At 40.5% G+C, this 123,127-nt stretch overlaps 1 protein-coding gene across 5 annotated transcripts; it reads right to left on the bottom strand.

The window, feature by feature from the left end:
• Positions 1-27,947: 27,947 nt before the first annotated feature.
• Amot (angiomotin) lies at positions 27,948-104,590 on the bottom strand. 5 transcript variants are annotated; one of them, XM_005404628.2, is made up of 14 exons: positions 104,303-104,392; positions 96,346-96,411; positions 89,842-89,990; positions 87,056-87,989; positions 79,627-80,131; positions 75,558-75,702; positions 74,517-74,609; positions 57,940-58,085; positions 45,268-45,417; positions 44,108-44,298; positions 34,952-35,074; positions 34,044-34,276; positions 32,270-32,989; positions 27,948-31,642 (listed from the first exon to the last, which is right to left on the bottom strand). In XM_005404628.2, the coding sequence occupies exons 4-14, from the start codon at positions 87,925-87,927 to the stop codon at positions 31,545-31,547; spliced, it is 3,276 nt and encodes a 1,091-aa protein (XP_005404685.1). In that variant the 5' UTR covers positions 87,928-87,989; positions 89,842-89,990; positions 96,346-96,411; positions 104,303-104,392; the 3' UTR covers positions 27,948-31,544. The 5 variants fall into 5 exon arrangements, with proteins under 5 accessions (XP_005404685.1, XP_013359993.1, XP_013359994.1 ...); XM_013504539.1 differs by having other exon boundaries at positions 87,056-87,945; XM_013504540.1 differs by lacking the exon at positions 96,346-96,411 and having other exon boundaries at positions 104,303-104,391.
• Between the last annotated feature and the right edge of the window lie 18,537 nt (positions 104,591-123,127).

The following is a 123,127-nucleotide window of genomic DNA, read 5'->3' as shown; positions in this document are numbered from 1 at the left end:
AAAGAAAGGAGGAAAGGTTTATTTAGCTCAAAGTTCATAGAGGCTTCAGTTCATGATTGGTTGGCTGTAAGGCAGGGTGGCCTGGCAGATTAGCAACACAGAGGAAAAACAATTCATGGCAGGCAGAGGCCGCAAAACAAAGAACAGCTCCTTCTATCCCTTATATCTTATCCCAATTACTTAGGGTTGGTAGCACTCGCACCTTTAGTCCTGGTGCCCTTGATCCTAGCATTGCACCATGAATCAATCCCAGCATCACATGCTCTAGATCCAGCCACCTCTGAGAAATCCCCACCTATGACTGCATGAGGCTTTGCGGGGTCATCTAGACAGAAGCCATAACACATGATAACAGTAAAAAACAATATAGCTCAATAAAACACCTCTTTGTGAATGTCAGAAGTGCTTGAGGATGAGGATCAGAAATGAAAATGAAAAGTTCAGCACTTCCTTCTGCTGCTTTGTCTTGTGTGACTTCTTTTGTGACATGTGAGAGTTGTCTTGGTTACTTTTCTCTCCTGGCTGAGACAAAATACCTGATGTCCAGAATTAAGGAAGGAAACGTTTATTTAGCTCACAGTCTGTGAAGATTTCAGTCCATACTTGACTGTCTCCAAGGCAGAGTGGCACATGGCAGAGAGCAGACACTGTAGTGAAGGCAGCAATAGACAGATTTATAATCAAATTAGTGTAGCTTTATTCCAGTTCATGGCAGAGGAAGGCAGCAAAAGCAAAAAGAGCAAAAAGGGAGGAGCGGTGGCAAGCAGCCTTTTTCCCTCCCTTACACTGTATGCAAACTATCTGCTCCAGGGTGGGTGTAGCACTCATACCCATAGTCCCAGCATTGGACCATGGATCAATCATAAATTCCAGAAGCCCGCCCCATGACTGCGTGAGGCTTTGGGGGGACATCCAGACACAAACCGTAACGACAGTGGTGACCAGTCTCATTGTGAAACTCTCTCCACTCTCAATTTTTTTCTCCCCTTTCTCTAGCTGTCCCATTAGCCTGTTTTACTAGTTTATTCTCTGCGCTGTCTTCTGCTCCCTTGCACTTTCTCTTTTCCATTGAGCTTGGATTTCTTTCTCTGCTATTGACAATCCTTCAGGTACTAGTGGATGAAGTGGTCACAGAATTTGCCCTTAGTTATCTTGTTCTTGCAGTTTCCTCCAGCTTCTACCCAGACAGGGACACATTTTAGAAAGAGCTAGAAGGTGTACTTAGGCCTCTGGCTTAAACGGTGTGTTCTAACTTTCCTAGAAAGTCAGGCATGGTATTTTTAGCTTTTCTGTTAAATTGACACTTTGTTCTCCATTTGGCTGCTTTTCCTTTCAAACTTTTCCATAGGGAGCCTCATGAGGGAAAAGACTGATTAGCAGGGCAGGATTTCAGCATTCCTACATCCGATAGACAAATACTACCCAAACACCAGAACCATCACCTTATTTCCTAACTTTGTCTCTTCATTCTCTTCTTTCCTCTCAGCTGTTGTAAGCGAAACTCCAGGACAAACCCCCTTTCTTATGTTTATCCCTTAGATGCTGCTATGTCCTGAGGGTCTTTCCTTGTCCCTTTTCTGGTTGCACTCTGCACTCTCTTCTTGTGCAATCTCAACCAGTCCTGTGGCCTGCAAGACAACAGACAGACTTATAAATCCAAAATACTTCTCTCCATTTTGGATCTTTCTCTCTTGTGCTTCAAACCCATGTATTTGCCTACTTAACATCTCAGCTTCAATGTCTCAAGTGAATGTGAAACACAACATGTCCCAAACTAAATTTATTATTCTTCCACTTTAGGTTTTTCTTCCTGTGTACTGTTAGATTATCGCCACCCCCAAGTCACCTGAGCCGGGAAGCTGGAGTCTGTTCCAACCTTCCCCATAACAGTCAGCCTCTCACCATGTTCTGTAAATGTTACTTCCTAATTATCTCCGAAATCCATTCCCTTGTCTCCATTCCCTTTGCTAATACTCCTCCTAGTTCAAGCACTCATTATTACTCACGGAAAAGAAAACAGCTATTATATAACACAACCCGCTTGAAATCTGATTTGTTTCAATCCATCCTCCAGGCTGTTACCACAGTAATTTTTCTAAAATATAAATATTACCGTGTCCTTCCCCTGCATAAAACATAATAACTTTCCAGGTCATGTTCAAATTTCTGTGTGTGGCAAGTAAGACCCTCTGACATGGCCTCTGTGTACCTACCCTGCTTCAGCTTCAGATACTCTTTTTCCAGTATCTTCTGTCCCAGCCATCTTGGGCATTTTTCATCCTCCAACTCCAAATGCACTATTTCCTTGAGGCCTTTACCTCTTCTACTCCTGTAACTGGCCCACTCTTAATGCAAATTTGATTTAGTAACACCTGTGCTAGGCTGCTACTGCTTCTTTTCAATCATTAGCATTCTTAAAGGCAGAGACTTTGCTACTTCAGTGTAACTCCTCATCTAGACTCCGGAATATGGCTGGCTGGATGGATGCAGGCATGCATGGATGCATGGCTGAACGAGTTAATGAGTTTGAACTGAAATACGAATAAGTAAAAAGTACTAAAAATTAGGTCAAAGTTCTGTGGCTAGCATAATATGTGCTGATCAATCCAATTTTTCTGATTATATAGTAATATGTAAAACTACTTCCTATCAATTTTGGGAACTTATTAGATATTAAATAAATGACACTTAAATATCAAAAGACAGATGGTATATTCTATCTTATCTAACTCATTGTGCTCCCTCGTAGTTCTTCATTTGCAAATGATCACAGCAGATCATTTGTTTTGCCTAACACATCATGATTAGCCTGAATCAGTAGCCTTTTCGCAAAACTTAGCACTTGATAGGTTTAAAAATGTAGTTAAGGAAGGCTAAGGTGACCTGTTGTACAGTTGAGGCTACCTCTTAATTATGGAGGCTCTTGAAAACAAACAAGGGTTTTTAATGTTGACTGCATATCAGAATAATATGGAGAGTTTATTAAATATGAAGGTCAGCAGATTCCGCACCAGATTAATTCAGTCGTATTCTGAGAACAGAGGCCTAGAAATATATATATTTGATACTGCACAAATAACGCCAGTGGAGTGCCTTAAGGTGCACAGTGTTGGCCAGCAGATGTCACTGAAGCCTTCCTAGCCTATACTGCCCACTTTGCTCATTGTCCTAACCTTTACAAGCTTACTTGAAAAAAATGGCTATGCAACGTGGCTCTGACCATAGCCTAGGGCAATGGCGGGAAATTTACAGCACATATGCCACAACGGGCATGCAGAGCCACCTCTGTAGTACATGAACCAAGTTGCTCCAGCAGCCAAGCATTGGATAACAGTTGATTTTTCTAACTAAATCCTCAATATTCAAGTTTAATCGCAGTGTTGGTATTTGGCAATAAATAAGTGGGTTTGGGTTACAGTTTGGGCACTTGGTCTCTCAAAGGTTCCCTGTCAATGTCCTAGAGGCATTCATACCTTAGATAACAAGGATGAGAAGTAGCAAGGGTCCTATCATACATAGCATCTGGAAACCAAATGTTTTCCTAGGCAGCTTGGTGAGGCAAAGGTATCAGGCAGTTCAGCTTGTGTGGGAAGAACCCCCCAAACCTGTAGAGTGTTTTGTTTTTTTCTGTCCTCATGCATTGGCTTGTAAGGCATTAGAGTCTGACGGAGCTCCTCTTCCTCTGGGTACCTGGAAATAAATCTGTTTAGTGAAGCACACAACCAGAAGGCACAACAACAATACTTTTTTGATTTTGTTTTGTTTTGTTGAGAGAGAGTCACACTATAGATAGTTCCGATGGGCTTTGAACTCACTACGTAGCCCAGGCTGGTCTTGAACTTGTGGTGATCCTCTTGCCTCAGCCTCCCAAGTGCTGGAATTATGGGCATGTGCCACCATGCCCGGCAGAAATACTTTTAAAACAAAGGAAAATAAATATACTTTTTGAGACAGGTTCTCACTATGTAGTCCAGGCTGGCTTTGAACTCATTATGTAGCCCAGGCTGACCTTAAACTTGCAGCAATCCTCCTGCCTCAGCCTCCTGAGTGCTGGGGCTACAAACATGCACCACAGTGCCCAGCCAAGATATTTAATTTTTAAATCACCTTCAAATTTTAGCATTATTTATAGTTTCAGGCAAACAAAGAGAAAGAAATATACCAAAAGAAGCTGCAGAAATAATCCCATCTGCTACAGAAGGCCTCCATAGAACCTGACCACTAAAAAAAGAAATAGACTCTTCTTTGCTTCAGCGGCATAGCTTCTCCTGGTTTCCCTATCCAGCTTCACCATGGAAAGATTCAACAATTTGCTCAAAAATGTGGTTTTAGTTTAAAACATAAATGACCTCCTGCTAGAATATAATTGCCAATTCCACCAACCCAAAGCTGAATTTCTGCAATCCTTGTCTGTGGGTATAGGCACCACTCGCTCACACACACCACACACATTCCTCCCCATGTTTATAGGCCTCAAATCAGGTTATGTTCCTCTTGATTGTGGCCATTTTTCCTATGGCTTCTGTATGTAAGTCTGTATTTACCTAAAGTGTGATGTAAAGTCTTAGCTTGGGCTGCCATAACAAATACCATAGACTTGAACTGTAGAGACTAACTTTCTCACAGTTCTAGAGCCTGGAAAGTCCAAAATGAAAATTTAGCAGGCAAATGCCTGTAATCCCAGCACTTGGGAGGCTGAGGAAGGAGGATCGTTGTGAGTTCGAGACCATCCTGGGCTGCAAAGTGAGCTCAAGGCCAGCCTGAACTGCATAGCGAGACCCTGTGTAAAAAAAAATTTAGCAGGCAAGGTCGGGTTTCTCACTATGTCCTCACATGGTCTTCCTTCAGCGTGTGCTTGGCGAGAGGAATAGAGAGCGAGTACTCTCTGAATTAACATCTGAATGTCCTATCTCCAAATGCAGTCACACTGAGAGTCAGGGCTTCAGTATATGAATTTGGAGGGACACGATTCAATTCATAACAGAAAATGTAAAGGGGTTCATTGTATATTGGTTACCAACTTGTCGGAGTCTGTTGCAAAAGAATACCCACATATTTAACAAGTTACATGAAGCAGATTCATTATTTACAGAGAAATAGCAGGAGATAATAGAAGTGAAGAATTCCTTGAGTCCGTCCTCTGAGGCTCAGAAACTTGCCTGGAGCAAATGCAGGCTTGACCCCTCCCACTTGCTCCTCCCGTGAGGGACTCCAGAAAGCAGCTTACCCTGTGTTTTATACCCCAGGGTTACAGAAATCACTGGGCCAAAGTGTTGAAGGATATCTTGTTTCCAAGGGAGGCTGAAAGAGGGCCTGGAATTTTCTAGCCAGCACCCACTCCACCCCTTATCTGAGGCTTTTGCTTTCCTAGCACGTTTTATGGGTATTCACTAGAAGTATAAGAAAGTCCATCCAGGGCTGGGGATTTAGCTCAGCGGCAAAGCGCCTGCCTGGCAAGCGCAAGGTCGTGAGTTCGGTTCCCGGTACCGGAGAAAAAAACCAAAAAAAAAAAAACAAAACAAAACAAAAAGAAAGTCCATCCATAACATGGTCCTGGAGGAAGGCATTGTAGGAACACTGAAAACAGAAACATAAACTAATAAGCAACTCCTAGAAAGGTCCAACCAAGGAGGAGAAGCACCCATCAGACCATGAGGTAACAGAAGAGTCAACTGCCAACATAGCAGTCAGTCCACGCTCTGTAGACCTTACCCCCACACCTATACCCACCCACTTGCTACCTCCAATGGCTAGATGTGCACCCCCTACCAAAGGGTGTCTGCTTCAGTCCACATTTCAACAGGCACCACAAACAGTGGACTTATACTTTCTAGGGCTCAATTATCTTCCTCCAGGGAGAAGGAAAAGTTGGATTAATTGAATACTAGTTATGTATCGTAAAAACAAAGACATGAAAGACTTGTACAATGGTGATCATAATTACATATACAGAGCATTGTTTACTTTGCCTAAGTATATTCTCATAATTACCTCATTTGATCATGAAAGTAAACCAGGAGATATTATTCCCATTTGACAGATGAGGAAGAGATACAAATGTGCTGACAGGGCCCAAGCTCATAAACTGTGTTATAGTTGAAGTAAATACTAAAGTCCTAAGCAATGTTCATAGTCAATAAAGTAACACAGCCACATTGAACCCCTGGGCACAAGAAGTGCCCTTTGTACATGACAGCATACAACGTAGCACTGAATTTCCCTACAATTACTTCATATACACTTATTTGATCTCCCTAAGTTGAAATTTTATCAAAATCAGGGACTTAGATTTATAAGATGAACTCCTTAAAAATAGCTAATGTTGGGAGTATCACTCTGCAGTTTGCTCCTTCTATTTTTGCATAGTTCTGATGCAAAGTTCTTTCTCAGTTTGCAGAAGCCACTCCCTGCCCCCACCTTTGCTTCCATTGTTTACTTATAGGCCCAGCCTTTGGGCTACATAATGTAAACTGTTTTCATCTGGCAACACTTTAAGTATTAGGAACCAGATGACCTCATCAGCCACCCCTTCCTCAGCTTGCCTGTCTAAGCCTCTACAGCAGGACCCACTAATCTACCTCCATGGCTTGTCTCTGCCTCAGTTTCCTGAGCAATCAAGGCTTGAAGCAAAACTTCCATTCCAAATTCCAACTGCTGAGGATTTGCGCTAGGACACTGTCTTTTTTCTTTCAGTTTCAGAATCATAGCCCCTTTCCCACATGTGCCTTAGATTGTTTAGTCTTGTTTTGATTTGTTTTGTTTTGCTTTTTTGTTTTTTTGAGAGAGGGTCTCACCATGTAGCCCAGGCTTGTGTGGAACTCACAGCAATCTCTGTGCCTCAGCCTCCTTAGTGCTGGGATTACAGGCATGTGCTACCACACCTCACACATGTGCCTTAGTTTGTAAAACAAGATTTATCTTTGGATTTCTAATCTGAGTTGCTGGCCCAGGCTTCTGGTAAGAAACGAGGCTGTGAATAGGGGAGGAAGCTAAAGCAGGAGCAAACTGATTATTTTGAGGGGAGGAGCCGCAAAGCAGAGGAGAGGTATCAGATAAAGAAAATATGCAGCATGTTAGTAGCTCAGGGTCCCTGAGGCAATGGGGCGGTGAGGTCCAGAGTAAAGGTGGGAATGGGGGAGGTTGATCTTGGTCTCGAAGAAGGATGGCTTATCCTCAGACACTGGAGGAAAAAGGTGAATTGAGTGGATCTATAGCTAAATATGCCATTGGACAGAGCTGGAAGTTGAGGCTGTTCCAAGGCTGATTCTGAGGTGGTTAACTCCAGCAGAACAATAGCAATATTTTCAACTGATATGCTTTTTGGTTGTGATCTGTCTTCTGTTACATATTTAAAATGTAAACATCAGTTTCCCATTGACAGTTGCTTTCATGTTGAAATGGGAGTTGAATGCTACTGGTGAGGGAAGAAGATAGATATTTGCAGGTTGTATGAAAAGAACTCCATGAGAACAATACAGTCATGTATCACACAAGTGCAGGCCCATGTTCTGATGAATGCATCATTATGTAATTTCATTACTACACAAACATTCAAATGCTTTTACATAAACTAGACAGCAATGTAGTCACCGGACAACATAATCATACGGGACCATGTATGCATCAAGTATAGTCCGCACTTGACCTATCTTTATATGACACATGTCTGTGCTTCCTAGGGGGTAACAGGAAACTAGCCAAGGGAAAGCACAGGAAATTCTAGCTGAAATTGAAGCCTATGAATGTGTGGTGGCACCAATCTACATATCTTTCTCCAGCACCTACAGCAGCTCAAGTACAGAAATATGAAATGCAGTTTGCTGGATTACTCACTCACTCGTTTATCCAAAGTATTTACTAAGAATTTATTTTATCTCAAGCATTATTCTAGGTTTAGAGAGGAAAAAATGGGGAAAATAGACAGGGTCATTTATGATATCAAAATGGCTGCATAAATATTTTCCCTTTCATTTCCTGGAAGTCACATAAGAACAAGGGGAATGGAAAAAAATCCACAAGCTCCATATAACAGGTAAGACAAATTCAAGTAATAGACTCGGATATTTGTAGCTGACAAGTGTGTCTGAAATCGAGGAGGAAGGGACAGGAGGAAATGAAGAAAAGCACTCGGGGTATATAGAAAAGACCCCACAGATCTCAGAAAGCCTCAACAAAAATATACTTCCTGGAGGCAAGTAGTACATTGGAGGCATCAAAGTATACCCTAGTTTGCAATAACGGGTCAAGAAACTGGGAAGAGCAGAGGCAGGGCAGCTGTTCCCTGGACTCTCCAGGAAGGGCTGAAGGAGTTGGGCTGGACAGACACTATCACAGAGGAGTCGCGTTTTCAATAAGGAGTCTCTCCTATCTGCAGGGCACAGTGATTACTGGCTGTGTTAAGTAAAATTTATGGGAATAGTTTTTTGTTTATATTAAATAAAATTTATAAAAGGGCATTGATTTGGACTGAGCTCATCCATGCAGATCCAACATATCAAGCCAAAATAATGTCACTGATGTTAAAATTCTACGCTGACAAACCAAATCTGAGATGTTAATCTGACCTGACAAATAAGGAGAATATGTTACCAGATTTTGGAGCACCGAAATCTCCTTCTGGGGGAAGTTCTAGCTTGTTTCTGTCTTGAGTAAAAATGGGGAAACGAAACTGCAAAGTGTAACAAAGTTTTATATATTTATATCTTTAATGTATTAAAATTAATTTTATTATTATATTTGAGATAAGTAATGATTACATAATGACATAATGTAATGTGATATAAGGATCACATTCATCATAGGGAATTTGTACCTGTACATAATATATCTTCATTCTTCTTTTTTCCCCAATCGCTTCCCCTCCCTTCAACTTCCAATCCCCTTCTTATTTAAAAAAGCTTTTTCTATTTTTCATTCTATTCTCTTTTTCTTTTCCTTTCCTTCCTTTTCTTCTCCCTTCTCCCTTCTTCTCCTTCCCATTTGCCAATTTTCTATTTCCCAATACCTATTATAGATTTTGCTCCTCATTTACGCTTTCAGTTTCACACACCAGAAAAACAATGTGATATTTAAACATGTGTGTCTGATTTATTTCATGTAAAATATGGTCTCTTCTGGGGTATAGCTCAGTGGCATGGCACCTGCCTGGCGAGTGCGAGGTCCTGAGTTCGATTCCCAGTACTAAAAAAAAACATTATGGCTTCAAGGTACATCCATTTACCTAAAAATAATTCCAGTTTATCCTTCTATATGGCAGAGTAGTGCTCCATTGTATTAAAAAATATACATTTTTATTCATTTACCCATTCACGGGCATTTGGGCTATTTCCAAGATTTAGCTATTATAAATTGTGCTGCAATAAACATGGGTGTGCATATATTGCTATGACATAGTGCTTTTAATTCGTTCAGGGAGATAACAAGGAGGAGAATAACTGGGTCAAATGGGACCTCTAGTTTTAGTTTTTTGAGGAATCTCTACACTGATTTTCACAGTGGTTTCACCAATCTACACTCCCACCAACAGTGGAGAAGGGTTCCTTTTTCTCCATAACCCCACTAGTATTTGTTGTTGGTTGACTTCTTGACAGTAGTCATTCTCTCTGGAGAGAGATGGAATCACAGTGTTGTTTTCATTTGCATCTCTCCAATGACCAATGGTGTTGAACATTTTCTTCATATATTTCTTTGCTGTTCTATTTCTTTACCTGAAAACTGTCTATTCATTTCAGGTGCCCATTTTACGATTGGGTCTTTAAATTTGGGGGGTTGATTTTTTAGTTTTTATGTATTCTAGATTATAGTCTTTTGTCTGAGGAAAAACTAGCAATAAATTTCCCCACTCTGTGAGTGGTCTCGTCAGTCTGTTGGTGGTTTCTTTTGCTGTGCAAAAGTTTTTAATAAAATGAGATCCCAGTTTTTGGTTTCTTGTGATATTTCCTGTGCAATCAGTGTTTTGTTCATAAATTCTTTGCTATACCTATGTCTTCAAGAATTCTACCTATTCTTTCCTCTAGCAGATTTAATATTTTTGTTTTAATATTTAGATCTTTGATTCATTTTGATTTTAGTTGAGTGCATGGTGCAAGATATGGGTATAGGTTTAATCTGCAGCACATGGAAAATCAGTTATTCTAGAACCATTTGTTTAAAAGGCTATATCTCTTCCAGGGAAAGTGTTTGACCCCTTTGTCAAACATGAGGAGGCTGAGTGTTTTGAGTTGTTTGTGCATCTTCCAGTGTGTTACATTTGTTCTTGGGTTTGTTTTTTGCCAATACCACGCTGGTTTACAACAGTAACTTTGTACTATAATTTCCAGTTGAGGATCGTGATGCCCCTTGCCTTGCCCTTGTTGCCCCGAACAGCTTTTGCAATTGTAGATCTCTTCTGGTTCCAAATGAATTTTAGAATTATTTTCTCATTCTGTGAGGTATTCTGTTGGTATTTTTATCAGGACTGCATTAAATCTGTATAACAATTACAAAAATATGACAATTTTCACTATATTAGTTCTTCTTATCCAAGAATAAGGGACATCTTTCCATTTTTTATACTATCTTTGGTCTCCTTTTTCAATGTACTGAAGTTTTTAATGTAAAGGTTGTTTACCTCCTTCATTCAATTGATTCTTAGGTTTTTCAGTTTTCTTGATGCTATTGTGAAAAGTACTGTTTCCCTAATTTCCAGATCAGTGATTTTATTATTTGTGTGAGGAACACTATTGATTTTTGAGTGTTAACTTTGTATCCAGCTTCACTACTGAATTTAGTTATTAAGTCTAGCATTCTTTTGGGGGAATTTTTGAGGTCTACCTACAGTATCATGTCATTTGCAAATAACGATAGTTTAAATTCTTCCTTTCCTATTCTTACTCCCTTTATTTCTTTTTCTTGTATAATTGCAACGGTAAATGTTTCCAGAACTATACTGAATAGGATGGTAGGGGCACCCTTGTCTTGTTCCTGATTTTAGAGTGAAACGTCAATTTTTGACTATTATGATGTTGGCTATTGATTTTTCATAGATGGCTTTTATCAGATTGAGATGAAGACAATCTATTCTTATATTCTATAGGGTTCTGGAGTATGTCAAATGCTGTTTTTTGCATCTATTGAGATGATAATGTGGTTTATATCCATGGTTCTATTAATATGGTCTATTACATTTTTTGACTTGCATGTGTTGAACCATTCTTGCATCCCTGGGATGACTCCTACTTGGTCATGCTGTATATAACCTTCTTGGTGATTTGCTTCATTTGTTTGCCAGTTATCTTATTGAGAATATTTGTATCTGTGTTCATTAGGGAGATTGGCCTATAATTTTCTTTTTTGGTTGGATCATTCCCTAGTTTTGGAATCAGGGTAATGCTTGCTTCCAGGAATAGGTTTAAGAGCATTGCTTCCCTTTCAGTTTCATTAAATAGTTTGAGAAGTAGTGACATTAAATGTTTCCTAAATTTCTTGGAGAGTTCAGCACTGAATCCATCAGAACCTGGGCTTTTCTTTGTTCATAATATTTAAAATTCCATTGTAAATTTCATTTATTGATATTGAGTTATTTAGAATTTTCATATTTTCTTGATTGGTAATCCATGTGTATGTAGGAATCTGTCCATTTTTCTGTGTTTTCTATCTTATTAGTATAAACTTTCTTGATGTATTGATGAGCTTCTGAATTTCTGCAGGATCCATCCTGATTTCACACCTTTCTTTCATAATTGCATGGGTTTGAATCTTATCTTTCTTTTTCTTGCTAAGGTTGGCTAAGACTTTGTGTATTTTATTTAGTTTTTCAAAGAACAAATTCTTCAATTCATTCATTCTTTGTATTGTTTTCTTAGTCTCAGTTGCATTAATTTCTGCTCTGATCTTTATAATTTCCCCCCTCATACAAGCTTTGGGATGATTTGTGCTTCTTCTAGAATTTTGAGGTTCAATATTCAGTTGTTTGTTTGAGTTTTCTGTTTCTCTGACTTAGGAATTCAATGCTATAAATTTCCCTTGTAGGAATGCTTTCAATGCATCCCTAAGTTCTGGTATGTTATCATTTAATTGGAGAAACTATCTAGTTTCTTCTTTAATTTCATCTGTGATCCACTGGTTGTTCAGAAGGGTATTATTTAATTTCCATGTGTTTATGTAGTTTTTGTGGTTTCTTTTGCATTGATTTCCAGTTTCATTGCACTACGATCTGATAATATGATGGAATAATTTCAGTTCTTTTGTATCTACTTAAGCATATTCTATGAGCTACTCTGTGCTCTATCAATTTTGCAGAAAAATCTGTGGTGTTGCTGAGAATACTGTGTATTCCAATGTTGTGAGGTAGAACACTCTGTAGATATCTACTAAGTCCATTTGTTCAAAGGTTTGGTTCAGTTCTGATATTTCTTTATTTTTTCTCTTTTTTTGTTGAGTACTGGGAATCAAACTCAGGACCTTGTGTTTGCTAGGCAGGCACTGTACCTCTGAGATATACCCCCAGCCCTGTTGATTTTTTTGTCTAGTTGATCTGTCTATTCATGAAAGTGAGTTGAGGTACCCCATTGCAATTATATTGATGCTTATCTTACTTTTTATGTCTGTTAATATATGTTTTATATAGTTAGGTGTGCTAGAATTTGGGGCATCTATATTTATGATTGTTTTCTCTTCCTCTTGGAATGTTTTTTAACAAGTATGTAGCGACTTTCTTTGTCTCTCTTGATCAGCCTTGGCTTGAAATCCACTTTTTCTACAAATAGCATAGCTACTCTGCTTTTTTCTAGTTTCCTGTCCCATGGAGTATTGTTTTCCATCCTTTGACTTTAGGTCTATGAATTTCTTTTTTGTGTTAACTGTGTTTCTTGTATGCAACACATTGCTATATCATGTTTCCTGGTCCATTCTGCCAGTCTTTTTCTTTCGATTGATGAATTGAGGCCATTTGCATTGATGGTTATGACTAATAAGTATTGACTTTTCCTTTTTCTTTTCTGGTACCAAGAATCAAACTCAGGAACTTACACTTGCCAGGCAGGTGCTTGTACCACTGAGCTATATCCCCGGCCCTTGACTTATCCTTGTCATGTTATTTTTGTGTTGTTGGTTCCCTTTCCTTCCCATGTGTTTAATTGTTTGACTTGCCTAGTGGATTCATTCTATTGGGGTTCATGGAGTCATAGTCTTCATTGTCTCTTTATAGAATATACTTGAGAACTTTTTGGAGTTCTGGTGGTGGTTGTGAATTTCTTCCCATGTTCTTTATCGTGCAAGGAATTTATTTATCCATGAATTTTGAAGACTTCTTCTAGGTGTAGCTGGATATTTGCTTTTGAGTTTTTCACAAGGTCTTTCTTCCTCAGTTTATTAAGAATGAGAGTTTACTGCCTCTTTGGGCTAGCTCCTGATTCTTTAGTACTGAACTACAGTATTGTTTATGACCCACAGACAATCTTGGTTTTGCCATATGTTATGATTTGTGTCTGGATGTCTCCCCCAAAGTCTCATGTGGTCATATGTGGGGATTTTTCAGGGTTTGCTAAATCTAGAGTGTGTGATGCTGGAATTGATTCATGGTGCAATGCTAGAATCATGAGCACTAGGGTTAAGGGTGTGAGTGCCACATGCCCTAACTAGCCTGGATAAGGTATAAAGGATACAGAGAACTGTGGTCCCTTGGTTGCTTACTTTTGCTGTTTTCCGCTTGCCTTGGGTGAGATCTCCTCTGTGATTCCTCCTCTGCCAAACTACTCTGCCCTGGTGCCAGCCAATTATGGACTGAAAGTTCTATAAACTTTGAGCTAAATCAACATCAGCCATTCAGTTTTGGGTATTGTCCTTCAGGTATTTTGTCTCAGCAATGAGAAAAGTAACTAGAAAGCATACAAGGAGGAACAATGATTAGAACAAATATTTCACGCTTGCTAAAGTAGTACAATCAGTAATAACAATAGTAACTAGTACTGCCTAGAAAACATCAAACTGTATATAACTATTAACTTGCCAACTTTAAACATATGAAAAGATTCATATATACAACAAAATATAAAACAAACCAGAAATTTATATACATTAAATATCCCCTCAAACAAGTGATTTTAACCTCTAGTGAGAAAATTTTACAAGCATAAGAGGAAAAGAAGAGAGAAATCAAAGAAGAGAGAGATTGAAGGTTGAAGCAAGGTTAAAGGACAAAGGGAGGTTACCTAAGATTTGGAGACTGGTAGAGAACACAAGAGAGAAACAAAGAAAAGAGAAACAGACACAAGAACTAAACAAAACCAACACAAATAACTTATGCAAAACCAAGAAAATGCAATCACAACCAAAAAGCAAAAACAAATAAAAGAAAAAAACAGGGACAAAAAGGAGCGATTTCTCTGTAATTTCAAACCTGTGGTTATCTTCTGGAATCTACAGATTTGTGGTAGTGTTCACTTCAGATTTTGTCCCTGGTGTCACTGGTAGACAAAGGAGGCAGACAAAACCCAGATCCATATTGTATGATCCTAGCAAGGCTGCAGTAGGATTGGGACGGGGTGCTATATAATCCCAACAAACAAGCAATAGGAAGAGGGTGGGGTCCTGATTCAACTCCAGAGAAGTTCAGGCTGACCTTGGTTTCTGGTTTGGGGTTTGTGACCCAAGTTGTCTAGCCCATGCTAAGGGTGTTTCTTGGTGGCTTGATTTCAGCTCCTCGATCTCAGGTGTGTCTCACACTCTGGTATCCTCGAGATGGAGCCAACTTAAAGCTGCTCCAAGTCCCAAGTTCAGCTGGCCCCAGCCCTAAATGCCATCCAGTCAATCACTGTCGCCTCGGGATGTTTGGAGTGGAGTTACTCACCAGCCACCACAGTCCATAGTATCCACTGCTCCACTCCACTGTTGTGTTTCTCTGTGGAGGCCTCCCGGTTCCCCCTGATCACTGAACCTCTGCAGGCTTGAGCCTCCTCTCACACCGTGAGCCAAGAGTCAGGGAGGAATTGCAGTTTGCTACTTCCCTCTTCTGTCTTGAGGTCCATCACCTCAGTCTCCCCATAGACTCCAATTCACCCTTCAGAACTTTCCTGGATTTCAGAAATCCACCTCCCTCTTTCTTCTCTTCCCCAAGTTGCTATACTCCAGCTTCTGGACTCCTAATCTCACAAAGGCTGACATGCCACTGCTCACCATTCCACCATCTTCACAGAAGTCTTGGTAGCAAAGTTTTGTTAGTGGTAGGAAAAGAGACAAGCTCTGCAGAGTGAATTTGGGCCAAGTAAAAGTAGGAAAAGTAGTAGACACTGCAGCATGAATATAAACCACTGTGCAAGAGAGATCACAGTGGGGTAAGCCTCAGTGTGGACTGCACTTTTTGTATCATCCACTCCACAAACTGATGTCAGGTCTGGATCATCCTATCAGAAACCTGCTTGAGCTCTCATGAAAAGTTCACATGAAGGGCTTTGGAAACTGTTGTGCATATGTGTTCTGGGATCTTGACGTGCCTCCTTCCCTCCTTTCTCAGCAATTTTAGCTAGTGAACCATTTCCCTCTGAAAGACACACAGCCCTATAATTCTTTATGGGATGCTAAGGGAATGGAGGTTTCTATCTTGTGCAGCCTATTCTGGCTGGAAGGGACTGTAGACCCTACCTACTGGGGATTATGTGCTCTGTAACTGCCTTGGTGTGTTGTGGCTTGCTGGCTGGCTTGAAGAAAGCACTTGTCAGAAAATGAGAAGACTTAGTGACTTCTGATCTGTCTGTTTGATTGAAGAAACCTAAAGTAACTTTACTATTATGTTGGGGATGTAGAAACCAAATATGAGGAGCAGGTCAGATTCCTACACTTCTTGTAGAAGACAAACAACATATGGCAAAGAGAGAGATTAGAAAAATTATCAAGAGCCTGAGAGCCATAGTCTGAGCAAGATCAGCCACATAATTGATCTAATTTAAAGTAGAAGCCTTAATACAGATACCCATTTAAGCTATGGTGAATTAGGGTCACTAGTGACTCTACTTATCTAAAGCTAGAGCAATACTGGAGTCTTGCTTGAAGAGGAGCCTCAGGCCTTCTGAGGTTCTCAGGAATAGCTTTCTTTTTAGTCCTGTGAAAATTCCAGTGACAATTTCCCATGTAGGATTTTTGTAGCTTGCTGCTTCTTCTCTTGAGAAAGTACCAAAATGGTTACTCAGGCACCCTGAGTAAGGCTAGGAATTTGGGGGGCTATAGAGCTGCTCTTCTTGCCTCCCTATCATATTTTTGAGCTCCGACAGAGACTTTGGGCATGTCTCCTTGGGATCCTCTTCAATGAAGGACAGCAACCTGCTTGAAAAGATAGGCTACCTTTAAGAGTTTTAGAATTACTTGCTTGTCTCTTATAGATGATTTTTAATTAGTCAGCAAGTGCCTTTCTCTCCAGATTGCTACATAGGAATGTAAGGCCAGAAAGGCATGTTTGGAGTCTGTATAGATATTTAACTTTTTTCCCTTTTCCTGCTATCAGTGCCTGAATAAGAACTATGAGCACTGTTCTTTGAGCAGAGCTCCCTGGGGAAGGTGCCTTGCTTCTATGACCTATTGTAAACTGACAACTGTATAACCTGCCTTTTGTCCTTTTGTTCTTCTTGGACAAAGTTACATTCATCTGTGAACCACATCTCTTCAGGTTCTTGGACAGATAGGTCACTTCTGGGTCTGTAGGGATCAGAGAGTCAAGGTTAAAAGCAGTGTAAATTTGTTTAATAACTTTAAAGGTGTCGAAGAGCATGCCCTAATACTTGGCAAGACATTTTTCTATTAATGAAAAATAACCTTTGGTCTCAAGAATTGCTCTGACCCAGAAAGGGGTCAGAACTTCTAGGTCTGTCCTAAAATTAGTTTTGCAGCTTCCTCCATTACCACAACTGTAGCTGTTACTAATGGGAGGTGGCCATTCAGCAGCCACTCTAACTTTTTTGAAAAGTATATCACTGGGGAGAGTTCTTGTCCTAACCTTTGGGTCAAAACACCCTAAGCTATTCCTGTCTTTTCTGATATACAGAGGTAGAAGGGTTTTCTTAAGTAAGGCATTTTACTGTACCATGCAACAGGACCCACCTGTTGGCGAATTAGGTCAGGTAAATCTGGTATAGTCCTAACAGGTACAATTCACCATGACCTTTTTTTGGAATTTGAAAAATGCCTCCAATTTTGCTAGTAAATCTCTTCCTAGCAAGGAGTAGGACACTATGGGATCGTTAGAAACTCATGGATAAATATTTGGCCTTCAAAGTGACACATTGGAGCAGAAGTAAAGAATTTCTGACTAGGGGACCCTTTAACCCCAACTGTGGCTATAGATCTAGAGGAGGCTTTTCCAGATAAGGGTGTCAAACAGAATTAGCTCACCCATAATGTCTAGTGTTACACAAGGCTCCTCATAGGAAATGGTAATATCCATTCACAGGGGCATTGTAGGTTCTCCTGGGCGTCTTCAGAGCAGGAAACAAGGGTTTTGGCTAGCCTAGATCCTCTCTGGGTGCAGGGAAAGTCAACCCTCCAGTGCCATGAGTCAGGCACATTGGCTGCCTTACACTTGGAGCAGGGCCCAGGCAGTGGCTTGGTGTAGTTGCATGCCCTGTGTCCAGACTTCTGGCACATAAAACAGGAACCTTGGTTGTTCTTCAGTTTTCCCTTAGACAATTTGTGTCAGTTTAAAGCATTGCCAGTTGCAACAGCTATAATTTTATCTTTTTTTTCTGACCCTCCTCCGGATCCTGATTGTTGAACACAGAAAAGCTCATGTCCAGGAATTGGGTCATAGGTATCTGGGGTCCTATCTGAAGATTCTTCATTAAACAAATGGGAGAGACTGATATCCCCTTGAGAGACAAGTGGAGATCTGAGGACAGGTTCATCAAAGGTATCTCTTTCTTGGGGGTCATTCTAAATACTATCATTTCTGGGTTTTTCCTAAGATAAAGAGTCACAAAATCCTGAACATAAGGGATTTCACTCCATCTTTATTTTAAGCAAAAACAGTTTAACTGAAAAATAGTTTCATAATTTAAACTACCATTCTATACCTATCTTTCATCATTTCCTTGTTGATACTATACCCAAACCATGTTGCAATAGTAAATAAGCTATTTCTTTTTTAGTTTGGTAGGGTCCAACCTTTCCCATTGATCAAGGATACGGCCTAGTGGCAAAGTTCTCACAATCTGTGAGGCATGGTTTTGAGGTTTCCCATGGCTCTTCATGGGGCCTATAGAAAGAGACATCCAGGTCCTGGGGCCTTAAGATGGAGTCCCATACAGAAGGAAAAGACCCAGGGGGCCCGCAAAGCATCCCATATGAGACTCAAGTATTCACTGGACAGATGTCTCTGTTCAAAGCTTGGATGATGCTAGCATCTTTCATAGAAGCATAGAGAAAGCCCTACTGAGAGCTTTTTGTCTCTGTATGGGAGCCCACTAATTCCCAGGGAGAGGGGATTGAGCCACTTGATGGCTGTACTGAGCCCTTTGAAATGCCCATGAGATCAGCGTGGAGTCCCTCCCCATCAGGACTCCCTTAGCCACATTGAGCCACTTTATGGCTCTCTTAAAGCAGGGTGCAGCCACTTGAGAAACAACATCTCTTGCATTTGCCCTGATAGTAAAATCTTTGGTACTTTATTTAAGGGAGTAGAAATGGAATTTTTTTAAAGAGAAAAGCTTTAAAATTCCTAAGAACAAGGATGATTCTACCTTTGACTCAGAGTCACTTAAGTTAGGCTTTACTGGCTGTTCTTGTGTTCTGCTCAGGTCAGCTGGCATATGGTTTTAAATTACTTACATTTTGTTAGAAGCAACAAGGAAATGAAACAAACATGGTAGAACCTACATGGCGATCCCAAATGGGTAGCCAGTCACGTGACAAGACAAGATGGTGACTAGTCCTGATGAGACAAGATAGTGATCCTGAGAAAGAAGGCGAAAAGTGCAGAGGCTTTGAGCACAAAAAGAGTAAGCTGAGGTAGGCAGCTACTCAGGCTACCAAGTTAACAACAGCAATTCTTCTCCAGAATAGTGAGAAAACTGAGCAAATTGTTATGACAAACAGAAATATGAGGTCAAAAATGCACACTAAACTCTAGGTCAGGCACGTGGTACCTGAATGATCTGTTCAGTGCTGGATTAATAAGTGGCTCTCTGGCTGTTCTTTACTGACTTATATCTGCAGAGTGACCAAAAATGTGAAAGAAAGAAAAGGAGATAAACTCCGAGTGAGCCTGTAGGCCTCCTAAAGTTGGAAGAAAAACACAGAGCCTATGCATTTCCCCTCCCACACCCCACAGGGTTGGACATACCAGGAAGGTGCTCCTGGTGCCATGGAAAAAAGTCCCTGGGTCTCCCTAGGGGAGAAAGATAAGGAAAGAAGAAAAACATTTTATGGCATTTTAGAGAGGAACAAAACAAAATGAAAATGTACCCTAAAGACCTTACCTGTTTTCCTGGCTAAGCCAAATATGTTACTGGATTTTGGGGCTCTAGAATCTCCTGGAGGTGCTTTCTAGGTTCCTTATGTCCTGAGCAAAAATTGGTGAGACAAGTGCAAATGGTTGCAAAGTTTTATTAAAGGTAGGAAAAGAAACCAGCTCTGTAGAGCTAGTTTGATCCAAATAAAAGCAAAAGAAGAAGTATATCCTATAGCATGAGTATGGGCCACCACGCAAGAGAGATCACTGGCCAAAACTCAGTGGGGACTGTCTGTTTTGTATCACCCACTGCTCAGGCTGAGGTCAGCTCTGGGCCATCCTATCAAAAACATGCTCAACTTCTCACAAGAAGTCCTCATATGGGGCTTTTGTAACTGTTCTGCACATGTGTACTGAGATCCTGCCATGCTTCCTTTCCTCATTTCCCCCTTTCTCAGTGAGTTTTCGCCATGCCCTACCTTCCTTTCTCCCGAGATCAGACGAGATCTGGCATGTTCAGGGTGCTATGGCCATAGACCTACCTTCCTTTCTCAAAACCTAGATAATAGCTAAATCTTCCAAGAGGCAAGTTTTAGCCAGCTAAGGAAGTCCTCTCTAATCTTTACAAGAAAAGTACTTTTTGGAATAACCAACCCACTGTTTGTTTTTATGTCTGTAAACACCTACTTCCCATGTAGAGTTTCTGAACTTCTTCTATTCTGAGGGTTGCTCAATTTTGACTTATCTTTTCTTAGAGAAATTTTTAAATTTATTTTGTCTCAGATTTTTATCAGATTGTGAAGTTTAGACTGCCATCCTGGCCCATTTTCTACATCCTGCACATAGCCAGGCCAGGATCTTTCGAATCATTCAAAAATAGGTAATTAAAAAGAAACTGCCACAGTGTTGATAAAAGTAAAATTTTAAGAGGTGGAAGAGTACAACAAAAACACCACAAACATTTTGCCCCTGAGTAAATGAAAACTGCATCCAGTCTTCCAGCAAAAAAATATAAAAATGAAGTAATTAATTATTTATTAGTTCATGTTTACAGTACATAATATTTACGTTCATCTTAGAGAGTAGGTACATGTACTTAATATATTTTGATTTTTTTATTCCCCATCACCCACCCTCTTTCCTCCCTTCATCTCTAGATCCTCTTCCTCCTTTTCTTTTTATTTTTTAGTTCATATTTGTGACACACAATAATTACACTTTTTGTTAGTAGTTGGTACAGGTATATAACACATCTTAATTCTTTTTATATTCCTCCCTCCTCCATCTCTTGGTCCTCTTCCTATTTGCATAAGACATATCTCTGTGTTTTCTTTTATCTGTTTTTTTTTCTATTTTGCTCTTTATTTATACAAAAAGTGAAGTAATCAATACTTTAAATGAAAAGCACAAAGCAGAGATTAATAAACTGTGGAAGACATGATGATACAACAGAATAAGGTGAAACTTTAACTGGTAGAACTCATAAAAATGGTCAAATGCTGGGTATTCCCCCCATATTGTACTAAGGGTTGAAAACCCAGGGCTTTTCCACTGAGCTAGGTCCCCAACTGTTTTATTTTATTTCGACACATAGTCCTGATAAGTGGCTCAGTTGCACAGCCTGGCTCAAACTTACAATCCTGCCTCAGAATCCCAACGTGCTGGGATAACAGGCATGTAGAATATATTTTGGGTATATTTCAAGGTGGAATACATGACATTTGCTGATGGATTGGATGTGGAGTATAAATTGTATAGGCTCATTCTAATGTTCTGAAAGGGTCCATAGGAATGGGGTAACTTGGTTGTATGTTTATGTAAACTTTGCAAAAATGGGAAAGCTTAATTTACTAGTTAAAATTGAATAATAAGGCTGTGACCATCAACTCTGTGCCATTTTGACTAAACTATGGTACTCAGTTGTTTGGTTTAACACCCATTCAGATGTTATGAAAATATTTTTAAATGTGATTGATATTTAAATCGGTAAACTTTGTATTAACATCACAGTGCAGGTGGGTTTCATCTGATCAGTTAAAGGGCACAAAAGACTGGATTCCCAAAGTAAAAACAATTCTGCTTCATGAAGCAACATTCATTCTTACTTGAATTGGTAACCAGTGGATCTACTCTGCAAATATCAGACTTGCCAGGGACAAAATCACAATGAGAGTCAGCTCAACCTCTCTCTGTGTCTCTGCTTCTGTCTCTCTCTGTCTCTCTCTGTCTCACTCTGACTATCCAATTTGATTTCCCTCCATTATATTTTCTCTCTTGTTTCAGATCCAACAAGGGGAAGTCAAGTTGGACATATATTTAAGTTATCTTTAATGAGATATTTATGTGCTTTATGTAGTTTTCTGGCAGTCCTGGCCATACATTATTCATTGCTAAACCGTCTCAGTAAAAGCCTGGATTCCAGAAATACCCCCACTGCTTGCTCTGCTGACATATCCAACATGGCAATACTAAGGTGCAAAGTCAGAGGTCTTGTCACTTTATGAATCTATCTTATGGTACTTGACACTCCATGTGGTACTGGAGGAGAAACAAAATTTGAAATGTATGGATTAAGGAGCTACTCTGTATCCAGGTATAGTGGTGCACACCTATAATCCCAGAACTCTGGGAAGCTGAGGCAGGAGGATTACAAGTTTAGGCCCAGCCTTAGTGACTTAATGAGACTTTGTCTCAAAATAAGAAATAGAGAAGGGCTGGGGGATGTAGCTCAGTGAGATGGCCTTGAGTTTAATACCCAGCATTTAAAGAAAAGTGTGACGAGTGTGCAGGTGTCATTAATGCCAAGTCACAGAAGTTCTCTTTGGTTAGGAATATACTTAACAATACAATGCACACAGTACTTCTTTGTATTTTATTTATATTTGCCTTTATTATTTCCCTTGTACTCTCCTATTTGTGCCATTTGTTATGTACAACTAGATAAATGCAAATTATCACATATTCATGGTTTAGAAGACTGTCCTACTTTCCCCATTTTTATTTCTCAAATTTTTCCAGAAAATTTGTTGTTTTGCACCTGTTTTCTTTAAAAAATGATATTCATAGTTAAAGAAGGGAGTCAGTACAGCCAAGATATGGTCAAGTGTAGACAGAGGCAGTAGGAAGAAATTGAGGCTTCTTCAATAGACTTACAGGCCTGTAAATTATTTTCAATGTGTTCAGATTTTAAAATGTCTTGTATTTGTATCTCATAGCCAATTTTGTATACATGTGAAAAAATGTATGACCTCAGCTGCAGTATTTAGTCTCCTGGAATCATGAGGTGATACAAGGAGAGCCAGAAAGGGCATTAGAAATCATAATCCAGTGACCTTATATTACAGAAGAGTCATTGGAACTAAATGATCTGGCCAAAGTCACAAATGTGGTTGTGGTTGTCACAAGGATTATACTCTATGTAAAGCAATCACAAATGAACCAAGAACATAACCTGTTTGATCACAGCAGTAAATCCAACTACATAGAGTCATATCTCATGAGAATAGGCAGCCATTGCCATAATTACTAAGGATGAAGGCAGAAAATAAAATGGTAGTCCTGCGTGGTAGTACACACCTGTAATCCCGGCACTCAGGAGGCTGAGGCAGGATGATTGCAGATTATTGGAGGACAGCCTAGGCTAAATAGTGAGTTGAAGGCCAACCCGAATTACAGAGAGAGACCTTTACCTCAAGAAAAACTAAAAACAAGAAAGAAAAATAAAATAAAATGGTTTCCCAATAAAGCAGGGGCGTGTATGATACTTAATACTGATACTGAGACTAGATGTACTCATTTGACCATGTGCAGTTCAGAGTCTACTATGTTTCAGGGGAACTCAAAATGGGAAAGGAAGCCAGATAAATTCCACAAAATACCTGGCCAGGGTTTCTCCAAATATGTAGTCTCTGGAGGAGCTAAATAAAAACTTGAACACCTTGTTGAAATGCAAATTTCTGGGCCTTACTCTACACCTTTAGGACAAATATCTCTAGGGCCAAGGGCAGGGAGTATGCATTAAATATAGTATGCACCTAAGGTGATCTCAAGATAGATGGCTTAGAGAGGACTTCAACAAATGTTGCTCTTGATCTCACTCATACGTGGAATCTTAAAAGCCCACTGTCATAGAAGCTGAGAGTAGAACGATAGTTATCAGAGGTTGGGAAGAGGAGGACAGGGAAGGACCAGGAGAGGCTGATCAGTGGGTACGAAGATGCAGTCAGGAGCTAGAAGCTCTGGTGTGCCACTGCGCAGTAAGGTGAATATAGATAACAGTGATGTAGTTTGTATCACAAAAAGCTGGAAGAAAGAATATTGAATGTCTCACCATGAAAAATTATAGATAATAAAGGAGATGGAACATGTTTACCCTGATTTCAACATTACACAATGTACACATATAAACATCACATGGTATTCCATTAATATGCATAACTTTTATGTATGTTAAAATACATTTTTAAAGTTTTAAAAGACATTTCTCTAGATTAATATGAAAGTATATAACTATGATAATAACATGTACATTTAGTGTGCCCTGTTAGTTGTGTCCTTTGAGCAGAAGACAAAGAAAATACTTAGAAGAAACATGAGAATGATTCTAATGGAGACAAAAATGTTTGTGACATACATCCAAGCCCATCAATTATAAAGACTTTGGTTAGATGTTTGAATTCTTGTGGCCCTATCTTATTTACATTGCAAAGGGGAGCTTTGGGGAAAAAAAATGTAACCAAGGGAATGATGTTACATGAATTATATCTGTTGCTAAGTATAGACTGGAGTAAAAGAGTGAAACAAGACTAGGAAGATTGGTAAATAGGCCATGGAAGTAGTCCAAACTGGTGGCTTAGAAGCTGTTGGCAATAGAGTTGAAAAGAAAAAACTGGGTTGGTTTGCCATGTATTTTTGTATGATCATAATGGGTTGGATGTAGGCTATGGGGCCAGTATCAAGGATGATTCCTGAGTTTCTAACTTGTAAATGGTTAAGGTTGTAGGCACTATGCATGGATTTGAGAGTTTGAGCAATAGAACATGAAGCCCAGATGAGGCAGGTAAGAGCTGAAATCCTGGAAAGCGGTGGTATCAGGGGACCTGACAAATAGCTGCAATCAGAGTAGGAGAACTTCATGGACTGGTCAGCGAGTGCTGCACTGGAATCCATGATGTCCACAGTGCAGCAGTGCTGAGTGATAACCAGCTCTGGCTTGAACATGAGCACAGTGGGCTGAAGAGGGCAGATGTGAAGGTCAGGGGAAGTGGAGAGGCCAATAAGCTAACAGGCCAGGATACTAGTTGAATCACATCAGGGTGGAGTCATCACTGTGGTCCAGGGGCCAAAATCATTAGTGCACTGGGGATTCTGTCCAAATCAGTAGATGAGGATAAATAACGAACAGCTGGATGACAGAAACATTAAGTGAACCAGAGCTTGTTGTGAGGGGAGAAGAAATAATGGTTTGGAACTTGCATTGGGAAGCCTTGAAAGAAAATATCCTGCCTTTCAATACATGTATTGTGGGAGAATAAGCCCCTCTGTTTTCTGAGGCCACAGGTTTTTATTTAAGGCAAACACTGAGACTCAAATAAAGAAACATGTTAAGTGGCAAAGCACAAACATGTTATCACTTTTTGTTTATTGGGTTATATAGTCTGGTTTCAGATACAGCACTCTCTATTTTTAATATTAAAGATTTCATATTTATGCTTACTGAAATATGTATGGATAAAACACTATGATGTCTGGGACACGCTTCAAAATAATCAAAGGCAGGTGGGTGGAGGCCATTAAATGAAGTCAAATTGGCTATGCACTGACAATTTTGCAAGACCAGGAATGGGTCCTTACAGGTGCCTTAGCTATCCCGTTTATATCTGTTGGATCTTTCAAAATAAAAGGTTAAATAAACCACTTCTTTATGGACTCACCCTTTTTTTGTTTTGTTTGTTTTGTTTTTTACAGGGTCTTGCTATGCAGTTCAGGCTGGCCATGAGTTCACTTTGTAGCCTAGGCTGGTCTGGAGCTCACAACAATCCTCCTGCCTCAGCCTCCCAAGTGCTACTAGGATTACAGGCATGTGCCACCACACCTGGCCTCAGCCCACTGTTTTGACTGGCATCTTTTTATATTCTCATTTTGTGATGTTCTCTTATCCCCTCTTCATGAGGTCCACAGAGACAGGTCCCTGTTTAACTGGTAAACCTCTCCCATCCTGTTAAGGAATCTGTCCACAGGTGAACATCTGCTTAGTGGCAGATGTAAGACTAGAATTCCAGGCTCTCGTGCCTTCTACACTACTACCTTCAACACTTGACTGAGTTTGTAAGTTACCATTAGGGGGTTATTAAAGTTCAAAACAATAAGAAAATTGTTGTACTTTTATATAACGGAATATTACTCAGCTAGAAAGAAAGATAAACTAGAGGCCTTTATAGGTAAATGGTTACAACTAGAGACCATACTCATAAGTGAAATAAATCAGACCCGCACGTGCAAGCACCGCATTGTTTCACTAGTGTAAAACCTGAAAGAGTTAATTTAAACTAGGAGGTATGATAGACATTGTAAAATGATAGGAAAGTACTCAAGGGTAAAGGGCAACTGGGATGTGGGTAAGAGAAGGGAAAGAAGGAGAAATTTTGTATGTATGTATACACAGGACAGTTAACATAGTTGTTCTACTGTGTTCTATTTTTTTGCTGAAAGAAACTGTTAATGAGTCCTTGATTGATCAATATTGCATGTCTGTATCTGTTTTCATGAGAAACAACTTTGAAGATATCAATATGTAATACAACAAGCATTGTTAATTTCCTACTTTGTTTGTAACTCTGTATTGTCTGTACTGTTCTTTTGCTATTTTGTAAAAGGTTGTCTATCTGTTAATGTTTTCCTCCTTTTATTTAAAAAAAAAGTTCAAAACAATTCTCTAGGGCCTTCAATCTGACTACAGGTCTGACAAAGTGAGACTGCCTTTGCACATCTATTCTTCTTATGTGGAGTCCTCATCTGCAATACCTCGTACTCCAGGTAAACATCCACACCGCCTTCAAAGCTCGTGTTAGTTCCTCTCTCCTGCACTGTCCCAGCCCTCCTTGTGCTAGTGCTGTATCTTTTTCAAACTTTTGCCATTTCACATATCACAATGCATTGTAAATGTGTGCATTTTTCTTTAATAAACTAGAATAATGAACTGTATTTTTTAAAAAATGTTGTGTTCCGGTCCTTTCTCCACAATGGCAATATCCAACAAGTGGTTACTCAGCAACACACGTGCCTAAATCTATTGGGAAAGGTGACTGGCAAATGAAAAACCACGGGGAGGAAAACTGGCACTGTGATCTTGGTCTGTTCATACATCTGAGGAATGAGTATTTGTGATATAATATTAAAGCTTAGTTTTGTAGAACATACTTTTCTTCTTGGAAAATGTCTTGTCACCAATGGCTTTTCATTCAAATATCAACGTGCGAAGTGTTCTAAGACGAAGCTGTTTACATTCTTTTCCTTCAGTAAAAGCCTTCCTGTACAGGAAGATGGAGGTGGAGGAGGTGGGAAGTAGGAGTGTTTTTCCACAAATACATAATTCGCGTAAGCTTATGTGGATGATCATTGAACTCAGTAGGGAAAGCCCACAGGAATGGAAATAAAGAAAGAGGCAGATACCAGATCAAGTAATTAGAGCGCCATACTGGGTAATATCTAGGACTGCTTCTACAAGGCAGTGTCACACATTTTGAAAGGACATTTGCTCTTTCTTCCCATGAGTGAGTGCTCATTAAGAACAAGGTACAAGATATTTCTGAAAGGAATGTTTTGCAAAGGTTTGGAAGAACATATGGTTCACTTTATACCATCTTCTGTGTTCCCCCGAAAAAAGTGAGATTTTTCCGTAGTTTTCAAATAACTCATAATAAATATAGAGAGAATAAAGCCCAACATAAAAAAAATCAAATTTACAGTTGAATGAACTATACCCCCTGTCTCATCCCTTTTGCAACACCCATCAAGGCAATTACCCTGGGAATATGTGTTACACTATTTCAAAGTCCTTGGGAAGTTTTACTACTCCAGTTTGGAACTCATGACAAACAGGATGCACACAAAATGCAGCATAAAGATGACCTTAACATCTTCAGTGAAGAGTCAACTTGTTTGTAGTTTTGATTTGCTTTTAATGACAAGCTCCTTCAACCAAAACTGATGAGTTGGTATGAGAACAAGGACACAAAAGGGGCCTTCCAAAACGCTAACCAAAGGATGATTTCTCTGCTTTGAGGGACAATGGTTTTACTCCTTGGAAGCCGGATATAAAAAGATGCAGATTACACAATGTGGCCTTAACATTGTGTTAAGATTGTCTTAACATTATATAATCTATAATCACATTGCATACTTTAAGTAAATGGAAATGCTACAGCATGCTGCGTTTGAAGGGCAATTTCACTGAGCACTGAATTGAAAGTATTCTTTGATATGGCACAAATAAAGCCTCTATAAGGTAAACACAAAAGCACTTTCCACACACTACTGCATTTTAAAATAGTTAAGTTTATTGTCAGCGAAAAGATAGGCACAAAATAGATTTAAACCTGCTTAACTTTATTGGAACTAGCTCTGCTGATTACAGAATGGGATCATAATCATTATGGGACCACGTATATTTTAAACTACAGATAATTTTTCTCTAGCCATCTGCCCACCCCAGCTATCCATTTTACACACACATGCCATTAATCACAAGAAACACCAGAAGGAGGTTTGATAGCTCCATGTAACCCTTCGTTGCTACCAGAATAAACACTCCTGACACTTGCCCTACCGATGATAGATGACACTTGAAAGATACATTTCCAAGGATCTTGATGGGCTGATATTGGTGACAATTAGCCCATAACTGATACCTTCCTTTGAAAACACTCAGTAAAATGACATACACTGCAAGTAATACATTCCATATGTAAATGGGCATTTGAGATAACACAAGATGGTTTGGCTAACATACATGAAGTTAGTGCATATGTATACACTTTAAGCTGCTGCAGTATTTAGGCTCTTCATTAAAAGTAGTTTGTACAATCAGCTTATTCATTTTCTAACTTATACCCACCCAACAGCATAACAAAAAGAGAACATGACATGTCCTTTGCTATGTTTCTTATGGCAGATGATGTCAAATATTTCAGATTCCTGCTGTCCCATCACCCTAAAGCTCAAAAGCAGCATTAAAATTAAATCCTTCATTAAGACAAAAATCAAGATACATGATTTTAAAAGAAAGTTCAAGCTACTTTTACTTCCAAAACATTAATAGAGGGGTTTTATATCAAGTAAAGGTCAATCTAATTAAGTTCTCCTATACATGGGACATTGGGGTACAACTGAACTAAAAGGTCCCCATAGACCACCAGGCAGTACAGGTTAAGACAACAAGGTTACCCTCCCGCCCTGAGGTGCCAGGAAAATGCATAGATAGATGGGAGTTCTGGAAGATCCCCCAAATATTACATCCACAGTTGCATAAGGGTGACTGACTTGAGATTTCCCCCATAAGCCTAAATTTTTGAAATACTTACTAAAGATTTTCTAAAAAGGTGGAATCTATCTTCTGTACAATAGGATATACTGGCATGATCGTCTCAGTTGCAAAATGTTAATTTAGCAAAATACCTAGGACTGAAAACTGAGCAGAGACAAATTGCCACTGGTATGGAAGGGCAGAGAAAATTCTGGAGAGTTCAAAATACTACTTAGGCAAGTATTTCTTCCTTCCCATAAAATTCATAAAGCCTAAGGAGATGGAGGTCACATGGTGTGGAATGTGTATTTGTCCCATTGCAGAATATGATTACAATCATGGCACTCAGAGTCAGCAAAAATTCTGGCAATGAAGTCTGGCAATGAAAGGTTTATTTTTATTTATTTGCTCAGATAAAAAGTAACGTCCTGAAGATTACTGTTTTTTTTTTTTAATTTTTTCTCCTTATGACTAAAGGTCATATGAATGAATATTAATACAACTGCATGCTGAGTTTCTACTTGGAATTCATTTGACAACTGAAGATCACTTCATTATTGAAAGTGTGAAAACACTGGCTAAAAATTGCATTGTTTTCCATCTTGCCCCCTCCCCAACACCAAATAATTCCTTTGGAAGATAATTAGAAACTACGAAAAAGTATTGGTAAATACACTATTCTTATATTCACAGGGGAACCCTGTAAGAAGACCCGAGGCACCCAGTCTCAGAGAGAGAAAGTGAAGTTGATTTCTTAGGTGGATATTTCATATGACTCAGTGTTGAAATGGGATAAGGAAAGGGAAAACCTTGTACAAGGCACTGCAATAGAGACAAAAGAGGAATTCATAACCCTGGACAAACTATTCAAGCCAGGGATACTTTGTAAGTACATGCAACCTGGACCATGAAGATGCCTTTTCTTAAAACAGGCTCTTCTTTTACCTCTAAAAGAGTTCCCCCCAAAAGGATGATAATTGGCTGAATAAACACATATGCTGTGTGATCTTGAGAAAGCTACTGACCCTCTCCAAGTCTCAGATTCCTCATTACTAAAATTAGGAGATAGGACTATATTGCTAAAATTCCTTCCTGCCACTATGGCTCATGACATAATCTATCAGGCTACTCATCTATTAATCTGGTTTCTAACTAACACATCCCTAAACCTCTAACCCTCCCTTACCTAACAACCCGCTTCCCTTCACCCTCCCTAAACACTTGGAAATTGATGCTAATGACACTATATGTGTATTTATCATTAAATGAAGGGGAAAGAAGTGACACAGGGCAAGGACCTGTGGCAATTTGCATCCCTCTGGGACACCTTGGAGGCAGCCCTATGGCAAGTCTTATGGCCCCAGCTTCCTTTGGTCCCTACCCACATGCATATTATCACTGCTTCCCAAAGGGATCCCAAGGTGGAATCACTGGTGATGAAAAGAGGTAGTTGAGGAGCCCGCTGCAATCAACCACTCCCTTGACTGCAGCACAGTACTTTGGACTTCTGATGCTACTCTCTTGGGGGTGCAGTCACATATGCCTTTTAAGACACCCTAAGAATTGGAGAAAATTAAATCAGAGGCGTTATTTTAAAGTAGTCACCAGAAATTCAAAGCATTCAACCTGTCAGCAAAAATGCTTCCTTGCTTTGCAAATTACTGGCCATTGGAGACTGGTGATGCAGCCTGTGAATGTACATCATAGAAGGAATAAACACTAAGCTGACTGAGCTCAGGAAAGGTAAGTGAGCTGTGCTCATGGCTACACCCAACTACAGAAGTCTGCATGTGGCCGCTCATGCAACTTTCGAACAAGGCCTACGATGTCTAACTCTCCAAGACAGAGGAAGTTATGCATCACTCAGTTAATTTACTTTCTTAGCATCTGAAAGCAATATATTAATTATCCAACTGCATAAATTACTCCAGAGTACATATATGAATGTATGAACCTCCAAGAGGGAACCAAAAGAATCCACTTCCAAAGCACCACTGAAATGAAGACAAACGCAGTCTATTGGGATGTGGGTAGCTGGCCGCTGGGAGGGAAAATTAGCTCCAGCACCCTTCCATATCCCAATACTCTCTACCTTTTCTCCAGCTTACACAGCTCTTAAACTATTTGCTTGCATGAGCCCATGGTGAGAGCTTTCTGTGGCTGCTGCCTAGATAGTAACTAGACACAGAGAACACACACTTAATCTCTCTCCGGCTCCCCACTTCCAAACTACATGTTACACACTGTATTCCACACATACTGTGCTCTTCAATAAAAATGATCTCAATAGAAAAATTGAAATAAATTTAAGCCCATTGAAAATATCAACGCATATCTACTTGTTAATTGTCCCAATATTTGTATAAATCCCAACAATAAACTTCAGAGCACATTCTGATTAATCTATCTTTTAGAGGTATTCTCTATGTATACCAGAATAGACTGGAGTTCATATGGTATTACTTAAGTATTATATTGTCCCAATAAAAATCCCTTTAAAAAACATCCCCTCCCCCAACCCTTGTCATCACTCTCAAAATAAGAACAAACAAAAGGGGAACATCATTAAAAGCATTCTTGCTGATAAACTGCAGCTCTTGACTGGGCCATTTAGATGAGATATTCTACCATCTCTGCATCAGGCTCTTGTCCCAGGATGTGGATAGCAGTTTTTCTTTCCAGAGTACTGCAGTGCAAAACAGGGCCATCTGAAAGAAAATGAGGGGTTAAAAAATACTTAAGGACAAGGTAAAAACCCATCTTTCTTCAAACACAGTGTTAGAACTCTCATGAATCCAATGGCAAGTGAGACTTGCCTGCTACCCTCTTCCCCACCCTGCATTGCTTTACTGGAAGAACAGTCTCTCGTACCTGTTTCTATCTCAGTGAATAAAAAGAAGTCATTTATAGACTCCTCTCTTTGACAAATCCCTTTGGAACATGAAAAACTCAGTCCAAATGAATAATTTTATCTAAATGGTAGGCACTAACAAATCTGTTTTTTTCTTTTTCTTTCTTTCTTTCTTTTCTTTCTTTTCTTTCTTTCTCTCTTTCTCTCTTTCTCTCTTTCTTTCCTTCTTTCTTTCTTTCTTTTTTCTCCCCCTGGTACTGGGAATTGATTCTCAGGACACTCAACTACTGAGTTACAACCCCAGACATTTTTATTTTGAGGCAGGGTCTCACCAAGTTGGCCAGGCTGACATCAAATTTACAATCCTGTGGCCTTGACCTCTTGAGTAGCTAGGATTACAGGGCATGGGCTATGATAGTCCAGCAAACAAATCTGTATTTGTGGGCAGAACCCAAAGCTGCCTTCTACAGAAAATAATTATTACCTGTGCTGTCTGGATTGCAGGTCAAACTTGGTACAGACAAATGGTATGTTCCAGAACCACTTGTTGCTGGAGTTGCAAGAGCCTCAACCTGAGCCAAAGCTGGAGCTGCAGCTAGAGTTGGAGTAGGAGTTACAACTGGAGCTGGAGTAGGAGGTGCAGCTGGAGCTGGAGTTGGTGCCTGAGTTTGAGCCTGAACGGAAGCCTGAGCCACTGCCGGAACTGGAATCGGAGCTGGAGCTAGAACTGGAGTCGGAGCAGCTGGAGCAACCTGAATAGCAGCAGCAGCAGCAGCAGCAGGAGCAGGAGCAACAGCAGCAGATGCAGAAGCTGGAATCTGAGCAGCAGCAGCTGGAGAAACAGCAGCAGCAATAGCAGCAACAGTTGCTGGAGATGGAGCAGCAGCAACAGCAGCGGCAGCAGCTGGAGTAACAGCAACTGGAGCAGCAGCTACCACAGTGATGGTGTTGGTAGCTGCACTGGCAGTGTTGGTGGCAGCAGTGACAGTGATGGGGGCAGCAGTGGCGGCGGCAGCAACTGGAGCAGGAACAGAGAGGGGAGCAACAGCTGCTGTTTTGTTGGGTTCCGTTCCACGTTCAGTTTGAGTGCTGCAGTCTCGGCTGCCTGTCTTGGAGTGAGCTGAGAGCAGGGGAGTCGAGGGAGGCACAGGCGAAGGAGTGGATGACACAGACTCTACACGGTAGTCTCCACCCAGGAGAATACCTACAAATGAAGGAGGAAAAAAGGGCAGAAACCAATAAGTGATTCCAATCTAGACACCTGAGTGGCTATTATCCCTTGTAGAAGTTCAGGAGTAATTTGAATGGCTCTCAATTCTTTACTTTTGTCTCCACTGAACCAAGAATCATGTACTTCCCACCATGCTAAAAGTTGCTTTGAAACTTGAAAGATCCCTTCTGGTCCTCATTATTCAAATCCCAGAAGTACATATTAAAGCTTTAAGTGTCCTCAGTATCTGTTTTATTTTTTCAATGATGGGTGAGCTCCACTGGATTGTCAGAATTTTTCTATTTGCTTCCAGCTATAAACACCACCAAACATTACCAGAGAGTTACTGAGGATTACGAGTGGGTGAAGAAGTCTGTGGACACATGGGTATGCTAATAACTGTGGAATCAGGCCTTCCAATCATGTCCATTGTTCCCCTAAATGTTTTTTCTAACAAAAGGACACTAAAACTACCAAGAAAGGTATTAAAGATAACAAAAGAGCTAAAATAAAATTATATACACACACACATATATAGCATGCTTCCTCAGACTCTAAAAATGTGCCTCATAATATCTACAGTGTTCCTTGAGGTTTTGATTAAAGGGGACAAAATGGACAAGAATGTAATAAAAGAGTACACTCTGTTCTAATATCATAATAGTCTGGTAGCAAAACCTTGCCACTAGGCTCCACTTATCTTAATGCTGGAATTTTAAAATTTTGAATAGCATGAATGCTTACATGGGCTTTGGACAAAGGTCCCACATGGCAAAGGCCAAATCTGAGAAAATCGCTTTTAAAATTTATCTTCCTTTGTGCCCAAATAGAACTTGAGATTCTTGTTTTTTTGGAGCTTTGGCCTCAATGTTCTCACCATGAGACCTCACAGGCCGGAAGAGCTCCTGGATATGAAGCTAGCCCCTCAGAAGGACAAAAACCTAATCTGGCACATTTTTCTCTCTAGAATCTGGACCACTGTCCCATTTCTTTGCTGGGTGGGACACTTTAAATGAGTCACTATGATCTTCCCCTGGCTGCAAATTACCTAGGCTCCCCTTCCAGCTCTTGTCATCTCTCTTCTCTTCCATGATGGGCACTCCAGTCAGGGTGGATGAGTGAGACAGCAAGCCTGAGCTGGCATTAGAAATGGACATCAGAGACTTCGCTGGCCGCATGGACGACAACTGTTCTGTCTTACTCGGTTCCTTCCGGGAGCGTTGCTGGAGTACTTTGATCATAGCATCCTTCTCAATGATCTGAGCATGGAGGGTCTTGATCCTAGGAGCCAAAGGCAAAGAGCATATGGAAAGTTTAATGCTATCTCTGTGACAGTAGAACTCTTCAACTACATAGTGGTTTGACTTGAAGACAATGAATTTTGCCACAGGTTTTTAAAAATGTCCTTCTGTCCACCCAAATGGATACAACAGAGCATCCAGGAGATGCTGCTTTCACCTTACAAGGTCAAAATAAAGTCTTAGCACAAAGAAAGGATGTATATGAGGGAAGCAACCTCTGAATGCTCCACCACCTTCAAGTAGTAAGCCAACGATCCTGAGCTTCAGGTGCCCCACCTTCCAATGTGAATGGATGAGAAACTCACCGTATCAGACTTAAGAGTTAAGAGACAATTCTAGAAAGAGTTAAGAGATAGTTCTAGAAAGAATGCACCACTGTAAAAATGTCACCAGTGCAGCTCGTTCAGATGGTAAATGAGAAGCAGGTTGGAAGGCCAGTGAACAGCAACTCTATTTGGAATTTTACAATGGAAATGATCAAGGTAAGGGTTGACATATCTCAAACACCAACAGGCTGGCAGGAGTGAAGGTGGTGGGGGAAGCCTGCGTGATTTGGTTCCCCAGTTTAGCATAAAGATGCTGGTCCTTTCCTACTGGCCTATCTGGCCTCTATACCATCTTTTCAGATCCACCAGCATGCAGATCAACATTTTACCTGCCCTCCATGTCCAGACAACGCTTGTTGGCCATCAAGATTTCTTCCTCCTCTTTCTGGATGCGAGCTTCCAGAGCTGTGTCATAACTTGTGTTCAGAGAGTGGCTGATGACTGTTGTATCCCTGGGGAGGACAGCAGTGATAAGGATGGGCAGACAACAAAATCAATTAATCCTATCCTCCCTCCTAAATCAAAGGAGGCTTTTCTAGAAGACTATAGGCAGAAATCAATCTTGTTAGGAATGGCTGGTTTCTCGGTGATTTACTGGTAAAAGCTTCCAAAATAGGAAGGTTCAGCTTGCAGTGTAGAAGAGTTATTGGCATGAATATGACTATAAAAGGACTCTATGGAATGTGCAGAACTGGACAGACATCTTCCTCAAACTTTCTGGCAGATAGTCCTTTGAATTTTTAGATCATGACCAAGCAATAGGAATACGTACATATTTACTTTATTCTCACGACAGTCATGGAGGGAAAAGATAGATTTTGAAAGAATCAGAGGGCTACTAAGTAGTTTATTGTGACAAACTGATATCAGTAACTACACCTGAGCACATGAAACAAACAATAGACACGTGAACAGCTAAGATTAGGTTGGTCATGTGAGCTGAAAAATAGTGGCACTACCCAGTGCCGCTCCATTCCTTATCCAACCTACATCAGAAATATTCTAGCACCAATCAATGAATCTATGCTAACTACTCTAAGTGATTACTCTCTTGATAGAGTCTCAACTGTATAACAGGCCACCATGTCCCATCTGAAAGTGTCTCAGGTAGAAAAAAATAAAACAGTGTCCCAGGCTATTAGCTCAAAGATACAATTAATAAGGAAAAATGTGTGTGTGCATAATGGAAAGACAGAGATAGAAAGGGACAGGCAGAGATGAAAAGAGGGAGAGACAGGTATTGAGATTAAGGAGAGTATTGATGAAATTACATAGGTCTCCAGGAAATAACACAATACACTGTGAACAACGAACTGACCCTGCTTCACTGTACTTCCTACGAGAATGAGACGCTGTTGGAGAACTCCAGGCACATTTTGCTCTAGAATATAACCATGTTCTCTCAGCTTCAAGACTGTGACCAATGCCAATGGCAGTGAAGTGGGCAAGGAACAAACAGGTGGAAAGCTGACGTGAAGGATGGGGAAATTTTGCTGAGCCTCTGGAAAACCACTGCTCTCCCAAACACTAGTACTTTATATGCACGGCCGAAACCATTTACTGGGATGAAGAAATAACAAGAGCAAAGAGGGGGAAGGATACAATTGGCCTTGTCATTTGCTAGATTTTGTCAATATTTGTCAAAATATTTTTAACACATAAGAATTCTATACCTAGTCTAGTGTAGTTCACTTGTTTGTAGTCCTTTTGGATACTCCAGGAGGAAACACTTCATGGTGCTTGAAAGCAGGCTCTGACTATTGACAATACCAGGTCAAGTCCTGGTTTCCAAGGGTTCTTTCACTAACAGGCTTTTTAACCTCAAAAAGTCAGTACCTTGCTCTAAGCCTCCATCTCCTCTTATGCAGAATGTGAATCTTAATTCCATCTTCATTTCATGAGGAGAAAAAACCAAATGTGTGCATGTAGAAACAAGTAGCATCAGGCACAGGACAAGCACGCAACAAAGGCATTTATTATTAAGGAAGAGGCACATAGAGGGGACAATATTATTCATGAGAGGACGGCTTAGAAGAATGCCAGCCCTCGGTATAATCCTGGAAGTGGTTCCTGCACTGCAGAGTGCCAATGTGAACTAATGGCCGAGGCTTTAGAACCAGGCCTCTTGACAAGTGCATGGTGTCTATGGTTACTGGGTCTGGAACGTACGGTTTATCACTGGGGGAACTGGTGCTGGCCTACTGCCACTTTCTTTGCATAAAAGCCCATTTTGGGTACACAGAGCCCTGCCAGCTAATTGATATGGACACTGTGAACTCCTCAGGAATGGAGTCTGTGAATATGGGGCACTCAATGAATTCCTACAGTGCTGCCAGGATAGCCTTCAGCATCAATCTTCCTTTTAGAAGACTAGAGTTACTAAGCCAATGGCTTAGGAGCAAGCAAGCACAGTGTTTGATGGAGCAACTTCTAATAGCCTCAGACTATCCTTCAGAGCATCAAAAGAGAGATACTGGCTACAGTCTGAAAACAGCCTGCAAACTCTGAACTGCATATCCCGAATTTGCCATTTCTCCCATCTCAAATTCTTAAGGAAACAATTTCTTCAATGCCCCTCAGTCATCTTCTCTCTCCTTCCTTTCTCAGATTAAGTTATTCCAAGCATAGCACTCAAATTCCTCTCTAGGTCACCATGACCTGCTAGTTAAAATACCTATTGGCCATTTAAAATTTAATTTCATCTTTTCTATGGGCAGCATCCTTTTATTTACTTAGTACATGAACTCTACTACAAGGGAAGCACTATGCTTCAGATTACCAGGAGAGGCAGAGTGGTGAGACCAGTCCACAACTGAAGGAGGCTTACAAGGAAGACAAAATAATTAACCACCATAGGAAAGAGTTCGGACTTATATTCCAAAAGACATTGAAAATTGGGACTGGGGATTTAGCTCAGTGGCACAGCTCCTGCCTGACAAGCACAAGGTCATGAGTTCAATTCCCGGTACCAGAAAAAAAAATAAAAAACAAAAAAAAACCAAAAAAAAAAAAAATTAAAAAAGGGACTGGGGATTTAGCTCAGTGGCACAGCTCCTGCCTGACAAGCACAAGGTCATGAGTTCAATTCCCGGTACCAGAAAAAAAAACAAAACAAAAAAAAAAAACAAACAAAAAAAAAAGAAAATTATTAGAATGCTTCTTTCTTTCTTTCTTTCTTTTTTTTTTTTGAGACAGGGTCTTTCCATAGCTCAACCTGCCCTTGAACTCACTATGTAGTCCAGGTTGGCCTCACCATAAACCTCCTGCCTCAGCCTCCTGAGTGCTGAGATTATAGGCATGTGCCACCACGCCCAGTAGAACTTTTTAAGGGGAGTGACATGATCTGCACTGGGCTTTGGTACTTTAGGACTATCTCTTGCTGCAGTGGGATGGAGTGTTTAAACGAGAGAGACACTGGAATCAGGTAGACCAGTAGAGGAGCTGATTGTAACAATCCCAGCAAGAGATAACGAATACATGAACTAGTGAAGTGGGAACAGGCTGTAAGAGGTACAACTGATAAAACTTGGGAACTAATTCAGTGCAAGTGGTAGGGAAAGGAAGGAAAGAATGGGAACTTTATTATATCAAATTCAAATGGCTAAGGAAAATGGCATAGCATTTGCTGTCACAGGAAATGATGGAGATGAGGTTTGGAAAGTGCTGTGATGGTTTTTGGTTTTAGGTACACTGGAGTGAAAGTGTCTTCAAAATAGTCATTTGACAATATCTAACAAGTTGTTGGAGCTTCTAAATTTAATATTAGAGACATTAGAATCACTAATACCCAATCACTATCTTGTTTTTATTACAGAGACGCTATAACAGAGGATAAGATAACTAAGATTGGAGAATGAGAAGAAAGCAGAGGACGGAACCGAGAGATGCCAACAAGGAAGGAACACACAGCCACGTGTAACATATGCACTTCTAACACCTTGCTCCTTTTCTTTATTTTGTCCTATCCCAGATTTACTTCGGCCAAAATAGAAATGAAACACTTAAGTTCAGAGAAAGGTAACAAATTGAATTGACTCAGTAAATGCAAAATCATAAACTACATGGTTAACTGGGTGTGTTATCCTGTGATCCTTTTGCTGCTCTTCCAAGTTAAATTCACTGTTTGTAAGCTGAAACTCAAAATCTGCATTGCCAAATTGGGTCTCCTGTGATTGAACAGAGATTCTTACTTGGTAATGATATACATTAAGCATCTAGAGGAGACTCTCGAGGGACACAGCAACATGGAGCTGTAATGTAGACAATGTTATCTCATTATTTATAAGATTTCGAAGTGAGCCTCAAATAACATCTTACTGAACAGCTAATTATCCCTATTTTGTCATCCTTGAGGCCCACCATGTTTTACAGGCAGCAGAGTATACCAACTAAGTTGACAAAAATGGAGATTTAAATCCTGGTTCTTGTGCCTTTTAGTAGTCATGTATGATCTTGGGCAAATTACTGAACTCCTCCATGCTCAGTGTTCACCTTTGCAATACCTCAAATTATTGTGAAGATAAATAATAAGTGTAAAGTGCTAAGAGCACCTTGTATATTAAGCACTACATCTTTGAGAAACTTCCCATCATCCCTTTAAACAAAGGAAATAATTTAAGTACCAAATACACATCTGAAATAAGCGAAAATTCCCTGATTTACAGATTTACTGGTTACTTCTTCTGTCTTTTTCCCTCATTGCCCCGCCCCCGCTTAACTTTTCATCAAGTTCTAAGCATATAACTGACCAATATCATAGAGTTGGTGCATCTGATACCTAGGTGCACCTCCGGATGAAGGCAATGTCAGTACGCTGCATTTCAATGAAATGCCCATTCTTAAATCCTCTATGGTCAAACCTAACTCTTCACACCCCAATCCTGCCTGAAATCATTAGCCCAACAGCTTTCTGAAATCATTAGGTCAACAGCTTTCCCTTTGACAAGAGGTGCTCCAGGGAATCCAGGCACATAAAGGGGTATAAACAGGCCACCTTATATGCCTTCTCACTCAAGAAATTTGTCTTTCCTTATGCTAAAATCTGTGTTTTATTATTAACAATGACCCTAAACTGGAAACAACCCAAACATCCATCATCAGGTGAGTAGGTGCACTACTAAGTAATAAAAAGGAATAAACTATTAATACAACCATTCAGCTTGGGTGGAGCTCAAAGTCATTATGCTGAGTGCAAGAAGTCAAATAAAAAGGGTAAGCACAATATGAGCCCTTTCATATGACATTCTAGGAAAAACACAACTTTGTGGCATAAATCATATCAGTCACTTCCTAGAGAGGAAGGGATCAAGTTCAAGGAACATAAGGACACTTTAGAATGTGTTTTCTACCTTGACTGCACTGGTAGCTACAATGTTATATTCAATTATCAACATTAATCAAACTGTACACTTAAAAGAGGACTTTTTAAAAGTGTAACTAATACTGTGCTTGAATTGAAAAAACTTACTTTGTCCTTTACAAGTAATACTGATATCACTCGAGAAAGATGTCCTAATAGAGAAAACTGTCATTTACCTGTGAGCTATTAGTAGGTCTGGAATATATTAAGTTTCAGACACCAGCAGAATACAAAGAAATCAAGCAGGCCATTAAAATGTACCACCAAATCTAGGAATATAAGTTATATACTTCAAAATCATTTCCCTCTTTTACTGCTTTCTCTTTTTTTACTTACGTTCTTCCTTACATAAATTTTTAGTACTATCTGCAACCAATAGCATAGGCACTTACAATTATTTTGAAAGAAAAGAAAATTAAAGATTTTACCCCCAAAAAGGGACAAAAGGCAGAACCTGGGTTAATACTTACATTTACAGTCAGGAGGAGGAAGAAAGTAACCAAAGGAAAAGGGATGGAAATAGAAGTTGGAAAGAAAAGTAGAAGATCCTATAGATTCTAAAGTTACCTTTTCTGAATACTATCTCCCAAATCTGTGATCTTATAAAGAAAGAAAAGAGAAAAGTGAACCAAACACCATGGCAAAGCAAAAGAGGTACTTACTATCTTTGGAAATATAGTACAATCCTAGAATGGAAGGGGATGAAGAACCACCTAGTCCAATTCTCCCATTTTATAAGAATGAGAATCCTATCTCTCAGTCTCTTCTGTGGGGTGGATCAATAGCATACAAAAAAGGTGCACAGTCCATATCTGGAACATTTGCCTGTGGAATTACTAGGAAGTGCCCCTACTAAATTAGACCCGGCTATGGTTTTATCATATTAAATAATAAGCATGAATATTTTGCTGAAAACAGTGATTAAACAAAAAAAATTTACTTGGCTATTTAAGGGAATTCATTGTCAATTAAATTTACCTTATGGGAGCAAACAGATTCTGGATATCCATATGAAACAAGGTTCCCCTAAATCTCAAAGCTTTATATATGAAGGAAGGAAGGGAGGAATAATTGTTCTTAAAGTATCCAAGATGAAATAAGTCAGTTAAAATCGCTAAATACTGACGCATTCATGTAGCTGCGTTCATTGTGTGGGTTCTCCATGTCACTTTTTTCTCCTCATAAATACTGTCAAGTCAGTTCAACCAGTGTTGACATTACCAGAACAGGCACCGAGAGAGTATGGTTGCTCACAGAGAGGACACACAAAGGATCGCAGTCAACAGCAGAAGTGCAGTGAAGCTTGAGGTGCCAGGGCACCTGCAGCCTCCTGATTCTAGCTGGGGAATGCTGAGAATGGCAGGAAGACGGGGCTGAGATCATGACAATGGAATTAACCTTTTCCAGAGGGAGAGTTCCTATAGTTACCGGAGGTGAGCCACAGGTGGGGCTGGGTATGAGGATCTGCCAAGCCAGGGACCTGGTATACACAGAGTATTCTCAGTGTTTGTAATGGTTGATACACTGCGTCAACTTGAGAAGTCTAGAAGCCTAATTAAGTAAGTCAGCATCCCACATCCTGGGGTAGAGGACATGCCCTTATCACTCTAGGATGTTGTTCATTGTGTTAACTTGCGACTCAGCAGGGAGCCAGGGTCTTCACTTTGTAAACTTCCTGAGCCTGTGCAAGAGGAGAGCACCTAAATAGCATGAGTGCTACACCCATGGAAAGAAGGAAAGAATAGTTTCTTTATGTAAGACTCTACTGAGTGGCAAGCCCTTCCCTAGCTTTCTTGCATTTTGACCTGGAGTCTATCACAATGCTAAGTGAAATAAACCAGACACAGAAGGTTAAATGTCCCATGGCTTATATGTGAAACCCAAGTTCTATAATGAACAAAATAAAAGATGGATAGTAGGAAACAATAAGGTAGATTTCGTGAAGATGGGAAGGGAATAAGAAAGGGGGACGGGAGAGACTAAGAGAAGTAGAAAGGATCAAGCTGTGGTAGGTATAGCACCAATTCCTCACCAAGAATGTATTATGTATTACGGACATATATCAATAACAAAGAGGGGGAAACTCAAAAAAATAAGTTAGCACTGCCAACCCCTGCTTTCTAATATTTGCCCACACTGCACATTCATGGAGCTGTACTTTTCTTAGGCTTCTGCCTGGGTTGTATCTTTCTAAGCTTCTTACTTTGCTTTTCCCAATAATAACAGTGTATTCACCTTAGGGTTTCAGGAATAACCTCTGAACAAGTGCTGGGCACAAGTGTTTCCTTGGTAACAGCCAGCAGGTAAAATGACACTTCATTCTGATTGGAACCTGCCTATAAACCTTGTGACCATTTTCCGGTACAGCTGGGCTTTCTGTGCTCTCTAGTCCCACGCTGGCATGTACTGAACAGGCCTTTCTCGGGAAACAGAGCCATCAAGCTTCACCCTACAAAGATCTTAACATCAAGCCACAAGCAGTTGCAATCTAGTAAAGAGAGAGGAGCTATGTAGAGACAGGCTGATCACATGAAAACAATGTCCGGTGTCTTCCTAGAGAATCAAGAATGAGTTTCTAAAGCTCCAGTCCAGCTCATTTTTTTGCCAGTACAGGGAATTGGACCCAAGAACACTCTGCCACTTAGACTACATCTGCAGCCCTTTCGGTTTTCTTGAGACAGGGTCTCACTAAGTTACCAAGTTGCCCACGTTGGGCTCAAACTTGTGATCATCCTGTCTCAGCCTCCTGAGTAGCTGAGATTACAAGAGTGCACCACAATAGCTGGATACCGGCCCCGCTCTTAAGCACCAAACTTCAGATCTGATATGGCATTAGGGTTAAAATTAAATGTATCCACTGCCTCCTCCAAACACATACCCGAACCAAAGTCTAGTGAGCACTTCTAGGCTCCACTGGCTTACCCTGTTTGGCATAATGTTAAAAATAACATTGATTTTTAATAACTTTCTGGATAGAAACCTATCTGCGTGCAATATGCCACTAGCCTACCTTTGACAACCAACCAAGGCCAACATTTTGTCTGTTATCACCACAACCCAAGTCATTGCCTGCTTGTTTTTGGTTGTTTCTTTATTCCTTTCTGATGGTTATGAACAGTGAGACAAACAGGGGAAAAGCAACTGTTTCTTCCAAAGGCCAACCATTAACTTTTATAATATATAAAGAGGGACAAATAAGAAACAAAAAAATAAGAAAATCTTCCCACCACTTTCTCTCTTGTACCAGATGGAATGAGGCTGCTTACATGTGATGAGCTCAGGCACACAGAGAATATGGCCTTCAAATATAGATCTTCTCAAAGGGCAGGGATGGACTCATGTTCAACACACCTTTTGACATGAGCCAGAGCTATCACATGGCAGCAGACATGCCTGAGTGAAACTGAGTTTCTGAGTGGCATTTCTTTGGAGGGGCTTTCACTCTAGTCCTCAGGATAAACAATATGCACATGATGCCAAAAGAATTTGCAGCTCTGGAGAAGGAGGTGTGCAAATATTCAGCCCATTTGCAATTACTGTGGCTACCAAAGCAGGTTCAGCTGAGATTCCAGCAAGTCCATAAGCAAGTTGAATTTTCAAGCCCTTGACCATCTGTTCCCACAGCCATTCCATTCCCACATAAGTAGATGAATAATAAAAGATGGACAGGAGACAAGGGGATGCATGTCTTGCGAATGGGAAGGGTCCCAAGAAACCAAGGGCAAGGAGTAAGAGAAAGCGGAAAACGAAATAAGTGGCATAAAGTTATGCCATGTGCAGGAGCCTAATATCCTTGGTGAATGTAAACACCATGTGCCATAAACATGTGGTAGGATGAATAATATCAACAAGAAAAGAAATGGGGAAAGGGGAATTAAAGGAGGAGGGACTGGGGGAGGGAAAGGAAAGGGTATTAAAAAAACAAGTTGTATTAGGTACATGTACCTACTCCCCAAGATGATTGCAAACTGCACGTACCGTGAATATGTACTAATAAGTAAATAAGGAAACCATGTTTACTCGTAAACTTCAGAAAACACATTAAAGAAAATGAAATGTTGGAAAATGTATGAATCATTTCCATTGTCTGTACTCCCCACTCCCGCTTTCCCAGCCAGCTACTTACCTCTGAGCAGCCACAGTTGCAGCGGCATCCAGAGCAAAATGTCTCATCACATTCTCTTCCAAATACTTCTGCTCCCACTTTGTCATGTCAGCTTCCAGGGCCAGAATCCTCTCTTCCTTTTCTCTCAGGAGCTCCATCAGTGCAGCAGCATTGTACTCTGAAATGTTGGTGGGTTGAGCGCTCCCCTGGCGCTGTTGAGGGAGATACAAAGACCTCTGAGTTTAATGAGAGAATCACCATCATTGTCTGAGCCCAATTTAAAGGGCCCTGATTTTATAGGAAGGTAATAAGGGAGCATTGCCCAAGGTATATCAGGTTGGACTCCTTTTTTTTGGCAGTACTTGGATTCAAATCCGGGGCCCCAGGCATGGTAGGCAAGTGCTCTACCCTGGAGCTGCACCCTCACCTCCTAGTTTGGCTTCTGATTCAGAAAGAAACGAAGAAATGTAGGTCTCGTCCTAAAGCCACAGGACTAGAATTGAGTATGAGATTCCCTTTGTCAGATAAAGAGCTTGCCACACCAAATTGCCATGTTGCTCAGAAAATGGATCAATGGGATAAAAACGATTGCATCTGTGAAATGGGAAGTTTAAAAATCTAGAATTCAGTTCCTAACTTGTATGCTCTTTAGTGAGTCACACAACCTTTCCTGAGTCTTCATATTTCTCTCTTCCTGAGAAGAGGTAGAGTCACATGTTTTCTAAAGATGATTTCCAATTCTAAAATGTTGCTGAGGATACAGCCCAGTGGCAGAGTACTAGCCTAACATGCGGTAAGCCCTGGATTCAATCTCCAGCACTACAAACAGATACAATTTTAAAATGTCTAAGAGTCTATTTGTATAGCTGCTTTATTTCTTATATGACCTACAGTTTTGAATCCTATGAAAATAAAAAGTGAAGATCATAAGCATTAATGGTTTGGGTGGGATAGAAACCTAAAACAGTAGTCTTTGTATTTACAATGGGAAAAGCAGTCTGGCATAAAATGAGATAGGGCAAAAAGTGTAAGGATGAACATACATTTGTTTTCTGTCCATGCCAAATACAAAGTGAAAAATGAGTATCCAGGAATCATCCTCCCTCCCTCTCTCCTTCCCTCCTTCCCTTTCCCTTCCTCACTGCCCTTCTTTTCCCTGCCTCCCTTTAATTTCTCCATACCTGCTGGATTCTGAGAGACTCCAGCTCCCTCTCCAGTCTTGTCCGGAGACGATGCTCTAGCTGCTCCCGTTTCTCACATGCCGCCTGCAGCTGTACAAGGGCCTGCTGCATCTTCTCCACCTTATCTACGTACACCTGCTTCTTTTTCAACTAGAAACCCAGTTGGGAGATTTGCAGATGGAAAGAAAGAAAGCAACACAGTCACTTACACACACCCCGATCTAGCCTTGTGTTTAGAAACCATCCTGTCCTATGTTGCCTTGTATTTCTCATACACAGAATGTGAAGAGAGAAAGGAATTAAGAACCAACCCCTCTTTAATCTCTTTGTCCTGCCCAAACTCTGTGTCTTCCCTAAGTCTACCCTGTTCAGAATGGTGTTTTAGAGAGCAAGCTTTTCAGATTTCCCCTTATAGATGTCTTCACCTCTGTTCTTCACTCTAAACTTGAGTATTTTTTTGGCAGGGGAGTATATCTTATTTTAGTTGTTATAGTACAAAAATGCTATAGAGAGGGGAAAGGGGCTTTCCAGGGAGAAAGATTTAACTTTGTCTGAAAAGGGAGCCCATCCTTTCTTGTATAGCTGTCTGCTTTCCAGTTGGGAGAAAAAGAGTAGGCAACTGATGAAGGTACAAGGAGGCCAGAATTGTCTATTTGAAGTCTGATCCTGGTAATTACCCAATATAATCCATCATTGCCCACCTGGAAAGTTTCTTCTGCTTCTCAAAGCAGAAGTTGCCATGCAATGGTTCAGGTCACTGACCCACTTGTTTTTTTTGTTTGTTTGGTTTTTTTTGTTTGTTTTTTCTCCAGTACCAGGAACTGACCCACTTGTTTTTAACTAAAAGGTCACATGCTGTGTGTGGTTTGTATCTCACAAGCCCAAGTCCATGACTTTGGACTACTGTCTCCCAACTCTATTCTGGGACCTTCAAAGATCCCTATAGTCTCAAATGAAACAATTACATGTAAGATTCAGTGAGTTCAACATGATTTTTCCTCTTTGCAAGCCTATGAGCCTTATCCCAAAGCAAAAAGTGAAAGCAGGTTAGGAATAAGAATGTGAGTTATTTGTAACCATATAACTTACAAAGCCAAATCTTGGTTCCACAGGAATGAAGGAATGAAGAGGCTCTCAGAGCTCTTTAAAGAAGATACACATATCCTCAATACCCAAGAAGACAGGGGAAAAGGCAATCTTCCCACCTTATTAGCAAAAGAATAGATTCTGATTCTCAGAGTGAGGGCCCTCTCAGAGCTAAGAAATCAACCTGTAAACTCTTTCTAAAGCAGAAATTCTTCCAAGTGGGGCATACGTGTCATTATAATCCCCACAGAGAATGCAGACTGGTGAAACCACTGTGGAAATCAGTTTGGAGATTCCTCTGAAAACTAGGTTTGGAGGTCCCATTCAACCCAGCTATCCCCCTGCTGGGTATTTTCCCAGAAGATCTAAAAACATCATATCACAGTGATATATGTGCACCTATGTTCATAGCAGCACAATTTGTAATTGCTAAACTGTGGAAGCAACCCAAATGTCCATCCACCGAGGATTGGATAAGAAAATTGTGGTACTTTTATATAATGGAATATTACTCAGCTATAAAGAAAGATAAACTTGAGACCTTTATATTTAAATGGTCACAACTAGAGACCATACTCATAAGTGAAATAAATCAAACATACATGTGCAAGCACCGCATTGTTTCACTAGTGTAAATCTTGAAAGAGTTAATTCAAACTCGGAGGTATGATAGACACTGTGAAGTGATAGGAAACTGCTGAAGAGTAAAGGGCAACTGGGATGTGGGAAAAGAGAAGGGAAAGAAGGAGAAATTTTGTATGTATGTATATACATGACAGTTAACATGGTTGTTCTTCTGTCTTCTATTTCTATGCTGAAAGAAACTGTCAATGAGTCTTTGGTTGACCAGTATTGCATGTCTCTATCTGTTTTCATGAGAAGCCACTTTGAAGATATCAATATGTAATACAACCATTGTTAATTCCCTACCACTTTGTTTGTAACTCTGTATTGTCTGTACTGTGCTTGTGATATGTTGTAAAATGTTGTATGTCTGTTAATGTTTCCCTCCTTTTATCTTTAAAATAAAAAATATATATATGTAATCCCCACAGAAGCAAAGGCTAGGGATACTACCACTGTTAGATTAAAACTGAAACTATTACTGATGCACTGGTTTAGGAGAAATTCTGGAATTCAGCTCTGACTTTTCAATAAATCCCAAGACTTTGAGCTACCTAGACAGACAACTGCGCTGTAAGAAGTTACTGTAAGAAGTTACCTACGTTAGCACAGTCGGCCACACCCATTTAGCTGGGGCCAAGCCAACAGGATCAGCGTGACTCTGCCATTGCAGAAAACAGGTAACTCCATCATGACAGTGAGTCCAAATCACTGCTTTCTAGAACTTCCAGTGAGATGGCACTGGCATGTACAGGTAGGGAAATGTTTCTTGTCTTAGAATTGCCCCTATTCCCAAAAAATCTTGCTAAACTTTATCCAGGTAGAAGGAAACCTATCTTATATTTTCCCACCAGGCCTGTGGCATGTTTTGGCTAGGTAACTGGAAAATACAAACTTAAAAAAAAAAATTTCTACTTGCCATTTCATTTCATTTCATTTCACTCTTGACCTGGTTTCTAGCCTTATAAACCAGTTGAGGCAAACTCTAGGACTAGATGTTTTTATCCAATAGATTTTTTCCAAGGAAATGTAACAAACAAAAAATCATCACATGCTTTCTCTCAATGAGCTTAAATCTTTCTTCCCTGGGGTATGTGACTATTGGTTAACAATACTAACTAGGGCAACCAAAACTTAAGGGTCATGGATGTCTCTGCCTTTCCATTTTGCTAAGCTTTGAACAATTGGAGAGTAGGAAATATTCTCCATCCTTCACCTTTGGGGTTCTATAATCCTCATGAGCTATTTAAAGTTGAATGCATTTATTCATGAATCACTCTGGAAAGCCTGCAGGAGCAGTGCAATGTTAATGCAGAGAATGTTAACTATAATTACAAAGGCTTACAGCAGTTATACTTAAAGGCAATTAAACTTAGCATGCAGTTCTTGCCTGGACGGTAAAGTACTGAGATGTATGCTTAGAATACTTAAAAATATGCAGTCCAAGGCCAGGTGTATTTCTCCAACCCCCACTGCCTGTTTTGCAAAAGGACATGTAAATATTTTAGCAAAAATACTCCTTAGCAAGAGAAATCACTAGGCCAACTTCTCGGAAGGCAAAAAGGCCCAGGAAGTTCTCAGAATTGGCTGAAGACAGGCATGCAGGTTAGTTAAATTCCACAAAGCGGGCCAAGAAAATTCTATTACAGTTTCCCACTGGGATGATTTTCCCTATGGTGCCATGACCAGCGTAGCAATAATTATTCTACCTCCTTTAACCACAAAAAGAGTATAGCTCACCCACAAGCACCACAATTATCTAGTAAATGCTTCATCCCTAGATCTAAAGTTAGTACACGAAAGGACACTCTTGGATGCAACCAATACAAGATATTATAGGCGCAGTCAAGAAAGCCAGCCATCTTCTAGGTTGCAGATTTTTTTTCTAGGCTTCACATACACATAGAAAGGGAAAAATATCAATCTGGTTTAATACTACTGTTATCCTGCATTTTATTCTTCACCTTTTACCTTCATCATGATGAATCCTTTTTCTTCTCTCCCTCTCCTTTACCAATTTATCTCTGGTACTGAGATTTCAAGTATTAGATCAGTAACTGGCACAGCCCAAGTTCTCCTCCCAGTGCCATCAGAAATGTTAGTGTTTCCTTCTTTTATAAAGAGAAAGGCCGTACAGTAAGATGTTTAGTCATCAGTTCTAGCTTCTGATTGCCCAAGTCCAAACCCTGGCTTTCCAACTCACTAGCTACACAACCCAAGGCAAAGTTACTTTAATCTATCAGAGCTCCTTTTTCAGTTTCTCCCCCGAGCTTGCATTTACTCATGCATCAGGAACATGGAGATAATGATAACGTACTGTACCTCTATAAGGATCAAATGAGATAAAACATGAAGTGCTTAGTAGAGCTCCCGATACAAAAAGTACTCAGATTGTTTTTCTGTTTCTCTCTCTCTCTCTCTCTCCCTCTCTCTCTCTCTCTCCCTCACACACACACACACACACACACACACACACACACCCAAAATTTTCATTAGATAATGCAGTGAAAGGTAAAGAAACAAGATGGAAATCAGGAGACTGGGGTTCCAGGCCTAGCTTCACTGTTAGTGGTAACTTGCTTCTCTGTTCTCAGGCTTAGAGTCTTCATTTATTCAAAAAACAAAAAAAGAATGGGGGAAAGGGCTGTCAGGAGGCAACAAGCCAAAATGGTCAGCATGCTGATGGTGGCTGCATTAGCACAGTTGCGTAGCTGCACCTGCAACAGAAACTACATAGCTCATAAAATTCAAAACTATCTCATCGGGTCCTTTACAGGAAAAAAGTTTGCTAACCCGTGGAAAGGTTTTCAAATTGTGTTCCAGAGGCCTGGTATTTTGTGGAGTAGGTGTTTAAGTGGCCACTATGGTGAGTGGGTTGTGATCAATGAATCCTCTATTGTGTAGTATTTGATGCATTAGGGTTCTACATAAAACTTCATTTGAAAAAAAAAAGGTTGCCACGGCTTTGTATATGTGGTAAATATGTGTGAGTACACATGTGTGTGTGTTTACACTCACTCTTTTTGTGTGGTGTCTGTCTTCTCTAGAGAATGGGCCTCCTATCTTGGCTCTGTATAATCTTTTCATAAATCATGTGTTGATATGATTAAATTATTTAAGGTTCCAAAATGAACTTGGGTGTCTCACCCCTCCCTGCCTATGGACATAACACTCTCTTAGGAATGCTTGCTCCCTGAGGTTTTAATAGGTTAAAATGAAAACCACTGGGCTAGCCATAATCTAAGATGCCCTCCAAAGATCTGCAAACTCCTAAACCTTTTGTGATTCTAGGACATCCCTTCTTACTTTCAACACTGACCAATATCTATGGAAGCTAAGTAGGTTCCTGGAATTCCATACAGGTATATTCTTGGAAGTAAAAAAAAAAAAGCATTGCTTTAGTTTGCATGTATATATATATATATATATATATATATATATATATATATATATATATATATATATATATATATATATATAAAGAGAGAGATCATAAGATGTATACTCTCACAAGATCCTTGAATATTTCCTTTGCTATGTCTTCAGTGTTCATGGAAGTGAAGTAGCCCAGATTTTAAACGTGAAAAATGAGTTTTCAGAAAAGCAGGTTAGTCACTCTAGGTTTCTGACTGAGACCCATGGCCAGTCCCTAGAAGAAGCCAAGTAAAAAATCCAGCATTTCAACCAATCTTCACCTGGATATTACATGAATGGAGGCAATCATTCCATTCATTTAAGATCTTTATTTTTTAACCAACTGTCAATTTTGAAAAACTTGTTGAAGACTCCTTTCCCTTGCTTTCTTCATGTTCTGTCAATGTGGTTCTTTAAACCATCTTTACTCTTTATCTTGATTTTTAGATCCACTTTCTCCCCTACCCCACTCCACTCCATACTGTACCTCAAAGGTCTAATATATGACAGTTTATTTTTTTGCCTATATACCAGTGATTTTCAACTAGGGGTGATTCACCCCCAGGGGACATTTAGCAATGTGTAGAGACATTTTAGTTGTGACAGGAGTGGGTTGGATCTGGTAAACAGACACCAGTCATGCTGCTATATATACCATAATATATAGGATAGCTCCTGCCTTCCACCAGCACCAAAGATTTATCCAGTCCTGAATATCAATAATTTCAGAGTTCAGAAACAAGCTTAACATTTAGCACCACTGGATATCTTCTTCATACCATATTCCACTGTAGGGCCAACATCCTTTAAACTCTTAAGAGCAGGGCACTACTATTTTTCTTGGTAGCTGTGTTGGATTTTAGTTCTAATCCACTGGTCACTACTTTCTTGATGACCAATTAACATTAAATAACCGTCACATACAAGAACAAAAGTGAGTGTATTATAGTTCTACTGCAACACTGAAAATATAAAAGCAATACACAGACACCTTCCTAAATGTATTTACCTTGCTTGACCAAGTCAAAGTAAGGGTTTCAAATCATTCCTTTTCAGAGATAAGCTTTCAAGTGGGAATCACAAAATGAGGAAAAAGAATAGCAGCAGGAAGGCAATCTATTAAAGGATAAGGCAAACAAGGTCAATCAGCCACATATTTCCATTGCATTTCTGCCATAACTTGAACCTATTCCTAAGCATTTGACAGATCCTTTAACCCCCTTCTGACTCAGGAAAATCTGATCCCTGCAAATGAATACCACGTGAGGGCATCTCTTTCCCCCTTCCAACAACTGTGGGTGTCTTTCAAACTTATTTTTTAAAAGATGCTTAGATACAAAATTACTTGTAGAGCTCCTAAAGCTAACCATTTGCTTCAGCCATTTGCAAGGAAGTTGCTTAATCATTAACCTTCCCACCCTTGTGACTGGTGGACCAAGAACAGGGTGAGATATATTGAGTTTCTCCTAGATTTATCACTAACTGTATTGACTAATCTATTTGCACTTTAATTTTTTAATCTGTCTAAAGATAACCCGGTTTCCAGAAAAATATAATGATAGAAATTTAAATATTTTTAAAGATTAATAAACACAGAAAGTTAGGTAGATGGGGCAAATTATTAATACTAGCTGGTTGGTCACCAATCTATACAAACACTTCATCAGCTAAAGAACATTGAAGCCAATAATACAGAACTAAGCCAGTGTCTTCATTACTTCTGATTTGCCTCTTCACTTCTATTGTTCACATCTCGAAATGCCGTTTCACAAATTTCACAACTAAAGTGTAGTTTCTTTGCTCTTCTCTTTCATATAACTACTTCTAAGTTGCTCCAGGAGCCTTTGGTGATTTGAGTTTGATCTGACTTAGAATCTTACCCGGGAAACCCTGGCTCCAAGTAAGAGTTCACACTAAAGCAATTTTGTAATAGTACCCTGGCATGAGCTAGCTGCCAAGAAGCTATGGTCCACTTGTGGATATTAAAAGAACTGAAGAGTTAAAAGCCACCCCTAAACACTTGCTACTTACAGAACCGAGTTCATGTTGTAAAGAAGACTAAAGAAAAATTTACAAGGCTGGAATTCAAACAGCAAAAAGTCTAGGAAAATCTGAAAAAAATGAGCTCAGAGAAATCACTTTCTTTACTTGAGTTGGGACTGTAGTTTTGTTTGTTTTTTTTTTTTTAATATACTGGGTACAGCAATACCTGCTATAAAGAAAATGCACTTCCAGGAATATAAGAAATGGCACCTTTCAATGAAATGCCTTTCAAACAAATCAACAATTCATTAGGAGAACACCCGGCAAGATGTCTGAATCCTATCAACGCTCTAACTGCACACACAGTTCACTCTTGGATCTCCCATCCAAACTGATAATCTATCACAACTGTGTAAGTTTTACCTTCACCAGCAGAATCCTATTGTTTGAAAACTATTTTTTGAATATTAGAAATGTAAGTGTCTATGCCTAGAATATGTTCCTCCAGTACTGTGAAGAAGGAAGATTTGTTATAGTACTTGGTGGATAGGTATCATAGTAGAAACTTTTAAAAACTAAGAAAAAAGTAAGTAACAAAGGATCTAGAAAATAGAAAAACATCAGTTTTTATGAGGACTAGTGGAAATGGAGTAAAATGAGGTAAAGTTAGATTTGGAGAACTGGGTGGGGTAGAAATAGGACTTCAGAAAATATACTAGGTGTAGCAACAAAAGCTACTGATATAATGTCTAAAATGATCACCACACACTACAGTTCAGAAATGCTTAATAACTGGGTCTCTCTGTGAATCTCCAAGGCTTTTGCTCTAGACTAAAACCAAAGAACAAGGCTTACTGGGTCTTTTGCCAGCCCTCCCATGCTCTGCTTTCTCCCTTCTTATGCGCTCTGCTCAGTAAGCAGCCCACCCGCAGCATCTTCCCTCTTTGATCTTGTCAAGGTCCTTTTCCCACCATCCCTGAAATACAGTTACCCAAGAGATGGCTTCAACTCTGGATTCTCCTAAAACAGCAGCCAGCCAGAAGCCTGGGCTGCCTTGAGCCCTTTGAGAGGATATGCCAGGCATCTGTGGAAACTCTCCAGTGAGGTTAAATTGGTAGGGGGGTGGGAAGGTTCTCTTTGATGAGAGAATACCGTGGTTGTTGTAGAACACAGAGCTCTTTTGATTTGAAGTTTAATGAGCCTCCACTTCAATAGGACCTACGTGTCCCGAAAGATAAGGGCAAGAACGGAAAGGCACCATTTACCTCTTCATTTGGCTGCCTGTTACACAGGCTGTAGACCGATGTCAAGGACTGGATGACAGTGACTCACAAAGGAAACAGGTCTATTGCCTCCCAAGCAAGATACCCCCTTGGACATCAGCAAAGCAGGGCCCATTTGAAAGAATCTGTATTGAACTTGGAAGAGGATGGAAGCAGTGATTTCAGGAGAAAGTTTTCTGTGTGTCTGAGGCAACGTTTCTGTGTGGAGTTTAGAACATAGTGATTGTAAAGAACCCTAGGCAAGAGACTTAATGGGATTAAGAAGATGGAATGAATTTTAGGGAATGCAGCTATTCCTTCCTTGATCATCTTGATTTAATGAAAACTAGTTAGCTGAGTGACCCTGGAATTTGAGAACTGAGAAAACACTCCTCCCACAAAAGATCTATTCTGAGAAGGTTGTCCTAATTATGATTTATTAAGCAGACTAAGAGGTTTTCACTAGAACTTTGAAGGCCTGAAAAAAAAGTTTGTGGTTGATTAGTGAACCACAACTAACGTACGTGATAACATGAGACACAGGTAGGTCATCTAGCATAATCTATCTCTCTTCAAACACAGCCTTTGTTAACTCGGGCATGGTACTGTATCCCTATAGTCCTAGCACTCATGAAACTGAAGCAAGAGTATTGCATGTTTGAGCCCAGTCTAGACTGGATAGCAAGTGTACCATGAAGGCACCCTGAGCTACACAGCCAGATCCTGTCTCAAAACAAAGCCAAAAACATCAAACAAAAACATGGCCTTCCCTGAACCATCTCCACCACTCTTCTTGGGTTAGAAATGTTCACTGATTTTGTGAAGAAACCATAATGAACATCCCTTACAGATCTGCTCCAAAGCTGTCAATGCTGCAACTTAGAAATTCTACCTCAGAATGACTGAAGCCTAGCATAGACTGTGTCACAGGAGAACAGTAAAACTTTACTTAGAAATTCCTGTTCAAGGATGAGAGAAAGGGACGTTTTCCTTTCAATAGTATTGGGGGGAGAGGGCGAACAATACCTAGGATCAAGTCCAGCTCTGCCCAGTTACTAAAACAAGGCAGAAAAAAACCAAAGAACCAGCTTATTTTTCCTTAGACATGATCTTGTGAGGCTTTATACATGATGGAAGCAATCCAACTTCAGAGTCTAGAAGATGTTACATGGCCTCTAAGACTTCACTGGTTTAGAGAGAGGGCTGTAGGCTTACTCTCTGTTATGGTTTGTGTCTGGGTGTCCCCCCAAAGCCTCATGTGGCCATGGGGCAGGCTTTCAGAGTTTGATTGATTATGGGTGTGAGAGCTACACCCGCCCTGGGGTGGATAGTTTGCATATGTAAAGGAGAGGAAGAGGGTGCCTCTGCCCATTTCCTCCCTTGTGTGTGCTTGTTGCTTTGCTGTGTTCTGTCGCCATGAGCTGTAGCCCTCTGCCATGTGCCACTCTGCCTTGTAATCTGCCAAGTATGGACTGAAACCTCCACAGACTGTAAGCAAAATAAACTTTTCCTTCTAAATTTTGGGCATGAGGTATTTTGTCCCAGCAACGAGAGAAAAGTAACCAAGACACTCTCCCAGTCAAAGGTCCCATCTCCTTTAGTAATAGCAAAACTAAGTTTCCCAACAATGACTCCATATGAGAGTACTTGGATGAAATTAAGAATAATGAGTTTATTTGAGATATCTAGCCACCAGATACAATTCAATTAGTCCTAGCCAGTATTTATAATTTCTTTAAATAGTGAAGGTACACACTTTGGGGTAATCCTCTGAAAAACTACTAAAAATTTCTGGAACAAAAGCCCAGCAAAGCCTTAGAAATTGGAAGCCGGAAATACTGCTCAGGCAACCACTTGAACAAAGGCTGTCCAGCAGGAATGACATGTGAACATCTTCCCACACATAGGTTATTTCCATGATGAACAAGCAGTTACCACTGGGTCTCTGGGTGCTACAAACCAAGAAAGGGATAGTCTTTGTGCCCACTTATTTCCAGCTGGATGGGTACCTTTCCCAGAGGGGCAGCAGGGCTGTCAATATATCCCAATCTCAAAGCAGTCTGGAGAGGCTGCTCATAGTCTTTTGAGAGGCCTAAAGTGTAAAGCAATGAAAAAGGTGCAGAGGATGGAAGGCTATGGGGGTTGGGGGAGTAATGGGTACAAAATCACAGCAAGATAGAAGGAGTTAAATTCTCGTATTGCTTTCCACAGAAGATGAGTATAGTTAATGATACTGTATTATGTAACTCAAAATAGCTACAAGAGAGGATTTCTGAATGTTCTCATCACAGTCAAATGACACATTTGGGATGAATGGCTAACTTAATAATCCTCAGTCAATCAATATGCAATGTACAGAATGTATCAAAAGATCACACTGTACCCCATTAAGATGTACAACTTTTATCTCTTGATAAAAGTAATTTTAAAAGGAGCCATAGTTGCTAAGTCTTAACAAGCACCCACATTTTCTTTTTGGGAGCTGAGCCAAGGGATGATTCAGACTGGGAGACAGGCAGCAGGGTCTAGGGAAAGAAGAGTCATAAGATAACAGTTTTATTCCTGGTTCTACTGAAGAAGTGCTATGTGACGACCAATAAGCTACTACCTCTCAGTTCACCCTTCTTTAAAAGAGTACAGTCTTGTCCTGGAGTGTGATTCACTATGGAATTTCCTTGCAAAGAAAGAAAAGGGAAGGAAGAAAGGAAATATATCCCAAAGTGTAACAAAAACCCAAGGGGTATGCTATGCTCCTTAGACCTAGACATCAGGCAAATATAAATCTCTCTCATTTTCCATGAAGCAACTTAGAACGACTGTTGTCTCTTCATATTTATGAAACAAGTAAGTAATAAAGTAAGATATTAACCTGATTTTATGAAACTTAAATTTTTTTGAGGCAGGTTCTCGTTACATAGCTCAGGCTGGCCTTGAACTCACAGTGATCCTCCTGCCTCAGCCTCCCAAGTGCTGGGATTACAGGTGTGCACCCAGCATGAAACCTAAATTGAACACTTAAGCAAGTCAGGCTAAAAGACATCAGGAATTAGATGACATTATGGCCTGGTAAAGTATGAAACTACAACTCAACTCCAACAAACATTTTAATACCCAAAAAAGGAAAGCAGAAGAAATCTGTAAATCAGAAGATATCCAGAAAATACAACCATTCTTACTGTAGGACTGGAAGCAAGCAATGAATGAAGGTGGGAAAAATAGAGTCACTAACATTTTAATTTTGTCTCAGATTTATGAAATTCTTAACTTGTATTTCCCCTAAAAACAATTCAGATTACCCAAAAGAATTTAGTGAGATATTAAAAAATTAACTGAATTACACTTTGGCATCAACATTTGGCTGGAATACACTTATTTGTGGAACTATAAAGCATCTTAAGAGTTAGTTGTATCCCTGTACAATGACAACTGACATCCAAGATTAATTAATGATAATCTAGCAGGAAAGCTCCCTCTATTTTACCTAAACAGAGTTTATTATTACAATCCAGTAGCTTGCACATAGAGACTATTCAGATGCATATCAATCATACGTTTCACAGTTTAGGAGCCTTTGCATTATCAAGGGAAAGCTCCATCCTTGTACACATGACTGTCAATTTATTCACATCACATAATTACACTCTAAACACGAGTCACTAAACCACAGTAGCTATCTTACGCAGTAAATTCTCTAGACATAAACTGCAAAGTATCTCTGGGTCTTATCCTATCCCAGATCTCCCAAGACTGCTTCTATGCTCAAACTAATCTGCCAAGTCCAATAACACAAGGGATGGTCATCAACATGCGTTATTACCTATAAGGGGACTGATTTCTCACTAAGTGTGAAGAGACAACAGTCGTTCTAATTTCAAGATCATTGAGTGACTTTAAAATCTGGAACCACTTTATAGTTCTTCCAAAATAAAGTTTTAAATCTCTGTAAGAACTAGGATCTATCTATCTATCTATCTATCTATCTATCTATCTATCTATCTATCAAGGTAGGGAGCTAGGTATACATGAAGAACTTTGAGTATAAGAGTGATTAGCTTATTATACAAATGAGCAAATGGAAATTGCCCTTTGGCTGTAGTGATATCCAATTCTAGAGCAAAAGAAAGTAATTTACAGAGAAGAGAAAAGAAATCAAAGTCTACTCACATCAGCACAGCTATAACTAGAACCAGAAGACAGTGCCACCTCTTTGGAAGATTATGCTAACTGCCAATTCATCATGGCAGGAGGTCTACTGGCCTTGTTTACCCCACTCTGCTACCCTTGGTTCACATGGAAACTGTACCTCTTCCTCCAGCTTCACCACCTTGGCCTGTGCGTTGCTCAGGGCCTGGTCTCGGATTTCAATGTGTCGCCTCTGGTCCTCATTGGTAGAACGGGCAGTGGCCAGCTCTGCTTCCAGCTTCTCCTTCTCTCGCTGGCTTTCTTTATCTGTGAGGACATGAAGTATCAATACTGCTATCCAGGAACTGGCTCAAAAGCCTTATGTGAGCAAAACTGATAAATTAGACCCATTACTTAAGAGCCCACTGTTCTAGTGTACAACTAAAAGGACCATGATAGCCAAGAGTTACACTCTACCACTTTCTCTACTGCTAGCTTACTGTGTAAATTCTGAAAAAAAGTTACTTAAAAACTTATTGGTTGTTGCACAGAAACAATAAAAACACAGATGTAAAGTATCATGAAAAGCGTAAAGTACTGCACAAAAAGGAGATATACCATGCACACATATCAGAAGAGAAAGTAAGCTTGTGTCAATGTTATTCCTTCAAAATTTTTTTTGCATTGGCAAAAGAGTAATTGAACCGAGGAAATTTTTTTTCCTGTTGTTTTTCCTGTTTGTTTTTTTTCCTATGACAATATATTAAATAGACCTAAAATTATACTTTATCAAATAAATAAAACTTGGAATCCTACCATTGCACATTAACATTATTTTCTGAGATTAAATCTATTCAATAACACGACCTCTCCAAAGGAAGCCTAATTCAATACTACCCTTAACATAACAAAGTTTGTCTCAGAATCTGCTTCTCTTAGAAACTCAGTATCTTTAAAATGAAAGTGAGACAGAACTGGAAGGCATGTTATGGTCTTCGGTATTCTTTCCTCTGCAGGAGCGACTGAGTATGGCGGAACTGTCGGAAAGAACAGGGCAGAATTAAAGGGAAAAAAATCAAGATCATAGAAGTACATGCAACCATTTGACCTGAAAATAATCTACTACTTGATATTATTCTTTTCTGCTAACTTCAAAGAAGAATAAGGCCTAATATAAACCAGGCATGGTGGTGCACACTTGTAATCGCAGCGCTCAGGAGGCTGAGGCAGGAGGATTGCTATGAATTTGAGGCCAGCCTGGACTATATAATAAGTTCAAGTCCTGCCTGTACTACATAGCAAGACCCTATCTAAAAAAAAAGGCTTAATATAGTTTGAAAGTTTAGATTCTTTTTAAAAAGTAATCCAATATTTTCATATGCTTAAAATGTACACATGTATTTATTACAAACCTGCATATATACACACACGTGAACCTATATACATGTATAATATGATGTGTAAGTGTCTATTATTTCAAAATGGAAGAGTTTGGTGGGCAGGTAATGTTCTTTTTGGCTTGGGATTTGCAGAGAGCTCAGTTAAGCAGCACCTATATCATGAGGACTTCGGTATAAACAGTACAGGAGGAAAACAAGGATGAAACAGTAGTCAAATCTACAATTCTCAGGAGAATAAAGGAACACCGTCACAAATTAGTATCTGAACAAATTCACGCAGATTTATAAGTCATCTCTAAATAGATTTTATACTTTGATATACTCTTATTGTAATCTGCCCTCTTATAGTGGCTGTACCTTGTTCCAGTAACTATAGCTGATCAGAACATTTGAATATTACAACTGAAGTGGTTATCACTGAATCTCAATGATGTGATTCTCAAGGATCATTTACACATTCCATTGCTAGGTCTTGGGTTTAGAAGTGTGTTTTTCACGATGGCCCTCCAGAGAAGTCAATTGTGTTAGTTCAACTAGTAGGGACATTCAGTGAAGAGAGGCACAGTAATATGTATAAAAGGTGAAATAGGTAAATCACTGAGGACTCTCACTATGCAAGATAAATAAAAGATATTAGAAGTGAGTGGTAGAAAGAGCCCCAGAACCAGAGGAAATTAAAATAATCCTGAGCAAGTTTTTTACAAAACATTACTCAACTAAAATTGAACTCCTGAGCTGGGCGTGGGAATACACACCTGTAATCCCAGCACCCAGGAGTCTGAGGAGGCCATTATTAGTTCAAGGTCAGCCTGGGCTACATAGTGAGTTCAAAGCCAACCTAAACTACATAGCAAGACCCTGTGGCAGAAAAAAAAAAAACTGAACATCTGATTGAAGTAGTATTTTTTCTAAGAATATATAATCTGCCAAAATTTGTACTAAGAGCTGGGCATGGTGGCGCATGCCTGTAATCCCAGCACTCAGGAGGCTGAGGCAGGAGGATTGTTGTGAGTTCAAGGCTACCCTGGGCTACAAAGTGAGCTCAAGGTCAGCCTGAATTGCATAGTGAGACCCTGTCTCAAAAAGACAAAATTTGTACTAAGAGATGAGATGGTGTTTGTGTTGGTAATGAAAAGATGTTTAAATAAATATCAGTCTTGAATCTGTTCTAAATAACTTAAGACCATGGTTCTAGTCCCTGTCCTAAATTACTTTAACTCTGAACACATCAGTAAATCCAATTGCTATGACTTGATTTCCCTTCTTTTAAAATAGAAAAAGAGAACATCTAGTTTCTCTTCTGGTCTCTAAAAAAATTAGAAGTTACCACCCCACACTAAACAAAAATCAAAGTACTGAAGAAACTGAAAAACTAATGACTCTACTTGATTCATAAAAGAAGTGAGGTTATAGAGCAAACCTCTATCCTCTAAACTGGAAAGACAGGGATCAGTGATTTAGCTCAGTACTAGAGTGCTTGCCTAGCATGCATGAGGTCCTGAATTCAGTCCTCAGCACCAGATTTTTTAAATTAACAAAACAAGCCTGCAAAGACATAACAGTAAGACAGTTGTAGTGGTACATGCCTATAATTTCAGCACTTGGGAGGCTGAAGCAGGAAGAACACTGTGAGTTCAAGACTAACGTTAACTATATAGAGAAAGTCTATCTCTAAAAACCAAAAGGAAAAGAAAAGACAGACCAGTGGATAGAGACAATCACAATTTACCAATTCAGAAACATGAGCAAGAGTGGTAAATAGCACCAAATCATCCTCTCCAAGATTCAGAATCCAGAAAGTGGAATATAACAACTTGGAGAAAAAAAGGTGCTTAGTGGGTCCCCTTGAGCCAGGAAGCATCTGAAGGAAGAACTGGAGCCCACAGGGAAAGTGAAGAGACAGACTTCAATGCAGAAAAAAGAGGCGGCAAACTGCACTTTCTCCCTGATTCCTGGGTTACTGCATGAGAGAGGAGGCTCCAATCTACAGAGGCACAGTGAAGTGGGATGACTCCAGAGACCTCCACAGAGAAATGCACCAGTGGAACAGAGTAGTAGATGCTGTGAGCTACAATAGCTGGTGAATGACATCACCTCAAACACTGCCTGGAGAGAGTGCTTGGCCAGATACCATTTTAGGAAGAGGCCAACTGAACCCAGGCCTCAGAACAGCCATGAATTGCCTTCCTTTCTGGGCTCCCAGAGACTAGCTGAAGGAAAATGATGGGAGACATCCAGGGTCAGGGAGCCAACATCATGCAAGCAAGAGACATCCAGAGTGTTGATGGCAGAACAACTCCAGCCCTAATCCCATAACCACAGGCCAGGATCAGCATGAACTTCTGTAGAGAAGAAAGGACCAAATCATCACCTACACTAATCCTACTGCAGGCTTGCTGGGATTATCCAGCACCCTACCCTAATCTTACTACAGGCTTGCTGGGATGATCCAGCACAGATTTGGCCTCTATCTGCCTCCTTTGTTTACCAGGGACAGCAGAGACATGCCATGATTGGACACCACCACCAAACTATAGAACTGAGATGGTATCCACAGGCTTGAAATCACAGAGAAATCTTTTTCTTTGCTTTTGTTTTTTTCTTGATTACTTGCTTTTGTGTATTTATGAGTATGAACACTGTTTTTAGATTTGTTTTGTTTAGTACTTCTTTTTGGCTTTTTTCTTTTTCCTTTCCTTCCTGTCTTCTTCATCAGTTTCCCAAAGCTTGGGTAATATGCCCTTCTCCTTCAGCCTCACTTCCAATCTCCTCTCTTCTTTTATTTTCTTATTATTTATGTTGATAACATTTAAATTTTCTCCTCTGAGGGTAAAAACACTCTATGAAGGTTTTATATACTTTATATAATTTTCTGATTTTAGATTTTTGTTATGTAACCATAAATCTTGTACCTATGGTGAAAGATGGCAAATTAACAGTTGCCACAGTGTGTAATTTTCCACACTGTGCTTGATGCTATTGTGACTACTGGTTGTATGCCTTCAGCCAAGGTGACACAGTTACTGTGATCAATTGTTCTCCCTCATATGCCAATATTGACATAGTTGGGGAATTAAAAAAAAATACTATAGTCCAAACCAAATAACTGAGTGCTAGACCAAATGGGCAGCAACTCTACATCCTTAAAAAATTGAAGAGGCAGGGTCTTGAGACAGACTCAAAAGCCAAAAGCCAGCTACACAAAGAAGATATCTCTGAAAATGGTCATTTTCTAAGGAAATCTCAATAATTACAGCAAAGCTACATACCATAAATAATTTACTAGCATGAATGCAGACAAGAAATTTCAAAAAATAGAAAATAAGAAGACATGGAATTAGCATGTAAACCCAGACCTCCAGCTCCCCAAAGGCAAATTTAAGGGGCACTGAGGTGGAAGAAATCAATAGCAACCCAACCAAACTTTCTGAAATGATAGCAGCAGAAGGAATGGAACAGATGAATGAGGCTGGAGAACAACAATCAAGTAAAATCTCACACATAATTAAATAGATGATTACCATAATGATTGCTATGGTTAGTGAATCTAAAGTAGATACAGATAAAAAAAAAATAGAGGAATTATGAAAGTGATGGAAACCATGAATGTTCAACATAGGAATGAACTGGATTCCATAAAACAGATTCAAACAGATGTCCAGGAGATTAAACATTCTATTGAAAGTATATGCAGCAGAACCAACCAATGTGACAACAGAATATCAGACCTAGATGACAGGTTTAGTTATCATCAAAGAAAAGACTTCTTAAAAATACCAACGGACCATGAAAAACCAATCCAATAGCTGCTAGGGGATGCAAAGAATAACATAAGATTGGTTGGAATAGATGAAAAATCAGAAGGGAGCACAACAACATAAGAAACCTGTTCACAGAAGTCATGGCAGAAAATTTGCCAAGCATGGAAAAAGAATTTGACATACATACAGAGAAGTGAGAGATACAGAACTCCAATTAGCCACGATTAGAAAAAAAAATACACCAAAGCATATAATAGTCAATATTCCACAAATTCAACACAACAACAGAATATTAAAAGCTGTTAGAGAAAAGACACAAATCACAAATAAAGGAAATCCCACCATAATCAGAGCAGACTTCTCAACACAAACACATAAGTGAAGAAGCACTTGGAGTATTTCAAGCCCTAAAAGAAAACAACCTCCAACATAGATTGATGTGCCTTGTAAAACTATCTTTCAAAATTCATGGAGAAATGAGATATTTCCATGATAAAGAACACCTGAAGAAATTCATGACCGCCAAACCAGCATTCTAAAAAGTTCTAAAAGATATTCTATAAGAACACAATTCCATGAATCCCAATGGAATGAATCCACCAGGCAAACCACACAATTAAACAGAGGGAAAAGAAAGGAAACAAAGAACAGGAAAGTAATGTGACAATCATAAATCAATACATATCAATTATAGCCAGCAATGTCAATGGTCCTAATTCAAAAATCAAAAGAAAACAATCTGGCAGAATAGATCAAGAAAAATGTCCAACAATATCTTGTATAAAAGAAACACATTTAACCAAAAAACAAATTCATAAACTGAAAGTCAAAAGATCAAAAGCAGCACTCCATGTGACAGGACCCTGTACCAAAAGCAGGAGTAGATATTCTACTTGTGGGGATAATAGATTTTAAACCAAAATTGACCAGAAGAGATAAAGAATAAAGTAGACATAGGTAAACAAAATAGAGGAGCACAGGAAAATGATAGAAACCATGTATAACTAACATAAGAAAGAAATGGAATTTATGAAACAGATTCAAATAGATATTTAGGAAATTTAAAAATCCATTGGAAGTTTACAAAAGCAGCTGAAGAAAGTGAAGATAGAATATCAGACTTAGAAGATAGAATTGTGGTTAGCAATCACAAAAAGAAATATCTATTAAAAACAGCAAGAGACCATGAAAAAACAATCCAACAGCTGCAAGATGGTACAAAAATGAACAACATAAGATTAATCACAGTCAATTAAAAAAGGAGGCATTAGCACAAATGAAATAAAAAAACTGCTTACAGAAGTAATGGCACAAAATTCTCAAAGCATGGAAAAAGAATTAGAAATAAAGATAAATGAGGCATATTGAACTCCAATTATCCACAACCCAAATAAATTTACACCAAAACATATAATAAGGAAGATTCTAGAAATTCAGCACAAGAATAGAATATTACAAATTGTTGGAGAAAAAAACTCACCTATAAAGGAAAGCCAATCAGAATCACAGCAGACTTCTAAACACAAACCATTAAGTGAAGGAGAACATGGAGTGAACTATTTCAAGTCCTGAAAGAAAACAACTTTCAACCCAGACTGACGTACACTGTAAAACTATCTTTAAAAATCAATGGAGAAATAAGATACCTCCGTGACAAAGAACAAATGAACAAATTCATGACCACAAAACCAGCCTTCCAAAATATTCTGAAGGACATTTTAGAAACAGACAAAAATAGATGACAATCCAAAAATGCCAATAGAAAGAATCCACCACTGAAGACAAACAATTAAATGAAGGGGAAAAACAGGGAACCAATAACAGAAAAACAAAATAACAAGGACAAATCAATACATATCAGTTATAACTTTACATGTGAATGCTCTCAATTCACTATTCAAAAGAAACAGACTGGCAGAATGGATCAATAAACATGATTGAACAATATGCTGGATCAAAGAAACACATTTAACTCAAAAGGAAATATATAGACTGAAAAAGTCAAAGAATGGAAAACAATACTTTATGCAACATGACACTCAAAAAAAGCAGGGGTAGCTATTCTATTTGCAGACAAAGTGAACTTCAAGACAAGATTGATCAAAAGAGAGAGAAAGGTCACTACATACTTTTTAAGGGAAAACTTCATCATGAAGAGATAACAATCATAAATATATATGCAAACTATATAAAACAAATATTATTGGACATAAAAAATCAAATAAGCACTATGGTAATGGGGGATCTTAATACCCCACTGTCAGAGATAGATGGATCAACCATAAAAAAAATCAACAAAGAAATATCAGAATTGAACCAAACTTGTGAATAAATGAACTCAGTAGATATCTACAGAGTGCTCCACTCCACAACATCAGAATACATATTCTTCTCAGCTATGTGTGGGATGTTCTCAAAAATAGACCACATACTAGCACACAGAACATGCTTAAGTAAAGGCAAAGAAATTGAAATTATCCCATGCATATTATCAGACCAAAGTGCAATGAAATTGGAATCAATGGCCAAAGAAACAAACAAAAAACTCTATAAGCATATAAAAATTAAATAACATCCTACTGAACAAAAAAAGTGTCACAGATGAAACTAGAGAAGAAATTAAACACTATTTACAAGGAAATGATGATGTTGATACAACATAATGGAATTTATGTGGTAAAAATAAAAGCAGTCTGAAGAGGGGAAATTCATAGCAGTGAATTTTCATATCAGGAAAACAAAATGAGCTCAAATAAACAATCAACTGTTTAACCTCGAACTTCTACAAAAAGAACAAGTAAGCCCAAACCTCATACAAGGGAGAAAATTATAAAGATCAGAGCAGAAATTAATTCTACTCAGACTAAGAAAATAGTATGGCCCCAAACAAATAATGAAGAGTTGATTGTTTGAAAGATTAAATAAAATTGATAAACCACCACCCAACCTTATCAAAAGGGAAGAAGCTGGGCATGGTGGCACAGACCTGTAATCCTAGCACTCAGGAGGCTGAGGCAGGAGGATTGTTGTGAGTTCAAGGCCAGCCTGTGCTACAAAGTGAGTTCAAACCAGCCTGAACTGCACAGTGAGACCCTGTCTCAAAAAGACAAAAAAAAAAAAAAAAAAAAGGAAAGAAGACACTCGAATTCATTTAATTCAGAACAAAAAGGACAAAATCACAATGGATCCAGCAGAAATCCAAATGATCATCAATATTTACTTCCAGAACCTTTACTCTAATAAGATGGAAAACACCAAAGAAATGGACAGATTCCTAGATACATATGAATTACCAAAGTTAATCAAGAAGATATAAAAATTGCAAATAACCTAATATTAGTTAATGACAAAAATATAATTAAAAACTTAGCAATAAAGAAAAGCCTAGATCCTGATAGATGCACTGCTGAATTCTAAAATAAATTTACAGAAGATCCAGTACCATCACTCCTCAAACACTTTAATGAAACTAAAAGGGAGGCAGTGCTCCCAAATACATTCCTGGAAGCAAGTATTACCTTGATACCAAAACCACACAAAGACTCAAATAAAAAAGAAAACTATAAGTCAATCTCCTTAATGAACACAAATGCAAAAATTCTGAATTAGATACCAGCAAACAAAATGCAATAAATCATCAAGAAAATTATGTACCATGACTAAGTAGGATTCATCCCAGGGATGCAAGGATGGTCCAGCACACACATATCAATAAATGTAATATACCATATCAACAGAGCCAAGGAAAACAATCACACGGTCATCTCAACAGATGCATAAAAAGCCTTTGACAAAGTCCAACACCTTTCATGATCAAAACCCTACAGAAAATTGGAATAGATGGTCTTTATCTTAATCTGATAAAAACCATCTATGACAAACCAACAACCAACATCATACAAAATGGACAAAACTTGAAAGCTTTCACTCTAAAATCAGGAACAAAACAAGAATGTCCACTGTCACCACTCATATTCCAAATATTTTGGGACACACTGGACACATCAATTAAACAAGAGAAAGAAATAAATGGAATAAGGACAGGAAAGGAAGAAGTTAAATTATCATTATTTGCAGATGACAGGATACTCAGAAAAATTCCAAAAACTCCACCAAAAGACTTCTAGATTTAATAACCAAATTTCATCATGCAGCTGGATACAAAGTCAATACTCAAAAATCAAAAGCAGAGTGAGGCATAGTGGTGCACACCTATAATCCTAGCACTCAGGAGCATGAGGCAGGAGGATCACTGTGAATTCAAGGCCAGCCTGGGCTACGCAGCACATTCAATGCCAGCATGGACAATATAGTAAGACTCTGTCTCGAAACAAAACCACAACAAAAACAAAATCAAAAACATTCTTGTACACAAGCAAGAAACTCACAAAGAGAGAAATTAGGGAAACAACACCTTTCACAACAGCATTGAAAAAGACAGAAGATATAGGAATTAATCTAATAAAGGATGTTAAAGATCTCTACACTGTAAAATGCAGTACTCTAAGTATAGGAGATCAAAAAGGATGTCAGAAAATGAAAGGACATCCCTTGCTCTTGGGTAGGAAGACCCAACGTGGTGAAAATGGCCATACTTCCAAAACTGTTATACAGATTAAATGCAACCCCAATCAAAATACCATTTGCATATCTCCCAGAACTAGAGAAAACAGTCCTAAAACTCATTTGGAACCAGAAAAGACCTACAATAGCAAAAATAATTCTAGGCAACAAAGGGAAGACAGGGGCATAACAATCCCTGACTTGAAATTATACTACAGAGCTACTGTAATAAAAACAGCATGGGGTATGGCAAGAAAACAGACCTGAGGATCGATGGAATAGATTGGAAGATGCAGAAACAAATCAGCCACCTTATCTTTGACAAAAGGGCCAAACATGTTCAATGGAAGAAAGATAGCCTCTTTAATAGATGGTGCTACAAAAACTGGCTTTCTCCATGCTGAAACTAAAACTAGACCAATGTCTATCACCATGCACTGAACTAAATCGAAATGGATCTAAGATGTAAATATTTAAAAAGACACACTAAATCTGATGGAAAATGAAACAGGTAGAACACTTAAGACACAGGGGTAGGCAAAGACTTCATGAACAAAACCCTGACTGAATGGGAAATATTATAACAAATCAACAACTCAGATCTCATATTATTAAAAAGCTTTTGCACAGCAAAAGAAACCAGCAACAGCATCAAAAGGCAACCCAGAGACTGGGAAAACATTTTAGCGAGTTGTTCTTCATACAAAGTACCAATATCTAGAACATATAAAGAATTGAAAAAAATCAGACCCCCCAAATTTAAAGACCTGATCTATAAATAGGCATCTGAGATGAATACAAAGTTTTCGGATAAAGAAATAGAAATGGCAAATAAATATATGAAAAAGTGTTCAACACTACCAGTCATTTGAGAGATGCAATTTAAAACAACAGTGAAATTGCATCTCACTCCGGAAAGAATGGCTATTATCAAGAAATCAACCAACAGCAAATGCTGGTGGGGATGTGGGAAAAGGGAACCCTTCTCATTTTTGGTGATAATGTAGACTGTTGCAACCACTGTGGAATTCAGTATGGAGATTACTCAAAACCCTAGGACTATAGGCCCCATGTGACCCAGCTATTCCCCTTCTTGTTATCTTCCCAAAAGAATTTAAAACCACAGCGATACATGTGCACCTGTGTTTATAGCAGCACAGTTTGTAATAGCTAAATCTTGGACACAAGCCAAATGCCTATCATCATATTAAATGGTTAAAAACTGAAAGCTTTCATTCTAAAACCAGGAACAAGACAAGGATGTGGAACAGAAGATACAGGAATAACTCCAAATGGACTCAACCACCTTCTGTTTGACAAAGGGACCAAACACTTCATTGGAAGAAACATAGCCTCTTTAATAAATAATGCTAGAAAAACTGGCTTTCCATATGCTGAAGATTAAACTTAGACCCACATCTCTCACCATGCATTAAACTAAAATTGACATGGACTAAAGGCCTAAATGTTAAAACAGAAACACTTAATCTGCTGGAAAATAGAATACTTAACACATTTGAAGACACAGGTGTAGGCAAAGACTTTATGAACAAAATTCTGATCATACAGGAAATACTACAAAGAATCAACAAGTAGGATCTATCTTATCTTATTGAAAAGCTTTTGCACAGCAAAAGAAACCACCAACAGAGGGAAGAGACAACCTAGTATAGGAAAACCTTTTTGCCAGCTATTCCTCAGACAAAGGACTAATGTCTGGAATACATAAAGAATTGAAAAAAAAGTCAGACCTCCAAAATTAAAGACTAAATCCAAAAATGGTCATGTGAAATGAATAGACGTTTCTTGGATAAAGAAGTAGAAACAACAAATAAATATATGAAAAAATGTTAACATTACTGGTCATTTGAGAGATGAAAATTAAAACAATACTGAGATTTCATCTCACTCCAGAAAGAATGGTTATTATCAAAAAATCAACCAATACAAATGCTGGCAAGGCTATGGGGAAAAAGCAGCCCTTTTCCAATGTTGGTGGGAGTGAAGACTAGTGCAACCACTGTGGAAATCAATGTGGAGGTTTCTCAAAAAACTAAAAGTAGAGGTTCCATTCCACCCAGCTATTTTCATTCTTGGTATCTTCCCTGAAATTTAAAAGCATCATACCACAGTAATATATTCACACCCATGTTTATAGCGGCATAGTTTATAACACTCATATCTTGGAAACAGCCCAGATTCCCATCAACAGATGAACAGATAAAGAATATGTGGGGTATTTTTATACAATGGAGTGCTACTCTTCAATAAAGAAGGATAAACTTGAGACATTTTTAGGTAAATGGATGCACCTTGAGGCACATAATTTTAAGTGAAATAAATCAGACACACATGTTTCAATATGACATTGTTACTCTTATATTAGAAACTGAAAACATGAATAAGGACCAAAACGGAAGATAGATATTAAGTAGATAGAAAATGTTCAAATGGGAAGGGGAACAATGGAGGGGGCAGGAGGAAGGGAAGGAAAAGAAAAGGAAAAACAAGAGAATAGGAAGACAAGAGTTGAAGGGAATGGAGCAGAAAAAAAGAAGAATCAATATATATTATGTACATGTACAAATTCCCCACAATAAATGTGATCATTATGTATCTCAAAAGAGTACCAATAAAATTAATTTTAAAAACCGTAAATCCATGCACAGAAATGTCAGCAGAACTCCTAATAAGGTAGGAAATTCTGAACTGTGATTGATGAATTGCTAACTCCCAACGTACCTCAGTCATAAGGGAACTTCCATGCTTTTGAATTTTACCTGCAGGAGCTTAATCAGTTTCATATAGTTCAGATCAGAGAAAATATCTTCTTTTGTTATTAACAGAGGGATGAGGAAAGTAACCATTAAGACAAATGCCAGTGCACCTTGTTCTTAACAAGGCTTACCTTCAAGGAAAATTATTTAACTAGAGTCTAACCTACTGGATTTTTTGCCCCAGATCATAACTACCCTAGGGGAAGGGAAATATTCAATTCCAGCCTGGCCATGCCTTCCACATTAGAGAAGGAAATACCCACTTCTCACCTTCTCTGGCTATCCTGTATTACCTTAATGTGGGGAGAAAATTTAGAGGTACTTGCAAAATCCATAGTCCACAAGTCCACTAATAATTGGACTACAGAACACTTCCCTCTCCTACACGTACCTTACCACTACATCAGAGAGGAGTACTAATACCTGTACACCACAGTTCCTCTTACCCCATGCATCGTGTCAGACATTCGACAACAACACCAAAAAAGGCAAGACATGCTAAAAGGTAAAACACAAAGTTTGAAGACAGAAAAAGCCATCAGAATCAGGGCAGGATGCTGGAATTATCACAGGATAAATTTAAAACAACTATGACTAATATGCTAAGGGTTTTAATGAAGAAGTAGACAGTACCCAGAAATAGATGAGTAATATAAACAGAAAAGATGGATATTCTAAGAAAGAATTAAAATTGCTAGATATTAAAACAGAGGTAACAATACTATCTTATTTAAGCACATATTATTTATTAAGAATCAAATGAGACAGTGAATTTATATAAATGAAAAAAACATTGCAAAGCATGATGAAACACCAAAGGAACTTACCTCATGAAGAAGATGATGATCATCATTACCATAATTAATGATCAGAGGGAATCTGTTGCTTCAAAATATGCCTTGTATTGGGATGTGACACTCTTTTTTACTAGTTCTTAGAATGAGAAGATTGAGGCTCAAAAGACCTACAAAATTAGCAAACCTGTGTTTCTTAATGTAGGATTCCATTATAGCTATTGGGGACCATGACATGTGGAGTTATGTCCCTTGCCTTTCTAGCTAGGCAGACCTCATGCCAGAAACTCAACCGTGCAGTTCTGGTTTGGATTTCGAAGTTAAGCACCTTTATTCTTGAAATTTTGAACTTTAAGGCTGTAGGAACTTCCATAAGATAGCTTCATTCTCCTTCCCACTGTGACTTTACATATATCTGTTTGACTAGATGCACATTTGGAAAGAAAAATATTCGCAAACTATCAAAGGATAATGGTTCTTCAAACAAACAAGCAAAAAAACTCCCCCTTCTGGGATATCTTTCTTTTTAGATCAGCCGGGATGAGATTTTCGATCCCCAGGTAGGCAGGATCAGAGCCTTCTTGTCAGCCTGAAGCAGCCATAAGAAGACAGACTTTGGACCCCCAGAATCCCTTAAGAATAAGGAATCAACTTGGCATGGTGTTGTGGGCCTATATTCCCAGCCTTCTAGGAGGCTGAGGAGGGAGAATCACAAGTTTGAGCCCAGCCTGAGGTACTTAGTGACTTAGCAAAACCTTGTCTAAAAGTAATAATCACAGGATCAGGGGAGGTGCTAGCTCAGTGCAAAGGTCCTGGGTTCAACACCCAATACTGAAAAACAAAAGAGAGAGAATAAGGAGTCAAAGTCTCAGGGGGACAGGAAATGAGCTGGAATAGAAGAAATAAAGATAGAAAGAGACAAGAAAAGTCATAATTTTAAAATTGTGCTTTTAGGAAGACCTGCAGCTTCAAGACACAAACTTACACAAGCTTACAACTTCTTTTTCCCTTTTGGTAAACTCCAAAAAAGTGTCTTAAAAATATAATAAGCTGCTGGGTGTGGTGGTACATGCCTGTAATCCCCTCACTCTGGAGTTTGAGGCAGAAGGATCACCATGAGTTTGAAGCCAGCCTGGGCTGCATAGTGAGTTCAGGGTCAGCCTGAACTGCACGGCAAGATCCTGACTCAAAAAAAAAAAAAAACCCGGGGCTGGGGATTTAGCTCAGCGGCAAAGCGCCTGCCCGGCAAGCGTAAGGCCATGAGTTCGGTTCCCGGTACCAGAGAAAAACCAAAAAAAAAACAAAAAAAACCCTATAAATTGAACCTGTGTTTTTCCTACCAGACTTCCATCTTTAAGGAAGCAGCACTACTAAGTAGGTAGCATATCTCTAAATATCAAACACATACAAATGATTTGTATTCTGATCTAGCCCACCAAACGGTGGTCAGTTAGACAGTAAGAATACACATCCTAGACTTCCCATCTTGAGAACACCCCAAGACCATAGAAAACCTCCCAGTCCCAGACCATAATGCATCTGTCTCTTGAGGTCTTGTACGCTATTGTGAGTGCATAATTCTTTACTTCTGTCTAATAAACCCTTCTAATGTCTCTCACTGATGCATCCTATAATTCTTTTCTGTGATGTACATCAGTGAACCTACATCCTATTCCATGGGTGGGAAAGATGACATCGCCATCTCCTCTTCAGGGGACATCCTTGGACAGCGAACATTTGTTAAACACTTATCACATATCAGGTATTTTACTAATTTATTCTTCAAAACAGCCATTCCAGGCAGGTATTATTTTCTTCTTTATTGTGCATAGCAGGAAACAGACTTAGAGATCATGACTAACTTGCATAAAGTTCCACAAATGGTAAATAAAAACTCAAGCCCATATTTAAGCCCAGCATATTCTACACTCTTTCTACTACACCTATCTGCCTTCTGGATTGAGTTGGTTTGGTCTCTGACCTAGCTGGACCATACCCTCCACGGAAGCGTTCCACAAGGGCTTTCTTTCCTCCTATCACAGTCCCAACCAACCAGGGCCTTGTCAATGTCCAAAAGCAAAAAAATGTGGGGAGGGGGGTGCTGCCAAGAGTCATGTTCTCTTCCATAACTAGTTCCAGAGCTATTGGATAGTCTTTAACATTGCTGCTAATGTAGTCTGATCTAGTAAATTACAACATCTTATAAACCCATAGCAGAGTTCTCAGAACACCTGAAATACCATCTCTCTAGAGAGAAAAGTACAAACTAACAGGTCTGGGGCGTGAATCCATGTTTTGTTCTGGGAGGCTGCCAGCCTCCATCTGCCACCAAACAAGCTTCTAGGGTAACTGAGACACCACAAAAGCAACTTTACAAATCACCCTAGGCACTGATGACACCAGAAAAACAACATTCCTTGCTCTAAGACTATTGACAAAGAAACAAGAGGCTCTAGGGGGGAAAGAGAAAGAAAAATTCTGTTCTGAAACGAGAACACAACAGAACAACCCAGGAAGGGAGGGGAATATTGTAAATAAGGATCAAACAACCTTGTAAAAGCTGACTGGAAGCTGCATGGAATGACTTGAAAGGGCGACTGGGAGGCCCCGCTAAAATGGAAGAGGCTGACAAGTCCGCACCAACCATGAAAGTGGGAACCACAAAGCGGAGGCTGGGAGTAGGGGATACCAAATTCAGGCATCTTTGGAAATGAGGGTAGTTCATCTGCTTCCCCCAACTTGTTCTCCCTGTGGACTCAGTCCACTATGAAAATTGTATTGCTGCTTTTATTATGTCAGTTGGAAAGAATTAGACATTGTCTAGCTGAGTAGAGTCCATTAGGGACAGATACAGAAGAATATTAATTCATTGTCACTGTCCTAGGAGTATTTCCAGACAAAGAAATTATTATTATGAGGAAAACACAGCTCTATCCTGGCCCACACCCTCACTAGTTCAGACCATAGTAGTGCCTCCCTTGCTCAGCTACCCTTGCCATGTGCCAATGTGGAATAAAATGATACAATACTAAGTGTTTAACTATAGAAGCCTCATGTGTGGGTTAGTTATTCCAAACACTAATAATTAATCCTGTGGGTTCATCCCATCTCTATCAGACCCAGCACACGGAATCTTCTAAGAAAATCCTTTCTACATTAAAGGACCCCGCGTCCACTAAGGTTACTTCTTCAGCTATCTATGCCAATAGCAGAGTTCCAAGGAAATTATCTGGTTGAATACAAAGGGAGTCATTTGATGTTACTAGATGTTGGGGCAAACAGCTTTCTTGGCCCAAATGAAAAATAACTGAACACCTCCAATTTCATGCTTGTATAAGAAAAAGACACCCTAGATGACATTCATTCTGTTCTGGTTCTAGAAAGTTACAGAGAACAGGTGAACCTGTTCACATGCCCCACACCCATCCACATTCATACCTGCTCCTGAAGCTTTCAGACTTACTTTTTGCAAAGAGCTGAGAGATGGTCTTCCTGGTATCCTCTGACCCCTCATACTCCTTCTCCGCAAGCTGCTTATTGGCAGTCTCTAGACGCTCTGTGGAATTTGGAGATAATCAACTGAGCCCTGAAAACAAACTTTCAGGCACATGCTGTTTGCTCTCTAATACTGACTTTCAGCAAAACAAGTCTGCAACTTCTTGTTAAACAGAAATGGGTGACACAAACACAGGTCTGCAAATGGGAATTCCAAAGAAATACTAGACCATGGCAAGGAAGAAGGGGGTAGGCACCCGACACTTTCACTCCTCGCTGCCAAGGTCTAAGTGGAGAATTCTAAATGTCAATGAAATGATTTACCCCTGAATTTATAAAGCTATCTCTCATCAACCAGGAAAAAGGACATCACATTTATCATGAAGTCTTTAAAGTCAGGTAATGTCAAAGCTAGAAATAGACCATGGCAACATGTGGTTAAGCTCCAATTTTACAAATAGCTGAAACCCAAAGATAGAAAATAACATCTCCAAGATGAGTTTGAAGGTGCTGATGATTTAAAGTAGAAATATTTTTCAGCATCTTCAATACTATCCAGTGAAAGTAAAAATGAAAGAGGGAGTGAGCCCTAGAAATAATAGAGAGCATTACTAGTTTAGACTTGCACAATCCAAAGACATGCCTCTACCACACATATAAGAGAAAACAGTCTACATTAGTTGGAGGGGTGGGTGGGATCCCAGTAAGGTTTCTGCCTTACAAACTGACTACAAGGCCAGTCAGGCATGTCCCCCAACTTAGATTAAGTAAACTTGAGACCACATATTATTGTCATCACACACACACACACACACGCACACACACACACACACACACGCACGCACGCACGCGCATACAAAAATAGCCTTGGATAGGCCCTGAAAGTAACTGACTGCATCAATGAGTTGGACAACCTCAAAGAGCCTGATCCAGTCTTCCTGAGCTCTCTCCCTATCACCACCTCTCAGCTGCCTGAGAAATACAAAGATAAGCCAATTAGTCCCCTCACCTCTCAGATCCCTATTGAAGTCATGCATCCTCCGAATCTCGCCCTCCAGCTTGTTCCTCATGGCTTTTTCCAGGGCCTCTCTTTTGGAGGATGACTTTACTAGGTTCTCATATGCTTCCGAGACCCGCTGGATTTCTGTCTCCACCTAAACATCAAAAGGAAATATGGTGGTCATGGAAGGAGGTTGATGAGGAAGAAGGTCTGAAAACATTTGCAAAACCTCAGTTACAGCTTTTCAGCGGGTTCACACATGAAGCAACCCTATTACTGTCAGAAAAGAAAAGTTTCAAGTAAGACTTCCCAAGTTCAACTGTAGCTCAGGAAGTATCTCATTGTTTCATGAGATTTCTGATACATATATACAGATACATCCACATATACAATTTCTGCCATCAGAGTACAAAGTAAGGCAGAATACACTTCCAAAAAGAAAATATACTTCATAAATAGGATTATTAATTATCTTAATTTCTGATAAATTCCTTAGCTTTGAAAACATTAATATTAATACATATGGAGCTTCTAAAAGTTTTTACATGCTTATTTCTGTTTGTCCTGATACCTGCCTAGGCGAGGATACCCCATGTTAGCAGACAGAAAACTTAAGCTGCCTTTTTCAAGAGCACTTCAGCAGCACAGGCAATCCTTAAAGACCTGAAGTTTCAACCTCATGTAGTATATAGTTCAATTCAATTTAACAAACATTTGAAGGGTCAAGCAGTTGTAAGAGTTGGTTAAATCATAATGGGGTTTTTTATATATGAACGAGAACACTGTCACTGCCCTCAAGGAGCTTTCAATCTAGTCAAAGAGTACAGGGCAAGATACAGTTCTAAGAAAAGAAGGAGTCATGCTATAAAGTGCAGAGAAGGAAGCTGTTATTCCTAGTTGGGGGAGGGAGGAGAAGAACAATTTCAGGGAGGAGGTGGCATTCAGAGTCAGATCCTGAAAGCTGGATCAGATTTCAATGGGCAGAGGTGAGGGGAAGGGTATTCTATTCTGAGTGAGCAAATGCGTTCCCAGAATGACCAGTAGTCTCATTTGGCTGGACACTGTGGGGTACACAGAGGAAAGCTGGAGAGATATAGCTACAAAGATAGATTGGAGTCAGATCATAAAAGGGCTTTAATGCCAGGCATTTGAACTTTATCCCACAGTCAGTGGAAAACCGGTACAGGTTTTTTTAAGAGAAATTCATGATTAGAGTTGCTTTATGACACCCCTGCAAATCTTGTAAAATGGAAAAAGAAAAAAAAAAACACCAAAGACAAAGGACCTTGTCCCAAAGAAGAAAACAAGAAATTGGACTCCAGAGTCTTTCTGTAACCAGTATAGCTTTATCGCACATGTAATAACCAGAGAAATTATTTGCATATAATTTGTATAATACAAATAAACCCCATGGCCTACAACCATTCTGCAGTCCTTCTCAACTTTCCACTATCCTCCTTAACAACGCTCAGGGTACTTTACTAGGAGAAATATCAGGCTGCCAGTGGGAAGGTTGTGGGGTGGGGGGTTGGGTTACCAGACAACTCCGACTGAACCTGCCTCCATCTCTAAAATCCTGCCTGAGACAGGACTGCCTAGAAACAAAGAGGCTTATACCACTGAAAAGAGCAGACTTGAAAGTGTTTTTCTCCTTACAGATGGCACCAAGATAGCAGCACAGAAGGTGAAAACTGGCGAATGGCATTTAGAGACAAGATCTGCAAGGCCTGCGCCTGATGAGGCTTTTTTCACGAAATTCAAGTGCTAGGCAGAGAAAATAAACATTTTCATGTGAAACAGCAGGCCTGGTGTTGGTCTGCTCTGGGCAGCCTCGAGGGAGTAAGCAATTCTTCCCAATTCCCCACAGAATGCCACACCTGGCAGGCAGGCCCTGTACTCACAGTACTCACACTGCTGTTGTAAGATTTGATACTAATCCTTCGCCTGGCCCCTGTGGAGATACTGAACCCCTCAAAGGGGCAAAGCAAGTCACACATCTGCCAGCAAAGCCTCTTTGAGGAAAGAACTCACAGACGGGCATGCTGTGGTTTGGATGTGGAATGTCTCCCCAGAGCTCCACGTGCTCAGAGGCAGGGCTCCGGGAAGGTGATTGGATTACGGGGTCACTACAGCTCAACTGCTATCCGGGATGTGGGGCCTGGTTAGGGAGGCTCCTGGGGGTGTGACATGAAAGGGCGGTCTCCCTCCTGGGCTGCTCCCTCTTCTCACTGCTTCCTGGCTACAATGACATGAGCAGCTCGACTGAAACCTTGGGCCAAAATAACCTCTCATCCTTTGAGTTGCACATGTTGGGTATTATGTCTCAGTGACAAGAAAGTGACTAAGAGAGGGCAGAGCCACTGGTTAGGTTTGGGGGATGGAAGGGACAGGAAAGAGGGAGGGTGGTGGTCGGTTTCCAGACCTGCTCTGTCTCTTTATTACACTCATGAGCTTCAGGGTTCTTTTTCCAGAATCATCTGGTATGCACCTTATTCTCTCCATTTTCCTTTCCCTCTTCTCCCAAACCTACTTCTGAACTCCACTTTCATATTTGTTTGGCCTCTACTTCTGATCCTCAGCCTGTGCCAGTTATGCTTATTTGAGCTATCATTTCACATCCAGGGGAGCGAGCAACGAGAAACAGCAACAAACAATCCTATCCTCCTTTTCTTGGCACCCCCCCACACACACACACCCAAATCACCACAGATTCTTTGCAAAGAGGTCTTGTAGAAGATCTGCGTTCACCCTTCAGTGACAGCATCAAAGATGGGTCAGGGGCCACCCTGAATTAAAAGTTTCCAGAGGGACTTTAACTGTCAGCCAAATCCACCAGACTGCATTTGTAGTGTATACATAGAATTCATTAATTGCACCAATGTGACGCGGGGTATAGTGAACATGAGAGGAGGGAGAAAATACAAAACTGGGGTGAATCCAGGCAGAAGGGGATCTTATTTCACTTCAACAGCCCCCATCAGGATTTGGGGAAATTGGGCTTGGGGGAGATTTTTTGCTACATGAAAATAATTAAGTGAGAATAAAACCTCCCTCTCTCTTAGGATTGAGATCTGGTGTTTGCAAATTTTCAGTCTCATTCTGAAATTTCCTCTCCTAGTGTCTCCTGAGGACAAAGGTGCTAAACAATACAAGGTAACTGCCCCTCCCTCCCGCACCTTCAGCCTCACCTCCCCCAACAGTGTACAGTGCAGGGATATCATGCTACACAAGCTCCACAAGGACAAAAGCTGCAAAGTGGCTGTCAAAGCCATAGCCCTATTCACCAAACAGCCACTAGAGGCTAAGAGCTAAGGTAGGCTCTTAGCTTGGGCATTCAAGAGCCAAAATCTCAGCTGCAGAAGATAGGAGGGGCTCTGGGAAGAATGTGAACTGGAACACACACTTCTTTTTCTACTTCCTTAGCCCAGGGCTGTCACCTGTTACACAGCTGTGATGCTAAGCTCTTCCTGCCCCCCCCATGCGCCGAAGAAAAAGAGCAGATGTTGAATCTGAGCTGCTCAAAAAGACCAAAGCAAAAAGGGGGAAGGGGAAAAGTGCTGAAAAAGTTACTAGGAGAACTCCCACTAGGAGGGAAACTCTCATCCTTTCCCAGAACAAGGCAGGTCAGGCTTTAACTGCAGCAGATGAGATTTCTTTACAACTATGAGCTATGGTTTTATATTTTAGTTTCAAATTTATCTTGGGGAAGAGATAATCAAAACAGAAAACTTTCAAATGCTGGCAGGTTCCTCACTGACACAGGCATCACCAGTGTTCTTAACTTTATGAAGAGGTATCCTTGCTCTTTGTTGAATTCTAGAACAACTACTTATGAACTATGGTATCTTAAAACTAATAATTTCTTTTCTCTTAATATAAATGTAAAATTACTACCTCTCCTGGAGAGACAAGCAGAAGACTTTTTCCAAAGTTTTAAGCATATCCAGCCTTCAGACAGAAAAACCCTGAAGATCTGCCTGAATGTAATACAACCACCCACAATGGGAAACCTTTATGTGGCTATTAAGTCCCACCAGTAAGATTTTAAGGAGGCCCTAAAGTCCTCCAAGAGGCTCACCTTCTGCAGTCTTGCCACCTTCTCATAGCATCCTTCTAACTCCTGACGCAAGTTTCGGTTCTCATCTGAGAGGATCTCAACCATCTGCTGGGCTCTGGAGACAATGGCAAAAGGGTCAGCTGCCATTGGTTGGTAAGAAGCAGACTGTTGGGTCCGAGGCATAGCTGAATAGGCTTCTCCTGGCTGCTGCTGCTGCTGTTGGTGGTGGTGATGCTGTTGCTGCTGCTGTTGCTGCTGCTGCTGTTGCTGCTGACTCAGGCCTGGTTGGGAGAGACGGTAATGATCCCCCTGGTGAGCCTGATTAGGAAGGAAATGTTGCTGGGGCCTAGGCAGGTGAGCTGAGTGGTCCCCCTGGTTCAAGACCAAGGGATGCTGGGCAGGAGACAATCTAGTAGATGGTGGAGACTGCAGCAAGGGCAAGGAACCTCCGGATGTCAGGGAAGAAGTTGGGCTGTGAGGTTGAGAGCTCCTGGCTGACAATGTCAATGAGATGTCCTGTGTTGGCCTGGAAAACATGAAGGGCAGGCTCTGGTCAGGTTCTCTCCTGATGTACTATGGAACAAGAAAATGACACATGGAAGCTTCTGATGCCCCCAAGACACCTGCCAAATGAGCAGGCAGACATAGACTACGAGACTTCTGCAAAGATCTCTACAGCTCTTACTGGCTCAACCTCCCATGACACTGCCTGGCAGAGAGAGGTGTGATACCATAGGATTTGAAACAGATGACTTCTGAACGAAAAAAAAAAAAAAATTCAAAGGCTATATGGATCTACATTCATTGCAGTTCTTCTATAAGGTAATTTTCATGTCATTATCATAAACAAAATCTAATGTTAGAAATAATATTATATATGTGGTCCATCAAACATAAAGATTTCAAATTTAGAATCTAAGTTTCACTTATGCAGAGGCAAAAACCAAACAGTTATCAAAACTGCCTTTATCTTCCTATCTGCACCTGCCCTTGAGACCTGATATATTCATTTAAAGACACTAAATATACCAAATATACTTAGGAGGCTGAGACAGGAGGACTGGAAGTTCAAGGCCAGCCTGGCAACATTGTAAGACCCTATCTCAAAATAAAATAGTAAATAAATACAATGGCCAGGGATACAGAATCCAGTATTCTCCAGTACTATCAGAAGAAACCCTACGAAATAATAATTAATCATTGTAGTCACCAATGATTTAATGGTATTCTTTAGTAGTAACAATACCACACCTTGGAGGAGGTAATGGGCAACAGTATATCCTATTTCTGATGTACTGCATCATAAATGTAAGGACTGGAAAGGCCGTAACGAAACTGTCACTCAACACCATCATTCTACAAGAATTTAAAGCCCAGAGAAGGGAAGTGATTTGCTGAGTATCAGAGTGAGTTAATGCATTGATTTCTGTGCACTAATGTTCAGAACCCTAGACTAATGCTTATAGAAAGTTCCAGAAGGAGAACTCCAGTACTTTGTTGAATATGGTTCTTCCTTTGTTTTTTTTTTTTTTTTTCTAGTTACCAGGTACAAAATACTAATATCTGGGTATAAATAATTTGTACATAATGCCTATCAGCCAGTAAGAGAAACAGTCAGAGTATGTGAAAGGATCACTTTCTACTATCATCACTACCATATCAGGAAGAATATCTGTTGGTGCACACTGAAGACAAAAAGCTTGTTCATCCTCCTCTCAGCCCATGCCCAACTAACCCAACACTCAGTTCTCTCTGTGGGTACTTGTCCTACACTTGATATTTCTCAATGCAGGGAGGGAAGATGCCTAAGAGTATGGGAGTTAGATCCCAACAGGGAGAGTTTGGACATTTGTACTACTTACTATCTGTAACCTTTCAAATTACTTAACCTGCAAATGCCTGTTTCTTTCCTGAGGTTGCAAATGAATTGCAAAATGCTGGGGTCTTCACATTTTTAGCTCAATAACAATTACAGTCTCTTATCTATCTCCCAGTGAGACAGGATGACCTTGTTATCATGTTACTTATGGGATACCATTTGTGCTACTTTGTATAAATTTCATGGCGGAACTGGGACAAAGCCACCAGAAGCAATTAACTTTTAACTGGCATTCCAGATGCTAAAGCACATGACTCTCCCGACACTCCAGTTACCATTAGTATCCCTACCAAAGCTCCTTACTCTAATGGCTTTTTACAGCTACAAAATCATGCCAAACACTTGCTAATACAGACGTTACTTGTTTAACTAGGTTGTTAAATGAATTGGTCGCTAAATGAAGAATTGTATATAGTACGTACATTATAATATTCAGAACAAAGAAATGGTCAAAGGAAACTCCAACTTGATGAGTTTGCTTTTATTTGCATAACTCTTACATACACTACTGTAATGTATAACAGAACATAAAACTACAGTACTATACCATACAGTATAGTCAGCAAAAATTACAGTACTGTATAAATAAGGTATACTGTAAAAAAAAGACATTGGGACTCTATAACCAAGGTACACAGAGCTGTACAAAAAAATAAAGATGGGTTGTAAGTCTGTATGGTAGGTTGTAAGTCTGAACTGCACACCTCAGTCTTAAGTCTGAACAGTTGTTAAACAGCTAGATCGTTAAATGAGGAAAAATCATTACATTAAATTTCAGGATACTTCATAACCTAGATGATCACAAAAGCCCTCAAACCTGTTCAAACCCTGGATCTATCCCTCAGCCCTATGTACACCTCTGGTATATGCACATTCTTCTAAATTCATATGTATGTCTCTATATTATTACTGAATATAGTAAGAGAGCAAGCAAACTGCTTGGGCACAGAAGAATTGACATGACACATGTTATACCCAATCTTTCTTTCCAAAAGCCCAAAACACTCACTGCATCAAAAGCCTGTTTATAAACAAAAAACTGTTTATAAACTTATTTGGTAAAGAATTCCCATTTCCATTCTATGGGCCTTTGGTGTCCTCACAGATAAAATAGAGAATGCGCCTTCTTTCCTGTTTGAGTAAGAGCCATTATCATTCCTATGTGTCCCTAGAGGAAAAACATGTCTTCGTGTTTCCTGGAGATTTTATATTTCTTAGACAGAAGAGAGGGACTTAAACTTCATGTTTTCTAATCAAGCTTTCAAAATTTAAGGCAAAATATGACTACATTATATTTCATCCTCATTCCCAGGATTTGGAAGCCGAATGCCTACGAGGTGTTTTAAAGGTTGAACACTCAGTTCCAAACTGGGCTACCTCTTCACACCTCCCCTGGGCCCCATCAAGCAAACCAGGCCCTTCTCTAAAACAGAGTAGGCCATTGGCTTCCCTCCTGGCCTAGAGGCTCAAAGGCCTTTCCAGGCCCTGGATAGTACACAGCCTCCCAGGGGCCCCAGGAAGGAAAGGACTATAAAGCTCCCGGAAAGAGGTCTCCATAGTCAGATAAGCCCAAGATGAAGATAAACAGAAAAGAGGCAGCGGCCCCTCAGTTCCCCAGGCTGGCAAAGGAAACAGATCTCAGTGCATCATGTTGGAAAACCAAGGCAGTCAGTCACTGGCAGGTTTGCAAATAAGCAAACGCTTGGACAGTTGTGAAAGGAGAGAAAGCCCTCTAGCAAGGGAATTCCATCTGGACTCCGACATCCACCCACCTCGAAAAAGTATGACAGTGTTAGCACTGAGATGAAGTTGCCCCTGAGAAAAAGGAAAGATGGGTAGGGGAGAAATAGGGGCAATGACACGGGAAGCAAAACCACACTTAAAATTAAATAATAATAACAAGAGTGATGATAAGCAAAATAATAAAAGTAGCAGCCGTGTGGGCAGCACACTGTCCAGGTCCCTCTACTCCACAGGAGCCAGAATCATTCCCCACTGACACATTAATCAGGAACAACAAGCCACCCATGGACAACAGAGTCATACGATCCCATGGAAGACCTGGCCTGCTTTCCCTGCTACTTTCCTCCCTTCGTCCTACGCCTTCTGAAGACTACCTGCACCACTGGTGCTCTGCAGAAAAGGAGATAGCCTGGCCATTCATGCGGGACGGAGGTTACCGACTCAAATTTGGTCCTCCCCAAAGGCAGCAGGGTGGGGGAGCGTCTAGGGAGAGTCCCAAAGACAGCTTGTGAGGACACTAAGGGAAAGCCACTCTACCCAGCTGACACAGCACTTTCTATCCTACTACTTCCCATGACTGGGAGTCCCTACCCTGCCCAGCACCCCCGAACATGCATACCCACATGCACACACACATAAGCACATATGCACACACCTGCTCACAGATGCACAATCCTATCCATGCACACTTGCATCAGAGGAGGCGCCACCAACAGCTCAGAGCCCCGGCTATCCTCACCACTAGAACAGTTCCTCTTACAGGCTCTGGGATGGTGAATCTGTGAATCCTGGAGCTGGCTGTGAATTTCCGATGGTTCCTCTTTCACAAGCAGCTCTGCTGAACTACAGTGTCAGATCACCCTGAGATTCCACTCAACAAGAATTTCAAGAAATTTCAGAACTGGGCAAGATTTCAACAACTGAAAGGAGCTGGCTGCTTTATAAACAGAAATGATTCAATTTTTAAAAGCAGTTGATAAATGTATAAACCCCGGATGCAGAAAGGCTCAGCATTTAGAAAGACAGATTCAGAAATTTTAGAATTTTTCAGATGGCTTGGCCTTGTTTCCCATCTGGAGTTCTGGGCATTCAAGATATTTATTTTTTAAGTGGGGAGGAGAACACAGGGAAGATGAAGTAATCGAATAATTGTTTGTAACATTTTGCTCATTTTAACAGCAAATCTCCACCATTTCACTGTACCTCTAAAGGCAAACAAAGGTTGTTGTTGTTTTCCACATCAATATGTCCAAAAAGCTTGCTTTGCATCCTGATCTGTAATTTGTGGATTAAGAACTAAGAAGTTTGTCTTCCAATTGGTGTTAGCAGCAGTCACTTGAAAGGGTACTCACTAACCGTATAGCTAATTGCTTAAAGGAAATAAAAAGAAAAAAATGTGTCACCACCTAAAAGCAGTACACTTTGGCAAAGCTGTTCAACTACCTTCTCTTGCCAAGAAAGTGTCAATAGGTGCCACTCCCTCACACTGGGGCCTGCAAAAAGCTTAGGGTTAGAATTTGCCTAATGCACACCCAAACTTCTTCCTTTGATTTAGGACATATCAATCAAGCACATCACTGTATTCCTGTCCCACAGAGAAATAATATTTCGAGAAAACCCCTGTGTGAAAATGCTAGTGCTTGAGAGGGGCTGCAGATTGGGGTCATGGCCAGTAATAGAGCATTGATTGGCATGCTTAAGGGTTTAAGGTCCGTATCCAGAACCAGAGAGAGACAGGGAGACAGAGAGGGACAGACACACAGACAGAGAAAAAAAAGAAAATGGAAAAAAAAATGGAAGGGAGGGAGGGAAAAAGGGAGGGAGGGCAAGTCAGTGTAGGCTCTGTTGCAGAAAAAGGGTGACATCCACAAATAATTTCCGAGGGAGGAGAAAATATACGTATCTTCCTGTAAAATATATGCAACTGAATTTCTCTGGTGGTTTAATCAGTATGGGAAGGGAAAAAAAACCTCTTTGTCTCTTTATTATTTATTTAGGCAGATCAAAGGGCTTTTCCATCCAGCTTCAAACACTGTGGGAGTCATTTCAGATCACAAACAATACTGCTGAATGAGTTCTGAAAATAGCTTTCCTGGGAAGGCGTGCCATGTGCTGAGCCGGGCTTTGCCTTCTGCTCCACACCCCAGACAATACACTCCCTTCCCACAAGGCAGAAGCCATCAGCCCGTCCACATAAGCGAGGGAGTCCCACAAACTCTTCCATACTGATAGGAAAAGCAAAACAACCCTCCCCCAGGCTTCATTGACATTTTGCTGGCTTGAATGGGTTTCCACTAAGCTTTGATGTCCAACAGAGCAGCCCTTCCTCAGGTCTTCATTGGGCAGATGGGAACCTGCTTCTTACTCTAGTTTAAAACTGAATGGCCCTGTGCTTACCCTCATTTCCTGTTCTAAGACACATATCAGCACTTAAGCTCTGGTCCTTTGAAAGCTTCAGAAGAGGCTGAAAAGAGTTAGGAAACCAATGGGGGGGGGTAAGGGAGAAAAATCCTAAAGCCGCAAAAGTTAGGGATGGAGCTCAAGTCAATGTCTTGTTAAAAAAAAAAAAAAACAAAAACAAAAACCAGTATTTGTAAGGCACAAACTGAAACACCAGGAAATGCCAGGTTCTTTTGTTTACCTCCACCCTACTCCACCCCTTGAGTGCCTTCTCTCCTAAGTCACCAGATCACCAGATCAACTAGAAGTGGTTCCTTCCCAAATGAGTGAGAAGAGGACAGGAAGGAAAGAGGTAGACTTCAAAGAGATCACAGACATAGTCTGTGGACTATCTGTGGAAGAAGGCTAGCCTAGGGGTAGGGACTTCAAATCCTGTGGTTACCCATCATTACCCATGGGCACAAAGCAGGAACCCCACCCGTAACTGCCATCATTGCTGCCCCTCGTTTCAAGCTTCCCTTATATATAGAGCTGAAATACTACTGATCAGCCACACAGCCAAAGACTAATAATTCAGACACTGAACAGAACCAAAGATTCGTAAGGTACGACGAATAGAGCAACAGGGCAAGAGGATTTGGAATAGTTAAGAGGTGTATTTAAGAAGAACTGAATATATGAAATGCAAGTCATGAGAATACTTTTCTTTGTGCATTTTGTCACCTAGACAAAACTTCTACATGATATGCTTACACATTGAGAAACACAACGGGCAACTAACAAACTCTCTGAAGAAGAAAGACAAAGCAGTCCAGACTTCATGAACTGCAAGAAAGTACAAGGTACTAAGTACAACACTGCAAATGTGCACATGTATGTAGTTCCCCCCAACATAATATCTGGCCTTTTGTGTAATGTCTAAGAGAATCACAGTAATTCAACAGAAAAAGCACAACTAACAAGAAACAGATTTGTTGGCAAGTATAAGTGATGAGAGTTTATGGAGGGGAATGCATGGAAGTGATAGGATGCGGCACACTAATTAAAGTCCAAGATAATTTGTTTCTGCTTCTCAGGGAAGGGCTTAATAACTCACAAGAAGAGGAAAATGGACCCTTCTTTCAAAACCCTAAGAGACAAAACAACAAATAGCTACTAAAATCAAGACTTTTATTCCTCTTCAGCCCCTTGGCAGTCTAGGCCAGGCCCATCCTATAAAGTCAAGGGACCATTAATACAGTGCTAATTATGGATGAAGAGGCTAGAGATTCAGGTTGACTGGCAATTTACTCATCCAGGAGGGAAAATGCATTGCAGAATTTGTAAAACCAAATACCTGCCCATTCCTTCCCTTAAGATTCTCAACATGTAGCAGAAGAGTACGGTTGGGGATGAGGTCAGGAAATGACAGAAAGGGAACGCTCTTACCTGGCCGCTCCATACTCAGGGGGATGCTGATACCTCATCAGTTGCCCCTCTGTTCTCCCTGGCTGGTTCAGGCGGTGCTCACTATAGAAGTGCCCTGGCTCTTGGGCCTTGCACACTACAGACTGGGGTGGTATGCCCTTGAAGGGATACTCTGGTGGGGGGCCTCGGTGTTCCATGCCCTTCAGGCTATGCTGGTTGGGAGGTGGCCCTTGGGCCTTGTAGAATTCACTGGAACTTGTGGGATTCTTGTAGAGGTCACTGGGTTGTGGTGGGGAGAGGGGAGCACTGGTAACAGGTGGATGGGCCTTAACTCCACTGGTGGCTAGTGACATTTGCATCAATCGTTCACTCAAGGAGCGGACATGCCCTTGTTTAAGGTCTCTGAGTCCTTCATCCTGGTGCATCTTCCCAGGATTGAGCCTCTGAACTGATGGGCGTCCTTCGGTCCTCATCTTCTGGTTGGTGACGCCAGTGACATAGAAGGCAGCTCCAACACTGGCATGCTGTTGGCCGCGAAAATATTGGGACTGGACTTTGGCTTCTTCATAGGTCGGAAGTTCTTCATTATTCTGCACTCGGGGAGACAGCTGCTTCTCCATCATGATGTTTTCTGATTGAATTTCCTGGCCCTGGGGCTCCTGGCGAGCAGCGTGTGCTACCAGCTGCTGGTGGTGGTCTTGGGGACTCAACACATCATTCTGAGGGCCTGGGTTCCCACTGCCAGTGGGGAAAGGAGGGCCATTCCCTGTGGCTTGCTGGTGGATGGCAAGGAGGTTGCGATTCTCACTAGGATTGCCATAGCGAAGCTGCTCTTGTAGCAGACGCTGCAATACTGTGGTCCCTCCACTCGGTTGTTCTTCAGAATTTCTCATCTCTATCGCTGGTGGTGCCTTGTGAAGAGAGAGAGAAATTGGGCACTTGGGCTGCCCTTGACCTGGGAAGGGGAAACAGGAAGCTTAACACCCAGTTGATGGATAAATCAGTCCTCTAAAGGGGGAAGAAAATGGATATTTGGGGGTAAGGATTCCATTGCAGAAACAAAGTAGAGAACTGAATCTAGAAATAACAGATCAATTGCTGGGATTCCTGGCTTTAGCACCAATATGATGAGGAATGTGGAGGCATAAGAGCTCTATTTCCTCTTCCACTTTTAGCATGAGTTATATGTTCAATCTTCACTTAATTCCTAACAGGACTGAGGAAATTTAGGGCAGTTAAGTAGAGTGATCAGAGTGGGCAATTTTCCAAGGTCCTTACTCACGTGGTTCATCTCTCTGTACTGTATGTAAATAAAAAAATCCCAGTCTTACAGCTGTGGAGGTAGGGGCCAGACAGTGGGGAGCATTACCCCATAGACAGCATTTGTAAAGCAATTTGGTGTGTGATGGGAGCTATAAAACGCTAAATAAGAACTAAAATAAATAAAAGGTGAAGAGAGCTTGGCCAGAAAGAAATGATCTTTAAGTTGATGCAAATCTTTTTTTCAGGTCTCATACAACTCTGAAATATATCTTTTTTTTTTTTTAAATCCTTTTTGGTATTGTTCATTTTGGAGGCTCTGGGGCTTAATCACAGAATGCCTTGGAATAAGTATTACTAACAAAGTTTCTCTTTCAGCTGTTCAGGGATATTCACTGAGATTTGTTATATTGTTGTTGTTGGGTTAAGAGGAGCTTAAAGGGGAAGTGCCTCTCCATTTGAAGTGAACATCTGACAATGTTTGCAAATCTTTCTGGAAAGGGTATGATAGCATAGTCCCACTACCACCACCAATTCTGCTAAGGATGTAATATGGGCTGGGGAAAACAGGTAACACAGCACAACTTAAGATTCAAATTCTAATATAATACTGGTTTATAGGGTAACCTAAACAAATGATTCCTCTTTTCTTGACTCTATTTTGTCATCTAAAAAAATGAGTGGTGGGTGTCACACACACCCTTCCCTCTTACTAGAGACTCGAAAATACATTGGAGAGAATCTTTCATATTAAGTACTCCAATTAAACTACTGTGAAAAATGAAACTTTTGCTCTAAAAAGCTGGTGTTACTGGTGAGAATGGACATAATGACACACAAAAAGTAACAATAAATGTCAACCTAACCGGCCTAAGGTTTACTAAATGAAAATCCTGGATTTCTGGCCCCCCGGGTCCTCACTTCTATATTAAGCAGCCTGCAATCTTTCTGGAAACATGAAACCCCTTCCTTAGTGGTACAGTGAATGACCAAGAATATGTGTGGCAGATGCAGATGGTCATCTTCTCTCCTTTTTCACTTCTTGATGATTATCACTACCTAGTTTCCAATTCTGGGCAGCAGTTTGGCCCCACAGCTAACCCTCCAAAAAATCTTTTAAAATCCCATTCATCGTACTCTTTAGGGACGTACACGCCAACCACCAAAAAGCCGAGTAACGTGCCCTCTAGTCTCCTCGCCCAGCCTCCCAGTGGCCCTCTGGGATTCCTGCATTTAAACTGTCAAAGTAGGATTTTCTCCTGGGCTTACAATCATAACATATAAATTGTTTGGTGCATGAAACTGGAGAAGACTACCAAACTACTTCTCGCAAAAAAAAAGAAGACAGGAATGTTTGTAGTTCAAGCGAAATCATTTCCAACCTCTTTCTACAAGGCGGGAAAATGCAGATATTGAGCTGCCCCAGACAGAGAAAAGTGTGCCACCCCCTCCCATGCCACACACACCCCACCCAGCACATACACACAGACACACGCACGCACGTGTGCACACACACACGTACACGCATACACACCAATAGTCCATACCTATTTCTGCTTTCTTTTAGGCTTAAAGCCTTGATCAGGATAGGGAACTCTTGCTTATGAGCAGCTCCAGAAACCGCAGTGGCAGATTCCCTCTCCCCTAACACTCAGGTTCAGGGTAAGCACCGCCAAGAGTCCAACCACTGGTCACTCTGAAATGTTCAGGAGGGGGAGGGAGGGAGAAATAAAAACGTTGTTTCTATATTGCCACCAACAGCCAGCAATTAACTGAACCACTCCTTCCAAGGGAATGACTTGTCCTCCCAAGCGGCCTGGCTTTTAAATGAATGGCAGAATCCATCTTCACTGCAACAGAAAAGAAACCTCACTCACTGTCTAGCAGCTGTGTTCAGGAGGTGATGCCAGTCTCCAGGTGATGCAAATGCTCAGGTCTGACACTGCAAAGAATTGCTCTATTCTAAGCTCACAGCCCTGGAAGGCCATCCTAGTTGGAATATTGGGTGATGAAAACAGCCATAACTGCTGTCATGCTAGGGTACAACCTTTACATTGCCATCAGTACTAGGGCAGGCGCATGAGGCTCACTGCCCTAACTTCCATCAGGGAAGGCAGTCGTCACAAGGTAGGTTGTGAGTCAAGTTCTTGATGTGACTGCCTTGGCCTCAGACGGGCAAAGTAAAACAAAACTTCTTGCAGCCAAGCCATTTACTATTTTTACATTGACTATTCCAGACATTTGCCAGCCTCATGCTAGGCACAGTGAGGAATACAAAGACACACAAAATATAGTTCTTGCCCTCATGGAGCTTACAGTCAGATTACCTGGTTGACGGCCCACCCATGCTTGCTGGCGTAGGAAAGCTGACCACTGTTCTCAACCCAGAACTACAGCCCTTCTCCAAAAACAAGATGCTCCTACTTGCTTTCTCAGCACTTCTCGTTCCTAAATTTCAGCAAAGGGAATCTACAAGACTCGTATAAGCTGGATGAGCAGCAAACGCCCCATAGATATGTATTTGAGATGGTCCTCATTTCTAAATTCTGCTTTAACCATTTAAAAAGCCCTCCAGGTCCAATCAAATGGTTACAAAACTTGGGAGTTTGTGTAGGTGAGATGCACATGAACCATTTCTGACCTAGCCATTCCTTATTCATCTCACAATAAAGGAAAAGCTTTAATTGGCACCAAAGTCTCCATCAGAGGAGCAAACATCTCTGTATTTTGGAGACATGCCCAAAATGCTCATGATTTCTTTTTAAAAAATCACAAAACCACACAGTGATGAATTTAACATGATTTCCTTACAATGTTGCCAAAGATAAAGTGAGCAGACATAGAATAAACAAACATGGAAATTTGTCTTTCCATCTTGTTTTGCCCCAATGTAAAATCGGGATCAAAGGCAAAGTCATTTTCAATCTGCTAAGTAATTATTTTAGGGTGTCTACCCCTAATTTCAAAGCAGCGGAACAACTCTTAATTGGAATCAAAGCAGGACTGTTAACAGAACTATGGTAAATAATCACCATGTTTCTATTGTCCGATTCTGAACAAAACATTTGTGTTTTTTTTTTCAGCTGAAACATCAGAAAACAGTGCAAATCTTTTCAACTTGAGCCCTTAGAGAGAAACCACTACACAGTTCTTTCCGAGAACTACTTAGACTCTTCCTCGTGCCGATTGTGATTTTCTTCTCGAGACAACTAGCTCCTCACTGAGAAATGTTTTCTGTCCAAAGTCTTACGCTCTTCCTTTAATTTTGTCCTCTTTTTCGTCCACATCCTTTTCAAAAACTAAATCACTTTACGTTAACCGGACACAGATTGTTCCCCCTCCCCCACTCCAGGCATTTTTGGTTTCTGTTTAACAGAGGAAAAGAAATCAGCACAAGACAGAAACATTGCAGAGTCCTCTCCAGGTCACTGCTTTTTTTCTTAAAGAACTTATGCTCCTGCATGTCACAAGTCACTTAAGTAGGAGAACACAACTCCGTTTACTTATTAGAGAAAAGAAAGGAAAAGATTCCTTGTCTCAGGCACAAGAACTAAAATGGTATGAATTTTGCAACTTGTGGTGCGCTCACAGCTTTAATCATGCAACTACAAGGGGTCTGACATCACCTTCAATTAATAAATAACCTTGTTTCTCCTGGACACGCAGACTGACCATCAGAGTATCCCACAGAAGAAGAAAGGATAGGTGTACTTCTGTCTTTAAAAGTGCAGTACGAATTTATATTCAGCTCTTCTCTAACAACAGGGAAGCAAAGCCAAGCTAAATTCTTATCCACTTGGCAGTCATTAGCCTCTCCCAGTATACCTGGCAGGATGAGCCAAAAACACATTAGTGAGAGACCAGATGTTTCCCAAGCTAAGTCCCTCAAAAATCAACATTACAAGGTACCCAGGACAAACCAAATTTCCAACCTTCAAACAAATTTTGCAATATGCCTGTAGGATCTCCTTTCTATCCTTTCTGCCACCTCCTCTTGCCATGCTTCCTCCACCCCTCAGGCCACCAACCAGGATGACAATAAGTCTAGAAAAACTGTTTCTGCATTAGATGTGGGTCAACTTGTTTCATACAGATTTACTCCCAGCTAAATGGAAAGGAGCCAGTTCAAAGTTTCCTTGTAACTGTGTCTATGTATTTGTGAACGTGAACACACACACATATGCACGCACATGCATGTGCATACACAGGCACATACATACACCCTCTCACAGAAAGTGAGAAGCCCCAGTGAATTCTCATGCCTCTTAGCCTGCAGACCCAAGTATCCTAGAATATGCCTTTCCTCACAATTTTTCAACCCAGAATACAAATTAACTTACTTAAGGAAGTGAAAAACAATATTCCTTTTGTGGGTTATCCCTAAACATTTGATGGATAACGGATAGGCAGTATAAAAGTCATGGTTAAGAGGCTTAGAGCCAGAGTGCTCAAGTACAAATCCTGCTCTGTGGCTTACTGACTTCAGACATGTCTCTTGGCCTCCTCAGTCTCAACTGTATCATCTGCAAAATAGAGACAATGGTACTCATACGTCATGGGGTAGCTATGAAGATTAACGCAGGTAATCCATATAAAGTGCTAAGCACAGAGCCTGGCACATAGTAAAGGCTCAATAAAAGTTAGCAATTGTTGTAAGTAAAACTTCTAAGTAGCTTTTCTTTAGAAGACTGTAGCAATGATATGAAGTAAAGTTGTTTGTTTTTTTTTTTTAAACCTTTATTTACAACTCAGTCTTTTGTGTAGAAGTCCTTAGACCATCAAAGGCCTGAACTGGAAAGACTCTTCGGAGATGATTTGGTGGTCCACTCCTTTCTTTCTATACGATGATGATGCCAAGCCTTAAAAGGGTTCAGAGTCAGCACCAGAATGCAGGTTTAATAACTTCTAGAGCAGGAGCCCTTCCTGTACAGTATATTATCTAGCATTATGAACCTGTACATAGAAGATGCCTAATAAGTACATGTTAAATTGAATTAATCCCACTTTTAAGAGAGTATAAATTGGCTTAAGGCTCCCACCAATTTTCCAGTTCTGTTGGAAGTAAAACACTAGTGGCAAGAGACTTTAAACAGGTATGAAGGAAGTGTTTAGCTATCAGTATGACAGAAGATCCTTGTAAAATCTCTCTTCTTTAGGCCAAAACATACAGGAAGATATGAAAGCAACACCAATTCTCACTGGTCAATGTTTCCAGGCCCCTATTCTAGGTCTCACAAATCCGTGATAACTGCTTGGCATTTGCTCTTACTTAACCGTGTCCTAGTTTAAGAAAAGACTTAAAGAGTTGGCCACAACGCTTTGCTCCTATCTCTACATTTGTCTAGATTGGGCTGCAAAATTACTTTAGGAAATAGAGCAAGGCCTTTGCATTTCCAAATCTTGCTGAGGGTCAGGGTCAGAGATATGTTTCTACAATGGTAACTCAAAGGCTTGGTTACTTTTGGTCCCAATTTTACATAACTATGCTCCTACACAGACAACTGGAGCATGTTAATAGGCTACAAAGGTGACTGACCTTAAAGCAGAAGCCAGCAGTGAAATACTGAGGAAGAGGGAGAAACCTGTTGCCAGTCCCCTTCCGTCCCCTGCCACACAAATTCATTCCAGAGGGCTAAACCACGCTATCATACCCTGTTTCCTACTGTGTCCGAAGATGTATAAGGAACCCACAAAATCAGATTGACCACAACATGAGAAACATTTAAGAATATACCCGAGAAATGTTTAAGAATAAACACTTAAGAAAAGGCACAGGAGCACATACCTGGTATCCCAGGACTCAGGAACGCTGAAAGACTGCAAGTTTCACACTAGCCTGGACTACACAGTAAAATCCTGTCTCAAAAAAAAAAAAAAAGACTATGCCTAGAAACTTCTTGCTTTACTACATTTGCCTTGACTCCAAAGTACAATCCCATTTTTATTCCTCACACTCTATTTTATAAGTCACATAAGCATAGCATGCAAATATTTATAAAAAAGAAAATAAATCACTTATAATCCCAACACCTCAATTCAAACATTGTTAACAGCATAGAATACTCCCTACACTTCCTCCTATATGTTTTTACAGAGCAATGAAAAAATGTACATATAATTTCAGCTCCTGCATTTATTTCACTTTATCATAAGTACTTTCTCCATATTGTGGCACTGACTCCCTAACAAACACTAATATCTGTGTAATAGTCCATAAAATGAATGCATCAAGATTCTCTCACCCAATCTCCAATTATTAAGACCTGGAAATGGCTTCCAATCTTGTGCTAGTCTAAATAATGTTACAAAAACCACATTGTGATTTAGCCTTTTTCAGTATTTTGGAGTGTTTCCTAATGATGGAATCCCAGAAGGGAAATTAATGGGTCAAGGAGTATGACTGTTTTTAGACAACCCACTAGAAAAATAAAACTAGCAAAAAGCCAAAGCTCCATGAAATCTCTCCCTCACTTAATGAAAAGCTCTCCTGCTTCCATTTCCCCACCAGGGCAGAGTTAGGCTCCAGGGAGAGAGAGGCCAAGAGAAGCAGTGCAGTATCCTAGTAGCTTACGAAATGGCAGAATGGAATGCGGGCTCCCCTGTGAATCCAGCTTGCATGCACTTGCCCCAAATTGCCATTTGGCCAAGAAGCTAATTAGTAAAAGCATCAGGTGGGTGAAAGGAGGTTCACAGCCTGTAATGGCTTCTATCATCTTTCATTTTTGCCCTTGGACAAATTTGAGAGTCATCTTGAAGACATTCAGGTCTAGTGATCCCATCTGCTACACTGAGAATTTAGCTTGTTTTCAGATCTTACTCTTCCACATATGCCACAAGGCATTTTGCTATATAGAACTAAACATGCATGATCAATGAGCTTGTGTGATGTGTGTACCTTTATTCACAGCCTCAGTTAAGGTGACACTTTTAAGGTCAGCCCTTTTCGATATTATATAACTAAGTGGCACCTGTCTTAAATGGTTGATGTGTTATCGACAGATTTATTTGCAGACTCAATCATAAAAGTCATCCAGTCTGGGGAGAAGGCGAGGCGGCAAACCAGAGGTGCCTCTGGCTTAGTGAGAACGGCCATGACAGGCACTTGTTTCCCTTGCTTCTTTGCCAGAACTCTCAGAAAAGGGAAGTTCTGCTTTTTACTACTCAACCCCCCTTGCCCCAACTATGTTCAATATGGAAAATGAATTCCCTCTTTTTCTGGACTCCTTTATTCTCTCTACTATTGCACTGATCACAGCATATTTTCTACAGGCCATTTAGTGAGCACTTACTGTGGAAAGACACTGTGCTGAGTGGCAAAAAAAGAAAAGAGAAAAGATAGGGGGAAAAAAATCAAGCAAACAGAGTCCAGTCCGCCATTAGCTCCCAGGCAAGCAGAGGTGGCACAAAACAATGAAGAAACAGAGCTCTGAGCCCCTAGCTCTGGTACAGAGGACTCCGAACTCTCCAAAAAAGCTTCCTGGAGGGGGAAAAACCTCTGGGCTTAGTAGAAAACGTGGAATTTGGTGACCAACTTGATGTTAAAGACAGGCTGAGATATATCTTTGACAGTCATTATCATATTGGAGACAACTACGGTTCTAAGAGGAGGCTGGAAAAAATGATCATTCAAGGATCAGGCACTTTCCAAATGTGCTGGAGAGAGAAATTCCTTCATTTATCCTATAGCTTTTCTCTCCATTCACCTTCAATATAGACCCTGGACTAGTGCATTACTTCAGAGACAGAAGGCCCTAGCTGCAGTGCAAAGAGAAAAAAATGTAATTCTCACTAGTCATGCTTCTAAGTGCTCAGGCAGGAATCACAGTAATGGGTTGAGCCAGAAATGGAAGTAGAAATTACTAGACTGCCAGACTGTACAGGCCACAGGCTGCCTGTGTGATTTTTCAGTATCTGTCCCAATACCTAAAACATTAACTGATGCATACAGTATGCTTAATAATTGCATGTTGAGTCAATAACAAATCCCCCAAAATTTTGCTAAAGGCAGCTTCAAAAGAGAAGGAATGAAACACATGGAATAACAATATTACCTTTAGTTTCTCAGCCTTCCTTCTAAGGAGCCAAAAGCCCCTTCCCTCCTGTTCTTCTCAGCAGCTCTGTGCAGAAATAAAGGCACATGTGATTAATTCCATTTAAGAACTGGAGAAGCTCAAGTCTGGAATAGATAGCTAACATTAACTAATTTCACCAGAGATTCACTGTCATTCATTGGTAGGGCCAGGATGAGAAATTAGGTCTTGTAACTCTCTGGCCTGTCCTGTTATAAGACAAAACCCTCCACAGATTGCCTCTCTGGTTTCTAAGAGGCCAGTTCACAAGAGAAATTCATTCCAAAAGCAACCTCCCTCGGCATTCCTACAGGATCTTGAGCAAGTGAGTGTGCTGCACCTAGAAAAAAAATCTAAGACATTTCCCAGGCCAGCTTTGGGGTGGATAAATATAATTCCCAGGGGTACTCTGGTAACATAATTGAACACTTCTTATTTTGCTGTACCCCTTTCTTAGGGAGCCCCATCTACCTATAGCCTGAGTTTTGTTTCTGACTGGGGCTCAGATGCTGCCTGCAGGTGTGGCATCCAGCAGGTGCATGGACAGGCGCCAACATTTCATATCTTCATGCCAAAGGGCTTGAGTCACCCTCCCAAGGCAGAAGCAGCTCCTCCTCCTCCTGCTGCTGATTTTGGAGCACCTGCAGCCTGGCTTGACTGAGTCGCAACTGCAAAACTGAATGGAGATCCTGCCTTCCCAAGCACCACGGCAAGATCAGTGAAGCCACAAATCATACAACCAGCCAACTTGCCCACTAGCAGAAACCAGTGTAAGCACATACCATGAGAATAGCATCAGGGAACACAGGTACTGAATGACCATCCTGTATAAGTTATGGAACAAAGGAAGACCACTAGCAGACCATATTATATAATGCACTGAAGAGCATCTACTCTGTTGCAAATGACCCTGAAACCTCAGGAGCTATTACTCATCCCCTCTAAAAATGGTGTAGAGTAGAAAGAATCTGCTAGGAATCCTGTGATCTTATTTGCACTGTAATCCCTCTTCTTCAGGCTACCAAGGAAGAAGTGCATAGCTTGATCACAAAAAGCACCAGGTCAGAAAACTCATCACATGCCCCTACCAGACTGAGGAGCACAGAATGCTCGAGGGGGTAGAGAGGGTCATCAGTATTTTTCTTAGCTCCAAAAGACATTTGCTTTTAAAAAACAATCTACCATTCCCAGGCCCACTTTCTCCCACTACCCCCCCCACACACACACAGCAAAGAGAAAGTAATTGCAGAAGGAAAAAAAAATCAAATATTACCTTAATGAAATGGTTTATTATGATTAGTGGTATTTCTCCAATTCTCACAGGAAACAAAAATTTAATATACCTTGGTTTATAGACCATGGTTCGTAAAGTAAAACTGGCTACTAAACTAACATGTGATCACTGTATATAGGTGGGGTAAAGAAAAGATCTGAACTAAAAAATTAAAATATATTAAAGAGGAAATTAGATTACTTCAAAATAGGCAATCTAAACAATTTTCCCCATCTGTAATTTTTATCTTAGTTTGCCATCACATGAAAAAATGTCACTAATTCAATGTAAATCTATGCCCCTTGAAAAGGATCAAAATGAGTAAAGGATTCACTAATTAGCTTCCTAATGGGGAAGGTTTTAATTGAGCTATTCTATAACAACCTTCATCAAAGTTTCCAGGGCAACTTCATAAAAGGATGTCAAACCTGGCCCACATTCTTATCCCCTTAAAAATAATTCTCAATACACAGAAACACAGAAAGCTGATTTCTTTTCAATACTGTTAACACTCAGGCCACTACATTTTCTGATGTCAGCAATCCCCTTCCCACAAATATTCCAAGTATGCACCACCGTCATTCTCCTTTCAATTATGTGGTTTCTCTGCTCCTTTACTGATTGAGTCCAGGCCTCTTGGATAATGAGAAGCATGTGCAGGGAAAATATGCTCTTAAAAACATATACATCAGTTTCATCTGCATTATAAAGGGGGAGAGTGGACCATTTGTCCATATCAAAGGATCAAAATGTAAAGTTTGCTATGAGATATTATAGGGGGAAAAAAAGATCAGCATCAATGCCCTAAGGAGAGGGCAGTTATTGTGATCTGAAGCAACACCAGTAAAAATAAAGAAGCCCGCCCCCCCCCCCCGGCAAAAATTCACCCTTTTTAGTTTGGCAACATTTATATTTAATGTTATCTTAATGTTGCCTTGGGGGGTATTTAAGTTCTGACATACACATGGAAATAAGCCACGAATTGTACAGCAAGCATAAATATTCCATCATTAATAAAAACCAGCTGTGAAAAAACACTACAATGGCCGCGTTTCAGTTACTGGCTATCATCAGTATTTGTCAGAGGCAAATATTACTCAAAACTTTCTCCGTTAAAACATACACAGAAGTTTGTTTTACTCTTTAACATTTTGAAGGAGCTTTGAAGATCTCACTGATCACCGCCTCGCTATAGTGCATTCCAGCTAATGTCTCTTTTTGAAGCTATTTTTCGTCACTCTGGCTGTCACTAAAGTCTCCTTACTTGCACCTCAAGTTACCACCGAGTATGAAAATGTTTAATTGTTTTTCAAAAAGCTGAGAGGGTCAATAATACGAACCTGGGGCCAATCTTAATTATAGGCAGTAAGGCAGTGGAGTACCAAAGGGCACTGAATGTTACAAGAGAGCAAAGCTCATTAAAAGTGAACACCTGCTTGCGACCCTGTAATAAGCCCGCTCCGCCATCATGCAAACACCTTTCATCCAATGACCTCAAAGCATATGCCCAATATGAAGCATGCCTAAACACCTCTGTGAAGTATTAATATCCTTGCTTCCCAGAAGGGTAACTGGAGCTTAGAGCAGCTAATTCATGTACCCTTGATCACATGGCAAGTCAGAAAGGGACTGGGCAGAGAAATCCAGATCCTGGCTTCAAGTCACATAGGTTAATGCCATTTCATGGAGCTGGGACAATAATGAAAGTGACTTCACAAATATCTAGGCAAGCCTGCTGCATTTTGAAAAGTATATTTTTTCAAGAATTATCTGAGGCTATATTAACAAATAAATCTATTTGTACTTTTCCATAAACACTTATTACAAAAAAAATATTCCTCTACTTCACTTGGCACTTCATAAATAGCAAGGATCATACCTCAGCCAGCCTGGGCTCCATAGTGATTTCAAGGCCAGCCTGAACTGTATAGAGAGACCCTGGCTCAAAAAACAAATGTATCTTACTTTTCTATTCTGGATAGAGAAATTATTTAATTTATGATAAACCACTGGTTACCAAGAATGAATCCATCACAAATTGGAGCTCCCATGTACGCTATTCGTTGTTCTCAAAGGAAAATTAAAAGTCCATGGAACTAAACTTTCACTATACCCTGCAGACCTCAGAGGAAGATCCCACTGTGTGGGGGACACGATACTGTACATACGTGTCTTTTCTTTGTCTATAATCCTTAATTTCTTTACAGTTTTTCACTCTTATTTAAACATATTAGTTTTTATAGTGCATGTTTGTAATACAGAATACTGAAGTTTGCTTCTGGGAACTGATACAAGCATATAACCTATCTTTTTACCCACTCTCCCTTCCCACCTGATCTCCTTCCCATAATTTAAGCACATTATTTTCAAAGCTATAAAACGAGCATATCCGTGCGTTCCCACTTCTCCTTTTTCCTTTTGGAGTTTTCACACTCTACCTAAAGTTGTGTTGTCTTGATGAGATATCACGATATAGTGATTTAAGAATCACTGTCAATGATAGAGACAAAGTAAACAGTGGACTCCTACTTTGTTTTTCTTTTGTTTTGTTGTTTCAAATGAATGCGGGAGAGTAAAAGGAGGTCAAAAGAATAGAATTAGCAGCCTTGCTAGGTATATAAACAACCCTACCACACAAAGTGTCTAGGAATTACTTACTAAATAGTCTCTGCTGGCATTCAAGAAACAAATAGGTTCCTGCATATTCACTGATCCCGATTCTGTTTCTCCCCACAGGTTTACAAAACTATGTCTTAAGTGAGCTCTAATTTAAAGACAGCATCCTATATTCCTATGGCCTTAGCTATGTAAAATGCATGTGAGTACAGTAACAAAGATTTAAAAAGAACTGAGAAAAATGAAAGTAGGTGATCTGCTAGGATGATGGAATTCTTGATAAAAGTTTTGGACAGGGCCTTAGGGTTTAATTGCATGTTGTTAAAATATAAAACACAATGCATTTATACTGATACATCCTTACGAGCTCTTTTGTTTTTAACAGGATAACTAAGTGTATTTCTAAAAACTGACGCAATTCATTCTAATAGCAATCATTAACGTTCACACCAGATATTGAAACCTAGAGTGAGAATTATAAGCTTTTAAGAGCTGGTTCTCAAAATCATGCTGTTGGACCTCTACAATTCACAATGGAGAAAACTTGCCAAGGGTGGTAAACCAGGTTAGAACTTAATCTAGAGCCTAGGTCTCTCTTACCAATAGGTTCACTAGGAACGCTTACCATAGATTCTTAGATTGAATGGGCATCAGTTGCCATGATTTACTAGAAACAATTTTCTGAATCATTGGGTTAGTCAAATACAATAACTGGAAGTAAAATCTTTCACTTAAATCAGGTGGGTAGTCCCATCTTTAGACTTATTTAAAACCCATGCAGTCTGATCTAATCCAGAAGGCAGTGCTAGCCCCCTTCTACAGGCATTTGTGGGCCACGGCTACTGTGGCTAGTGTTATTGCAAGCTACAATAATTTAGATAATTAACTCCATCTCACATAACAAACAGACTTCAAAAACCAAATAACAACCTCTTTTAATTCAAGTAGCAATCAGTACAACAAATTCTAATATATTCCTTTATGCAATAAGTATGTTCCTGTCAAGGCCTCGTTATAGTGATTTTTTATATATCACATCATAGGTTAAAGTCACTAACTAGGAAAGCAAGCTATTTCGTTCAAAGTAACCTGTGATGGATCCTTATATAAAGTAAACCACCTCTTATTTTCTTTCTCTTTTTTTTCTTCAGATTGTGTGTGTGTGTGTGTGTGTGTGTGTGTGTGTGTGTGTACGTATAAGGGGCAACTTTCCTCCTTTCTCTGGGTTAAAAAGGGTCAGAAGCCCACCATGGAGGAGAGTGATGAAGTACGGCCAGACTGTTTAATGCCCCCCTTAGCCCCTGGAACCAAATTCTAACCTTTGACTTGAGGGTGGAACACTAGATTTTGGACCAAAGTCCACAAAAGGCAGCAAGAAATGAAAAGTAAGTAAGACTAAAGACAACACATCATAGTAAAACACCAACAAAAATTCCTGGGGACAGGAAATCAATGGATCACAGTTCTAAACAAATTGGTTTAGTCCCCAGCTAATTAACTTGTTAAGCAGATCTCTAAACTCACCAAATCCACGGGAGAAAGAGGTGATGTAATAAGAGATTTGGAAACATTTACCCATTTATCCTCCTAAAAGGCTCAGCCACGACCACACACACCTCTCTCCACCCCTTTCAGTGGGTTTTAGCTGGGCTTAATGGGCGCAAAGGACAATTTCTGCCAGACGGCCCCTAAGAATAGACTGTTCTCATGCATTCCAAATGCTCAGTCTCCATGGAGGAGGCTACCTGGTCACAAGCATTTCCCAAGAGGGGATATATCCTTAACTCTTCTTCCTTGGTAACCCCCCCCACACACCGTGTTGCCCCAAACAAAACAAAACAACTTCTAACCACCCTGAGAACTTGGGACACTTTTCTGGGGTAAAGGAAAAGAAAAGTTAAGAGGAGGGCAGGAGAGTGTGAGAAACTCCTCTTATCTCCAAATGGAAAAAAAGGCCTTAAAAAACTGGATCAAAGGAAGAAAGAGGGCTGGGGGTGAAGGCCTGCTTAATTACAAAGACACCCTTTTAAAGAAGGCGCAGGCCCTGGGAGCGGGCTGTTAGGAGAGGCCCAGAAGCAGATGTACCCACTTAGGATTCTGACACTCAACGGGACCTCAAAGTCAGAGCATCCATCCCTCTGCCTTCCCATTAGAAGATTCTTTATGCATTCTGGAAAGAGTCGGCTTCGTTCTTTATAGGACTTCAGAAAAAACAACTCCGCAAAATGCCTTAGTTACGCATCAGTCTAATAATGCAACTTCATACATCAGAAATGAGGTTTTACTAGCCCAAACAACACTGAATATGAATTTTTAAAATTCCCTTTCTAAAATGTTTCAATAGGTAAGCAGATCCACAAAGGTCACATAAAAGTTGCTCTACATACAAATGTGGTCACAGGCTTACTTCACACCTAGATTATGAAGTCAGAAAAAAATGTACTTTCAATTTTACAGAGCCACAACCTTTTCCAAAGAGAGAAGTAGCTTAAAATGAAGTGTGATGCAGCACCAGAAAGTGTCTGTAAATGACACCGGATAAACCCATACAGAATTGCTGGAACCTAAGTTATCATCTGTAAATAGATGCAACTACTCTACAACCACCTGGCTATTAAAATGTCCCAGGCCAGTTATAAAATGTAGTTTGGTCAGGCCAGCTTTTTCCCTCCCAGCTGATCTGAAACATGATAGCCTTTAAAACTGTCGCCATGTAAAGTGGCTTCTCTACCTTCCTGCTTACCTTTATGCCATTAAAATCAAACAAAGAAATTATTTTAAACTAGAAGTAAATAATTTGCTTCCATCTAAGTAAGGAGTTGGCCTCTCACAGTAACAGGTCTTTGAACATTACCATTCTTATAAGTTTGATGTGCTTGTCCAACTGAGGATAGGTAGGAGATGGGTGAAAATTTATCCCATGTCCAAAATAGCATTTCAGGCTATTCTTAGCTACTGAGGGTACTGGAAGGTCTAACTGAGGAGGCTTCACAAAAGCTGGCCTGAGAAAGAACTTTCACAAAGCCTTGCTCAAGGAGACTTAAATACACTTAGTCCTTCATCACTGAAGATTAGGGTGACTAATAATCTTTCCCACTGAATGGGAGAAGGTCATACTCTTAAGTTTTAAACTGCCTCCCAACATCTACTCTTCATGGCCAGGAGAGAGGAGAACCAGACTGAACATCTCAAGTTGTCCAAAAATTCTTGCTACAACATGTATTGTAAATTGAAAATACTCTTTTCTCAAACTTTCCCTTTCCTCTCTCATTAATTTGTATTCAACTATCCCTTCGCAAATTATTAGTATAATATTATTAGTAGCAATTTACCAGGGATTGCTCACAGTCTATAAAGACCGTCATTTTCCCTCCCATATTTCCTTCTCTTCCGTTTCAGATATCCATAAGATCCATCTTACTGTTCAAGCAGCAACTTACAACAGCACAGTCTCGGACCCTCTAAACACCTGCCTGATCCACCAAAATACTTGTGTCCTGGATCTTATAAAGCAGCTGTGGGCATCCCCCCTCCTCACTACCACCACCATCACACTAGCAAAGAACAGTGTTGTGTTGTAGATTACTCCCAGATTTTAAAATTTGAAGAATTCATACATGGCCCCAGGGTCAGGGAGGGTGATCCTCCCAAGCACTTAGGAGAAAGCCATCTAGTTATCTAAGATAAGCGGGAGCTTTCGTGGTTGCTAAAGGTAAAACTCAGCTTGCCTCAGGTCTTTAGTTGCTCACGTGATTAATTACATACACCTAGAGACCTACAAGGACCCCAGGAATCAAGGTGAAAGTACCATCAAGTAGTGCTACCCTCTAGCATCTCCTCTCTGAAGTAGGAAGAGAGGGGTGCAGACTCTTTAACTAATTTAACTGGCTGCACATCCCAGAAAACTCATGACCAGCAGCTGCAGAAAGTACAACACACGGTCATCCCCACACACATGTACACCGACTCACGCCGCGGGCGCAACCAAGTTCATGCCACCATAGATTACTGCCCAGGTTCCCCCACGAAAAGTAACCACGCGTCTCCTACCCCTGAAGGCAACGAAGACAAGGTGACGACTCTGCTTGCTCAAGTGGCTTTGGTCCCGGGCCAGCGGCCAGGGATGGGCAGGGGAAAGCCCCAATTCCTGGCTGCTCCCTCTCGCTGCTCCGTCCGGGATCTCCTTGGTGGCAGTGGACAGACAGGATACCGGGCCAGAGGGTGGAGCAGTGGACGGTGGGAGGCGAGACAGACTGGAGGTGGTGGTAGTGTGGGGGAGGCGGGGAGAAGTGAGGGAAGAGGAGGCGAAAGGAAAGGGAACGGAGATGGAGGAGTAATTCAGGGGTCTACCGGTTTAGGCAGCCTGAAAGCTCCTCGGAGGGAAGGGGCGTGACTGCGATGAAGGCAGCTCTGGGGCTAAGGATGGGAGGCAGAGGACGGGGAGGAATGGGTGGCTTTTCTTCTGGCAGTGAGCGGCTAGGACCGCCCAGGAGCGGGGCGGGGAGGGGGTGGACTCTGAGGGAGGCGGAGCAGAGGGCGGGGACAGAAGGGCGGGAGCCGGCCCGGACTCGGGGTGGGGGTGGGGGTGGGGGTGGGGGTGAGGAGCGGGCCCCGCGAGTGGCGGGGCCTGGGACAGGGAAGTTTCAAACAATTGAACGGCGGGGTCCTGGAGCGCGGCAAAAGTGGGGGACCCTCGCTGTTGTCCTCCCACCAGCGGAGCACGACTTGGTTGGGGTAGCCCCGCGAGTCTACCCAGGGACTGCTCTGGAGGAAGGAAAGTGCTTTGCAAAGACTACAATAATAACCTATGGCAACAGCGCAGCAGAGCCGCGTGGGAGAGCCACTGCAGCTCCCCGCCCCGCAGCGGGAGGAAGAAAAACAAATAATAGAAATGCTGAAAAGCAGCTTCTACCAAAGCCTAGTTAAAGTAATTCAGGAAGGAGCAGCGTTCCTTCGTTTTCCTTCCCCTCCTGCTTCCTATTACCAGCAGGCTCCCACCCAGGCCACAGCTCTTAGGAGACACCCTCCGTTTTTCCTTCGCTCCCCCTGACCTCCCCCTTCTTCCCTCTTCTCCCTCCCCGTTCCCCGCCTGCCCCAGGCCCGGGCGCGGGAGGCCTGGAAAGTCGTGGGAGGGGCTTTGAGGATTCCCCGCCTCTTGGGCAGACGGCGAGCTCAGGCCTAGAAGGGGAGGACCTTGAAGTGTGACTCCCACCCGCCCACCATTCTTTTACAGCTATTCCTTGGCCAGTCCTGGCCTGGGATTCGCGTATGATTGGTCCCCCGAGCCGCCAATCCAATCCTTTTGTCCCACCCGCTCTCAAAATTAATAAAGCTAAACAAGAGGCTATTGTCTACCTCTCCGTTCTCCCCCAGCGACTGCTGAGAATAGAAAGATGAGATGCTTGATTTCTCAGTCTCGTAAAAGAATGCGACAGTGTGTCGACTGACTCGGTACACCTTTATGTTTATTGCACTGTCCAGCCCTCTGGGAATAGGAAATATTTCCTTCTTACTTCATTAAACCAGGAAGGAAAAGTACGTGAAGTGTCAATGTAGCACTCAGATTTCTTGGCTGCGAAAAAATGGTATTGGTTAAGAACCCTCAGGGTTAAGTACAAGAGCATCCTGCAAAACAGAAAATCTACCATTCTACATTTGGGAAAACGACAGCACAAAGAAACAGTATAGGGCTAGCAAAATAACATGGAATTTGGAACCAAAGGAAGAATTCATTGTGGGCTCTGGCACTTATTAGCTAGTTGTGTGACTTTTAAGTGGCTTAACTTCTGAGCTTTAATTTTCCTATCTGTAAATAAATGCTATTAAGACATGCCCTATTAACTTAATGGCACTGGGGTGAAAATAAAATGAAATGTATGTGAGACTCTGTAAACCACAAAGCACTCCACACATGTATGTGTTTCTACTTGTGTATGGCACATGGCGGGCAGTCTCACAAGTGTTTGAGAATCAAATAGTCTGCTTGTCTGTTTTAAGCATTTACATCCAAGGCTGTGTAGCTTTTGTGGCTTTATTTTAAAAAGTCAACTCTTCTTACAATTTTCAGAGTGGATGTGCAGTTGGTTCCCTTCAATTAGAATCATAAATTGCCCCTTTTCTAACCAGGGTGTGTGAGATTTCTTTTTTAAACAGTTCTGTAGTTGCGCCTTGACCTAAATCTATTGTGGTGCGGGTACTTAAAGAGGAAATCATGCTGTGTATCTCCGATTTGAACTTGAGAAAACAAATATGAGGAAACATTTACCATGGAAACCACCATTCTCCACAGATCCATATTTCCTAGAAAATGTTTCAAGTAGGAAGCAAGCCTAAATGTAAATACCTTGACAACACAAAGCTATTAGAGTAAACTCATGCCAATGAAGGACGAACATCTAATTCAAGTGTGTCTGTTGGGAGCCTTCTGAGAGGTGGTGGGTCAAGGCATGCTAAAGAAAGTACGCTCAAAGGAAACACAAGCTCACTGGGAGCAGGGTCTCAGAATATTCCTGTGGATGCAGAAAAAGTAGTGGGCAGACGACATGCTCTGCTAGGAGTCGCTGATTCAGAAGCAGGAACATCAGCAAAATGAATTCTTGGTATAATTCCTTTTATGTGTGAAGTGAGGTAAAATGGGTGCTTTCTTCATGAGGATGGTGAGTTGTTGACTATTTGAGACATGGAGATACCTGGTTTGTGAGACAAGATTATTCCAGTCTTGTGGAGGTGGGACTAGAGAGTTAGAGTGGCTCTAGAGAACTACTACTGACCACAATGGCAGCAGGGTCCTTGCTAAACTCTAGAGTGCTGTTAAAATGAAAAAAGACAAACATGCACACGATAAAATTAAAGTAAAACCATACTGAAAGGGTATAGTGTCAAGTTCTTCTCTACCACCCTGCTTTTCTTCCTGTTCCTTACAGGTGGGACCAACAGTGGCAGTAGACCTTGCATTTTTTTACTCATCAATGTGTCTTAAATACCCTTCTGTCTCAGGATAGCTACCTTTATGTGATAGCTCAGTATCTCATTGCAAAAGAAGTGCAAAACTTATTTTACTCATTCCCCGATTAAGAAGGGATTTAGGCCATTCTCTATCTTGTGCCTCTGCAGAAGATACTGCAAAAGGAAATCATGTTAGGAAAGGCCTGGTGGCTTCATAATATTTCTAACCCCACCTTGAAGCTGCCCTCTTCCAACTTGTCTTCCCACAGCTATTGCAAACCTCTAAAACATAGCTCTTTCAATACCCCTTCTCAAACACTGCCTTGGGCATGACTATTTTTCAAATTTGAATTTTGATGGAGTAGAGTTAACAGAGCTCTAAAGGGTGAATGAGCCCATGTGTGAGTCACTTCTTAATCTGTGCTAAACAAGTTTCCCGGTACCTCTGCTTTACCAAGGTCTTCCAAACTTCTTAGGTGTTCTTTTTCTCTTGCCATGCAAGAGTTCCTCTGTGTTTTTACCTTGAAAATCTTTCAGTTTGTTTAAACTGAGTTTGAATTTAAAGCTATGCATTGACTGCTCTACTTAAAAGGGAGGGGGAAAGGGAGGCTAACATCAACAAACATCAATTGAACTGCTATTATAGGCAGGACTGAAAAAACAAAGAAGTATGAGACTTGGCACTTGCCTTCCTGGACATATACTTAAAGAGCCAACTAACAAGCACATGCTAAGTGCTAAATGAATGGTATTGACAGTAAAAGCTGTGGAAGTTAAGAGAAAGGAGTGAAAACTAGTTCCAGAGAGTGAGTTTATACAGTAAACTATGCCACACACATTTAACTAATCCCCACAGCATCTCCGTGTCTTCATATCCTGACTATAAAATATGGAAAGCCCTCTGGGGGATACCAGAAGAATTAACCACTAGTTATAAAACACCTGTGTGGACACTGGGCTGCCTAAATACTGCATGTTTAAAACCTTCATGTACTGATATGGAAAAAAGGAGGATCACTTTAAGGTCAGAACTCAAGAATCTCCATCCCAAACTTATTGTGCTGTTTGATCTTTTATTTTTCTCATAAAATGAAGCCCCTCCTTTAACGTACAATACAAATCAATATCTGTGTTCCAAGAGGTAAACTCTATAAAAAAATAATCTGGGCACAGTGTCAAATGCCTGCATTCCCAGCTACTGAGGAGGCTGAGACAGGAGGGTCACAAGTTTGAGGCCAGCCTAAGCAACTTAGGAAGACCCTGTTTCAAAATAAAAATAAATAAAAAGAGTTGAGAATGTGTAGCTCAGCACTCCCTGGATTCAATCCCCAGTACCAGTGTGTGTAGCGGGGAGGCTATCATGAAAACATGTAAAATGAAGTAAACCAGATACAAAAGGACATATGTATGATTCTACTTATTTGAGGGCCCTAAAATAGGCAAATTCTGAGACAGAGAGGAGGGTAGTAGCCATCAGGGGCTAAAAGAAGGGGAATGGGAAGATAGGGTTTAATAAAGACAGTTTCTGTTCTAGATCATGAAGAAGTTAAAAAATAAATTGCAGTGATGGTCCTTAAAGTCAATACCGGTGATAGGGGCTGCCAAAAAGTAGAAGACAGGACTCAAGACCACACCACAAAGCAACGCAGTCCCAGGTAGCCACAACTTATGATTTTTCAAGAAAATCCGGAAGTCAAATGCATTTAATATAAAATCTCCTAATTTTTAATTTTGGCAACTATCGCCTTAGTAATAGTCTGCCCTTTGTGTTCAAAATGATCGCCCACCATACAGAAGTAGGAAAGAGAAGGTGGTTTCTGTCTATCCCCTAGTCCCTGGCTAGATTTTTCATGAAGGAAAGAGCATAAAACCATAATGCTTTGCACTGAATGACATTCTTCCCCACCCACCAAGTCAACTGGGAGTGTGAAATGAGCACATCTTCCTCTAATTGCCTGGTGAACAACTAAATGCATTTAGGAACAAAAGCAGAGGCAAGCGCATGTGCTGGGGAAAATTAATCCTAAGGATTTATGTCTCTGTACAACTCCCCCAGTAAAAGCGCCCTGCTGCTATATCAAACACTGAAAAACTACTTTTACCTGCACACTTCCAAAAGTCAGGCTCTTATTTATTCCTAAGGACACTACCTCTGCACATACATAAGCCAGCTGACCAGAAAGGAACACCTTTATCTGAACAGGAAAGGAACAAAAGGATTTATATGCAGTGCAAGCATTGAGTTAAATGCTCCTCCTTTGGATCCCCTTCCTCCCCTCCCACTTTTTCCAAATGTATAGCTCCCCCTACACACACACACACACACACACACACACACACACACACACACACGCTGCCCAGACACAGGAAGTTTGAAGCCTGATCCATGTGTGGAAAACAGCAATGTGGGAATTCAGGAAACAGCACCACAACTGCTCCAAGGCCAAGACCTACTCCAGCTTTTGAGAGCCAAGTTACTTGTGGGGTACTTGTGGCCCCCAGCCTTTTGGAATTAAATCCGCTGTAGGAAAATAAAGCTGCCTGCAAGTCTATTCCCCAAGCACCTCCTAGGGTCCTGTTTGAATAACCTGGCTTTGCCTCTTTATGATTTATGCAGAGCTTCACTTCAGCTTAACTAAATACCATATCTCCTTCAGCAGCTTGGGTTTCTGGAAAAGCCCAGACTGGTCATACTTCTTAGTAGGGTTTGTTTGCTAAGTCCTAGGTTAGTGGGACCAAGAGAGAGGTAAGGAGGCTGAGGTACACATATCAAAGTCTGTATTCTGAAAGGCTGAGAGGGAGAATGTACTTTAGTCAGTGACAAAGAACAAATTTCTGAAAGCAAGTCAGGGGAAAATCAAATTTCTGAGCCATTAAGCACATTAAATGTACAGAGTTAGCAGGATTTAAAGGAAGTTCATGCTCTGACATTAGCCTTTGCAAATAAACTCCTGATTGATTCGGTGCTCTCTTTGTTTCTGTAGTTGCCAGAGTGTCTGAGAGTTGTTATCCCAGTTGGAGGAGAGGGAGGCTGTGACTGGAGTGGAGATTTATCTTCCCTGGCTCTCTGCCCCACTTTAGGAACTGTAGGGAGAAGGCAGGTCAATGCCATTCCGGTGTGATTTAAGGCAGGCCCACATTGCAGGCCCCAATCAGCCATTTTTTCAGGTCTGCCACTGTCATGTGAAATTTGCACAGGAAAGGCCCTTGTTAAAGTGCAAATACCTAACTTGGGAAGGGTTAGATAGTAAACCATCAGGGTGTAGACTTTCAGAGTCACTCAAGCCTGGATTCTACTCAAGGCTCCACAATTTACCAAAGAAGTCAATAACTTAACCAGTCGGGACAGCAGTTCCCTCATCTGGAAAATGGGGAGAATTTCTGCATCATCTAGGGTTCTTGTGAAGATAAAGTGAAATAGAAATAACATAGTTAGAGGTCCTACCATAATGCCTGGCATCTTAAAGGATTTTATTTCTTTATGCTACTTCATTTAATCATCTTAGAGCATTTCAGAAGTTAGGATGATGGGTTTCCTTAGTGGCTTACAGGGATTAAAATCATCTAGCTGCTAGGACCTATCATCAAGACCTCCTAGTCACTTTTCTTTTCTGACCCTGATCAGCAGGATAATGTGGTGCTAAGCCTACAGGCCTCAACAGCCAAAGGACCTAACTCCCTAGTGTTGTTCTTTTGCTCTATTTATTTGACTTTAGGCAAATTCTGAGTCTCAATTTCCTCACTTGTGATATAAGGATAATAGCAGCACCAAATTCCAAGGGGGCTGGTAAAGAAAAAATGACAGCTATATGCAAATATTAAGCAGTCCTACTATTTGTAATTTTGTGTACAACAGGATAGCTAGAGTTTACTTTTTCTACCACAGTTTCTGATCTAAAGTAGTGAATGGTCTTGGTGAAGGTATTGAAAAATCCTTTCTGTTTTTCTTCAGTATTGAGGATTGAATCCAGGGTCTTCACAACGAGTTGCATCCCTAAATCTTTTTTTATTTTTAATTTTTTGTTTTGAGACAGGGTCTTGCTAAGTGTGGTGGATTAACTAATTGTCAACTTGTAACACCCAGCTGAACTGAATAAATCAGTATCATGCTGGGTGTGGAAGGCCCACCGGAGGTTTGTTGCCAACAGCATAAAAACACAACTGCAGGGAAAGAAGGTGTGCTGTTGATTGTCCTGGAGAAGCTTGCTATGCTGGCTTTCCTGATAGGAACTCAGCTGTTCTCATCATGGGAGGAGCTCAGGTCCTTGCTGTTGCTGAGGATGGCTACAGTTCTCTTTGGGGAGCTCTGGTCCTTACTTTGAGCATCACTTCCTGGCTCCATTGCAGATCCCTCAGCCTGCTGGCACAGAACCTTAATCCTGCTAGCTCAGACTTTCTAGCTTCTACCACTGACCTTTGGGCCTTCCCAGTGCAGATCCTCGGTACAGATTTGCATGAGACACTGTCATGGGCTCTAGGCCTCCAGCTGGACTCGTGGAGGATATTGCCATGGGCTCTAGGCCTTCAGCTGGAATCATGCAGGACATTGCTGTGGGATCCAGGCTCTCAGATGGATTCTTTGGGTCTCTAGTATGTGGACAGAGGTCCTTCATTCTCTTGCATTTGACTCTTTGGGTGAATATTATAAAATAATCCTATGAATTGTGTGTCCTGTATTAAATTTTTTCCCTTGTAAACCCTGACTACAACACTAAGTCACTAAGTTGTCTAAGCTGGGCTCAAACTTGTGATCCTCCTGCCTCAGCCTCCCAGAGTTCTGGGGTTGCAAGTATTCAAGTGCTGACAATTTTTAAGCAAATGTCAGCTATGCATTCCTAGCTTCCTGATTTTGTCTAAAGAATTTGGAGTGGTGCTGGGATAGCTACAGAGCTCAGTTACAAGTGTAGACCTGCCTCTCAAGATTCTCCGTGTTTGGGGCAGGATATAAGAGAAAAAGATGGACTCCTGGGACATGCTATAGAAGATCCTGGGACAATAGAACATTTGTGCTGTGAGTGTGAGTCTGGGAGACACAGGCCTCTGACTCTGCATTCCACACTATTCCCCTACCTTCGAGCCTTAACCAGAATATTATTGGTCCAGGAAGAAATTTGATGCTTATCCCTACAGCTTTGTGCACCCCTTTAAGGATGTTCATGGGCTGGCCCGAGTTAGTGATTTTTTGGAGTTATTCCTCCACTATTAGGTAGGCATTGAGCTACATGATCACTAGGGCTCCATGTAAGTGCTGACTGAAGAGAGTTGTAAGAATACTGACCAATTTTCTGAATGCTGGAGTGGGAAGGAAGTCAGAAGTCTCATTCACCTCTTCTTTGATCTTGGTGTATAATGAGGAGTTCTGAGGTATATTTAGAAAATGTGAGTGTTAGCTGTTTAAGCAGAAGGTAGAAAGTTTATTTGGTACAGAGCAAATGAGAAAGATAGTATGTGTGCTAGGAAGTAGGTTAGATTATGACTGGTTGCTTAATGCCTTTGACGGCAACAGAGTTCCAGATGGCATCTGGATGGCATCCTTAATTGATGACATTGCTTCTAGTACCTCCATCAGGACTACAAACCAGGAATAAATTTTCCAAGAGGCAGCCTAGTATCATGGAAGAAAAAAAAATATTTTGAATCAGATAGAATTGGGTTAAGATCCCCACATTCCACCAGTTGTGTGGCCTTGGAAAAGTACTAACCTCTCAAGTTCCAAACTGTTAACCTATTGGTTGAACAAATGTGTACACTTCAAACATGTTTAAACAAAAGTGTATTGTTTAACAGTACACATTGTTGGTGAACACAATAGGCAAAATCTCTGCACTCATGGAGTTCACACTTTGGTAGGTAGATATTTAAGGATCTATGAGGATTCTTGATGTTGCTGTCACAGTCCTATAACATCCTATTAATAGCTCAATAAATAGTAGCCACTATTGATAGTAGCTGTGGTAATAGTAGTAGGAGTAGTAGTACATTTTACTAGAGCAATGATCACTTTTTTAAAAAGAGGTTAAGTCAGATAATTTTTCTACGAGGAACAACACATGGTTTAAACAAATACTTGAGATTCTTGCAATATAAGCAATAGCAGGTGGCTTATATAATTTTTTTTCCATCTACACTGCTAGTATTTGTTTTTCCTACAGTAGCAGTTCCTTCTGTGGTAAATTTTAGCCCAAGATGGCCCTGAGCAGTTGGTTTAATCTCTATTTGGATAAACTTTCCTCCTTCATTATCTCCAGGAGATCAAAGAGCCTGAATGTGAGGCCAGGGCATGTTGCTGAATGCCTGTAGTCCCAGCACACAGGAGGCTGAGGCAGGAGGATCATGAGTTTGAGGCCAGCCTAAGCAACTTAGTGAGTCACTGTCTCAAAGAAACAAGCATGAATATAGAATCATGACATTCCCTACAACCATTCTTATGCTGTTACTTAGGTGATATTAACCAACCAAACACAAGCTGCATGTCCTGTTGCTCTAGCTCTATAATCTCTTTTCCAGAAGCACAGTGTGTCAGAAGGGGAGGAAAAGGCTTTGCAGGTTTGTTATTTTGTTTTGTTTTTGCAGTACTGGGGATCTGAGGATTGAACCTAGACCCTTTGCACTGAGCTATATCCCTAGTCTTTTTATTTTGAGAAAAGAGCTTGCAGTTCTTCTGCCTCAGCCTCCTAGAATGTTGGGAATACAGGCATGTGCCATCAGGTTAGTTCTAGTTTGGTTTTAATAAAATGCAATTTTTTCTTATTCCACAACATCAAAATCATGGCTTCAGGTTTCCATGTTATGTGGTTAATTTCACCAAGTGTCACGTTTCATGTACTATCATGTTTCAAGCATTTCAATTAAGGCTCCCTGCCTCCCACAGGGGTGGGGCACGCTTTAGGTCAGGGTGTTCAGAGAGACATAGAATTCTGTGGGTGTGCTGCCCACAGTCTCACTAGCTTCCTCCCTTTCCCTAGACTTCAGTTCTTGTTCTAGTTCCTATCTACAACCAATCATTTATCACATTGTTTTGTAGCAATTTATTCTTTGTATTGCTAACCAGAGTGTAGCTTCTCCCAAGGTTGTGAACAGTGTTTGATGTGCTGCTGTAACCCTTACAATTAGCATGTGCTATATCTCGCACACAGCAAGTTCCTCATAGAGGTTTGTTGATGAAGGGAACATGTATTTCATGACAACACAGGCTTTTGCGAGCCACTTATGAGTCTTTTGGATGCCCCATTCTACTTTGCATTGAAATGCAAAATCAAAACTTTTTCTCTATGTCTAACTTAGCTGGCAAAGTCATTGATCTGGACTATTACTCTGCCTTGGATGAAAACCCCTTAAGCCATCCCAATTCCATCTTAGTGTCCTTCCCAGGTTAGCTTCAATAATTTTGTAGACTCAGCTCTCTGCTTCCTTGGAACACAGACTTTGGACTCAGTACTGTTTCAATTTAAAAGTCTTTTTCACTCATAATCCTCTGAAAATCTTCAGTTTTTCCTGACCCCAACATCTTTATCATCCCATCTGCTTCCCCCACCCCACCCCAGCTGCCTACTGAATTACCTCTCCTAGGAATGCTCTTCTCTGCCAGTCATTTCTCACCTTGGTGTAAAACTGGTATTGAATTTATAGTCGAAGGAGAGGTTGTTCAATGCTACAAAGTCATAGTTAGACAGGAGCAATAAATTCTGGCTTTCTCTTACTTAGCTGTGTGACAATATTCAGTATTGTGTTAGGTATTTCAAAAGAGAAGATTTTGAATGCTCTTACCAAAAGGAAAGAGGACATGTATGAGGTAATAAATATGCCAAATACCATGATTTAATTATTACACAATATATACATGTAAGGAAACATCACACTTCCATAAATATATACAGTTGTTATATTTCAGTTACAAATAAAACTGAAAAGAAAGGAGAAATTTGACTTTGGTGCTGCTACTTATAGGCTCTGCAAACATGGGCAAGGAGCTTAACCCATCTGAGCTTTAATTTCTTCGTCTGTGAAGATGGAGAGAATAATCACTGTCATGTGTTGGTACTATACTGGCTTGTGAGCTTCACATCAAACAGTAGTTATGAAAACAACTAGGAAAGTGATATACACAGCTATTTTCAGGACACCTGTGGTTAGTGTCTAACCTTCCCTTTTCTCCCAATTAGGCACCAAGCATTAATTCAGTTTTAAACCCGCTTGCCCTGGGCCATTGCTGGGTGGGGTAAGCATTGTTCTTCCTATCTTGACAAGTTGATCTTAGTTTAAGGCTTGCTGCCCTCAGGTCTTTTCAGGCAGTGTCTGGTGGTGATGGGGAGCGGGGGGCCGCTCCCCTGGCTTCTCAAAAGCTTATTATCAAGAGCTGTTTAGATACTGTGTAGCTTCTATCTTCAAGCCTGCTTTGTCCTCTCTAGAAAAAAGTGTTTTTTATGAGGGAAGAGAAAAGCAAGCATTTCCAGTCTCTTCCTCCTTGGCACCAGAACTCTCAGGGTTCCCAGACTTCAATTTTCTAGGCATAATTTCTTTACATCCATCAAGGTCTACCCTGTGAGGTATTTTAAGATGCATAACAGGCAGGTAAGTTACATTGTGCAGAGGTTTCACTTATTCCCAAAGTGATGTCTCAGCTGGTTGGTAATTACAAAACCCAGGACTTCCCTGCCTTTGTGGTATTACAAAAAAAAAAAAAAACAACCCACCACCCTTAGTGTTTGCCTCCCCTTGACCTCAGCTCCCAGCCTGAGTTTGGATCTGGTCTTTAAGCTCCTGTGGGAGTTCTCCAGCTTTAATTTGGCCAGATGCTCAGTGCTGTACTCAAATCACACTCATCTTTTCCTTCCACTTTGAATAGCTTGTGCACAAACTTTTAGAGTCCCTCAAACCTGCTTCCTCTCTAGCTAGTTCTTCCTGCTGCAGGAAGTTGCCTTTTTGGAGTCCAGGAATCCTGATTAGTTAATGCCAGGTTGAGTCTTTTTCTCATTCTGAATCTTTTCTTTTAAATAAAATTAGACTTCCACTGCTAATTTTGCAGCACATTTAACCAAAGTAAGTGCTCAATAAGTATTCTTTAAGTTGAAATTGAATTGAAATTTACACAATCACTATCTCCATGAACAAGGGTGAACAAACCACGGTCTACCAGTGGTTGAGTTTTGTGCAACTCCCAGTTAAGATTTACTTACCTATTTTATATTGTGAGGGGCTGTTGGAAACGGGAAATATGCAACAAATGCTATAGCACTGTAGCTCATGAAGCCCAAGATACTTACTCTCTGGCCATTTACAGAGAAAGTTTGGTAATTCCTATGGTTTTTCTTGGTATCCAAAAACAGTTTGAAGCACTTTTGACCCTATGATCTTCTCTTCCAAGGTTATAGGAAATTGCTGACTTATTTATTGTCCCATTGTACTATCTCATCTACCCCTTCCACTCAATTTCTAGTCTAGCCATGAAGAGTTTAAAAAGTTTGTTTTACCTCTTGAACTCACATTTCATTTCTTTCCCAGGGAATAAACTAACTTCCTTCCCTAAGACCAGTTCCCCACTCCCTCCCTTCCAGTTCTAATTAATATCCCTTAGGCTTTGGTGGATGCTTCAGAAAGTGAGAGCTTCTTGCTTATTTTCACAGTCTCAGAAAAATGCTTAGGGTAATTTGAAGACAGAGCAGATGTTAAATATGGGGAGATTATTGTGGACAGCTAAACCATGGAGACACTTAAAATCCCCCTGCAAATGGAAACTAACTCTGTTTCATCCACAAGGTGATTTATTTCCATAGCTCTTTGGAAGAAGGCAGGATCAGTTTACTATGGCTCAGCTTACTCAGCAGAAGAGCTAATCTCTGTTAAAATGCATTTTCTGCCAAATTTAATCTTACTCTCATTGGTTTTCCTTGTGCACTAACTTCATAGTTACTGAGGGTGAGCCACACCTAAAGAATGTTGCAGAACTCAAACAAAGGACATTATCCCTTAGTCCAAACACAAATACTTACTGAAGGACTATTAGATACCCAGCATGAGATTGGTGCCAGGAAGTCTAAACTCAGACCCAGGCTCCAGTGTAGTTGGAGAGACAAAATGCTTGGAGAATTATGCAAGGAGTTCTGTGATACAATTCATATGAGTAAATAGCACTAATTCAATATAGTTTCTCCTGAGCCTCGAATAGCACAAATAGATTTTTCAAATTGTCACTTCATTCTAAATATTTTGTTACTGCAATCATACAGAAGCAAGATGTCTGTATGAACTTTAATTAGCAAAGAAGATACACAGGAGGTTTTCAATGAAGATTTCTTGAATGATTGGAGGAAGAGTGGTTAAAGAAAGGTAGTCCAAGCTCATGGAATATGTTGAGGTTCAGAAAATGATCCCCCAAATTATGGCACTTTGGCATGGTAAGTACTTTAAACTGAAAGAGGTTGGCAAGCCTCAGAAGCAGCCTCAGAAACCAAGTCTCTAATTTTCTCCTGCACTCCTGTTTCCCCCACCTCTTTCTCTCTTTCTGAAATGAGACACAGAAACCAGAATTTCTCTTCCCCAAAATGGGTCAATAGAAACCCCTCTCCCCCAAAGCCAGACATCATACCTAGAATGCTCACTATCTCTCCTCTCCCTTCTTCTTTGAAAACTATCACTCCAAAGAGGTACTGCCCCATCCCAGGAGGAAGGAATATTACACAGAGACGTCAAAAAGAATCTGAACACACAGGCTTTGCTGTTTCCCCCTCGGTCTATTACTATTTGCTCCTTCTGTTTTGATCATTACATTGATATTCCCTATTTGATCATTATATGTGTACACAATTATCCTTTGTTCCTGGAAACTAGGCATAAACACAGTTTTACTTAAGGTTTGGGTCTTCATTTCTGAACTCTCCCATGCCATAGAAAATTTCTATTCAATATATTTGTTATTACTCTCTCATTAATCTGTCATGTTATGAGAGGGTCTGCAGTGATGCTTAGAAATGAAGAAAGGTAGCACACCTTTCTGCTCTTACAAATAATAACATTAGCACAGGTTTATAATCTTAAAAAGGGTCGAGTGCTTGCAGTACAAGTGAGTAGACTAGTCTGATTAGAGCAGACAGGTTTTTAAAATGTGGAAAAGTCGAATTCAGCTATGGAAGATAGGACTAAATTTTGTTCTTTTGGAAGTTTTGGAGAACGTCCAGGTCTTCTTGGAGCACACATGCTATTTAGCTTGGGAGCAAGACTGACAAATACTAAGTTTGACTTTTTTGGATCTTTTTCCACCCGTCTGAAAAATACCTTCATTGCTGCATGTATCACATCTTGCAACCAAATCTGCACATCTATGTTGGGTCAAGAGTAGCTAGACTGGTCTTGAAGGATATGTTGAGCTAGTGGCCAAGACTATGAGAGTTCCACAGATAACTGAAAGCTAATTTCCCTAAAAATGCTTCTTCCAGCTGTTCTTGAAAAGTCAGAAGTCAAAGACTTTTTGTTTGTTTGTTTGAAAGAATGACAATGTAACACAGTGACTGATGATTCCAAAATCAATACCATCTGCCAGATCCCTTCTAAGATCCATGTATCAAACTGACTGCTGGAACCCCACTACTGGAACTTTAGAATGAATAAAACCCGTGTATACCCCTCATTTTGCTCCATGCTTTCATGTGTACCCCTCATTCTCATCTGCCTCTGCCTCCATCCCCCATATCTATGAATGACATCACTGTCTACCTAGTAACCCAAGTCAAAATTATGGGAGATCTATAAAAGACTTCCCTCTTTCTCACCACCTACCAATCAATCATTGAAGTATCTCAGATCAATCTTTTATTTCTACTGTCACTGTCCTACTTTTAGGCCCTCCATCTCTTCTGATTTTCCTGGCTCTATGTCTTTTTCCCATCACACCAAAGCACTGAAAGAAATATCTTTTTCAAACAGAAACTTGATCTTGCCGCTGTAAGGGTGGGGACATATCCTACCTTTTCTTCACTCAGAATAAGTGCTACAGCGGCCAGTCCCATAACAAGACAGGTTAATGAGAGAAAGGCATAACAAATGTATTGTATTGGGAGCCCTCAGAAATGAAGACCCAAAACAGGTAAAACTGTTTATGCTTAGTTTTCATGAAGAATGGACTATCTTGTGCACATGTAATTGGACCAAAGGGAATGATCAAATAGTAATAGACCGAGGGGGAAACTCAGCAAAGCCTGTGTGTTCAGATTCCTCTGGGTCTCTCTGTATTATATTCCTTCCTCCTGAGATGGGACAGGAACTCTTTGGAATGGGAGTCTTCAAGGACAAAGGGAGAGGAGAGATAGTGAGCATTCTAAGTGTGATGTCTGCCTTTGCAGGAGAAGAATTCTAGTTTCTATAGCCTGTCTTGAGGAAGAATTGTGATTTCTATGACTTACTTTCTGGGAGAGAGAAGAGAAGGAGACAAGGAGGCAGGAAGAGATCAGAGGGAAAGACTTGGCCTCTGAGGCCCCTTCAGTCTCCTTTAAAGTATTTAGTGTATCAAAGTGCTGTCTTTTAGGAGTGCCCTTTTTTCTGAGCTCCAATATCACCACCTTATTTACAAATCTTCAGTAGTGCTCCATATATCTTTCAAGATGAATTCCAAACTCAGTTGGGCTCATAAGCCTTCTAGCATATGACACTCTTCTCAACTCATGCCTTGTGTTACATTTGTGCCCATGCCTCAGTGCTTTGCACCTCTCTCTCTCTCTTTTTCTCCCTCACCTTAGCTCTTCTTCTTTGCTACTTGTCATTCAAGACACCTTTAGCCATCACCTCATTAAGAAACTTTTCTTCAACTCTCCTAGTGTGGATTAGAGGTCCTTCAGGACTGCAAAGCACTCTGGTCATACTTTGAATATAAATTTAATCACCTTCGACTATATTATAGTGGTCTGTCTGTGTCTTTCACTAGCCAATGAGTTCCTTGAGGGAAGGGACTCATGTCTTTTTTCTGTCAGCAATAACCACATGTTATGGTTTGTGCCTAGATGCCTTCTCAAGGCCTCATGCAGTCTTAGATGGGGCTTTTTCAGAGGCAGCTGAGTCTAGAGTGTGTGGTGCAGGGATTAAGGGTGTGTGATTACTAAATTAGTTCACTGACTGTTTTAGCACTGCCCTAATCCCAGCAGTCGAGATACAACATAAAATGGGCAGCTAGATGCTGTTAAGGTCCATTGTTGCCTTTGCTGTCTTCTGCCTTCCATGAATTGCTCTCCTCTGTGAAGCCACCCTGCCTTGGAGCCAGCTAACTATGGACTGAAGCCTCTACCAACTCTGAGCTAAATAAAGCTTTCCTCCCTTAACTTTGAGTGCTGGGCATTTTGTCCTAGCAACAAGAAAAGTAACTGAGATATCACACTAAGTACATCCTTTAAAGTGTGAAAATAGAATGGATGGATGAACAAGTAGAACATATTCAAAGTGACAAGTGAAAGGCTTATATCTTCTGATCTATTCTTTCTGGAAAGTTGGTTTGATAGGTACAGAGCCAAAAAAGCATGAAAGTGGCAAAGGATCTAAAGTATGGGAAATATATTTTTATGTGAAACATCAGAGGATGCCATGAGCAGAGTAAAAGTCACAATGAACATGCCTTGGAAACTACCCGGCATTGGAGACAGTACACTGTGACAATATAGGAATTTCTGTCCAAATAAAGAAATAATCCAGTATAATATAGAAAAACAGCTGACTTCCTGGGAAACTGAAAGTTAACAGGACGCAGGAGGTTATTGAAGGCTACTGCTTACGCATGGGGAAATGGACATTGCTTATAGCAGGAAATAGATTTTCAGACTTGTACTCTAACATCATCAACCACCTCCCCAACTCTAAGTGACTCTCTGAATCAAAGCTCTCTAGACCTGAGTGAAACAATTTATGATATAGCCTTGCAATATAGGCTTGCCTTGAGGAACTGTCTACATGATATGATTTGATGGGAATAGATTTTAAATTCTTAGAGAGCTGGGATATGCTGTACAGTAGTCACCCCTTACTGCAATATGATGCTCGTGGTTTCAGTGACCCATGCTTAACTTAGGTCTACAAATTTTAATTGAATTTTCCATAAATAAAGAATTGTTAAGTTTTAAATTGTGCAATTCAAAAAGTGTGCTAAAATCTCCCACTGTTCTGCCTGGGACATTAATCATCCCTTTGGCCAATGTATCCATTTGTTAGTAACTTACTAGTCATCGTGGTGATCAGCTCACAGAGACTGTGTTCAAGTAACCCTTATTTTACATAATAAAGTCCTCTAAGTGCCTAAGTAGTGATGCTGGTAATTTTATTGCAGCATATTATTATAATTGCTCTATTTTATGAGTAGTTATTGTTGCTCCCTTACTCTGCCTCATTTACAAATTAAACTTTATTATAGGTCTGTATGTATAGAATGTATAAGGTTAGGAACTATCTGTGGTTTCAGGCACCCATTAGCGGTCTTGGGATATATCCTTGGAGGTAAGGGAGGGCTACTGCGCTCACTTCTGCACCATCTCCTAAAGCTAAAGGCACAATCTGGCACATAGGAGACATTCCTGGGCCAGGCATACTAGCACACTCCTGTAATCTCAGCACTGTGGGTGCCTGAGGCAGGAAGATCACAAGTTAAAGCCCAGCTTGGGCAACTTAGTGACTTAGCCAGATCCTGTGTAAAAATAAAAATAAAAGAGAGCTGGGGCTATAGCCCAGGGAGAAGGCACTAGAGTTAATCTGTAGTACCACAGAAAAAAGTAGGCACTCTTTCCACCTGTAACATAGCAAAAGGGGCAGTGTGCTTTTGGGTTTTTTTTGTTTGTTTGGTTTTTTTTTTGGTTTTTCTCCGGTACCGGGAACTGAACTCACGACCTTGCGCTTGCCAGGCAGGCACTTTTGCCGCTGAGCTAAATCCCCAGCCCCAGGGCAGTGTGCTTTTGAGGAAGCAGTACTGAACTGGGAATCAGAACAACATGGAGAATTAGTTCTTTGACACAATCTTGCTGCCTGCTCATGGACAAATCATTTCAGTTCTTTGGTCCTTTTCTTTCTCTTAAATTAGAATGTCAATATCAACTTCACAAGGTTATTGTGAAGAATATAATGCCCAGTGTGAAGGAAAAAGTGTCACATGATCAGACAGGATATATGCTCAACACATGTCTGTAGGAAATGAATGAATGAACACGAGAGGGTTCAGGATCCCTGCCACAAAGGATTCACTCACACCATGTCAGTCCATCATGCAAGCTAGATTCCTTTTAATTTTGATCTCTAAGACACCATCCTTTAAAAATAAACTGCTATTCTAACACTTTATTATGTAGTATTGTTATTGGGTAGGTTGCTCCTAAAAAGTGGCTCACCAACTAAGCGTTACTGGGTTTGGGGCTGTTCACCTCTCCTTCTGCAGTTGAATTCCAGGTTAGTCTCATCTTGAATTGAATGAAATGAGCAAAAAGCAGAGGCAAAATTTATTCAAGAAAGTAAAAGTGAAGAGTGGGAGAGAAACTATCTCTGCAGAGCAAGCTTGGGTCGAATAAAGAGAAAAAGAGGATAAGAGCAAAGATAAAAGTACATGCTACGTCTGGGAAAGAGCATGGGCTATTGTAGAAATTACCATAGCACCTGCTCCTCATGGCTGCCTTGTTTTTGTATTCTCCAAACCTCAAGGAAACCCATAGAACTTCTACACCTGGGTCCTGAGAGGTGGTGCTGAGATTCTACGCCTCAGGTTGATGTCAAATCTAGGCCATCTTTTTGAAAACTTGCTCAAATTCTTGCAAGAAGTCCATGTGCAGGGCTTTAGGAACTGTTCTGCACATGTGTCCCGGCTCCTGTAGTTAACAGGTCACGCCTACTTCCAAAGCCAGTTTTCGCCACATCCTAGTCTTCTTTTTTTTTTTTTTTTTTTTTTGGTTTTTCTCCGGTACCGGGAACCGAACTCAC

This window comes from Chinchilla lanigera, unplaced genomic scaffold (genome assembly GCF_000276665.1).
Source record: "Chinchilla lanigera isolate Chin_1 unplaced genomic scaffold, ChiLan1.0 scaffold00089, whole genome shotgun sequence".
NCBI classification, from domain to species: Eukaryota; Metazoa; Chordata; class Mammalia; order Rodentia; family Chinchillidae; genus Chinchilla; species Chinchilla lanigera.
This window is presented reverse-complemented; position numbering and strand designations above follow the sequence as displayed.

Bases quoted from the DNA above. Each gene is read 5' to 3' on its own strand.
- Amot (XM_013504541.1), bottom strand. From the start codon at position 87,927: ATGAGAAATTCTGAAGAACAACCGAGTGGAGGGACCACAGTATTGCAG. The intron at 80,132-87,055 runs GTAAGAGCGTTC...CATGTTTTCCAG, and splicing joins CCTGAGTATGGAGCGGCCAG to GCCAACACAGGACATCTCAT. The intron at 32,990-34,043 runs GTAATTTGCAGC...CTTCATTTGTAG, and splicing joins GAGCTGGAAGGGGAGCCTAG to GTATTCTCCTGGGTGGAGAC.